The 144,179-nt window shown below is 38.2% G+C and overlaps 6 protein-coding genes, 2 long non-coding RNA genes and 1 pseudogene across 11 annotated transcripts; 5 read left to right on the top strand and 4 right to left on the bottom strand.

Moving 5' to 3' along the window:
* Nucleotides 1-17,305: 17,305 nt before the first annotated feature.
* LOC139192580 (uncharacterized) lies at nucleotides 17,306-18,961 on the bottom strand. The gene is made up of 3 exons (XM_070814824.1): nucleotides 18,612-18,961; nucleotides 18,323-18,544; nucleotides 17,306-17,977 (listed from the first exon to the last, which is right to left on the bottom strand). The coding sequence occupies exons 1-3, from the start codon at nucleotides 18,753-18,755 to the stop codon at nucleotides 17,840-17,842; spliced, it is 504 nt and encodes a 167-aa protein (XP_070670925.1). The 5' UTR covers nucleotides 18,756-18,961; the 3' UTR covers nucleotides 17,306-17,839.
* Nucleotides 18,962-37,020: 18,059 nt separating this feature from the next.
* Nucleotides 37,021-37,826, top strand: LOC103400167 (uncharacterized). The gene is made up of 3 exons (XR_011576816.1): nucleotides 37,021-37,168; nucleotides 37,301-37,343; nucleotides 37,483-37,826. It is a non-coding gene; the product is annotated as an uncharacterized lncRNA (long non-coding RNA).
* Nucleotides 37,827-54,295: 16,469 nt separating this feature from the next.
* Nucleotides 54,296-56,157, top strand: LOC103400171 (uncharacterized). The gene is made up of 3 exons (XM_008338841.3): nucleotides 54,296-54,542; nucleotides 54,853-55,307; nucleotides 55,437-56,157. Exons 1-3 carry the CDS (start codon nucleotides 54,464-54,466, stop codon nucleotides 55,989-55,991), a joined length of 1,089 nt encoding a protein of 362 aa, XP_008337063.3. The 5' UTR covers nucleotides 54,296-54,463; the 3' UTR covers nucleotides 55,992-56,157.
* A 508-nt stretch (nucleotides 56,158-56,665) lies between these two features.
* Nucleotides 56,666-80,864, bottom strand: LOC103400179 (uncharacterized). 2 transcript variants are annotated; one of them, XM_070813162.1, is made up of 35 exons: nucleotides 80,421-80,864; nucleotides 79,320-80,086; nucleotides 79,032-79,157; nucleotides 78,847-78,932; nucleotides 77,977-78,085; nucleotides 77,183-77,278; nucleotides 77,024-77,086; nucleotides 76,863-76,922; nucleotides 75,691-75,759; nucleotides 73,768-73,849; nucleotides 73,564-73,616; nucleotides 73,387-73,485; nucleotides 72,080-73,312; nucleotides 70,470-71,474; nucleotides 70,062-70,397; nucleotides 69,412-69,670; nucleotides 69,090-69,312; nucleotides 68,324-68,699; nucleotides 67,954-68,103; nucleotides 67,651-67,872; nucleotides 67,292-67,513; nucleotides 66,236-66,889; nucleotides 65,573-65,830; nucleotides 65,115-65,462; nucleotides 63,830-64,239; nucleotides 63,328-63,754; nucleotides 61,655-62,953; nucleotides 60,827-61,087; nucleotides 60,429-60,719; nucleotides 59,859-60,332; nucleotides 59,271-59,702; nucleotides 58,740-59,018; nucleotides 57,590-58,141; nucleotides 57,290-57,502; nucleotides 56,666-56,971 (listed from the first exon to the last, which is right to left on the bottom strand). In XM_070813162.1, the coding sequence occupies exons 1-35, from the start codon at nucleotides 80,476-80,478 to the stop codon at nucleotides 56,852-56,854; spliced, it is 11,712 nt and encodes a 3,903-aa protein (XP_070669263.1). In that variant the 5' UTR covers nucleotides 80,479-80,864; the 3' UTR covers nucleotides 56,666-56,851. The 2 variants fall into 2 exon arrangements, with proteins under 2 accessions (XP_070669263.1, XP_070669264.1); XM_070813163.1 differs by having other exon boundaries at nucleotides 73,387-73,452.
* Nucleotides 80,865-81,273: 409 nt separating this feature from the next.
* On the top strand, nucleotides 81,274-83,968 carry LOC114821707 (uncharacterized). The gene is made up of 3 exons (XR_003769451.2): nucleotides 81,274-81,710; nucleotides 81,883-82,019; nucleotides 83,587-83,968. It is a non-coding gene; the product is annotated as an uncharacterized lncRNA (long non-coding RNA).
* A 4,779-nt stretch (nucleotides 83,969-88,747) lies between these two features.
* LOC103400189 (WEB family protein At3g51220-like) lies at nucleotides 88,748-90,291 on the top strand. The gene is made up of 2 exons (XM_008338857.4): nucleotides 88,748-89,033; nucleotides 89,382-90,291. The coding sequence occupies exons 1-2, from the start codon at nucleotides 88,890-88,892 to the stop codon at nucleotides 89,904-89,906; spliced, it is 669 nt and encodes a 222-aa protein (XP_008337079.1). The 5' UTR covers nucleotides 88,748-88,889; the 3' UTR covers nucleotides 89,907-90,291.
* A 16,129-nt stretch (nucleotides 90,292-106,420) lies between these two features.
* Nucleotides 106,421-120,330, top strand: LOC139191751 (protein ANTHESIS POMOTING FACTOR 1-like; annotated as a pseudogene).
* Nucleotides 120,331-124,649: 4,319 nt separating this feature from the next.
* On the bottom strand, nucleotides 124,650-126,409 carry LOC103400706 (protein WUSCHEL-like). The gene is made up of 3 exons (XM_017335783.3): nucleotides 125,773-126,409; nucleotides 125,573-125,673; nucleotides 124,650-125,116 (listed from the first exon to the last, which is right to left on the bottom strand). Exons 1-3 carry the CDS (start codon nucleotides 126,233-126,235, stop codon nucleotides 124,700-124,702), a joined length of 981 nt encoding a protein of 326 aa, XP_017191272.2. The 5' UTR covers nucleotides 126,236-126,409; the 3' UTR covers nucleotides 124,650-124,699.
* A 9,374-nt stretch (nucleotides 126,410-135,783) lies between these two features.
* On the bottom strand, nucleotides 135,784-139,280 carry LOC103407055 (RNA demethylase ALKBH9B-like). Of its 3 annotated transcripts, XR_524695.4 has the most exons (7): nucleotides 138,933-139,276; nucleotides 138,187-138,765; nucleotides 137,546-137,631; nucleotides 137,054-137,364; nucleotides 136,846-136,917; nucleotides 136,378-136,744; nucleotides 135,784-136,243 (listed from the first exon to the last, which is right to left on the bottom strand). XR_524695.4 is itself a non-coding variant. In XM_008346011.4 (6 exons), the coding sequence occupies exons 1-6, from the start codon at nucleotides 139,123-139,125 to the stop codon at nucleotides 136,444-136,446; spliced, it is 1,542 nt and encodes a 513-aa protein (XP_008344233.3). In that variant the 5' UTR covers nucleotides 139,126-139,280; the 3' UTR covers nucleotides 135,784-136,443. The 3 variants fall into 3 exon arrangements, 2 of the variants coding, with proteins under 2 accessions (XP_008344233.3, XP_028949728.2); XM_008346011.4 differs by having other exon boundaries at nucleotides 135,784-136,744; nucleotides 138,933-139,280; XM_029093895.2 differs by lacking the exons at nucleotides 135,784-136,243; nucleotides 136,378-136,744 and having other exon boundaries at nucleotides 136,842-136,917; nucleotides 138,933-139,258.
* Nucleotides 139,281-144,179: the final 4,899 nt, after the last annotated feature.

The following is a 144,179-nucleotide window of genomic DNA, read 5'->3' as shown; positions in this document are numbered from 1 at the left end:
CAAGAGGAATTTAATGCATTGTAATCCACAGGTACATGGTCATTGATGCCTTCTACTTCTAATCAAAATGTTGTCGGTTGTAAGTGGGTCTTCAAGATCAAGAAACATCCAGATGGCAACATTGATCGATATAAAGCCCGTCTTGTAGCCAAGGGCTTTCATAAGAAATAAGGACTGGATTATAAAGAGACTTTTAGCCCAGTGGCTCAACCTATAACAATTAGGATTCTTTTGTCTCTTGTTATTCAATGTGACTGGTTTTTGAATTAACTTGACATTAGTAATGTCTTCCTACATAGTGATCTCAAAGAGGATGTCTTTATGACTCAACCTCCTGGCTCATGTGACCCTAATTTTCCCAACCATGTGTGTAAACTCAAAAGTCTCTTTATTGTGTAAAACAAGCTCCTAGATGCTTCTCTCTTTGTTCTTAAAGCTTATGTGTTGGTAATTGTTTTGGTTTATGTCGGTGATATTCTAGTGATTGGACCAAATTCAGATGTCTACAAACTTTTCATTCAGAAGCTTAGTTCATTTTTTCCAGTCAATGACTTTGGCTCTTTGCATTATTTCCTTGGTCTTGAAATTCATAGGACTTCTGAAGGTTTATTTCTTTATCAGAGTAAATATTTACTTAACTTGCTTCATAAAACAAAAATGGAAGGTGTCAAACCTTGTACAACCCCTCTAAGCTGCATCAAACTTAATCACACTAGACCACTTTTCTCAGATCCTACAAAGTATATGTCTATAGTTGGTGCCTAACAATATTTGACATGGACCCGGCCTGATTTATCTTTAGCAATTAATCGAGTATGTCAGTTTATGCATGCTCCAAGGGAATCTCACTTGCAGGCAGCCAAGAGAATCTTGAGGTTTCTCAAAGGTTCTCTCACACAAGGTTTATGGTTCAAAAAGAGTTCATTTCATCTCTTTGCCTTCTCAGATGCTGACTGGGTAGGTTGTCCATTTGATAGAAGATCTATAAGTGGTTATTGCATTTTTTTTTGGGATCCAATTTGATTAGTTAGAGTGCCAAGAAGCAATCCACTGTTGCTTGCAGTTCCATAGAAGCTAAACATGGGTCATTAACTCACATCGCTACAGAAATCACCTGGATTTGCAAAGTTCTTAATGATACTGGTCTGGCACTTTTTATAGTTCCTGATTTATGGTGTGATAACATCTCTACCTTTTCATTGGCATCAAATCCAGTGTTTCATGCTCGCACAAAACACGTGGAAATTGACTACCATTATATCAAAGAACTTGTTCTTGCACATTTGATCAAAGTTCAATATGTTTGTAGTCATGATCAACTCGCAGACATTCATACTAAAGCTTTGACAAAACACAGGTTTCGGTATTTGTAGTCCAAGCTTCCTCTCGGTTCTTTTCAGCACCAAGTTTAGCTTGAGGGGTGTAAAGAGTAATCAAATATAGGTGTAATGTTCTTTTCTCTTTTGTATAGTTGTTAGACTTGACTATGTAATTGTTAGTATTACTGAGGGTAAATATGTAAAGTGTTAGTTCTGTTAACACGATAAATACCAAGTGTATAACTAATTATTGTTCAATGAGAAATACAAGGATTCCAGTTAAAAGTTTTCTTCCTCTCTAAGCTTTCTCTATAAGTCTCAATAATTATTACAAAGTTAATAAGATGTTTGAGTGTTATGTAGCACTCAATGTTATTAGTGTTTTAGCTATTAAATTTAATTTCCGTAATTGTTAAATTTTTCTTTAATTTTGACCATTAATTTTTCATACTCAAAGTTAAGTATCATCAGGTGAAAAGATTTGGAGTTCAGGTAAATTTTGGAGTTTTTAAGGAGTCATGCATCGTGTCACTTATAAGAACCATACAAGAACTTGAAACCTAAATATTATGTCACAATATTTTATGGGGTAAATATTAAATGCTCTTGTGATGAAGGTGTGCACATTTTTGGATTAATAAGTTTTTTGGCTTGTGCTACATGCACCAATTTTATACACCGAATGATGTGGCACCTTTTATACAATATAATTTTTTATTATAATTATCATCAAATTTCAACTTGAATTAAAACACAAACTTGATTAATGTCACATTATTTGGTGCACAAATTTTATACGTAAATTTGAAACATTATTATTTGGTTTGTTTTATTAACACCCCACATATTGTTGAATACACCCCCCATACTAAATACACCCCACATCTACTTTCTCAATCAAAATTTATCTTAGAACACCCCCATTTACTTTCCTATACTACCCTCACACCCAAACTTTCTACATACACCCCAAATTCTTCACATACATTCAACATTATCTCATTGTGCATTCTCACCACACCTCCAAATTTCAATACTCTCGCTAAACATGTCAATGCTAATTATGAGGTCAACTACATGACATTTGATTGTTGATTTATTTTACTGGTAGAGCACAAATCCAAAATTTGTATTCCTCTCTGTTACTCCTCTAGAGTCAGTCTCACAAAATTTTGATCCAAAAAGAATGATAGGACATGCGTGAAATTTTTTTTTTCCAAAATCATAATGGGAAGATTGTAATGGGTTCAATTCTTTTTACTATACAAAACTTAAAAGAAAGTAGTGCCAACTGCTAAGCTTACCACTTAGAGAAAAAAATTGTTTATATTATAATGGATTTATTTATTTTTGAGAAATAGAAAAATTGTTTTGGAGTAGTTATAGATTTTGATAACAAAAAAATGTTGTGGTTCTTATAAAAATCCATAGTGAAGTACGTCTGGTTACGAATTCGTAACATTTTTTATTTTTATTTTTAGGGTTTAGGTTTCTATCAATTTGGGGGTTTTGTCAATTAGGGGTTTTAAGATTTTAGGGTTCGGGTTTAGACAACAAATTTAGAGTTAGGGTTCATATTAGTAAATAATTTGTGTATTCAATTTCTTTTAAATTTTTTAGGCTAAATAGTCATTTCATGTTAATATATATGAGTGATTTAATAATACATATTTATGTGGGGTGTATTCAACAATATGTGGGGTGTTAATAAAAAAAACCTTATTCTTTTTCTTTACAAAAAAGCAACACGAAATTTACATGGACCTTAAAAAAGCTTCAATCCCACAGGCAATGTGATCGTTTTTTTTTTATTCCTTTCTGTTTTTGGACTGATGAATGAGAAGGAGGAAGGAAATGACAAGGATAATAGATATAAGAAATGAAGAAGTTTCAGATGGTTACACGGTTATATGGTGTAACTAATCTATTCATATTATAACAAGTGAATTTAGCCATGGCTTTTTAGCCAAAATGATTCCTGAGATTGGTATAACTCTTCACTTTGGTATTTGACAGTGAAAATCCATAGAAAATGTCTCTGAGTTAGTCCACAGTAAATTGTTTTAATTTTTCTGTGAAAAATCAAAACAATATCCTTGTTAAGTTGAGGGGTTGGCTTGACAAAAATCCTCTTTAAAGGGGTCACGTGACAACTTAATGAGAATATTGACAAAATTTTCACTAAAGAACCAAAATGATTTACGGTCTATCGATTTTCATTGTCAAGACCAAAATGAAGAGTTATGGCAATCTCAAGAATCCTATTGGGTAAAAATATTGAACCCTATATTTGTTCCCTCGCATCAAAAGCAATTTAGGAAGAGTGCACATTTTCTCAACAAAAAAAAAAGGAAGAATACATATGATGGTTTTTAAAATAAGAACTGCTCAGTTGAATAAGACCTTCATTTTCAACTAATTATGTCCCAAGGTCAAATATCATAATCTCCTTAGGTCAGTTTGGGATTGTTGCGCTTTTTAAAAAAACTACTTTTGTTGTGCTTTAGTAATAATCTGTTGAAAAATAAAGCAGTTAAGTATTTGATAAATTATATTTTTTTTAAATGTTGTGAGTATAAATAGCAAGGTAAAAGTGTTTGGTAAATTTTAATAGAAAAGTAGTATATTGTATATAATGACAAAATTGGACATATGATAGTGGGGGGTGGTGGCGATGATAGCGGTGGCGAGGGCGGTGGTGATGATGGTGGCGGCAGCGGTAACGACAAAGTTAGGGGTATGGTGGTGGTGCCAATAGTAGGGTGTGTATGGTTTGGGTGTAGAGATAACAATGGTAGTAAGGGTAGAGACATTGTCGATTGTCGTGGAGTGATGATGGTGGTGGCATTAACTCTGTTCTCCAAAAGATAAAATGTATGTAGAAGATTGAATAATATCAATTTTAAAAAGAAAAACTAATGAAAAGAGCTTGAAAACTTTGAGTTTTAATGATAAGGACAAAATAAAGGGTAAAGTGAATAGTACCAGGTTTGACTTTTTAGTGTAAAAATGTGGTTTTTCATTAAAGTGAACAGTACCGTGGGCTTTTCGTTAAAACTCCCATTTTAAAACCTAATGAGGGTATTATAGGAATTGGAATATTCTTTAAAAGCTCAAATCTCCTTTTTATGAAAGCAACTTTTAAAAGCAACCTACAAGTTGCTTTAAAAATAAGGAAAACTAATGAAAAATGGCTTAAAAACTTTAAGTTTTAACGATAAGGACAAAATAAAGGGGAAAGTGAATAGTAACATGATTAACTTTTTGGTGTAAAAATGTAATTTTTCGTTAAAGTGAACAATACCGGGAGTTTTTCGTTAAAGTTCCCTTAAAAATATGCTGTCTAGAGGTCGTTGCTTTTAAAATAAGTAGGATATTTTAATTTTACCAAACATTTTTTTGTTGTTTAACTTAAGTGAAACAGTTTTTGGTAAAAAAGTAAGTGCTGATAAACCTACCCCATTGTCTTATTTCTTCATCCACATTTTAATGAAAATATTAGTGACATGTTTATCGTTCTAGAAAAAGACTTTTAAATCCAACCCATTTTCTCTCCTTCACCGTCTCTTTCTTTTCGTCTCCAGTTTTCTCTCTCTTTTGTTTCATCTCTCTCCTCGGCTTCAACCGCCACGACGACTGAAAGTTGCTATTGGTCTAGTAATTTCATTGTGGAATAGAACTTGGCTGCTGAAAACTTAGTAGTAGCCAAGTTCTTTCCTTCATTGTAGCCTCACTGTAGGTTTCGAACCCAAGACCTCCAATTTTTAATTTGAAGAAATCCTTGCAATCCATATTTTACCACTGGGCCACTAGCTCGTGATTGACAATGAGGTAAGTCTATCATCACTTAAAAGTAAATACCAAATGGAACCTTAATATAACTTACAATAGTAACATGACTTGTAATTAAAAAAAAATTAAGAACGAAATCAATCAATTGAAAAGCAAAACGTTATCATACAATCCCAATTTTTACAATGTTTAGTGACGAGTTAATTACAATAAGTGAAGATATAACGTGCCTATAAATGTTGGTTGGGTTAAAAAAAACGTCATCAAACAACTTTGAATGTATATATATATATATATTTTTTTTTTGGGAAACCAAACAACTTTGAATATTACATACTTGGTTGTTAGTTGATTCACAACTTATCTCTACTAATTAATAAAATCCGTGAAAAGATAAATTAGTCTTCTATCACAAAAAAAAAAAATGATGGGCAATAATGTAATTTCACAGGTTCAAATTTTACTGTTTTTTATTAAAACCTCACCTACAAGTGATGTTAAAATACCTCTAATATTTATTAAAAAATAAATTAAAAAAAAAACCAAAAACAAAAACCTCCCACTCCCCCATGTTCTCTCTCTCCCTCTCTCCTTCTCATTTTCTAAAAAAAAATTGTGTTCATACACTTAAAGTGTGTAAGCAAATGATAGTATTTAATTAAGAACACCCTGCCATAGAAAAATCAAAATACTAAGAGTTCAAGAGAGGAGAAATAATTTGAACTTGAAAATTAATGAGTTGAAAATAACAGTTCTAACCACCAAAACACTCAATCACTTGAATCACTTCAATTTTTTTTTTCAACTCTTAATTTTTGTTTTACCAAAACATTTGATGTTCTAAATTTTTTAATAAGTTGCTTTAAAAAAAAAAAAAACAATGCAAGCTCAAACCAACCCTTAATAATGAGTTAATCACAATAAGTGAAGAAATAACGTGTCAATTATTTGACAAAAAAAAATGATTTTTTTAAATATCAAGAGAGGAGAGATAAAAATAAAAGTTCTAACTACTAAGATACTCCATCGCTTAATTTTTTTTTCTCTTCTCAATTCTTAAGTCAATGACTTGTAACTTGTAATATTTGTTTAAAGTAGGAATTGCCAACAAATATTAAATACCAGAAATTGAGCACAGCCAACAGATACGGTGATTTGTGGGCGGAAGTCGCGTCACGTGATCTTCACCGAACAATTTCCCATCCTCCTCTCGGTCTCAGCTAGCCATGCCCATGCATATGCCTACCCGCCCCCTTTGTTGGTAACATTTTAGTGTATTGATATATGACTTCCATTGGGTCTCACTTCCCACAAAGTCATCTAGTGTAGTTGCTTTGATAGAAAACTTCTGAGTGGTTAATTCTTATTACTAATATATATAAAGGAAAACTAATGAAAATGGCTTGAAAACTTTGAGTTTTAATGATAAGGACAAAATAAAGAGTAAAGTGAATAGTACCAGGATTGACTTTTTAGTGTAAAAATGTGGTTTTTTGTTAAAGTGAACAGTACCAGGAGCTTTTCGTTAAAGATAAGGACAAAATAAAGGGTAAAATGAATAGTACCATGATTGACTTTTTAGTGTAAAAATGTGGTTTTTCTTTAAAATGAACAGTACCAGGAGCTTTTCATTAAAGTTCCCTATATATAATTGTTTGGGCCCAAAAATACTGTTTTGGGCCGAGTTAGTTCTTTTTCGGCCCAGTGTAGGATAGGTCGAGGTTAGATTCATCCTCGGCCCAGAAGATTGTAAACAAGTGTCATTATAAGATATTCAGCCCATGGGCCGAGCGGTCGAAGTGGGCCATATCCTATTGGAAAGAGGAATGTGGACGAATCTTGTTATGAGAGGGAGTCTCGACGGGATCAGGATGCTGAGATTGAACACGGTTTGATAATGAGTTGTGTTCAAAGTCTTAGTAAGAATAGGATTGGTCGAGATAAAGATGGATTATTAGAAGGAGTTCTAATCCAGGAATGAATAGGATTCAATACAGGCTGGCTGCTATAAATAGGGAGAGAAGACATCGAAATAGCTCTTCTCCAATTCAACACATAACTGCCCTGCACAAATTCTCTCAACAACCTTGAGATTTTTCTTTTCTTTTTCGCTGACACATCTTCAGTTGGCATAAACAGCACTGTGAAAGCAACCGGTGATATCTTCAGTTGGCATAAACAGCACTGTCGCTGTAGAACCAGCCGATCTCGCAGCATCTTCAGTCGGCATAGACAGCACTGCATCGAGGGCGATTGGTTGTCTATCCAAGTCTCGGTCGAGAAGGATTTCCGAATCCTTGTTGGTCGAGGTCATCTCATTAGCCTTCTCGGCGAGGTGAGGTGTTATAGTTTATTGGGCTCGGCACATAACACGCCGAGTTATTTTATGATCGGATACTCTCAAGTAGGATTTAGAGTTCGGCATCTCGACGGCCATACCACGTTTACTATTAAGACTTATATCTACTTTGAGTATTTGTGCCCTTACACTTTAGTGTCAATTCGGCGTGAGTTTACTCTGACGAATACCATCACGGTGGCCGAATCCGATGACGACGATTTGTGAACTTCGTAAGAATAGTAGCCTTATCTTCAGGCTCTAGAACCCGAAGGCCGAGACGTGTTCTTTCCCAGGCTGCAATCACAAGACGCAGAAGTTAGCTTGCACCCAACGCAACATCAACATATTTTACTCCTCGGTGGAGCTCGGCCGATGAGTTGGCACACCCGCACATAACCGAATGACGTAGTTAGCTTATAGATTACTCGGCCTGCGCACCACGTAGGCTTGGTAGTTTTTAGGGTCAACATTTTGGCAAGCCCAGTGGGACCCAGTGCTAAAACTACGAAGTTCATGCTAATTGAGACACGATCAGTTAAAAAGAAAACAACTATGGAAAAATCAACAACCGATTTGCTAATTCAGAACATAGGACAAAGTGTATCACAGGCACAAAATCCCCTTAGTGCCGTGACACCTAAGTCCACAAGCGCGACTCGCCAAGAAAAGGAAGTTGGTCTCGGCGGTCAACTTTGCAGTTTAGAAATCCTTAACAAAAACATATGCGTTCTCAATGAAGGGATATTGGAGGACAGTGATGAGGATGGTGGTGAAGGCTCTGATCCACCAACAAGATCGTTTCTTCGAAGATGACTTGACGAACAGTCTCGGACGGTTGAACAGACGTTTAGTCAAGGAATCGATAAACTGCATGACGTGATATGCAGTATCAGTGAGGTACAAAACAGATTGCTTGAAATACTGGTTAGCAAGGTTTGCGACAACAGGTCATTCGATCTTTCCTGGAAATTGCCACCAAGAAATAATCTGTTACCAATAGTACAGGCCAAGCCAATCCCTACTCGGCTCAAGCCAATTGACTTAGAAAAAAAAGGATGATCGAGTAGCAGGATAGATGGACCTGATCAGAGAGTAGAAGCAATGTTCGTCGATATGATCGAGGTCCAGCGGATGATTGATTCGGCCATGAAAAAAGGGTCGAAGTTTCTTAAATTCACCCATCCATATCCAGCTTACGAGGAACGGTTCGAATATCCTAAAGGTTTCAAAATTCTAGATTTTAGCCTTTTCGCTGGAGAATTGTCTTTATCGTCGTTAGAACATGTGGCTCGTTTCACCGCGCAATGCGGAGATGTTAACAGTGATTTTCACAAGCTACGGATGTTCAACTTTTCATTGACAAGTTCAGCATTTGCCTGGTATATCAACCTCCCACCTAATTCCATCCAAAGCTGGGTGGAATTGGTCAAGAGATTTCACTAGCAATTTTATCAGCCAGGGATGGAAATGTCTGTTTCCTCGCTAGCAATGATGGCTCAAGCATCTGATGAGTCACCAATGGATTATCTTACTAGATTTAAATCGACTAGGAATTGGTGCCGAGTACCTCTCCCTGAAGTCGAGTTTGTTAGACTCACTTTGAACGGACTCGATGTAGAATACAAAAAGAAATTTTTGGGGCCAAACTTTTGGGATATGTATGAATTAGCCCAGCATGTCGAGCAATATGACTAGTTTCTTCGAGAAGAGAAGATATCGAAATCCCCATCTCGAGAGATGATTTACAAAAATCCCACGGTCAGTTACACGTCGACCGAATGCGAGGAGTCTCAGTACGTCAGCATGGGCGCGACCGAGATAGTAATAGATAAACCATATGTGTGCAAGGCATTGACTCAAATTAATTCCAAGGAGGTCAAAACCCGCTCGGCCACTGAAGAAACAGCAAAGACATCAAAAGTTTATACCTTTGATATCACAAAGGCTGAAGCAATTTTTGATCAATTGCTATCAGCAAAGATCATTAAACTTTGGCCAAGGCATAACATTCCCAATGCCGAAGAGCTTAAAGGAAGGACATATTGGAAATATCATAACTCGACCAAGCATGCCACAAACAATTTTGTCATATTTCATGATGATATCCAGAGCTAGATTGACAAAGGCAAGTTAAAGTTTCCTGAAAAACGCATGACAATTGATACGGATCCAGTCCCTTCGACGACAGTTGGCATGGTAGACGCCCATTTGCCCAAGAGCAAAGGGAAAGAGAAGGTCGAGTTTGCCCCAGTACAACACATCCTAAAGCAAAGCTCCCAGCCTCGACTCAAGATCGACTTATTTTCCAACGCGCCACCTACCGAATTCTCAAGGTCGGCCATAGTTGAACCCATGTTAAGTTACAACGATGAAGAAAATGGCGGGCCAATAGTACAACATATCCTAAAGAAAGGTTCCCAGCCTCGACTCAAGATTGACCTGTTTTCCAATGCGCCACCCACCGAACTCTCAAGACCGGCCATAATCGAGTCCATGTCAGACTCCAGCAAAGATGAAAATGGTGGGCCGTTAGTTTTGTATAGCAATTGTAAGGCACACGTTGTATTAACCGAGCCCAAGAAGAAACTACCTTAGATGCAGATACCGACATCACGACACTAATCGGCGATTACTGCGGAACCTCCAAAAGAACCTGGTGAAGGCCAGCGCCAAAAAGTATTCGATAAGCTCGGCCCAAGGAAACAGACTGATGGTCCTACATTGGTCAGACGACGCCTTGATTTTGACGCACCATTTTATAACGAGGATTATTATTCACGTAATTCTAGTAGCTCGAGCTCATCAGCAAATCTAAAAACCTTCAAGCCACCTGAACCACGTGACCAACGTTGGTACAGCTACAATTCTCCCACCAGCATGTATACCGCGCTTTCAAAGTCTCAGAAATGTTAACGTCAGCGTATAGATTGCTTGGCTTGACGGCAAGCGGCCCAGCCTGTTTCGGCTACTAAATGGCAGCCGAAAGAAACGGCAGGAAGTAGATATGATCACCAACCCCAACAATCATGGCTGAATTACAAGGGCAGAAGGAAACCAATCGTGACTTCGAAACTACCATTGAAGCATCCGAGAAGCGCATCAAACTTCTTCTTTGGCCCGGGGAAATGAAAGCTCGTTTCGAGCAATTTAAGAAAGAAGTCGAAAGCTAATTGCCCTCGTTACCTTTGAAAGAACCATTAATCAGAGTTTGGTGGAATCTACACCCCTTATTCCTCGATGAATCATTGGAATATATGAAAGAATTTCAGAAGAAATATTTCGCCAACGACTTGTATGGGTTGCCCAAGGCATACCAAGAAGCTCTTGACCTGGCATTAACTTGCCCTAATGCTAAGCAGATCATCCAAAAAACCACGGATCCAGCAATAAAAGCCAGATTCCAGCACATTCGAGAGGCTAGGGTTCTCGGCTTCGAAGTGGACCCATATACAGACATTGACATAGCCGAACTCTCTTTTTCTCTTGAAGACCTTCCACACTTCGAAGTTTTTTCGGTCGTATCCTTGTTCGGTTTAACGGCTGATGAGAAAGAACGAGTGGCACGTCTGGACGCTTACCTGGACACAAGGAACGCCCGGATCGCCTATAAGGAACGAGCTTGTAAAATACGGCAGGAGCAGAGTCCAATACCAGATGCATGCAAGCCTGACGACGACAGTCAAAAGGACACAGAATCAGATTGTGCGCCAAAAACGCACGAAGATGTTGAGACACACATCAATCAAGCCATGAATGCTCCAACACACGATGCTATAGTCCTCACCACCCTGGAAAATGACGACCAGGATCCAATGGGCCCTTCAGTCTTTGAGAATATGGAAATCAGCATGTTCCATGTTCTACCTGCCGAATTTTAGCTGACTACACACCAACCAAGTTCCTTGGACGGTGATGTGGTCGCCGAAGAAGCAACACAAGTTGATTTCCTCACTACTACTGAAGACAAGTCACCAAACGGTGACGATAAACTTAAAACAGCCTTGAACATCTTGTTTCCCCGTTCTTCCTCGACTAATCTTCAGCATTTTAAAACCGTTGTATGTCATGGCCCATATTGAAGGCTACCCAATCTCCAAGATTTTCGTTGATTGTGAAGCAACGGTCAATATCATGCCTGTATCGGTCATGAAAGCATTACGACGATCCAACGACGAACTCATTCTTTCAGGAATAACCATGAGTAGCTTTATCGATGACAAGTCTCAGACCAAAGGAGTACTCCCTCTAGAGGTCAACATTGCAGGTCGCAATCACATAACCGTATTTTTTATCGTCGACTCCAAGACCGAATATAATGCCCTGCTTGGTAGGGATTAGATTCATCAAACGAATTGCATTCCTTCTTCTTTATATCAAGTTCTCATTTTTTTGGATGGTAAATCAGTTGTGGCTCACCCGGCCGATACTCAGCCGTTTGAAACCAACATGATTCAGGCCCACTATTATGATGATCACGTTGGCTATATTACCCTACAGGGTTTTAATGAAGATGGACGGCCGACCCGGATCTCAGTCCAGAAGGCCATAGAGGTAGGCGTCGAGGCTGTCCACCAGGATTCGGTAAGACTCAGTTTGGCCAATTTACTCCCCACCACTGATGATTGACATCAAAAGCGAGAAGCGTCGGGCCGCGGTTTCATCCACGATGGAACGCCTGCTGGCCCATTGGTATGCAATTTCCAAACACCCACATTCGGGCATCCACTTAATCGAATTTTTGGTCGAAGAGGATAATGGCCCGGTACTATCGTTGGATAAAGTTCAAGCCGCACCGACCGAGCTCGACAATAGCCGACCTCAAGTTAAGGATCCTCTAGAGGAAATAAATGTTGGAACGGCCGATGATCTTCGGCCATTATTTATTAGTGCATTATTACCCCATGCCATGAAAGCTGAACTCCATAAATTACTTCACGGTTTAAAGATTGTTTTGCTTGGAGTTATCATGAGATGCCGGGTCTCAATCGGACCCTTGTTGAACATGAATTACGTATCAAACCTGGTTGCAATCCTTTCCGACAACCTCCTCGATGATTCTTGACCAAAGTACAGCTCGATATAAAAGATGAAATTGTTCCACTGTTAAATGCCGGGTTTATCTGAACTGCTCGATACGTTGAATGGTTGGCGAATATCGTACCAGTGCTAAAGAAAAATGAGGCCCTACGTATTTGCATTGATTTTCAAAATTTGAATCTGGCAACACCCAAAGATGCATATCCCATGCCAATTTCAGATTTGCTAATCGACGCTGCGGCTAATCATGACATGCTGTCATTCATGGATAGACATGCCGGTTATAACCAGAAATTTATTGCCGAAGTCGATGTTCATAAAACTGCTTTCCGATGCCCGGGGGCACTTAGAACCTACGAGTGGGTAGTCATGCCATTCGGTCTCAAAAACGCTGGTGCCACATATCAACGCGCGATGAATACCATTTTTCATGACCTGATCGGCACTACCATAGAAGTGTACATTGATGACGTCGTGGTCAAATCGAAAAGTCACCGTACGCATATTGATAATCTTTAGCAAGCTTTCTTTCGCATGCGTCGACATAACCTTAAGATAAACCAGGCCAAATGCACCTTTGGTGTGTCAGCCAGTAATTTCTTAGGTTTTCTTGTCCACCATCGAGGCATCGAGGTCGACATGAACAAAGCTCGTGCGATTATTGACGCCCCACCACCGACGACCAAAAAACAACTCCAGTCCTTGCTCGGGAAAATAAATTTTCTTCACCGATTCATAGCTAATTTCGCTGGCAAATGACGGCATTCTACACTGTTGAAACTTAATGACTCAGATAAGTTTGAGTGGCGTGAAGAACATCGAGTGATTTTCACACAAATTAAGGTTACTCTTACAACTCCACCTGTCCTCGTACTGCCTCAACGTGATAAACCCCTTAAGCTTTACATTTTCGCAGCTGAAGAATCCATCGGTTGCCTCCTCGCGCAAGAAACCGATACTGGGCGAGAACAAACTATTTTTATGTTAGCCGAAACCTCAATACTCCAGAGATCAATTATTCACCCGTCGAGAAGCTTTGCTTGGCTTTGTTCTTCGGTGCCTCTAAACTCCGACACTATATGCTCCCATCCGTTACGCAGGTCATCGCCCAGATAGATGTCATTCGATATATGGGTTCGGGGGCAACGATGTTGAAATTGGAATGGTGGGAGCACGTGACAATTATTGGACGATGTATTTCGATGGTTCTAGTACGTCGACATCGACTGGCGTGGGGATCGTACTCCAGTCTCCACACTAACACCGTTGGTTTTTTCCCTCAAGTTGGATTTCGATTGTACCAACAATCAAGCCGAATACGAAGCCCTTGTTATCGACCTTAACGTAATTCATGATTTTCATGTTGGAAATGTGCCCTAAAACCAATCATATGATGATACTTTACGAACATTTCACATGTTAAACTAATATAGTTTAATATAAAGGGCAAAGATTATTGTTTGAAGTCATCTCATATAAATGTTATACGCTTAAACGATAAGTCCAAGGAATATGTAATTAGGAGAATGCGATCTAAAGAAGTTAGATTCATGAGGCCATTCTCTTTCGTATACATATCTTAAACGTTCCTGATCATAGGATTGCCAATTGGGCATTGACAGTCCGTTAAGATCAGTACGTGTTATGTCTTTTCTTAAGGAGAGTGACTGGTCTTGAGTCATTGGTGTGACTGACACCAAGACAAGCATGTAGATGCTCAATAGAGAATGAGTCCACTGAACACAATCAACAAGGAGTTCTCATACTCATGTCACATGAGAACTCATCGTTGGGATAATGCAAAGTAGTCTTTTGACCTGAGCCATCATAGTTGTCTTGTGGTTAGGTTCTTGATCTTTGATTATGTCAAAGTCACTCCGTTAGAGGGTGTCCACAACATAGTTGGGGTTAAACCACTTAGCCATGGAGGCAAGTGAATGCGCAACAAGGGATCTCTAACCTTTAAACCGTTTGAGGGAGAATACTCTATGATATGATTAAGAATCTCTGACCAGAGTATGAATGAGATTTAGGAAATCGTTCCAAATCACATTCAAGGTAATCATATAAGTAAGAGAATCACATTGGATAGTAGACATGAATAAACTATCAAACCAAATAATGTGGTGAAGAGTATTGTATTAGAGAAAGACCGTATTGCATTGTAATCCTAAACTGAATAGGTTCTCCACCTCTTCTGATTAGCTTGGGTAACCATGACATACTGCTAGGTGTCACTCATGGTTTGTGGAAGCCCTAAACATATATAATCACTAAAGGGAGAATTGAAAGTAAGTTTCAATTCACAATTGATTTGAAAGAGTTCTAATCGCCCACTGCCTCGCTAAAGGGAACCTAATGGATCGTACACCGTGTAAGGTAGAGATTGAAGAAACAACGGAGATGAATAAGGATAATTAAATGGTTTAATTATTTATGGCAAGGATTAATTAATATGTTAATTAATCAAACAAATAAAGTTCATTAAAGACCTTGGGTTAGTTTTGGGCCTAAAGGCCCAATGGGTTTCGAACGTCAAGCCCATTGACTTAAGTTGTATGATAACTTAATGACTAATAATTCACAAAGGCCCAAACAGCCCAATAAAACCCTATGGCCGGCCATGTTGATAAAGGAGTGAGTTTTGGACTTATTACAAGTTTGCCACTCCATGAAGGTAGGTATAAATGTGACTTTATAGCATTTTCTTCATTAGGGTTTCATTTGGAGAAAATATGATAACACAATGTCTCTCCCTTTCTCTCTAGGAGGCCAGCCCCCTTGGAGGAGATTAGCTAGCAATCTTCCCTCCTCCAAGGTCACTCATCTCTTCTTCGAGTCTCTCCTTGGTGTGGAAAAATTAGAGGTTCTCAACTTTGGGAACTTGGATAATCCTTTCAACCATCCTCATCCAAGAAATCCATAGAGCTAAGAAGTAAGGAATGAAGGCCCTCTCCTTGGGTGATTAGCCCTTGCTTATGCAAAGAGAAATCAACAAAGGTATAAGATTTGTCAACTCACTTTGTTCTTGAGTTGAGTCTTGGTTCACCCTTCTACTAGGCTTTGAATTTCATGGGTAATGTTTTGTTTTTGAGTGCATACAAGCATGATTGTTAATTGCATGTCATAGATGTTGCTCAAATGAACATGTTTTTTCACAAAATTTCCTTCATTGCACGCTGCTCATGTCCTCATTTTCAGCGATTCAGAGCTTGTGATTAACCAACTCAATGGAACTTTTTGGTGCATGAGTTGCACTCTGGCGCCGTATCACATGGTTGCCAGTTACTTAGCCGAGACATTCGACGGTATCACATTCAATCATATTTCCTATGGTCGGAACACTGTCGTAGACGAACTCGCTCAGATAGCCTCCGGAGCACAACTCCTAGGGGGTAAGTGTGGACCAATGATACCCGTTTTACGGCAATCATATCCGGCTTTGGTTAATCAATAAGTCATTCAACGCGACCAAGTCATCCGTACACAAGTAATGTCATTACCTTCGTTGTTGGAACGGGAGGATCCTGTAGATGTTTACGCGGTCGAGACGCTACCAAACAACTGGAGAAGGCCAATTATGCAATACCTTGATAATCCCAAAGGCAAACATGACCGAAAGACAAGGTTCCATGCCATAAACTACATCTCGTACCAGAATGAGTTGTATAGAAAAGGCGAGGACGGTTTATTACTGTTATGCCTCGGCCCGCAAGAAGCTGCCCAAGTAATCACAGAGGTACATGAAGGAATTTACGGAGCCCATCAATCAGGACACAAGATACGTTGGCTACTTCGCTGGCACGGTTACTTCTGGCCAAGCATATTGAAAGATTATATTGAGTATGTATGAGGATGCGTCCAGTGTCAAATTCATGGACCCATCCGAAGAGCCCCGGCCGAATTACTTCATTCGGTCACCAAACCTTGGCCGTTCAAAGGATGGGCAATGGACGTGATCGATAAAATTACGCCATCTTCTGGAGTAGCGAAACATGCATGGATACTCGTGGCAACTGATTATTTCACTAAATGGGTCGAAGCAAAATCATACACCGAATTAACCTCTAAGGAGGTTTGCGATTTTGTGGAGGAACATATTGTGACCAGATTCGGCGTACCAAGAACAATCGTAACTGATAATGGCACAATCTTCACAGCTGAAAGGTTCAAAGAATATATGGCGAGCTTAAAAATTTGGCTTAAGCAGTCCACACCATACTATCCACAAGCGAATGGACAAGCCGAATCGAGTAATAAGGTTTTGATCGGCATTCTCGAAAAAATGATAAAAGAAAGACTTGGCATTTGGCATTTAAAATTGAATGAAGCCTTGTGGGCATACCGGACTTCACCCCGGTCGGAAACGGGGACCACCTCATATGCGTTAACCTATGGACATAACGCGATGTTATCGGTCGAGCTAAGTGTAAATTCTTTACGCGTGATCGAACAGAGTAGTTTGTCCAACGCCGAATACAACCAGGCCATGTTACAAGAGTTAAAAGATTTGGAAGAAGATTGGCTTGACGCTTACAACCTTCTAGTGGCACAAAAGAAAATTATCGAGCGAGCGTATAATCAAAGGGTTAAACAAAAAACGTTCGGCGAGGGGGAATTAGTTTGGCAAACTGTGCTACCTATGGGAATTAAAGACCCTAGGTTCGGCAAATGGTTGTCAAATTGGGAAGGACCGTTTATCGTCCACAAAGTCCTCGGCAAGGGGGCATACCATCTTAGAGATCGAACCGGTATTATTCACAGGTTGCCAATTAATGGAAAGTTCTTAAAAAATATTACCCAGTCACATGGGAGATGCACGAATAAAAGCTCATTTCATTTCATTAATAAGCCGGTTTACAGTCAAATCATTCTAGGGTGATGAAGGAAGAAGAGTTCCAAGAAGGGCCTTCAGCTCCCACCACCTCACCTTGCCCATTATGACCTCGGCTTGCCGGTTCTTCTTGTCCATCTTCAGCTGCTCGACTCGCTTCGCGTTCGCCACATATTCGATTAAACAAGATTTGCTGCCCAACTCAAAGTCCTTCGCAAGCTCAGAAGCAATGGCAGAACTTTGTTTTGCCAGTTCAACCATTTGACGGTCGAGGTTGGCCAAGGCTTCCCCTTTCACCTTTAAAGCATCGATTTTTGGACGAAGAGTGTCTTGGACGGCCATGGCAGCTTTCAAGTCATCATCAGCCCGAAGAGTGTTCTCGAAAACATTAAAGGATTCCCGAACTTGCTCCAAGACGGACGACGCCTAAACGATAGCTTCAGCGCTCATTTGACCATCTGCTTCAAGGTTGTTTAGGCATGCACCCAACGAATTGAGACTTTTGCGCTCAAGGACTTATGACGCTGAGAGAGACAAAACTTCTTGCAACCGAACCAGAGTAGCTGAATCAGCATGAGTAGTCGTAGTGGCCAAAGGACCAACCGCTCCAAAAGTGCTTGACAAGAGAGCATTAAACTCGACTTCCCATGAAGGCTGCACCCAAAAATCATTTTAAGCACAAGGAAATCACGAAAGAATATAGCAAGAAGGTTTTTGTTTTAAACCTGCCGAGATGAGACTTCGGCCATGTCTTCGGGTTCGTTGCTTGAACCTAAAGAACTTAATGGCTAAGCCCAGTATCTTGGACTACTTCTCAGTTCATACGGCCGATGGAGGTTATCTACGTTCGACGACCACTGAGGCGGCCAAGAAATATAGATAACACCCTTTGGCGCATAGAATTTTCGATGAAAAAAATGGGTGGGCACTTGAAATTTAATATTTTCTTGGTTCAGACATGTTATAACAAATTGACAATAGAAAGTAATCGAGCCTTACAAAAGTCGAGGTCACTTCTTGAGGAGGGATGCCGATGTCTTGGTCCTGAGGGTGAAGTGGAGTTTCTAACGTCGCCTCAGGCTCGACCATAGGCCTCTTTCCGCGATTGGCCGCTGGAGAATCATCTTGATTGGCCGTCTCAACCACGAGGGGAGGATCAACAGAAGAAGCTGGGATTGGCCGAGAACAACTCGCCAGCGGAGTCTCGTCACTCCCATCATCCTAAAATAGAAGTGTTAATAATTGTTTGATACTTAATAAGCAAAGGCATTTGACAGCGTAATCATACCTCTTCTAAGATGACCGTCGAATACTTCAAATTGCTGGAGAGATCCTTTCCAATCGAATGAGTCGTTCCCCCCAGAATGGGTACTCCCGCTGACCCTGGAGTTGCAGGCAAGTTAACCGAGGGTGCAGCAACCGACTCAACCATTACCCCGGGGACCTCAGGTGTTAGTTAAGCTTGGGTTGCCAGGTTGGCCGAAGAAGGCTGATTATCTGTCGAAGTTTGAACAACAGAAGCGGGATGATAGGCACTCGGGACGGTTGTCCCAGTGGTATGGCTGGAGATGACATGAATCTCCCGAGCTCCCTTCTTCACCAATTTCTTGATGCGTTTCTGGGGACAGGGAGTTTCCCCTGTTGTCTCGGTAACCGGGTGAAGTCGTTTGCTCGGTAGGATTTTTATGGTGGTCGTTTTGGAGGAAAGGGCCAATTTTTTCTTGACCACTATTGGGGCAACCACATCCGTCTATTTTAGTACCCGACCACCTAAGAAAGCAAAGTCCCGTTAGTAGAATTACCCAAATGTCTAAAAGAAAATATAGGTAGAAACAGGGGTATACCTTGGGGCGCCTCTTTAGATTGAGGGGCGGAGGGTTTTTTGGGCCGGTCACCAAAAATTTTGTTGACTACTTCCTCGATCGAAGTGCCAAAAAAGTCGTGCGTATATTCCTCCCACCAGTCGTCGAAGATATCAGTGCCGAGAGATTCAAGAGAATTTGGTCGAAGATGAAATTTCCTACATCGTTCCTGAAATTCTTTCTCGGCGTCTCTACACTCCATTTCTGAAGAATCAGAGACGTGCCCTCTAGTCAGAAGGGAGCGAGAAGAGAGTAAAGGCAATGGGCAACCTTGGAGGTAACCGAGCTGCCGGGCAGCAAAGTGGGGGTGATAGACTTCCCAACTCGCCCGATGAGCATCACAACCAAGGGGAAGGTCGTGAGTTAACATGAACAACCCCCAGTTTTGTTGAAAAGCGGCATCCTCACTATCACTCCAAGTTAATGTGGGAAGCCTAGTGGAGCAAGGATATTCTTGACGACAACATATCAAAAATTCGTCATTAGAAATGAGGTCGGAGACTTCTTCGGCTTAGTGAAGAGGCACTGGTCGAGAGACCAATTGAAGGCCGAGCGCTACAGTAAACTAGAGGTCGGAGACTTCTGGCCGAAGCGTGGAGAAATAAACCTGCAGCCAGAGTTGGAACACCCACAGGGGTCCATTCTGGTATGGGTCAGTCTTGTTGAGGGTCATCTCGGCCAAGCAACGAAGAAGGTTGGCGAGGATGGCGGGGCTAAGTGCTACAAAATGGCCACTAACCAAGGCTTCCGCTACCGGCATGTTCTCGACCAAGCATTTGTTTAACTTGGTACAACAAATGAATTAGTTATACCAGTAGAACAGGAAGGCCTCGTGTTCCCCCTTCCGAAGGCTCGCCTTTCCTCGACCAACAAAATAGAGGATAAAGGTGTTGTAGTTCAGGAAATTCCTGTGTAATTTCTGAACATCGACTTTTGAAGGCTCTTGACCTTCCTAGCTCAACGTCTCAACGACTCGATCGTCGAACAACGCCTTGAGATCAAGGTTAGAGAGGCATCCAATAAAGGTAGCATCGACTGGGATGCTGGAAGGAGAAGTCCTAATGATAGCCGAGATGTCGAGGATGGTAGGAGTCATAGGACCAAATGGAAGGACCAAGGTGTTGGTGGTCGAGCACCAGAGGCTAAGAGCTGCTATGATGAGCTCTTTATCCATTGTAATCTCCATAGTCGAGAACTTGATTGCGTCATAAATACCAAGAGTTTTCCACTCTTTGCCGAAGAACCTTTCCATTTGAACAACCCATGCCACCCAGTTTGCATTAGGTGAAGGCCAGGATCCTTGGGGTTTTGTTTGGCACCACTTCGACCAATCGAATCTTTACAGTAAACCTGCCAAACAGTATTTTTTGAATAGGTTGGTAATGGATGACGGCACTGTATCCTTGAAGAATGGGCCCAGAACTTGATGAGTAGTGTTTGATTCGCCTTCGAAACGCAGAGTTTTAATAGCATGTTGATCAATGAAATCTTTGCACTTGTTGCACTCAGAAGAAAGTTGTGAGACAAATGAGGCCATTGAGAAAAGGTTAGAAATTGCTGAGAGGAAAGTGTCAGAATTCTTGGTTTTTTGGAGGTTTTACAAGGAAACAGAATGGAAAGAAAATTTCAAAGGTTTGAGAAAGTGTAAGGTATGAATGAAACAGATCCAGGTGTTTATAAGCATTTGGGAACGAAAGGCTAAACGGTTGATTTTCAAAATCAAGGGTAAAATCAAGCAGGAGATAAACTAATCATTGTACATGATCAGAAAATCAAGGCGAGAGGATCGAGGTTTTCAAGGATTGAGGACACACGATGGCGTGTTACGGCGGTTTTAATGTAAGAGAGACATTTCAGTGGTTGCATGGTTTCGAGGATCATGATTAAAGGCTGCTAAGGTAACCAGAGGGTTGACACGCGACATGACAGTTTGGAAATCGAGATTGAGGGATCAAGCCTTATAAGTGTGCATGGTGTCAGTTCCCACGAGTCGGTTTCACTTCTTCAAGGTTGAGGCTCGAACTAAAAAGTATAGGTCGACGACCTCAGAAGCGAGGGGGTAATGTTTGGGCCCAAAAATACTGTTTTGGGCCGAGTTAGATCTTTTTCGGCTCAGTGTGGGATAGGTCGAGGTTAGATTCATCATCGGCCCAGAAGATTGTAAACAAGTGTCATTAGAAGATATTCAGCCCATGGGCCGAGCGGTCGAAGTGGGCTATATCCTATCGAAAAGAAGAATGTGGACGAATCCTGTTATGAGAGGGAGTCTCGACGGGATCAAGATGCTGAGATTGAACACGGTTTGATAATGAGTTATGTTCAAAGTCCTAGTAGGAATAGGATTGGTCGAGATAAAGATGGATTATGAGAAGGAGTTCTAATCTAAGAATGAATGGGATTCAATACAAGTTGGCTGCTATAAATAGGGAGAGAAGACATCGAAACAGCTTCTCTCCAATTCAACACATAACTGCCCTACGCAAATTCTCTCAACAACCTTGAGATTTTTCTTTTCTTTTTTGCTGACACATCTTCAGTTGGCTTAAACAGCACTGTGAAGGCAACCGGTGATATCTTCAGTTGGCATAAATAGCACTGTCGCTGTAGAACCAGCCAATCTCACAGCATCTTCAGTCGGCATAGACAGCCCTGCGTCTAGGGTGATTGGTGATCTATCCAAGTCTCGATCGAGAAGGATTTCTGAATCCTTGTTGGTCGAGGTCATCCCATTAGCCTTCTCGGCGAGGTGAGGTGTTACAGTTTATTGGGCTCGACACATAGCACGCAAAGTTATTTTATGATCGGATACTCTCAAATGGGATTTAGAGTTCGACATCTCGACGGCCGAACCACGTTTACTATTAAGACTTATATCTGCTTTGAGTATTTGTGCCCTTACACTTTGGTGTCAATTCGACGTGAGTTTACTCTAATGAATACCATCACGGTGGCCGAATCCGAAGACGACGAACGTAGTTAGCTCATAGATTACTCGGCCTGCGCGCCAAGGAGACTTGGTAGTTTTTAGGGTCAACAATAATTCATATAAACTAAATTAAAATCTACATCAAGTTATGATATCACTTATTGCAAAAGGCATTCTCTTAACTCATCTTTAATCGTCACTTAATAATACAATCTAGTGGTATTCCTCTTCACTTGGAAGTGAGAGGTTTTAGATTTGATTCTCGTCGAAGACGAATTTGAATCACATTATTGCTAACCCATTTAAGATTAAACTCACCACCTTCCCTTAGTATAAATAATATCGTTTGCTTAAAAAAAAAAAAAAAAAACTCCTATTTAATTGTGTGTACTGTCCAATTGTGAAGTTTTATTTTACAAGACATTGACACAATTTGAGAAAAGTAGTCCTCGTTGATACAAACATTCACTTTATGTGAAATATTGCTGCATGCATTTCTTCCATAACAAGTATTCGGCATGACGATAGAAAATAATAATAGATAAATTATACGGTTAAGTTGCTAGGTGGAATGTCACTCATCCATTACTTTAGTCTAAAGTAGGAGGGAAATTGGCACTATTCATGTGAATAGTGATTTGGACCACATTTCAGTTTATTTTCAAAATTGCCACTCGGATGCTTTTACCTAACTTTCTCAATATTACAAAAACACCATCCAGCCTTAAAACCCGATTTCCACCCCTGCATCTCAAGGTTTGACTTTGACCAAAAAAAAATCCTCAAGGTTTGACTCAGGGAGAGAGAGGGGAGGGGTACAAACCGGTTGACAAATTGGAAAGAGACGACGGCTCCCCATTTTCACTCGGAGACAGCTGGGTCTTGCTGTGCGGAGAGGAGAAGAAGGGGACAAAGGGAGTGTAAAAGATGGGGACAGAAAGACTGACATATTGGATAGATATGGGAGCTACGGGTTTCTACTGCGTGACAGAAATTTAGCTCGGTCTTCTTCCAGGATCCATGGGATTTTCTACAATTTTAGAGAGAAAGATGAAAAGGGAGAGAGATACAGAACGAAAAGTATGCGTATGTGCATTCGTTAGGAAACAAAAATGGAAGGTGCTAAACCTTGTACAACTCGTCTGAGCTGCATCAAACTTGATCACACTGGACCACTTTTCTCATATCCTACAAAGTATAGGTCTATAGTTGGTGCCTTACAATATTTGACATGGACCCGGCCTGATTTATCTTTTGCAGTTAATCAAGTATGTCTGTTTATGCATGCTCCAAGGGAATCTCACTTGCAGGCAGCCAAGAGAATCTTAAGGTTTCTCAAAGGTTCTCTCACACAAGGTTTATGGTTCAAAAAGGGTTCAATTTATTTCTCTGCCTTCTCAGATGTTGACTGGGTAGGCTGTCGATTTGACAGAAGATCTATAAGTGGTAATTGCATTTTTTTTGGATTCCAATTTGATTAGTTGGAGTGCCAAGAAGCAATCCACTTTTGCTTGTAGCTCCATAGAAGCTGAATATGGGTCATTAGCTCACACTGTTGCATAAATCACCTGGATTTGCAAAGTTCATGATACTGGTATGCCACTTTTTATAGTTCCTGATTTATGGTGTGATAACATCTCTGCCTTTTCATTGGCATCAAATCCAGTGTTTCATGCTTGCACTAAGCACGTCGAAATTGACTACCATTATATCAGAGAACTTGTTCTTGCACATTTGATCAAAGTTCAATATGTTTGTAGTCATGATCAACTTGCATACATTCATACTAAAGCTTTGACAAAATACAAGTTTCGGTATTTGTAGTCCAAGCTTCCTCTCGATTTTTTTTAGCACCAAATTAAGCTTGATGGGGTGTAAAGAGTAATTAAATATAGGTGTAATGTTCTTTTCTCTTCTGTATAGTTGTTTTACTTGACTTTGTAATTGTTAGTATTGCTGAGGGTAAATATGTAAAGTGTTAGTTCTGTTAACACTATAAATACCAAGTGTATAACTAATTATTGTTCAATGAGAAATACAAGGATTAAAGTTAAAAGTTTTCTTCCTCTCTAAGCTTTCTCTGTAAGTCTCAATAATTATTACAAAGTTAATAAGATGTTTGAGTGTTATGTAGCACTTGGTGTTATTAGTGTTTTAGCTATTAAATTTAATTTCCGTAATTGTTAAATTTTTCTTTAATTTTGACCATTCATTTTTCATACTCAAAGTTATGTATCATCAGGTAAAAAGATTTGGAGTTCAGGTAAATTTTGGAGTTTTTAAGGAGTCATGCATCGTGTCACTTATAAGAACCATACAAGAACTTGAAACCTAAATATTATGTCACAATATTTTATGGGGTAAATATTAAATGCTCGTGTGATGAAGGTGTGCACATCTTTTGGCCGGTGCTACATACACCAATTTTATACACCGAATGATGTGGGACCTTCTATACTATATAATTTTTTTATTATAATTATCATCAAATTTCAACTTGAATTAAAACACAAACTTTATTAATGTCACATTATTTGGTGCACAAATTTTTTACATAAATTTGAAACATTATTCTTTGGGTTGTTTTATTAACACCCCACATATTGTTGAATACACCACTCATACTAAATACACCCCACATCTACTTTTTCAATCAAGATTTATCTTAGTACACCCCACATACTTTCCTATACTACCCTCACACCCCAAAATTTCTACGTACACCCCACTTTCTTCACATACATTCAACATTCTCTCATTGTTCATTCTCACCACACCTCCAAATTTCAAGACACTCGCTAAACATGCAAATGCTAATTATGAGGTCAACTACATGACATTCGATTGTTGGTTTATTTTACTGGTAGAGCACAAATCCAAAATTTGTATCCCTCTCTGTTACTCCTCTAGAGTCAATCTCACAATATTTTGACCCAAAAAAGAATGATAGGACATGCGTGAATTTTTTTTTTCCAAAATCATAATGGGAAGATTATAATGGGTTCAATTCTTTGTAGTGTACAAAACTTAAAAGAGTAGTGCCAACTGCCAAGCTTACCACTTAGAGAAATTGAAAATTTGTTTTGGAGTAGTTATAGATTTTGATAACAAGAAAATGTTGTAGTTCTTACAAAATCGATAGTGAAGTACGTCTGGTTACGGATTCGTAACATTTTTACTTTTATTTTTAGGGATTAGGTTTCTATCAATTTGGGGGGGTTTTGTCAATTAGGGGTTTATTCAATTTCTTTTAAATTTTTTGGGGCTAAATAGTCATTTCATGTTAATATACATGAGTGATTTAATAATACATATTAATGTGGGGTGTATTCAACAATATGTGGAGTGTTAATAAAAAAACCCTTATTCTTTTTCTTTACAAAAAAGAAAAACGAAATATTACATTGACCTTAAAAAAGCTTCAATCCCACAGGCAATATGATCGTTTTTTTTATTTTATTCCTTTCTGTTTTTGGACTGATGAATGAGAAGGAAGAATGAGATGACAAGGATAATAGATATAAGAAACGAAGAAGTTTCATATGGTTACACGGTTATATGGTGTAACTAATCTATTCATATTATAACAAGTGACTTCAGCCATGGCTTTTTAGTCAAAATGATTCATGAGATTGGTATAACTCTTCACTTTGGTTTCTGACAATGAAAATCTATAGAAGTGGTCTTTGAGTTAGTCATCGTAAATCGTTTTGATTTTTCTGTGAAAAATATGTCAATATCCTTGTTAAGTTGAGAGATTGGTTTGACAAAAATCTCTTTAAAAGGGGTCACGTGACAACTTAACAAGAATATTGACAAATTTTTCACTAAAGAACCAAAATGATTTACGGTGAACAAACTCAGAGGCCACATCTATTGATTTTCATTGTCAGGATCAAAATGAAGAGTTATGACAGTCTCAAGAATCATGTTAGCTAAATATTGAACCCTATATTCGTTCCCTCGCATCAAAAGCAATTTAGGAAGAGTGCAAATTTTCTCAACAAAAAAAATGGAAGAATACATATGATGGTTTTTAAAATAAGAATTGCTCAGTTGAATAAGACCTTCATTTTCAACTAATTATGTCCCAAGGTCAAATATCATGCTCTCCTTAGGTCAGTGTGGGATTGTTGTGCTTTTTTTAAAAACTACTTTTGTTGTGCTTTAGTAATAATTCGTTAAAAAATAAAGCAGTTAAGTGTTTGATAAATTATACTTTTAAAAATGTTGTGAGTATAAAAAGCAAGGTAAAAGCATTTGATAAAATTTGATAGAAAAGTGGTATATTGTATATAATGACAAAATTGGACATATGATAGTGGGGGTGGTGGCGATGACAGCGATGGCGAGGGTTGTAGTGATGATGGTGTTAGTAGTGATGGTGGTGGCAGCAGTAACGACAAAGGTAGGGGTATGGTGGTGGTGCCAATAGTAGGGTGTGTATGGTTTGGGTGTAGAGATAACAATAGTAGTAAGGGCAGAGACATTGTTGGTTGTCGTGGAGTGATGATGGTGTAAGGTTAGTATTTATTGTGGTAGGTGGTGGCAGTCACTCTGTTCTCCAAAAGATAAAATGTATGTAGAAGATTGAACACTATCATTTTTAAAATCTAATGAGGGTGTTATAGGAATTGAAATATTAATTAAAAGCTCAAATCTGCTTTTTATGAAAAACAACTTTTAAAAGCAATCTACAAGTTGCTTTAAAAATAAGGAAAACTAATGAAAATAGCTTGAAAACTTTGAGTTTTAACGATAATGACAAAATAAAGGGTAAAGTGAATAGTACCAAAATTAACTTTTTAGTGTAAAAATGTGGTCTTTCGTTAAAGTGAACAGTACCGAGAGCTTTTCATTAAAGTTCCCTTAAAAATATGCCGTCTAGAGGCTATTGCTTTTAAAATAAGCAGGATATTTTAATTTTACCAAATATTTTTTTTGTTGCTTAACTTAAGTGAAACAGTTTTAGGTAAAAAAGTAAGAGTGCTGATAAACCCACCTATTGTCTTATTTCTTCATCCACATTTTAATGAAAATATTAGTGACATTTTTACCCTTCTAGAAAAAGACTTTTAAATCCAACCCATTTTCTCTCCCTCACTGTCTCTCTCTTTTCGTCTCCAGCTTTCTCTCTCTTTCGTTTCATCTCTCTCCTCGGCTTCAACCGCCATGACCAAAAGTTGTTATTGGTCTAGTACTTTCATTGTAGAATAGAACTTGGCTGCTGAAAACTCAGCAGCAGCTCCTGGTGCTGACCAATCACATATGGACACATGTCTAATCTTAGACACGTGTCCATCTGTGATTTGTTAGCAGCAGGAGTTGTTGCTAATTTTCTCAGCAGCCAAGTTCTTTGTAACCTCATTATAGGTTTCATTTGCCCTTGTATCATTTTTTTCCCTTAAATTCATTTCATGTTCTAATACTTAGATGTTAATGACAGTTGGATACAATTAAATCTCGAAACCATGGGGTGGGTTTGGGTTTTGCCCTTGTATCATTTCAATCGCAAGATTGGGGATTTTGGGTTGGTGATGTTGAAAATAGAGGCGGAATGAGAATAGTGATGGGATGATAAGGGGGAAGAGGGTTAGTTGTCCTTCACAGGCTACTCTTTCTTCCCTACTGGTGGTAAGTTACGGTTATCCTCACCTTCCAAGGTCGAGAAGACTCACAGAGACATTTCAACCTCCTCCTGGTCACAAGTCTGGCTTCCAAACCAGCAGCGGGTTTCAAACCCAAGACCTCTAGTTTTTAATTTGAAGAAATCCTCGCAATCCACATTTTACCACTAGGCCACCAACTCGTGATTGACAATCAGGGGAAGGGACAGACCGAGGAGAGAGGGATGGGGGACAGATTAGCTGACAAATTGGAGAGAGACGATGGCTCCCTATTTTCACTCGGAGGCAACTGGGTCTTGCTGTGCGAAGAGGAGAGGAAATGGACAGAGGGAGTATAGAGGATGGGGACAGAGAGACTGACAGCTTGGATAGATATAGGAGCTACGGGTTTCCACTGAGTGACAGAGAGATTTAGCTCGATCTTCTGCCATGATCCATGGGATTTTCTGCGATTTTAGAGAGAAGTATGAAAGGGGAGAGAGATAAAGAACGAAAAACATGCATATGTGCATTCATTAGGGTCAAAGGCTTATGCACAGAGTCGGTGAAGGATGAATGGCAAGGTCTGCGTTTTCACATTTCTCACTTCATTCAAAAGGTCATGAACTCTTTTAGATTAATTGTTTTGTTTCTGATTTGCCATTTGCTTTGTTAAAATTACCATTCATATTTGGTTATTTCATTCAAATTGCAATGCATGTTAATAATTTTTTCGTTTGGGTGCTAGGGTTAAGTCTCTGTTTTTGTAAATTAGGCCTTTGCACTGATATAATTTCACTGTTTCTCCATCAATTTGTGTATAATTCATCATTTTTCTATTTAAAAATTGTTACAAATATTATGTTCCTTCATGAAAATTGTCATGGATCTTTGTAGATTGTTTAGTTCACCTTGGGATTCACTCTATTTCAGTTTATTGTTTTTAAATGTTGTTCACTGTTTTATTTGCCATTCCATTTATTAAAATTGTCATAGATATTTTTTCCTTCATTAATGTTGTCATAGATATTTTATATTGTTTAGTTAACTATTAGGGTTTCCTCTTAGTCTTTTGTAGGTTGTTTGGTTCAGCTCTAGGGTTAGCTCAGGTAGCATGTTAGCCACCAGAGCACAGGGCTTCCGCAAGAGGCCTACTAAGTATGGTGTGTTGGACCTCATGTATATACACATAGCAAAGTCCAATGTTATAGCACACTTCTAGTGAGATATCAACTTTTAGAGTCTTGTTCTCCTATCCTATTGTTACGATCCGTTCCAAAAAATATTGTATTTTAATTCCTCAACGGTGGTAAATAACCAAAATGTCATTGAAAGGAGAAAGTGTTGATTTTGGTTGACCTTTTGAGTCATGACACTTTTGATCCATCAAATTAGCATATTATTACAGAACTCGAACACATAAATGAGTGATGCAAGCTGAATGGAATTCGAATTACAACAAAGATTTTACGAAACTACAAAGTTCAAGGGCGTTTAATAATTACAATCTTCTAGATATTTTCCTATTCTATTATTTTATTTTGTTGGGCTTTGGGCCTAGTGGGACCCACCCATTATTTCTTTTCTTGGGTCACCTTCACTCTCAATAACTTTCATATTTCTCTTATTTCTCTTCCCTTCCTCTTTCTTCCCCAACTACTACACAAACGCTGACGGCAGCTTCGTCGCTGTTCTCCGACAAACTAAGCCAACGTACTACCTTCTTCACCATGGACCTAACCCTAGTCTTCGTTTGGCGAAACTCTACCCCCAACGACGATTTGACAAGCTCCGATACGGGATAACTTTCCTGTGTTTCCAGCGGAGCTAAGTCTTGAAACTACTACCATCTGATAGATCCCATTGAGTAGATACATTTTCATATATTGCATGCGTGAAATGGTTAAGATCTTATGCAGATTTGAAGTGGACGACGAGAAACTGACTACCGATGAGGGTTTTCTAGCTAAACAGCAAGGAATTAACCCTCAAATCTACCACCATTATGTTCATCTCTATTCCAAGACTTCAAATATGTCAATGGATCGGACATGGGAGTAATGACAGTGGCACAGTGACGCCATAAAAATTATAACCAAAACAATAAAATCCAGCGAGGTTGCAGGGCGACCCGACTCAGATCCGTGTCAACCCCACCCGACAACTTGGTTCAAACCAGGTACGAACCTGATCCAAACATAATCCAACCGGACAACCCGGTCTGACCCTTCTTACCAGACATTCCGACATGTTTCCAAATTCGGGACGAAATTTTTCAGTTATATTTCATTTACTCTGGTACTAGTTTTAAAAGAATATTCCGTCTAACACGTAATATTCCTTTTTCGATGATGGACTATTTCGCTTCCGACAACCACCTCAGCTCTCGGTGCATGGAGGCACGTGCTGATCTTTCGCCATGTGCGACGGCATGTGGAGAACTTGAGATCCCTTCTTTGGTTTCTTTGTTGAATCCACATCCGCCTTTTGTTTTTCTAAATTTGACTATTTTAGTACAGATTCATCAATCATCATGTTTCATACAAATACGTGATTTTAATTTTATCCTTTGTAATTATTGTAGTGGTTTCATACTTATGTGAAACGTATCTTGAGGACCTTTAAAGCCCGCAAGGCGGTTTCAATCCGACGACATGTTGTGAGTTAGTTTTTCTTTCTAAACTATTAGAATTTTGCCTACATATTTTGTATATATGAACACATTTTTTTTAGAAAATGAGAACAAGAGAGGGAGAGAGAGAACATGGGGGAGAAGGAGGTTTTTATTTTTGGTTTTTTATTTTTTTATAAATATTAAAGGTATTTTAACATCACATGTAAGTGGGACTTCAATAAAAAACAGTAAAATGTGGACCTATGAAATTACTTTATTATCCATCATTTTTTTTGTGCGATAGAAGACTAATTTATCTTTTCACCCTTTTTTTTGTCAACAAAGAGGGTTTGATTAATTAGTAGAGATTATATTATTTGTTTTCGAAAGTACTTTTAGAGCAAGTCCATCCCTAAAAAAATGTGCCAACACCAAGTCTATTTAATTCACTCAGTGAACAGTGATATACCTCAATAAACAATAAGGGTGCGTTTGTTGCACCGGACTGTCTTGGACTGGACTAGCTACAGGGATTAAGTTAGACTGGCTTAGACTAGACTAAGTTGGATTAACTTAGTGAAGCATTTGGTGCAATGTCGGACTAAGAAGCAGATAACTAAAAGACTCAAATATTATATTATTTAATCTATATTTATTTATATTTTATTATTAATTTATCACTTTTTTTGTTTCTAGAATCATCTCTCTATCTGCCAATAACTTTTCATTTTTTTTCATCTTAACCCATTCCTCTTTTCCTCCGCCAGTCTCTCCATCTCATCTCCCTCTTTGTATCTTGTTTCACCATTTTTCTAAAATTCTCTTCCTCTCCGTATACCTCTCCCTATTTTCCTCTGCCCACTTTCTCCCTCCCCTGTCCCACTTTTCTTCATCCACTCTCCCTCTCTTTTCCTTATGCAGAGATTCGCGCAGAGGGTTTATCGGAGCTCTCCACCCAGCGCCTTCACCGATTTTCTAGGAAAATCTCAAATTTTTCGGGTGATTTTGCCTTTTTATTTTGAATTTGTGTGGGAATTCGTCTGCAGGTGCTTAATTCTGGGGGTTTTTCATTTTTGTTTTGAATTTTAGGTATTTATTTTGAGATTTAAGCAATGGGTTTGAGATCTAGGCATGGGTAAGGGAGTCGGAGTTGCAGACAACAAAGGCGTGCAAACGATGTTAGAGATAGGATTAGGAATCCCATGCTTTTTGGGGGGTCTCACTAGGACGACCTAGCGAAACACTTAGTCAGAACGAGTCCGACTTAGTCTTATTTAAGTTTAGTCCAACTCGCATCAAACACGGGATTAGGAATCTTAGCAAAGCAATCTAGTCCAGTGAACTCTAATAAGGGCAAACAAACATGCCCTAAAAGGCCAAATGCATTTCTACCTCTAATAAAAAACAGCCTAGTCAATTTTATTAAAATATTATTATTTTTATTATAAAATAATAATAAAAATCATTTATTTTATAAAATGAGAAGAAAGCGTAGTTTCCTCCGCTGAGATAAACGCACCCCCTCACCCTCATCTCTCTCCAATTTCTTCCATCAAAACCTATAAAAGAACATCTTTCCCGATTTCAATTTCTCAACTTCTCATTTTCTTTCCCAATTATTGTCAAAACCCTAGATTATTGAAAGTTCAGAAATTGTGGGCAAAGGAGGTTGTGCAGATCTAATTGAGGACGATCATAGACCAATTGCCTGGAACCCAGAAGAAAATTTAAAGAATTGAACTTTGATTTGATTTATTTCTTTACCGACGAGAGGTTGAAGGTTATGGGAAGAGCTGGCGTTGACATTGACAACGTGGATCTGGTTGTGGCGACTGAGTTCGGGTGCTTGGTGGTGAATGTCCCCACGGCCAACACCGTTGCGGCCGTTGAGCACATGATTGCTCTCGTCAAATGGCCCGACTTTTAGATCTATTGATTCTAGGCTAGTCTCTTGCCTGGCTTGGGCTGGGTGCCAACCTATTAGGTTGGGGTGGAGCAAATTGAAGGGAAGCCGGTCTGTTTTTTGGTCTGGGTGCCGGCTTAAGATCAGCAGTGGAACTGCTTTTATGATATGCTTTCATCTCATGCTTGCTTTTGCTTACATTAATGCGAGAGGTTTTTCTGTAACCATCACACGAGGTGGTACACCACGTGTCCACTCTCCATTAATGCAATTGTTTTATGTTATCTTGATGATTGTGGTTTATGCTTTGGGAACCTTTATTGGGAAATGTTTTACTACCGTGCATTACTTTCTTGGGAGTTGCCATGCTTATGCAATATTATGACTTGAGACATTATCCATGGCATGTTTTCGTATGATTTACTTGCTCGTCATATATGCTTGATGATGTCCAAAGATGCTTTAATAGTAGTTTCTTGGCCAATGACCAACTCTATGTGTATGTTCACATGCACCGGTGCGTTCATGCATTTACTTTGGATACAGATTAGGTGTTAGCATGTACTAGGCAAATAGGACTTATATGGGAGCGCATAGCACCAATTTCACATATATGTAGTACTAGAACATAAACATTATACACCTAGTCTATTCATTTCATAGGATCTTTACATAAACTCATGTGTCTGCATTGTCTGATGAGCATCCCATAATGTTGATTATTGATTTATGATTACTGCTGCTTGGATTTCGACTTTCCGTTAGTGCTATGAAATATTATATTTAATGTTATTAACATTATCAATGACATACTCTGGAATTGTGATTCTACTTGTCTTTTTCCTCTAAATAATTTTATATTTCGAGTAAGAGTATTATTACATTATTCTTTTATCACCTCGTTTTGCGTACTTACATAGTACAATACTATGCGAACTCATATTTGTTTTACAGCTAAGGATTACCTACACTTTTGAAAAGAAAAGGTTTTAGAAAAACTATTACTTTGCCCACTCACATTTCTATTTTGCGCCCCTCCAAGTCCTAGTATTGATTTCCTAGTATGGCGAGAGCTTTTTGATGGTTTTGCTGACCTTGATACAACGTACGAATTTACTTTCCCTTTTTTGTATAAATGTCCATCATGTTTGAGATGAGAATATTACAATTTACTATTTATTTATACTTTGGCATTCACGTGTGTATTAATAGCTCCAACCCTTTTATGCGCACTCACGATTAGTTTTATACTTAGACTTTTAGGTTAGATTTAATGCTCTCACACTTTTTCCACATCATCTACATTTTATGGCTTCGTTACTTTTTATGTATCGGCCAATACGATTTGATTCGAGTGTCCATATGAACATTCTAGGTCAAGGTGTGTCACCTATGGTTTTAGAAAATTGTAATTACTCATTATTCGATCATAAGTCTAACAGTAAGTGATTATTTTACTTTTGTTATTTAACTTTCTCCTCCATCATTGAATTAAGATCAAATGATAGATGACGATAATTTTCTTGAACCATGTGTTCTAGGAGAATGAGATTGATGAAATTTAGATGTTTTTGTTTTCTAATAAAAATTATTACTAGCAACGTCCTTTTCTTCTTATTCTTTTAGAAAATTGATAATGAGGAGGAGAACTAATCAAACATAGAAAATTGGGTGTAGAGTGATGAAGAGAGAGCAACTTACACGGTAAATAATATACTTCATTGGAACGTTCTATGCTAATGATAAAATATTATATAAATAAAAATTTACACATATGATTATATCATTAATAAAAAGTAATATGATAATATTATGTACTCGTGTTATGAATGATTTCTCAAAAATGGGCACCAAACTGGAAGCGACAAGGATTATCTGCCATCCGACTTCCGATGCCCTCCCGTGTTCTCCTGTTTGTGTAGTTACGGTTAAGTCATGTCAACAATTTATATTACTATTCATTTTTGTTTTATTATCTCTATAAAAAAATATAAAATATTAATGTGACTTAACCTTGATCACACAAAATAAGAAGACACGGAAGAGCACCGGAAATAAGAGAGAAGACAATTCTTGTCCAACTGGAAGGCATCACTGCCTTAAGAGTTATATAGGGAAGTATGACACCGAACGGGTTTTGGGAAACAAAGCTTTGATGGTTTGATTGTAGAACAGCTAGCTAGCTGGGGCCATCTAGTCTAGCCAACACACTCGTCTGTCGATGCATAGATTACAACATTGTTTTCTTTTTCTTAGTCAAGTTGTCAACTTGACAAGTTGTGAGTTTGTCAGTTGTTCCAAATAAACCACTCCTCTAACAGGATTCTCTTTCATTTTTTTTCTTTTCCTTCCATCTTTTTCTTTTACACTTTCTTATTTTATCTTTTTTTTATTATAAAAAATTAATATAAAATATTGACGTAACTTAACTGTCATCATCGTTCAAATATGAAAAAAAAAAGAAAGGGAAAAAAAAAGAGGATAGAATCCTATTCCTCTAAAATTTTCAATCATAAATCTGTCTCCCTCTCTCTCAACAAGTTGAGCGTAGAGTTAGCTAGGTGGGTCCACCTAAGCATAGTTCCTATAATCTTCCCTACTAATTAAACAATATCAATAGACTAGTTTCTTGTTAAGCCTTTGTGTAGATCAATAAAAAAGGATCTCGCAATTATGTCAGTTCTGAGAGATCTTAAGGATCTCTTAATTATGTTCGTTCATAGTACATCGTACGGTTAGAAATTATTTAAAATTTAAAATTCAAATATAAATAGTACATAACGAAAACTGACCGCACAATATATGATAAACGAATACGATTGTGGTATCCCTAGGATCTTTAGGAAAAGAATCCGACAATCAATCTAAGTGGTGAGAGACGATGAATTAATAACTAATAAGTTAGGATTAGAACATACCATATGGTAAATATATCGTGTTTGAATGGAAATACCCAAATGCACCCGTTTAAAACTTTAAATAAAAATTCACACCACCTGTCATTATATAAATGAAGAGAGGTTTTTTTTTTTTTTTTTTTTCAAGTTGTTAATTTTTTGATTAAACTTTGTTTACTACCCTAATGTTTCGTGGTTTTTAACATTTAGTACATAAAGTTTTTTTTAGTTCTAGAGTCATACCTAAAGTGTAAATTTTGGACAGTCTCATATATCCGTTAGTCAAACCGTTAAGTTTCCAGTTAAGTAATGACGTGACGCCCATGTGGATAATGACTAGGCGCTACGTGTGATATAGGCCCACATAAATATTAAAAATTAAAAAAAAAATATTTCTGGGTTGTCCCCTACCTTAACCCCCGACACCCATCATCCTTGCCCTCTTCTCTCGCTTCAACGCCATCCCCAAGCCCTCCCTCCCTTCTCTCATGTACCCACTCAACCCTCTTCAATCCCCCGCACATCCAACCTTCCCCCTCCCTCTTCAACTCCACTCTTTTCTCCCCTGATCCTTCCATACCCGACCCACCTCTCCCTTACCACCATACCCTAACCCCACCCATTTGATGGGCAGTGGTCAACAAAACCCAGATTTATGGCCGAAGAGTCACACCCACCAGATTTGTCAACGGTGGAGAACAAAACCCAGCGGCCAGAGAAGACGGTGATGGTAGCGGCGTTTCGAGTAGACGAAAGGAACCCGTCAATTGCACATGGCAGCAACCTCGACCGGTCAGATGACGACGTTTCACCTTGATTGCAGGTCTGAGGCTTCGTTGGACTATGTGGACCGGGAATTTAAGGAATAGACGCTCAGACGTCTCTGATTTGATGAAAAAGGCAAGAGACTTAAAAATGGTTGTGAGATCTAAGATTGAGGGTTTTCGTTGGTTTTGAAGAAATCAGAGGCATTGTTTGGGTTTTCTGCGAAATGGAGGATGCAGAGGGAAGTGGGGTGAGGGTGAGGGTGAGGGTGCAAAGGACGAATCTGGAGGTGGGTTTAGATGAGGGGTTGCTGGTCCAGGGGGATGTCCTTCTTGGCTTGGATCTTGGCCTTGACATTGTCGATGGTGTCGAAGAGCGGAGAGAAGCAAGAGCAAAGAGAGGTTGAGAGATAGAGAGAGTGTGTGCAGGGGTAGGGTTTTTTTTAAATTTTAATTTTTTTTTATAAATACTTTTATTTAATTATTTATTTTAATATTTTAATATTTTTAATGACACGTGGCGCACAGTCATTGTCCACATGGGCGCCACGTCATCACTTAACTGGAAACTTAACGGTTTAACTAACAGATGTATGAGACTGTTCCAAAATTTACACTTTAGGTATGATTATGAGACGAAAAAAACTTTATGTACTAAATGTTGAAAACCATGAAACATTAGGGTAATAAACAGAATTTAACCCTTAATTTTTTAACCATGTAGTTCACCACTTGTATAGTGATACATAGTGTTCTATTTTGTATCCCGGACACATTGAATTATAGTAGGGAAAAAAAAAATTAATGTGTCCAGAACATGAAATAGTACACCACATGTAATTATCCATTAAATTTTGGTCCAAATGTTAAGCAAAGATATTAGTGGTAAACCATAAACAAAGCAAACACAAAACAAAAGAAGAAAACATTGGTTAAAGGTAGATGAGTTGGAGCGCAGTCTGGCAGTGTGACTTTCGCGGAGACCCTCTGAAAAAGAAAAGTATTAAAATCAATAATACATCCAGTATTATTGGACAGGTAAGCAGGCACTTGCATGAGCCCGCCCTACTGCCTTCCATGCATCATCATTCATCAGTCTCTCCCTATAAATCCACACACTAATGTCTCATAACATACAAGCCAAACTAAGATACTCCCCTTCTTCTTCTTCCATAAATATAATCAAGATGGCTTTGTCATCAAGAACGCTCGTAGCTTCCATGCTTGTCTCTTTTCTGCTTCTCCAATATCTCACTAAAGCAGCTAATCATCAGTATGAGACGATAATATATCGACACATATATACCATATGTTTCTTTCAACTTTCAAATGGTGTATTCAAATTTTCTTCAATGATTTAAGAAAATATATGAATTGAGAAGTATTTGTGCCTAACTATTTTCAGATGGACGTCAATGGAGCACCAAGCCCCCAGGCCCCGACATTAGGTACGTCACGCTCTTTCATCTTCGATTCTCTATTGACATCCAGTCTTTAAGAAAATTTGAGTTCATAACTTACCATGAAAGTTGTTAGTTATAATTTCATATGTCCAATTAATTAATTGTGCAAAATATATGTGTGCAGATTGTGGGGTGGCATGTGAAGGAAGGTGCAAACTATCATCGAGGCCTCGTCTCTGCAAAAGGGCATGTGGGAGTTGTTGTGACAAGTGCAATTGTGTTCCTCCAGGCACTTCTGCCAACTATGAGTCATGTCCTTGCTATTTTAACCTCAAAACCCACAATGACACCCGCAAATGCCCTTAATACGCTTGTAAGCAATGCATAATGAAACTTTTGAAGTGAGAGTAATAATTTCCTTTCTATTATTCAATTAAAATTTCACCAAAATAAATAAAACGATAATGTTTTGGCATGGAGATTGTATTAAGATTGCATTGTAACTAATAAAAACTTTTTTTTTTTAAATTCTTTTGTTTTATTTGATGAGTATTCAATTTGTTGGATGATGTATTTTTATTTGTTTTTTAAGTTATCAATAATTTTTTGAAGTTCCCTAATTATTTAGTAAATTAACATAAACATGTCGTAAGTGGTGAATTGCCCTAGTAAATAGGATATTCCTCTTCAACCTAACGTATCTTGAGTTTAAATTCTTCCTCTTCTCATTATACTTAGAGAAAATTGTAGCAACAGTCTCTCAACTTTAACTCAATTGGAGCAATGGTTTCTCAATAAAAATTCATGACCATTGGTCTCTTAACTCGTTAAAACGTGCAACTATGGTCATTTTCGTCAAGTTCGTTAGAACATTTTCACGTTCCATGCACGTGAGGCTAAATCAAGGGGCAAATATGAGAAAATTGTAGAAATAGTCCCTTAACTTTAACTCTATTGGAGAAATTATCCCTCAACTTTAACCAAATTGGAGCAACGGTCTCTCAACTTTAATCCAATTGTAACAATGATTCTTCCAACATGACTCGTTCTGATAGAGTTTATGAAAAAGATCATAGCTGCACGTTTTGAGAAATTAAAGGACCAATGGTCATAGATTTTTAGTTGAAAGACCATTGCTTCAATTGGATTAAAGTTGAATGACTATTGCTATAATTTCTTTCATTACTTTAACTTAGAATAGTAATATCACTTATAATAAATAAATAAAACATAAATATATCATGCAGTTTACTAATCCCCTCTGCTCGATATACACCATATGGTCGTAAAGTTAAATTCTTGTGTGAGATAAATAATCTACGTATGGAGTTATAACCTCTCCCGGAGCACGTGTATAAACATACATATGCATTACATGTTGGTGTATTTCCTTCTTTCCTTTTTCGATTATTTTGCTCCTTTAGTTTTTTTCTTGAAAATTATTTGGCTCCTAGATCACACGTATGTATTGTTAATCATGCTTAGTGAGAGTGAGATTTTCTATAATTAATTTAATCCCGACAGTTTTCAAAGTTCACACTCGATTGGTCAAATGAATCTGAGCTGTGCATCCCCAATCAAATAAAAAAGAAGAGCTGAGCTGTACGTCACTCTACCAAATAACTACTCCCATACGGAAAATAATCATTGCCGGATCCTTTTTCTGATTAATTTTCATTAGGTAATATTTATATTTAATTTTAAATTTTAAATTATTTCTGACTACTTAATATACGATGAATTGATATGATTACAAGATCCCCCCATACAACACAACTTGAACTCGGCCACCAAATATTCTCTTTTTTCTCAGAGATCTTTCGGTGTACTTCACTAGTACGTGACGATATAATCTTAACTACATATTATTAAAACTTTAATTAAAATCTTATAAATTATCTTTTAATCACCCTAATAAAAACCGAATAGAAATTAAAACCAAAGGTAGTAATATAATTTCACACAAACTAAATATTAATTTTTTTAAGCCTCACCGACATATGATTATAACATATCTCTAATATTAAGAAATTAAAAAATAAATAAATAAAATAAAATAAAAAATAAAAAAAAAAACCCTTATCCCCTCTCTTCCAACTCACACATTATCTCTCACTCTCTTCCTCTTTCCTTCTATTTTAAAAACAAAAACAAAAAATATGTGCTTTTTTTTTTTTTTTACCAAAAGAGAAAACGTTACAATTTTATATAACATACAAATTCTAAAAGGTGTTAGGCGTTAGTAGGGCGGTGATTGGGACCTAGCGCTTTGGCAGCTAAGTTGGGTCTAAGTGACACACCCCGACTTGAATGTCCACCTGAACTCCGAATTAAGCTGTGTTGGCCAACACCCGGAAGTTGACGAAGCCATAAAGTATAGTGATGTGGAAAATGTGAATAAATTTAAACCTAAAAGTGCCTAAATAAGAGTGCGCATGTAAGCAGAAATGAGGTAGGATAATAATTATACCAGTAAAGGTAGCCACCTATACTAAGATTTTCCAAGAATTAATCTTCATCAAGTAATCACATAACGTCCATAATCGCATAATCTCGAATAAGCAAACATATCATATCAAGTGCTCATCGACACATACTGACACACGAGTTCCTGCAGACATATTTTGACATGAACATGACTGGGTGTAACAATAATATATGCTCTAGTACTACAATCACATGAAGACTGGCACAATGCGCAGCATATACGAGTCCTAATTGCCTATAGCAATCTAGGACATGACTAGTACCTACAATGGATCCAAAGTGAGCGTACGGTGCGATGTGCACATACACGTGAAAGACTGACCCTAGCTCGAGCGAGTACTAACGCCGGTGCGACAATGATGAACAATTAACATAAATACAATCACGTAACAGTAAATCGATAATTCACATCGACATAATAGTAATAAATAAAATATTAATTAAAATCCCATAAAAGTACGCATACATGTGCATCCCGTAGGATTTATGATAATTTCGTAATTTTCTATTATTTCGCTAATTCTTATAAACATTAGTCTAATCTAGGCATACGTAGGAAATTCTTTTTCAAATGTATAAATGGAAACTAACAATCATATATATATATAAAAGAAAGATCCACTCACAGTTACTTGCGATGTCACATTTGTTCAAGCTAGAAAGCTAGAGTCTCCGATAGTAAAAATATTCCAGAGAATATTCCTAGAATATTCTGAGCCCATTTCAGAAATGGGCCGGGCTGGAATTATGGCCCAAAGGCTTGGGTTTAAGGTTTAGGCCGGGTTTGGGCCTGGTATGGGCTTAGGCCTTTTTTTTCAGGTTGGGTCGAGTTGACCTGGTTCTTGTCGCCGGTTTTCGCAAAGAAGAAAGCCAGAACTTTAGAAGCTCTGTTCATCCCCAAAACTCAGCTAAACCTAGCAACCCAATATATGAAGTTAAAGCCCAAGATTTGGCCAGAAATATACCATTGGGTTCCTCGACCGTGGCCAAAGTTGGCCAGAAAATAGCTCAAAATTGCCGGAGTATTTCCCCAAGGTGTTTTCTGCGTCCAAAACATCGCCAAAACATGTATACAACTCAAAAATCGAAACGGTGATATGGGTGTACGAGAGAGAGAAAGAGAGAGAGAAAGAGAGAGAGAAAGAGAGAGAGAGAGAGAGAGAGAGAGAGAGAGATGAGGTGGAGTGAAGGAGGAGAGGAAACACATGGCAAAAAATGATAGGAGAGTTTGGGTGAGTGTGGTGAGGTGGCAACAAAGGAGTGGAGGAAGTGAGGTGAGAGAGAGACCAAGGTATCTGGAGGTGAGGATCCAGAACAAGGGAAATGAGTGAGAGTCCCATGTGGGTGGGTCTCACTGGACAAAAAACTAAAAAAAAATGTTAAAATAATAAAGGGCCAATTACCTAGAATAGTGAAATTATTAAGGTACCTTTTGACTTCGTAAGTCCGTAAAATCCCCATAGTAACTCCAAATTCAATTCCGATTGTGCCTACGTGTTCGTATCGTCGCGTACTACACAAATATGCCAACAGAATGAGTCATATGTCTCTCTCTAAACAATGGTCAACGGAAATCAATCCTTACCTCTAGGGGCATTTTCGTCAATTCACTCTTTTAAAATTAATAAAATCGTAAAATTAGGGACGCGTTGTCACACTAAGGCATTGGTGGCTAAACTAGGTCTAGGCAGGAGTAGAGTGAGAAAATGTTATAAATCTTAGTGTTCTTGTTCTGGGTTTTGGCTTTGAAAAATGGAAGGTGGGAGTTGGGAATTTTGGATGCTGAGGGGCAATCGGGGAGACGCATAGGATGAGGAATAACAAAAAGTTAACAATATTAAGGTGTTTAACTAGGTGGACATGTGTCATCCTTTTAGAGAGGCTACAACTTTTTATGGGTGCAGAAGATTTCTACTAGTTTTGTAAAGTTTGCAATCTTAGTTACTTATGTTAACTTTTTGTTAAAATGTAGGGTAAATTATATTTTGCACCCTCAAGTTTGGGTGCAATTGCAACCATGTACATCATCTTTAAAACATTACAATTTGATACATCAAATATAATTTAATTGCAATTTCATACAATCAGTTACATAATTTGTTAGATTGGTTGTTAAGTAATGATGTGGCAGTTATGGGACACAGTTTTTAATAAGGTGGATGCCAACTTTGTGTCATGTGGATACAAATTTAAAAAAAAAAAACAATTATTGAAATATTTAATAAATTAAAGGGTAAATTACACTTTCATATCTCAGGTTTGGGTTATATTTCAATTCCTTACAACATCTTTAAAACATTTCACTTTCATACCTTAAGTACTATTTTATTTCAAAATAATACCTCCGTTACTTTTTTCATCCATTGATCCGTTAAATGTTGACGTGGCTACCACATATATGCCACGTGGCTGCCAAATGTCTGCCACGTGGCAGAAAAAAAAATATTTTTTAAAAAAACCTGAATTTTTACAAAAAAAAAAATTGAAACCCCAGCGACCCACATCTGCAAGAAGAAGAAGAAGAAGAGGAAGACGGAGGAAGAAAGAAAGAAAAAAACCCCAAAATCCCCCATCATCCACCCCTGAAAATCCCACCCAAGATTAGGTGGATCTACCATAAAACCAGTCCAAAAATCATCTCAAACTCGTATTTTCAAAACTCACCCACACTGAAAATCACCAGATTGCGGAAGGAGGAAGGTCGCGCAGGGAGAGGGGGGAGTTGGGTCTCAAGCGGGGAGAGGACGGGAGGAAGGTCGCACGGGGAGAAGGGGAGCTGGGTCTCCGACTGGGAGGGGGGAGGGGGCAGGCGACAGGAGAAGGGTCGTGGGCGGAGGGTTTTTTTTTTTTGTCTTTTCTTCCTCCCTCCTCTTCCTCTTCTTCTTCCTGCTGCAGATGCGGGTCGCTCAAATTTTTTTCCCTTCTTCTTCTTCTTGCAGATGTGGGTTGCTTGGGGGGGGGGGAATGGATAGTTTCAATTTTTTTTCTTTCTTTCTTCCTCCCTCTTCTTCTTCTTGTTCTTGCAGATGTGGGTCACTGGGGGGAGGGATAGTTTCAATTTTTTTTTCTTTCTTCCTTCCTCCCTCTTCTTCTTCTTCTTCTTCTTGTTCTTGCAGATGTGGGTCACTGGGGTATTCAATTTCTTTTTTCTTTTCTTTTTTTTTTTGTAAAAAATCAGGTTTTTTAAAAAATATTTTTTTTACCACGTGACAGACATTTGGCAGCCACGTCAGTATTTAACGAATCAATGGATGAAAAATGTAACGGAGATAGTATTTTGAAATAAAATAGTACTTAAGGTATGAAAGTGAAATGTTTTAAAGATGTTGTAAAGAATTGAAATAGAGCACAAACCTGAGGTATGAAAGTGTAATTTACCCTAAATTAAAATGTCCAAAAAAAAAATTAATAATCAACCCCATCCCACCGCCACCGTCACCACCACCCGACACCTCTTCTCTCTCTGCTCCACCCCTTCTCCCCTCCTCCACCATCCCCACACCTCTTATCTCTCAGACCAACCTCATCGTCCACAACCACCAACAACACGCCCCTCCATCACCATTAACCCTCGAAACCACACCCACCAAGACCAAATCGCAGCAATTCAAATCTGGTGTGGTTTGAAATTTGGAATTTCTCGGATCCGTCGAAATTGAAAGCGACTGTGGCTAAAATCTGGCGTGGTTGAAAGAGGGAAACCTAAGTCAACACGTGGGAGAAAGAATGGTGGGTATGGTCGCAGCTCTGCTGTGGCGACGACTCTGGGTGGGTGGCTGGGTGGGTGGGTTCTTTTGTTCTTCTTATGCTTCAATGGGTGGGTTCCGGAAGTGGGTTAGCATCATGGCTTTGAGCAACGATGTAGCCATGGCTGAGATGCCAAGAGAGCTAGAAGATTCTAGATTGAATCCAAGGTTGTGGGTGTTGGGATTACGAATAACGAGGTCTCCACCGCTGCCAATTGAGTGACGACTCATGGTTTGATGAGGATACGTTTCAACCCCAAAATGGGATATGGCGTTTGTGTGTGCTTTGGATGGTTGGGATTTCCGCATTCGTGAGTGCAACGACTTTGGTGAAAGCTTTGTGCGTACTCTAATTTTGCAACAAAGATGATTGTGGGGAACAATGTCCAAAATGCCATTTCGCCGATATTATCGGTTTTTCACGTTACCGATATTTTAATAGGTATCCATCGGGTTTTCGTCAAAATATAGCGACATTACCGATATTTTAATAGGTATCCAACGGGTTTCCGTCGTCATAGCTGCCAAGATCTGCGCCCCTCTCTGCAATCTATGCTCAGACCCATCAAAATGAGCAATCCATTTTCTCCAGAAGTGGCCGGAATATGGGTTGGGTGTCCTTGGGGTCATCGGGGTTCCTCTGCACGTCACCGTGCTTCCCAGAGACGGAGGAGAGGGAGGAAGAGTTCAGGAGGGTGGTGGAGATGCTGCACTGGCATCGGGGTGGATGAATTTGGGTGTGCCTGGGTGTGGGTGCAAACGGGGAAATGGAGTCATCTGTGCGTCGGCGTGCTTCCCAGAGACGGAGGAGAGGGAGGGAGAGTTCAGGAGGGTGGTGGAGATGCTACGCTGGCATCGGGGTGGACAAATCTGGGTGTGCCTGGGTGTGGGTGCGATCGGGGAAATGGAGTGAGAGAACGAGAGTTCGAGAGAGAGATAGAGTTGAGAACTAAGAAAGAGTAAAGGGTCCGAGAGAGACTCGGGAAAAGAGAGAGAGAGATAGGGTAAGGGTTAGTGGGCTGCCACGTGGCAGCGTGACGGAGAGTGAGAATCAAGATGGAGGGTCTAGATTAGATTAGGATAAAGGACTCAATTGCACAATTTATATAATTTCAGGGAAAGAGTGAAAATATAAATTAATATGGGGGTCCAGATTAGATTAGGATAAAGGACTCAATTTCAGGGAAAGAGTGAAAATATATAATTTCAGGGAAAAAGTGAAAAATTTGAACCTCAAAGAGTGAAAAATTTGCCAGCTCGCTATATAAACAACTTAAATTAGTTAAATCCATCATGCAATGCATTTCCTTCCAATTTTTTGTGATAAACTAATAGATAATTGACTAAATAAACATCATACAAAGTTTCAATAAAAATTTCCAAGTTTTTCTTACAATTTCCGTGGTTTCCATATTATTTTTATCGATATCGATAATATCCCGATATTTCCATCGATATTTCCGTGTTTTTGGACTACCGATATTTCCGATATCATCGATATTTAATACCTTAGTGGGGAATAAAGGTGAGGTAAGGGATTTCAAGATGGTTTTGAGTGAATCTGAGCTGGGATGTGGGTTCTTGGTTCTAGGTTGCATTTCAATTTGAGTTTCCTGTTGTCGATGTTTTTAAATTTGATGAGGATGTGGGTTCTAGGTTTTTGGTTTTGGGTATTGGGTTTTGGTTCATCATCGTCGATTTCCACAAGTCAAAGTTGAAGACGATGTCGTCTCTTTTTTTTTTCTTATCTTCTTCTTCTTTTTGTAAACTTTTTCTTAAATTGTTCTTAACCATTTGATACATGTGTGGCAGCCACGTCAACGTAAATATGTCTCATCACTTGCCACATCTTCACTTAACAGATAATTTAACATATTTTTTAACGGTCGTATGAAATTGAAATAAAATAATAACTAAGTTTTGAGATTGAAATGTTTTTAAAAGATATTGTATGAGGTTTCAATGACATTCAAATCCAAAAGGATAAAATATAATTTACCCTAAAAAGTAACAAAAATCAATTTACAGTGGGGAGAAATGCTAGCTACATTCTCCTCTTACCTCTGCGGACCCTTTTTCCTACCCGCCTTCCCCATTCATTGGTTGCCATGTGGATTATCACTTAAAACAATGTATTAAATGTTTTTTAAAAACATGTAACTCCTATTCCCTTTATAACCCCTTATAAATCAATTCAAACTCATCATTTATTTTATCTAAAGTTAAACACTCCTACTCCCTTTCTTCTTATCTTTTATTTTTTTCTTTTATCTAAAGTTAAACACACCTTAAACTCTAATTTTCACGATTTATCTTTCCCCTTCCCCGTCTTTCGTCCATAATCCCAACTCCACGGACACCAATATGATATCCTCTTTTTTTTTTTTTTTTTTTTTTTGTGATTCTGTCTAAACTTTGGGGCTGCAAAAGGAGGGATTTGGAGATTGAGATGGTTTAAATTAAATGGTCATCGCTAACATTGTTTTACAAATCTCTGCCTAGCGCCCTCCAGATCCCGCCTAGGCATTAGGCGATTGGTCACCGCTCCAATTAATGTCCAGGTGTTTGAAATTAAGAAATAACGCCTAGACTTGTTGAGATGCTAGCCTAGCCCGGCTAGACTCGCCTAGGTCGCGACTCACTTAGATAGAAAATAGATAACTTTCAATTTGCTTTTTTTTTTTCCAACAAATTGTAAGAAACTTATTGAATACTTAAATGAACACACATTATATGCTTGTTCCCCATACTTTCATTAAGTTTCAATACTTCATAATATATATATCATTTTATTTTATAGTTTATGATGAAATTATACATATTTTAAGTATAAAAGACACTTATTTACACGAAATATAATATATTTATTTAAATCTGTCTAGTCCACCTAGACGCTCACTTGGTCATTATGCTCCAACCCACTTTCGGACTAATGTTTAGCGCCTTTTAGAACCTTGATTGCTGATAGAGATTTCGATGCGAGGAGAGCGGCGATCCGGAGAGGACCCTAGAGGTAGTGGTGGCTGAAGTGAACAAAAAGGTCGATGGAGGTGACGGTCTTTGATTTCAGAGGGGCGTGGAGATGATGACCATTGACGACTGCTCAGCAAATATGGTCACAATTTTTTTGATGACGAATTTGAGTTTTTTTTCTACCACGGTTCAATTTCTGTGATGTGGGTTTGGGGATTAATTGGTGTGGGTTGAGGTTTTCTGCAATTTAGAATTGATAAACATAAACGTGAACATGTGGGTTTGGGGATTTTTGTTGGAATAATAGACGGCCAGGCCAGGCTCGGGGAAGGAGACTTCGAGTTTTTTATTTTTTATTTTTGGTGAGTTTACTGAGCGAAGGAAAAAAAAAGGAAAAAGGAAATACATGTTTTTAAACACATTAAATGAATAATGTTAGAGATATTAAATTTTTAAAAGTGCATTTTTGCTCATCACCATTTAATGTGGTGTATGCTCACCACTTATTTTCATTGTTAGATGAGTTTGATTTTTGAGATTTGTGCCTATCAACTATACGAATTTGAAAATTCAAACTTATCTAATTGTGATAAATAGGGTGGTGAGCATACACCACACTGACTAGTGATGAGCAAAAATGCTCCTAATTTTTAAACCAAATTTGCAAACCAAATGATATGTCACAAGTAAGAAATAAGTATTTTAATCAACATTTTAGTAATAATTCAATCGTCAATATCCACATCATTTTGTTTAAATATTTTGTCTCCCTCACATGACTAGACCTGGCAGTTTTTGACACGACACGAAAACGACACGAAAATAACGGATTTCGGGTCAACACGATAACTTATCGGGTCACTATCGGGTGATCCGTTAAGAACCCGTTAATAACGGGTTCTTAGCAGGTATACACGCGGGTAACACGTAGGTAACCCGTTTCGACCCGTTAAGAAAAAAATTATTTTAATAATTTTAAAGTTTAATTACTAAAAGATTTATTATAAAATACAATAGTCGTATTAATATATACAATATATTCTATATTAAATATATAGTTTTGTATTATTGTTCTATATAAATTATAAAAAAATAAAAAAAAGTTTTAGTCATTATTTATTTTTATTATGAGAGTTCCTTATTATCATTACTAGGATAAATTTTACATAACATATTCTTGTCCAAAATTAAAATATACTAGTATAGTATTTGTATATGCAAGAACTAAGAAGACATACATACAAGTATGAAAAATGTGAAAGAACATATAAACACTCGTGATTTATCATTATTCCTTCACGAATAGATAATTGTTACACTTATATTATCGTTTAGATTTTTAAAATCCTTCAAACCCTCATGAATAATGTTTTTTATTTGAGGGCAAAATTAATAAAATTAATAATAATTATTGTAGAAATGTAAAAAATGTAAAAAAATATATATACAATCACTCATATATAAAAAATGTAAATAATTTAAATTAAAGATCAAATTTATTCATTACATTCTTATAGGGTCGAGGCGTGTATATGTACAAAATCATCAAAATCGGAGCTAAAATAACCGTTAAATTGTGATTTTTCGTTTATAACCGTCGAAAACTTTTGTTCCGTTACGTAATCTCTGAATGTTTGTTTTTTACAATTTTTTACGTTTGCAATCTCGGAATGTGTACAAATAAGTTTGACGGTTGGATCGTTGAAAAAAGTTTCGTAGAATGCATATTACATCAAAACAGTAGATTAAACAAACACTTAGAGTTAATATTATACTTCTATTAAGTATAAAATAAGTTTTGTGGTATCCACTAGTGTAAATACTTTAAATTAAAGATCAAATTTATTTATTACATTCTTATAGGGTCGAGGAGTGTATTTGTAAAGAATCATCAAAATCGGAGCTAAAATAACCGTTAAATTGTGATTTTTCGTTTATAACCGTTGATAACTTTTGTTCCGTCACGTAATCTCTGAATGTTTGTTTTTTACGATTTTTTACGTATGCAATCTTGGAATGCGTAAAAATAAGTTTGATGGTTAGATCGTTAAAAAACGTTTCGTAGAATGCATATTGCGTCAAAATAGTAGATTAAACAAACACTTAAAGTTAATATTATACTTCTATTAAGTATAAAAAAAAGATTTTGTAGTATCCACTAGTGTAAATACTTTAAATTAAAGATCAAATTTATTCATTACATTCTTATAGGGTCGAGGAGTGTATCTGTAAAAAATCATCAAAATCGGAGCTAAAATAACCGTTAAATTGTGATTTTTCGTTTATAACTGTCGAAAACTTTTGTTCCGTTACGCAATCTCTGAATGTTTGTTTTTTACAATTTTTTACGTATGCAATCTCGGAATGTGTATAAATAAGTTTGAAAGTTGGATCGTTGAAAAAAGTTTCGTAGAATGCATATTGCGTCAAAACAGTAGATTAAACAAACACTTAGAGTTAATATTATACTTCTATCAAGTATAAAATAAGTTTTTGTGGTATCCACTAGTGTAAATACTTTAAATTAAAGATCAAATTTATTCATTACATTCTTATAGGGTCGAGGAGTGTATCTGTAAAAAATCATCAAAATCGGAGCTAAAATAACCGTTAAATTGTGATTTTTCATTTATAACCGTCGAAAACTTTTGTTCCGTTACGTAATCTCTGAATCTTTATTTTTTATGATTTTTTACGTATGCAATCTCGGAATGTGTACAAATACTTTTGACGGTTGGATTGTTGAAAAAAGTTTCGTAGAATGCATTTTGCGTCAAAACGGTAGATTAAACAAACACTTAAGAGTTAATATTATACTTCTATTAAGTATAAAATAAGTTTTTGTGGTATCCACTAGTGTAAATACTTTAAATTAAAGATCAAATTTATTCATTACATTCATATAGGGTTGAGGAGTGTATCTGTAAAAAATCATCAAAATCGGAGCTAAAATAACCGTTAAATTGTGATTTTTTTGTTTATAACCGTTGATAACTTTTGTTCCGTTACGTAATCTCTGAATGTTTGTTTTTTACGATTTTTTATGTATGAAATCTTGGAATGTGTACAAATAAGTTTGACGGTTAGATCGTTAAAAAAAGTTTCGTAGAATGCATATTGCGTCAAAATAGTAGATTAAACAAACACTTAAAGTTAATATTATACTTCTATTAAGTATAAAAAAAGATTTTGTGGTATCCATTAGTGTAAATACTTTAAATTAAAGATCAGATTTATTCATTACATTCTTATAGGGTCGAGGAGTGTATTTGTAAAAAATCATCAAAATCGGAGCTAAAATAACCGTTAAATTATGATTTTTCGTTTATAACCGTCGAAAACTTTTGTTCCGTTACGTAATCTCTGAATGTTTGTTTTTTACGATTTTTTATGTATGCGATCTCAGAATGTGTACAAATAAGTTTGACGGTTGGATCGTTGAAAAAAGTTTCATAGAATGCATATTGCGTCAAAACAGTAGATTAAACAAACACTTAGAGTTAATATTATACTTCTATTAAGTATAAAATAAGTTTTTGTGGTATCTACTAGTGCAAATACTTTAAATTAAAGATCAAATTTATTCATTACATTCTTATAGGGTCGAGGAGTGTATCTGTAAAAAATCATCAAAATCGGAGCTTAAATAACCGTTAAATTGTGATTTTTCGTTTATAACCGTCGAAAACTTTTGTTCCGTTACGTAATCTCTGAATGTTTGTTTTTTACGATTTTTTATGTATGCGATCTCGGAATGTGTACAAATAAGTTTGACGGTTGGATCGTTGAAAAAAGTTTCGTAGAATGCATATTGCGTCAAAACAGTAGATTAAACAAACACTTAGAGTTAATATTATACTTCTATTAAGTATAAAATAAGTTTTTGTGGTATCTACTAGTGTAAATACTTTAAATTAAAGATCAAATTTATTCATTACATTCTTATAGGGTCAAGGAGTGTATCGGTAAAAAATCATCAAAATCGGAGCTAAAATAACTGTTAAATTGTGATTTTTCGTTTATAACCGTCGAAAACTTTTGGTCCGTTACGTAATTTCTGAATGTTTGTTTTTTACGATTTTTTATGTATGCGATCTCGGAATGTGTACAAATAAGTTTGATGGTTGGATCGTTGAAAAAAGTTTCGTAGAATGCTTGCGTCAAAACAATAGATTAAACAAACACTTAAAGTTAATATTATACTTCTATTAAGTATAAAATAAGTTTTTGTGGTATCTACTAGTGTAAATACTTTAAATTAAAGATCAAATTTATTCATTACATTCTTATAGGGTCGAGGAGTGTATCTGTAAAAAAATCATTAAAATCGGAGCTAAAATAACCGTTAAATTGTGATTTTTCGTTTATAACCGTCGATAACTTTTGTTCCGTTACGTAATATTTGAATGTTTGTTTTTTTACAATTTTTTACGTATGCAATCTTGGAATGTGTACAAATAAGTTTGACGGTTGGATCGTTGAAAAAAGCTTGTCATTACGAGTGTTTATATATTTTTTCTATATTTTTTTACACTTCTACATTAATTAAAAAACTATTAAAGACTTTAGGTAAGCGAAAATATACTTAAAACAAAATTGCGTTTTTATGTTTTGGATGTGATAATATGGAATGTATATACTTATTTAGTATTATGTTTTTCATTTGATTATTTATTGGTTTAAAATATATTTTCCTTAACGGGTAACGGATCGGGTCATATTACCTGTTAATATTACCAGGTCGATTTCGGGTCGTGTCATTTTACCCGTTTATTTTAACGGGTGTTACACGACACGACCCGTTAAGATATCGGGTATGACACGAAAACGACACGAACACGGAAAACACGACACGAATGCCAGGTCTACACATGACCTCACATTAAATGATAGTGGAGTTTACATGACAACCAATAACTGGGAAAGAGGAAAAGGCAAGAGAGATAGGTAGCTAGCATTCCTCTTACAAGAAGATTGGGAACTAGTCCCCACCTCTTCCCACCTCTTGTTCCCACCCCTTCTCCCCCAACCCCAATGGGGGTTTTAGCCTCCATGAGACTACTATATTTGAAGTTCTAATTAGAAATTTCATCCATAATGAGTCGGATAATGGGACTAGATCTACAATTTGGGTTAGCAACTTCCTTTTTTGGGTAGCAAAAAATTAGGCTACAACTAGCCCCAAAAAACAGTGGGTCCCACGAAAAAAGTAGCAACCTATGTGAGTCAAATTTTACCACTCCCTTCACTTGCGAATACACTTACACTATCCTTTTATTTATTTATTTTTTATTCTTCTTTTTTACATATTTTTGTTCGAAAGGTCCTCCTCCATTTTGTTTGTAAGTTTAATGCTTAAGACATAAAATGATATAAGATATTATACTAAAAGGGCTTACTTTTATTAATTTCAAACATTATTCTAAAAATCTCCATCTAGCATTGTCTAGGCCCCACCTTGGAGCTAGGCGGCTAGTTACCGCCCCGATTCATGCCTGGGCGTTTGAAAATTAAGAAATGGTGCCTAGACCGCCTAGGCACCCGTCTAACCCGTCTATACCCGCCTAGGTTGCGACTCACTTAGACAGAAAATAGATAACTTTCATTTGCATTTTATTTTTTTCAATAAATTGTAATAAACTTGTTGAATACTTAAATGAACACAGATTATAAGTTTGTTCTCCATATTTTCATTATGTTCCAATACTTCATAATATATATGTCATTCTATTTTGTAGTTTATGATGAAATTATATATATATATATATATATATAAAGTATAAACAAGCATTTATTTACACGAAATATAATAGATTTACTTAAATCCGCCTAGTCCGTCTAGGTGCCCACCTAGGCCCCGCCTAACAGCTTAGGCGCTAGGTCCCAGCCCACCGCCTGATTAGCGCCTAGCGTCTTTTAGAATCTTTCAAAATAAAAACACAATACATATTAAAATGACATTGACAGTTTAGAGACTTAAACACAAAACATAAACAAACAACATACCTAAATTGTAAAGGTATTACAATTTAATTATTTGAAATAATACACAAGGAAACACACTTATACTGTAAAGCCATTACAATTTAGTTATTTAAATGCTACAAGCACAAGACTTAGTCTCTATGTGCATGTCCATTCTACATGTGTGCAATGAAATTATTTTGGAAAACGAAGTGGGCATTTGGATCTTCCAACAGATGAGATTGAGATAAGAGAATCTAATCTAGCGAACGGTTCATAAGTGATGAAATCTAATTTTGACAAAATTTTTTTTTTTTTAGATTGAAAAGTTCATAAAAAAAAAATTAAGATAACACACATTGAAACACCCAACTATATAGGTAGTACACCCAATTAAATAATCAATGCTATCAAATGAACAAATTAGTCTATCCGATTGAAACAATCAGTATAATCTGACGTACCAAATGAGATGTAAAAATAGAATATATCAATTATTTCATTCACTCAACACATAATGTTATACATTACATTTTAAGTAGTTCCCTCCCTAGTCAATGAGAATTTTTATAGCAAAGCCCGCATGGACACCGTACAAAAACTCTGCAGATGAAAGTGTGCGTTGAGAAATTTTATGGGTACAAATAGATTGAAATTAAAATTGTAATGTACCGTATATCATATGATTCAATTACCATTAACCTTATAAGATAGGACATTGCTTGGTTCCTGACCAGTAAAAATTTAATTTTCTCACCCAATGACAAGGACCAATTAATTGTCTTTCCACACTTGCACAATAGGTGGAAACTCAAAATCTTTGGGTAAGAGGTGGCGCTATGAGTTGTGTTTGAGTTTGGGTAGTACTATCCACACACTCATTTTTATCTTGGACACATCACTCTCAATTTTTTGCATTATGATCAAATAAATTGAAGAAGAACAACAGACAAAAATTAGCAAAAGTATGCGAAAAGTAAAAAACATGTGTGAACAGCAACCCCATTGAGTTTATCCACTTACTTCTGTGTCATGACACACGATAATAATATTTTAAAAATAATAATGTAATAGTAATTAGTCATACTAAACCAATACATACTTGTATCATTTCATAACAAAAAGTCACACTTGGATAATCTTACCACTATATAAGCAGTGGCAAATTCAAAAAAAATATTCTTGGGGGGTTAATGAGGAAATAGAATGCGCAGAGTGCAAAATTTTTGTACGAAAGCCTATGGCATTTAGTCAAACAGTTAGTGGGCTACAGTCATCGGTTGAGCCATATTGCGTGCCTATCGACAACTTCCAAGCGGGTCTTTCAACACATGTCAATATACGCAAGAATGTTTGTCGATAGATGACAACAACACATACACAAAAGGCAATAGGCAATGTTGAGTGATGCAGAGTATCACTCAAGCATTTGTCCCACACCTTATTTGCACAAAGCAAGGGGTCATCGAAGGCACTCCTCATCAATTTTTTCGGTCGCTACTAATAATAAGCTCACTATTATGTTATGAGTGGAAAAAAAAACCTCCTAGAAAGGGTGGAAAAAACTCCTCTCGTTATCTTTTTATTTTAGTAAGAAATCACATATTGATTTTATGTCATATACTAAGAAAAAAAATTGAAAAGAATGATTTTCATTACTCTAAAAATCTCATTTTATTTGTCATATACTATGCTCGAAAAGCCGTCACAATTCAAATGATGAAACCTTAACGGCTAGTTTAGCCAACGTGTCAAATTCGACGAACTGCACGCGCCAACGGTCACATTCCCGTTTCGTTTAAGAAACCCAGTTCACCAAACCACCTCTTTATAATCCTTCCAAACTTTATCCCAAAGCCATCGACTTTTCTCGTCTCTTTCAAGAATTTGAATTTCAGCGCCCACTGCTTTCTTTCTCCGATCTCCAACTTCCGATCCGTCGATCTTTTTCCGGCGACCCTTTCCGTTTCTCAGCGACTTTTCAATTCGGATTCAATGGAGACTCCATCGTCAATCAGGAGAGTCACGAGGTCTCAGACTTCGGTCGCTCAGAACAGCAGCAACCCCCTTTCAAGTGAGTTCTCTCACTTTCTTTTGTTTCCTTCCAAACAATCGAATGATCGTGGAAAATAAAATATGGGTACTTAGGGTTCATGATGCATGGGTTTTAATGGGTTTATCTTATCAAAAATCTGATTTTCTTTTCTTGAATATGTAATTTTCAATCAGAATCGGGACTTTTAATACTTGGGCTTTGATGGGTTTATCATAAATTTGATTTTCGTATCTTGAATCATTAAATTTTCAATCAGAAATCCGGATTTTAATACATGGTTTTCAATGAATTTTGCTTTTCTTTTCTTGTTTTGTTAATCTTTCTTCAGGAAAGACTGAAGATTCTGAGAAGGCTCTCTCGAAATCGAGACCAAGAAATGGGAAGCAACAACAAGATCGGTCTGCACTGATTGACATCACCAACGATTCTCCGATAGTTGGACTTGCAATGGGAAGCTTGGAGACTCCATCGTCGGCCATACTCAAACAGAGAAGCTGCAGAGCCAAGAACACACCTGGGTCCGGAGAGGCCTTGCTGAGAGGTCAAGTCAAGACCCTTTTGCAGCAAGTTGAAGAGGAGGCTGAGCTCTCAAAGATATCGCTCGAAAGCCGCCCTATTTGCCTTATTCAAGGCCTTATCGCCAACTCTCCGATGGGACTCCTCGCGCCAACGCCAGCGAACACGCCACAGGTCTCTGATCTCTCTGTTGGTGCAAGCGGAAGGAACAAAGTTGGTCCGAGTTGTGAGCAACCTTCAGTTGTTCAAGAACAATTAATTTCGCAGGTTGGTTTCTTCACCTATTTTTCATCTGGTGCAATAATCTGATTGTATTTACTTGTTTTAACTTTTAGGTTTGCCTCAAAAAATTGTAAATTACTGATTTTTTTTTTTTCATCCATGCAAATGTGGTAGGTGGTATGTGACATCTTTGAAGGAAAAAATCAGGGGAGCCTCGAATCTCAGAAGAGTATCCTGAGCCGCTCTCTGCTGCTGGATTTCTCCGAGAAGTCTGAAATCTCCTCACTTTCATCAGAGTGCTCCTCTGTGATTACTGACAGCAAGGAGAAGTCATCATCCCCAGATGATGACAATGCATCCATCTGGTCGATGCAGGTCAATGCCAGCACCCATGATGAAGATGAGGAAGAAGCAGCCGATGACGAAGAAGACTATTATCTGAAGCTGAATGAATGTTATGGAATGGAAGAAGAAAAGGAGAAAGATGGAGGATACAATGTGGAGGAGCTTTGTGATGGCATTAGCAATATTTGCGTCAATGAGACGAGAAGGATTCCCAAGTTTGAAGGAAAGCATACCAGATTTGTGTATGACAGTGAAGATGAAATCGTTGAAGAAGAAGAAGGATCTGCAAAGACTCCGGAATCAGCTTCGCCGGGTGCCCTGCGGCTGAAGGGATTGCCAACACCAAAGGGGAAGCACCTACGGTTTCTTGAGGAGGAAGACTGATAGATTCTGGTTTCGAAGTGCTGAAGTTGTTTGGTTTTCTTTCTTGATAACCATGTTAGCGAAATGCTTTGTTTTTTGTTTTGGATTTCATGACACCAAAAAAATGACATGATTGTCATTCATCACTTTGATTTTTAATGAATGAAATATTCTTTGCTAGTTTTAACCAGTTGGTGCCTCTGTTTATTTGGATGCAAGTTTAATTGAATTTATAGCGATCAACCACCCCTACTCCTCCCGGCGAGAAGGCGAGGCACAATTTGTCAGCAGCAGGCTCGTTTCCTGCGGGAGCTGCCCACTGTTAGGTACTCAAACCCAAGGGAAGAGCCCAACCCAAAAGACTAATCCAATAGGTGGGAGGACCCCAAGGACTTGGGTACCACTATGCCATTTCTGGTGTAGCCGATGAAACTGAAGTCTCCGCAGCAGTGTCGGGTCTGAATCTTGCATCCCCTCTCAGATACCAAAATGTTATCCTGGAAAGTGAGAAGATTTGTTTCCTCATCGGATACATCGAAAGGTACAGTACAAATATGTCACACTAGAGGTAAATTTTGTTTAGGGTTGTTCTCCACGCCTCTATTTCTCGCATCGTGTTCATTTACCCAGAAGTACTCGGCAACACTGGCGTAAAAATCCATGGAATTCAAGGAACAAGTAGTACATTTGACAAATTTCAAAACCTTGCCCCCGGATCTTGCTCATTTCTTTCTATAAATAAAATTTACGTAAGACATGTAATTTACATTGAAAAGGCTACTCATGTCTTTCCACATCGGGTCACTAAAAAGCACCAATATGTCCGTCTGAATAGATTTATAATCCCTTCTCGACTCTACAAATATCTGTGCTACGACACTTTAAAACCAGGGGTGCCACGTTGGATCCATCATGCACAAGTTCCTCGGAGTCAAGGCAGCTTCAACCAACTCAGTCACTCCGCGCTGCACTGACTGCGGTGGTTCCATGCCATTATCCTCCTGAATGCAGCACAACACACATGACAGTGACACACTATTAGGGACCATAAATTAGCAATTGGTTAATCAATTTTTGAAATCGATAAACCCTCAAACTTATAGAGGAGTGTTTAAGGTTTAGGAAATCGATAAAATCAGCACCAACAGCATAAATTATCTTGAATTGAAAAAACAGCATACCACTGTTTAGATGGAAAAGAAAAATGGAAATAAATCACCGAATGCATTGTCGCTCATTTTATGAGACGCGCTCAAACTCAATATCATTGCGAGTGATGCAAAGCTCTATGTTATTTAAAGATTGGAGGCACTGGTTACCTCTTCGGAAAAGTACTGTGGGGCAATTATATTGATCCGGCCAATAACATGCTCTACATTGGCGATGACCTTCTGCTTGAAGTCAATGGGGTTCATATTACCCCCTCCCGCAAACGGGGCCATAGGCATCCCGAGGGAGGGTCTTCTCCAAGACCAAGACAGCAGCTCATCACGGAAAAACATAGCCAGCTGATGCCACAGATGTTGACTTTGCTGCAATAGAGAAAGATTGAGATTTAGGACACATAATCTCTTTGCTTACGTGCTCATAAAGAAAGCAACTGCCAAGAAAAAACTCACTTTGGGTGAAACAACAGCCTGTGCAGCAGCACACATTGCCGACACAATGAGGCCTTCCACTCCAAAATGGGAGAAGAAAGCTTGCATGTTCCTTGTAAGACGAAAAGGCACTGGCTCGTTCAATTCGACCATTCCATTTACATCATATGCAGGATGAAAATCGGTTTGAAATATTTTTCCTGTGTTCTTAGCAAATAAAATTTTATTTGGGGACCTCCCTCCAATTTGTAGCATGAGAGACATAAAACTCGAGAGGGCCAACTGGATGGCAAACTGCTTTTTGAAAGTCCACATATGGTTCCCGTTTAACAGAGTCTTGTACATGTATTGGGAAAAAATGCCGTCAGATACAAGATTTTTTGTTATGTCATTATAAGCTTGGAGGCGAAGGTCTACAACAGCTCCGTTAATGACTTGGCCAGATACAGCCGGGTTCAATTGCTCCTTGAAATAGGTTATGGGAAGATCCGCCTCCTTGTCATTCCTTGAGCAGTGATTCTCATACACCTCAAGAAAGGTGCTGTACATCAAATCATCTTCTACCATTCGGACCTGCACATACAGCAATAGTATAAAAATAAAATAAAACAATTTCCTTCTTCTCGACATGGTTACAATAGCAACCACATTTGATGCAGCGTATTAATGAGAGATGGGTTTATGAGCACTTTGGTGATTAATTGGTCACATTCATGCATCTCACTAATTCATACCTATGTAACTGCTACTGCACTCGTCTCAGGTTCATGCATTACACTATGTAGTCTTTAATTTGCATCTACGCATCACCTAGCTGTACAAGGGTGGCTTGTACCCTTATTTTGATATTAGAATAATCAATCTACAGACTAAGTTGCTCTCATTGAGAGTGCTAATTTCCTATTCAAGGTTTCCTAGTAGAATACAAAGATATTCTTCTAGTTTTCTGCTTTTGTTCTGCATCAACATTCCAAAGAGAAACTAACCACAAAACAACCAGGACCTGGTAAAATAGCCCTATCCCTTATCTAAAAACCAGTAGATGTCTTCAAGGTGGGGAGTTACGTCTAGTAGTTATATATATATATATATATATAGAGAGAGAGAGAGAGAGAGAGAGAGAGAGAGAGAGAGAAATAATCTAATCCCTCAAATGTGAATAAGGACAAACCTGGGACCAAACAGGAATGATGATTGGGGTGTGAATGGATATGTGGCGTCGCCTTGATTCCTTGTGCTTATCAAACATTTGGTTCATCACACGGAAAAGCTGCAATATTCGCTCGTCACTTCTAGCATTAGGGGTTAAAGATGTCTGGACAATAAAATGACGTTGAGAACCATCAGAGCCAATAAGAGTCAAACGCCGGAAACTACTTCCATGTCTTCGCACTATTGGTATATCAGCTCCAACCCTGTCTAACTTTACTGTATGGTCGGGTGCAATTTCCTGCAAACATAACAATCATGTTGTTTCATATAAGAAAATGCACTGAGAGAAGATATAGAATTTTGAATCAACTTGATCTGAAAGCATTTATCCAAAGCTTGATAGTCATTCAACATAATAGAATCAACTTGGGATACAACCACCTCCATTCATCCCATGACACAGGAAGACCAATGAGATGACTCATAAAGAATAAACAACAAAGCCCGGACAATGATAGGAGCAGAAATGTGCAAACACTGATTTAGTTACCTGATCGCTAAAGTACTGTCCTGGAACCTCCACATCAACGACATGGAAGTCGCGCAACACCCTGCTTTCCTCTTCCAGCTTCAAGACAGCTGGAAACCTGTCCTCAACATTGCTCTGGAGGACATTTTTCCAATGCTTTAACCGCTCAGTCAATTCAGAGAGGGTGGCAGGGAAAGTAGTAGTACTCCCAGGATCAAGATCACACTCGAAATCCTGTTTGTACTCTCTCACAAAATCAACATGCTTATTCACAGCATCTTGTGAAAAGCAAGCTCTGCAAACACCGGAGAGTTCCTTCTTAAGCGATTGGGGAACTTCAGCTGTTGTGGCAGTTGGGTACTTGTAACAGCGGTGGAGCAAGGCGTTAACCACAGCTAGAAGTCTCTCCTCTGGCAGAGTGACAAACCTTGAACCAATTTCAGTCAGCAGAGTCTGCACCCAGAAAGTTAACAAAATGAGGATTGACTTTTCTTAATTGTCTGTGTTAATAAAATGAACTTATCAACACGCACGCACATATATATACATGGGACTTCTAAATAACAAAAGTACATCAAATATTTAACTTCTGAGACGGAGATATCACACCTCAAGTTCACTAGCCAAATTAGTATGTTTACTTCTAAGAGCCTCCATTATATCCTTTGCAGCATCAAAAGCGCTGGCAGCAGAGGGTACTGAACCCAAAGCACCATTACGCCTTAATGCACTCTGACCACCATCACTGATTGTTGAAGAACTTTGTTGCTCATTACCCTGATGCATGCCACTCTCGACAACTGTGGACCTTTCAGATTCTTGCCCATGAGAGTTTCCACCATCATGAGAACCAATTCCACCACCAGATTGGGCAGTTTGGTGAACTTGGTTGTCTGAGGATAAACCACTGCCACTATGACCTTGTACTCTAGCATTCCCATCGGCTAACCCAATTGAACCAGCACTGGCACCAGAGGCACTTTGCTGTATCCTTTGAGCCATTGCCATTCGACTACCAAGTTCAGCTTTATTTGCAACATCACGCCGTTCAAGCAAGTATGTGCGCAGCCAGTAATATAGGGCCTGAGATTATAATGCTAGAGATAATCAAGATTTATGTTGGAGTGAAATACTGCATTGAATTTTATTTCCTTTGACAAAGTTAACATAACATTTTACCTGGGGATAGACGGTGGCGATTTTTAGTAGGACGAGTTTGCAATGGGGAGCTTCTGTCCTCTGCAAAGAAAGTAGGAGTTGTGGAATCCAAGAAAGCCAGACCCAGTGGGGAATTTGGTCAATATATTTATCAAAAGACCTCCCAACATGTTCATTGGGAGTATCAAAGCTTAGAAGATATAAAACATGAGCTAGATGATTTCTTGAGTTAGATATCCCAAATTTGATGGCTTGAAGAAAGCAACAGACAGCATACTCCAACCATGTCTCATCATTCCTTTCTCTGTAAGCCTGTGCAAAATAAATAGAAGATAGGTTACGCACCAAAATTAAAAAATTAAAAAAAATTAAAAAAATTTAATATCATCATCATATTTGAAGCACATTACAGGACATACCATGTCACAATAATTTCCCCAGCTTATCCATCCTTTAGGCACATTTCTGAAAAGGCTGACAGCATTGGAGTATGAAAGATTAGCACCTTCATAATCATTTAGCTTTAACAAGAAATCCCCCTTCAGACGAAATATTTCTGCTTTATGTTTCACAGGAAAATACTCTAAGTTTGTGCTGTTGATTAGATTGAGACCACTGGTAAGCTCCCCTTTCATTTCCAGATAAGCTTTTGCCTGTTCTGTAATCTTAACAAAGGCCTCCTGGTAAAATACATGGAAAGAGATTAGAAACCTGTATCTAGGGCAAATAGAACTGGTTTATGGAAGGATATCACCAAAACAACATATCACAGTTCAACAATATAAAACATGAGAAACACTAAGGAGACTCTCTCAAAGTGAGACTCTCCATGGACTGTCCACCACCTCATCTTTTTGGCACATTGTTTTATAATGTTGGCACAGAAATTGTGCCACAAAGATGAGGTGACAGAGTCCATGCAGAGTCCCACTTTTGAGAGAGTCTCCTTAGCATTTCTCATAAAACATTAGCTATGGAGGATCGCGCTCATGCAACATTACCTCAAGGAGGTTCAAGATGATAATTTAACATAATTAACATGGTTACAAGTTGCATAACATTTACCAGAAACGAAAATCATACATTGAGGGCTTTCAACATATCAGCTAGTAACCCCCAGAATAGAGTCCTTGGCTTATACTGGAGGATGTTCATAAAGGCCCAACAACCATGTTTTTACTCATTTTTTGAAGGACAGAAATAAGCAATTAAATTAAATACAATGTAACGGTTGTATTTATTATTACCTGCACTTCCATCGTTGAATGGCCATACATCTTTTCAAGTATTGAGACACAAACATCGTAAAGGCCTTGCTTACGACCAATGTGAGCAAGCTTATTAACGTTCCAAGCTTTGTCACGATAACCAAGGTGATGAAGTTGTGGATTCGTTGTTGTAAAATCTTTGAATGCTTCTATGACTGCATTGTACATTTCATTCCTCCATTGTAGCAAATCATACCAAACAGACATGTTATCCCATTCATTTGGAGTTCTCAGCCTCCAAGTCTCAAGAATGTCCTTGAGATCAGCATATAGATTTCCATGTACACCAACCACAGGATTCCCAGAAAGTTTGTTTCCGTTGGCAATGTCCACAAGAATTCTTGACGACTCTTGAACTTCAACTAGCTGTTGGAATTGCTGTAAGAGAGGAATCCTAGCATGGATAGACATCTCTGGCAGCTGCCACCACTGATCCAAGGCAAGATCAACACCTTTCCCCACACTGTTCTCAGCGTCCCCCACACCATTTGCATTTCTTTCATGAAGCAAAATGAATGATTGTATAAGCCGAAGTTTCGGAGTATCTTCCACCTGAGCCTTTGTAAGTACCTGATCCTTCAAGTATCCCCAATCAGGCAATTTCCAAAGAGTATCAAGTAGTATTTCGTGATTCTCAATACTTTTTCCATATTCTACCAATGGTTCCCATTCACTAAGTTGACCAGCACAGTACAGCCATTGTTCTTCCCAGAGACACATCTCGGCCTTTGGCACTGTGTTATTATATGTGCCCTGAGTTGACTTAAGCATAGCTTGGTAAAAGAGGCTTTGAGCACGTTGCCAGTAGCCGTGCTGAACTAGCGAAAGCCCGGCTCTAGTTTCTGCAGTGATTGACCTTTTCTTCCACAATCCACACCTCATGTCTTCTTCATTGAGCAAACGATAAAGTTCCGCAAGAGACTCTGAGCACTTTGTATCATTTGTGAACAACATGACATGACTTTCCAGCAGAGCCAATGCTATGTGCCATGCATTGTAAGTTTTCCCAATATATTTAATGAGCTCACTTGGCATCCGAGGCTGAGGGTGGCTCAATTGAAGCCCTTCCAGAAGGGCTTGCACAACATTTGGTCTGCTGCCTTGCTGCTTCTTATGATAATCTTTTGAAAGCAGAGCAATCATTGGTTTAGCTAGTGCGACCTGCTCTTCCTTGTCTAAGGTCACCCAGGCAATGGGAAACACCAACACCCACAAATGATAAGCAACATTGGCATCTGCATGAGCAAGCTCTCTCAGTGGAATAATAAGATCAGCCACCTAGACCAAAGGAAGAATTCAAAAGAAAAAGTCAGAACTTTCCATTTGAGTAGAATATCAATTACGCAAGCTTGTCTGATGATAGCTTGCCACCAACAACAGACAAGGGAGCGAAATTACTTAAACCTATTAAACATAATTAATAGTAACAGAATCTGGAAGAGAGAGTTAGAAACCAGGCATTATTTTAGGACAAATGTAATAAAACATTAATGTATGTGATTGTGACCATAACGCCAAGTGTCGTGAAGTGGTATTACAAATCCATCAAAATTATAACATGTTCTGGGACTCTTAACACCATGTCAGTATGCCAGATTGTCTCATCATTGCCAAATAGATTCACCAAAGGAAAATTTAATGAACCATCATACCTTGAGTTTGCTCATCTCATTCAAAAAATGTGCATGCTTACGAACAAGGGTATCAAATGTTAGAGGAGCATCCTCTGAACCCTCTGGGATATCAGTGACCTGCTGGTGCATTGCAGAAGGGTCTGGAGAATCTGAAACCAAAAGTGGTGGCACCTTTGCAGAGTTTGGAGGAAGAGTAATAGGTTTATCCTCAACTAAGATTGCTAAAAGAAGATCAAGGCCCTGTTTGAGCCAGAAGACATCACCCAAGGCTTCCCAATCCTGAAGGTGAATGACATACTGAAGCCTAGCAAACAATGTTTTCCCGAGAGATTCATGATAAAGTGAGAAAAATTTCATCCGTAATTCAGGATCTCTTGCACGTAAACCAAGCATGAATTGCCTTTCCACCTTCTGAAACACCTCTTGACGCAGGGAGAGGGGATATCTGGAAGTCAACCAAATATTTTAGCATATCCTTTTATTCAAGTACAACAAAAATGAACTCAACTACATTACTTACTTATTTGAATCAGCACATAATCCATAAAGAAGCTGAAGATATTTTCTGTCCCACTCTTCAAGAGCAATTGAGAAGTTTTGTTTATCAACTTGTGAAAGCTTCTGAAGAAAGGAAACTATTTCCTTTGGAATGAGAAAAGCATTTGAAGTGACAGATGAGCCTGGCTTTCCAAAGTCATCTTCAATCCACCCTTTTATTACCTCAAGTATGCAAAGAAGCACGCTAGCATCAGTGCCTTTCTCAGAAAGTAAGGCATTTAGTATTTGAGTTACAGATCTTTTGCACTCTGGAACAAGCATGACCCTTTCACTAATAAGTTTCAGAACAGAGTTCAGATTAGAAATGACGGCTCCAACATCAGCCCCTTGACGAGAAGAGGAAACTGCGGAATCCAGATCTTTTGTCTGGCCCTGAAATAGAGGACAAGGTTCACTAAATATAATTCAACTGAAGTGAGACAGGATATTATCCAATATTAAGACATCATAAAACAAACTATAAAGGGTGGTGCCATCCACACACCCCTTTTACCTTCCACACACACCCTTCCAGATGAAATATAAGTTACTAGAAGGGCAGAGAATATTGAATGAACTGTACAAATTAAAACCACTGCCTGATTGGTATACAATCACCAATTACCATATAGTCTAGTGGCATTTAGTCCCCACTTTTGATGGAGGAGGTCCTGAGTTCAAAATCTTGTGGATAAGAACTTGCGTTAAAGTTGGAAAAAAAGATTAGTAAACAAAGATCATTCATGCCAGATCACATCTGCGTTCCTCCAACTGGGCTGCATATTGTCATAGTTCTACTTCTGGCTGAAAACGTATGCTCCGGTCTCAAAGGTATGCATGTTGAGAATGAATCTCACATTGATGAGAGGAGGGACCTTGCATGGGCTTCATAAGTAAGTTGGGATGCACCCCATGTTGCCAAATGGTTTTATGGTGGAACCTCAACTTTCTTCAAAGCACAGAACTATCCCACAACTTGAAGGCAACATAAATTCTAAATCCAGAAGACCAAGAATAGAAAACGCAATGATGTGTTTAAAAACCAGAAACCAAACCAAAGTAACTAAGAAAAGCAGATTACTGCCAGCTGATAGAACATAATAGACAGATACCAACATATCATGGATAAAGTCAGCAGCAAGTAAACATGTACACAAGAGGAATAGACAAATAAAACTGACTAGATGACGAAGTAAATGAAATTTGATACAACGAAACATGAATTTATATGAAACACGAAAGAGGTAAACATGAGAAAACAGACATACTTGTCTCAAATGAGAACTTGATGATGACCCCATATCTCGTGCCAGGCGTTGCAGAATACGGACGAAGATGTAAGGATCAACAAAGTTCTTTTGAACCTCTGTCAAGGTTCTAATCACAAGCAGCACAAAACTAATTGAATTAGCAGTGCTCTCCTCACTCGATGTCTGAGGAGCTGTAACAGTATTGATGTGCTTCTTTATTAGTTCATCAACCTTGTGATATATTAGATTCACATCTTGTGGAGTAGTAGCTGCTTCCAGAGGAAAAGCAACAAAGACCATTTTCAACAGGGAGCACAATGACTTTCCGGCATCTAACAGTTTATACTTGAAACATGGTTCAAGAATCTGTCAAAAAAAAAATGTCCCCCATAACACCAAAGTTGAGTGCGGAACTCCAGGTAAGAGCAGACTTCGTAAGAGAAAAAAGATAAACAGATGGTGGTGTGAGAACATACCTGGGAAATTTGATTGATGTTATTTCTGATGAATAAATGTGGCTGCTTCTCTAGGACCTTATTCATGACATCCAAGCCCTGCGCAAGGGCTGTGGAAGGGTCCTTGGACTGAGGCTGAATGCTGCTCAGAAACTTCTCTAAGTAATTGAATTTAACATTGGCAGTTGGCCACACCTCCAAAGCCTGTGATAGAAGGTCTAATGCTTGTTTGTACATAATACTTGCTTCCTTGTCCTTGGGCTCTATGACCAAAGCAACCTGTTTCCAAAACCATGAAAATGGTGAGATTATAAACTACAAACAAATATACAAGGACTCCATGACAGCTCAACATTACTGCACCTAAAGAAAGATTGCCTATTCAATTATAGGTGATCCATAAACCAAGCATAAGACCATTCAAAACAAAACCAAAATCGAACAAATTCAATTATATATGGAGTACATAATGTCAAAAGTCCAAGATAGGCTTAGACATCTTTTCCATTCCCAGATGTTCCATGGAAGGAATGTCAACAAGCAGAGTGTCATCAGCCAGAAAGCTTCGGTTCAAATTAATGAGGTTCTTTAATGCCAAATTGACGAGGTTTGAATACCAAAGTATTTTCAAACCATCTCACTCATACATGAAACATGTGTGATAAGTTGAAGGAAGGGTGTTACCCTTATAAGGAAATTGATAATCATTTCCTCCATAGCAGCATTTGGCTTGAATTCTTCATCAGGTTGGCTAGCAGACCCAGGGGTCTCAATGTTAGGGATTGTGGATGGCCCACCAGGCGACATTACACAGAGGGATTGAAGACCAGGTTCAACTTTGACACGCTTCGTTGAATCTTCAGGAAATGTAGACCCATCCACAGAGCGCTTAGGATCAGCACTAGCAGGGCCTAGATTAAACCCCTCACTGTTCTGATTGGTAACATCACCATCTGCCACTACTTTCATTTCATTTTGTCTTTGTCTTTCCCATCCAACAACCAAACCCGCAAGTTCAATTGCAAGACGCCTGTTTTCTGCAGAGGTGTTGTAAGGCAATCCAAGGCGACTAAGAGAATTGACCATCTGAGGTACAAATTGAGCTCTACAGCTGTAAAAGAGATCTGAATGGCGCACAATAAGCTGAAAAATGTGAATCAGATTAGGGATTGAGTGGCCTTCCTCAACCAAAATTTTTTTGGTGTACCGTATCCAAATTGGCATACGAGAATCTCCAAGAGGCAACCTTCGTGGTAGTGCTGGCATTAATATATCAAGGGCCTGCTTGACCAACATTTTATTCTCTGGTTGGCAAGTTCTCAGGAGTGCTACAAAAACCTGCATACTCAAATCAACGTCAGGGTACTAAAACAAAATAGTTTTTATTAACAAAGTACTCGACAATGAATCCAAAGAATGCATTATAGAGGGGTGCAGGAGCTGTGAGCACATGCTGGTGCATTCCAGATTATCAACAAATATATACGTTTATAGACCACTCTAACAATTTAAGATTTGGTAAATGGCTAAGAATTATAGGATAGATGTGATTTTCATTTCAAACACAAACGAGGGAAAAAGACCTATCGTCTGAGCATAAAACTGATAATTCTATGACAATTTGAGCATCAAAACCAAAATTTCCAAAGCATTAAAACTTAGTGTCAATAAGGGGTTAACAGCTTGTGCCAAGTGCCAACAAAAGATTAAAATAGATATCATGCCCACAATGTGCAATACCTGGAGTATAATTTTTTCTGGGGCTTGATAAGCCTCCAAGAAATGGCAAACATTTACAAATGCCCACTGTTTACTGGCACTATCTTCGCGTTTGAGATGATTCCAACCAAATTTGATTAGTTCTTTCCTATGATGTACAAGGTCATTCTGCAGATACTTAAGAAGCAAAGTGGCAAGCTGCAAAAGTTCTATTCTCAAGGGCTCGTCATATTCAGCAGAAACCTATACACAGACATGGTGAGACAAATAAAGAAAATGTAATCTAGAAAAAAAATATATACGTTTGATGATTTAAAAACAGAACTAAGGAGATGAGACATAGTGGCACTGGAAGCCTTTAACTTTTGCAGAAAATATACCTCTTCTGGAGGATCGAGAAGTCTGTCAACAATTGTTTTTATTATAGTTTGGTCAACAACTTCCCAACTCTGATCATTTTGGAAGGAATGAGCAAGCATTGGAAGAATAAGCATTTGCATAATAACCACCAGATGATCATGACCAAGTTGCTTTGATTGGAAAAGATTTAAGAAATGCAAGAGAAGTGCTTTCTTAAAGTTAGGTGGATAACCTTCTGCAACCTGAGAACAGATGATGATCGCTTCACAAACAATCACCTAAGTAAAATACAAATGACATAAAACAGGGAGAAAAGTACGTACCTCAATGATATAAAACTCCTTCAGAAATGTAAAATCAATTCGAGTATGAAACAAGAAGATGGAGAGTATTTCAAAGAGAACATTCACTTCTGTTTTGTCATGCCGTAAATAATTCAGGAAGCATTTGACAAGCCATTTGCTTTCTTTAACCTGCATTTCAAAACTTAGTAAGTAAAGACTTCAGGGCCGCATAGTAAATGATACGTTAAAATAACCGAAAGGTCATATAATTAGTTTAAGAAAGAAAGCAAGGGTTTTCCCCATCTTAAGATTACCTAATGGGTTAATTATACTAACAAGCCACTAAACTTGCCCAACAGATGATCAACAACAAAGTATAGAACTTCAATACAAAAGCCACTAAACTTGCCTGCACTAAGTTCAGCTCCTGTTCATTCTGCAAACGGGATAGCCTTGCAGGTGACTTCCAAACAAGTACCAAGGTATCAAACACAATGCGGTTACTTTGTAGCCAGCCAGGTATCAATTTGACTAAATTTTTTATGAGTGCAAGTCCCCGAAAATAAGCATCTGGCGTTGCACCAGGATGTGCAGATGGGAGATTAGAACTATCAGATAGAGGCTTAACAAGACCTTCATCACCCAACAAAGCAGAAGGTGGAGTTGATGTTCCCGAAGCAGTTGGCAAAAATTCAGGAAAAGCACTTGCAAGTATTTTCTGTGCTGATTTAGCAAGTTCATCTCTCAAAGGCTGGCCAGCATCCGATCGGACTATATACATAAACCTAGATATGAGAAAATATATTAAATGCTAACAAAGAGCACTGGATGAGTATGAACATAATTTAATCAATAATGATATGATGTGTCTGCCTGTGTATTTGGACATACATATATTTGTAGAGAGTTTATATACCACTTGGTCACCAATGACCATGAATACTTCCATGGTCAATCACCCCTGAATCTAAATAATGCCAACCATCCTATTTTAATTTGACAGTTGGTACCATGGATTTTCATGGTAAATGATGGCCAATAGGTCATTAGGGCTGGGCATCAAACCGGCTGAACTGCCTAAAGTGGCTGATCCAAACCGTGTTGGGGGTTGGTTCAGTTTTAACTGTCTATCTATGCATACATACACATGCATGTATATCATATCTAAACATTACCTCCTGAAGTACTTCGGTTCACTTAATCGAGCAAGAAAATAATCAACCGCTAATGTCGCATAGCGATTCAAAAATTTGGTGAGTGGAAGGCGATATGGGCTGTTGATCTCACTATATACTTGTCCAGGAAGAAGAGCTCCTTCCAATTCAATAGTCAAGGTTACAAGTTCATCAAGGAACTTTGATGCAGCCGTAGGAAGAAGGTGAAAAAGCTCAATAATAGCTGGAAAAAACACAAATGTAACATAATAAGATCTGTAATCATGCACATGTATAGGCATACAAGAAAAACACCAAGGTTAAACAACTGAAAATAAATTACCAGCTGCAATTTTTGGCTCTTCACCAGCCTTCCATAATTTCTGACTTTGTGCAAGTTTTTCAGGCTCTAACCATTTCTTTAGGTGTTCCAGTAGCTTGCCACCTAAGGTAACATTAAACCAATTGGACAAGAGTTCAAGAAGACGGGCCAGACCTTGCAGAAGAGGCATGCTCAGATTCTTCGTGTGTGCCAAGTTCACTAAAATAGGCCTAAGGCTGCTCTGCAGAAGTTCTTTTGGCATCCTCTGCTGATTAATAACCTACACAGCAATGGAGTACAGTTTTTTTACAAGAAGATGAATCAAGTACATTTTTTCAATAAAAAAACAGCCCAATGTTTCCAGTAATAGTGCAAGAAAAGCATATGCTGTAGAAAAGGAAATAAGAAACTAGATGATGTATAATATGTTCATTTATACTTCATGAATCACCCATTCATTTATACTTCATGAATCACCCACCAAATGGATATGGCTCAACTGACCAAAACAAACATGATAGATCCCAGATGAGTAAACTTTCCAGAAAAATAGACAATCAAAAAGGGAGGCCAATAATTCCATAGAACAATCATCATTATACATCCAGGCATGCATTACAATACGACAAAAAAAAAAAAGATGGATAGACTAATTCAAAAGAAAACACCACCTGTCGCAGGCCTTCCTTGGCCACAGCAACAATTTCAGGCGTTCGACATGTCAAAGATTTGAAAAACATGGAAATGATCTTTGCGCGCAATTCTGAATGATTTGGAGTTTTAAAATCTGCCCACGCCATGGTAGTACAAAGTAGCTCAATGCAGGCTGTTCGGAGCTTATTTAATGATGTGGCCACTTTGGGGTTCATAAACTTCACAACCCACACAGTTTCATCAGCCTCAGCTATTTGCAATGCTTCTTGGAGAAAATTAACCAAATCTTGTGTCAGCTTGAGAAGAGGTGGCCTCAAGCCCAAACAGAAGTTTAAAGCTGTAACTGTCCCCACCTATGTGCCACCAAATCAAGTTAGAAAGAACTTCAACAAATTCTAGTCATAAACATTAACAACATAGATTACCTGTTGATCAACAGTTTTTGACCGGAGTGGTCTTGCTAAAATTTGCTGAAGCAAATTTTGATATAATGGCTCGAGTAGCTCAGATACCTCACTACCAGTTCTACTAGCCAAAAGTGCCAAACAGGACTGCACATTCTTTCTGACAATAATAGATGCATTGGGATTAAACAATTCTGCAGCAAGGAAATCAACCACTCCTTGAAAGCTTTGCCGGCGTGATTCACTGTTTGCTTCATCAACATTATTAACCACACGAAGAACCTGTGTAAGCACCTGACTTGTCTCTTCCTGCTCTTTGCTAGCATATATAGGAAGCCTTTTAAGAACATACACCAAACCACGAACGATTCTTACTTGGAAAAGGCACAGGGTCTCAACAGTGACCTTACCAACCAAAGCACCAAGTCCCATAACACCTCCCATCTGCACTTGCCAGGTTGTACCATAGCAACAATGCAAAAGACGGGGCAAAAGTTGCTCGAAAACAGGGATGCGAACACTTGGGGGTGGAGAGTATACAGGATTTAATGATGGACTAGAGACCATCATTGGAGTACCAGGGCCTCTTGACATCAGCAGATCAGCATGCTTTGAGCGAGCAAGAAAGAGAAGTGTTTCAGAAAAAACATTTAAAGCACTAAGTGCAGCCGTGGCATGGAGCCGGTTTTCATCTGCTAGCACATCAACTAGAGCGTCCAAAAATATCAGAGGGTCTAACTCCTTGAGGTTCGAGGAAGTATTAATCTTTGACCTGGAACTGGAACCCACTTGGGCATTAGATGAAAGCATAGGACCACCAACTGCAGCATTGGCAACTGAGGTATTAGTTGAGGATGAATCAATATGGAACATCATCGCAAAATGGCGGCATACATTCACAACAAAGTCATCCTTGGGGTCCTGGAGATCTGCCTCCACACTGGCAGCAATGACAGTCATTAAGAGAGTCTTGAAAACAGACTTTTCAGCAATAAGTTGGGTCTTCGTCTTTACACCTAAGTCAGCCTGCAATTATGTCCAGATTTATTATAATGAATATACTATTTTTCTTTTTTCTTTCCCTTTTACGGGCTATATGAAAACAAAACATAAAAAGGGGCAGGTAAAGAAGATATGGAATAGAAGTTGAAACAGAACAACTGTAATAGACAGAAAATGAGAATACAAAACCCAGACAGAGTATTATCTTTTCATTCTTTTTTGGTTGGGGAGAGGAGACTAAAAGTTTCTTGACAAAAAAGTTTCAAAAAGATGAGACATGGTAAATGATTGTGTAAGAATGAACATGATGTAGATAAGTCAAGGTATCATACAGACAATTAATACCCAGACATGTATATTCTAATACATAAATTCACTCATGCATTAACTGAATTTTTGTGCAGCATCTTCTCAGTAAAGCACTAAATAATGAAGATGGCCTTACGGTGAAGACCAATAACTGGATGACCAAATAGTTCAACCTTCACTTTAACACTATTATCCCAACTACATAGCCAAAAGTGAATATGACTAATATAAAGCAATAAAAGTTTTGATCTTAAGGTTCAAATCACTGGAGGACTCAGCTATCAGCACTTAACAAAGTGATAACATTAACTCAAACTAACCTTCATGTCTGATGTTTCAGGCCGCTGCCAAGAAGAATCAACTGCAGAGACCAACAAAGTTGACAACTGACTAGGCGTGCCTCCATCGTCCTTAATCTTTTCAGGCAAATTAAGCTGGGACGATAAGCAAACACGAATAAACTTCAATGCCTGTTTTCGGTAGAAAGTATCAATTCCACTATTTTTGTGCATAACAGCTTCCACGGCAAGATTAATGCATCGATCCAGTGGCACCAAAAATGGGGTTGAAGGCTCAAATGTAAGAATTGTGCGAAGTCCATGCTCTGGGTTCCCCTTGCATTCAAGTGCAAGGGGTTCTTTGAGAAAACGCCTGTTACGACCTCCTAACTTGCCAAGGAGTTGCAATGCTTTTGCACCCCAAGGATAGGGAGCAGGCCTCAAGTGTGACCATAGGGTCAAAATCACCTCAGACATTACATTGGCCATGCTGGGTTCCAAGAAATCAGGATTCAAACTGTCTACCCAAAACTCAAGTGTTCTTAAACCTAAACTCACGAGATCATCACTTCCTTTAAGACACAAAACAAGAGGCTTCATAAGACGGGGAAGGTGGGGTAGCAAAGAACTTAAGCGCGCAGGCAAGGTTAAGCACAACTCCAGCAAAAGGTCCCTCATATCTTCCCCTGTTGGACCCTCAAGCATCATCAACAGCATATTAAGACAGGGTTGTAACATAGGAATCAAATCCCTCAGAAGAAGATCAAATTTGCATGCTGCCAGTGCTTGAAACGTTGCATGAAGAAGTTTCATATAACCAAGAGGCTTTTCAACTTCAGTAGCATTTTTCATGCACACTTCCATTATAACAGGAACGTGAGGTTGCAAAATACGTTCAAAATCTGAAGGCGCTTTTCGAACTGCACCAAATATAAACTGAAAGAGATGCAATACTAGTTTTGCTGAAGGTGTATCTGGATGCTTCAGAACATCAAGTTTACTGTTTACAAGGTAATTAACCAAAACATCTGCAAAGGGCCTGTATACTTTAGGGGCTTGGAGAAGTGTAGAGAATATGTGAACCAACTGTGTGTTGCAAATCATGCACTCGAAAAGCTCAGGCATACACAACGAGAACATGTCCATTAAATCTCGAGGTTCCATAATAGCCAGAATCTGGGAAAAGAGCTGCAGCATTTCCCTCTCTTCATCCTTCTCCTTGAATAGAGCCAAGCAATGCACCCCACTCTTTAAAACACCAGAAGCTTTCCGAACCTACCCAATAACAAAGTCATATTAAGGGATTGGGACCACAAAATGTTAGATTTCATTAAATGAACTTGGAATACCTCATCTTCTCGCATCCCTTTAAATGCCTGAGGCGCTGGTAAATTAGATGATGGTGAAACAAGCACCTGTGGGTGTGTTCCATGCGTGGAAGGAGAAACCTTAAACCATCAGAAATGCTGCATAAGATAACAAATGTTAACAAACTCAGGAATAACTAATAACATAGATAAAAATACCTGTGAACGTGGCAAGTGTGCATGAGTGATACTCCATATGATAGTCTTCATTCCTGACAAATACAGCAAAGACTGATCAAATTATTTATAAATTAAAAAAAAATAAAAACAACCCAATTGAAGAAATAACTATCAGAAGTACAAGTATCATTATAAACCATGACACGGAGAAAAATAGCAAAAAATGTGGTGAGGATCAATTACCCATGACCAATGTCTTAATCAGATGCTTACAATCATTGACTTCCTTAGAATGTTCAACGGTGATCTGCAAATTCAAAACTGCCTGCAACCAAATGATACGCGACAAAGTAAATTAAAAATTAAATAATGTGCTTCATGATAAGGGATAGCTATTTAACATGGTTCTAAAAGGCGCTAGGAGCTAGTTGGGCGGCGGGTAGGGGCATTGCGCCTGGGGGAACTAAGCAGAGGCCCAGGCGGTTTCTTTATTTTAATCAATGTTTTAAAAGACAAAAGCCTGAGGTGAGAGGCAAAGCCTCATGGGACCTAAAATTATTAATATTATATATATATATATATATATATATATATACAATTATACAATATAGTCGAATCAAACATTATACAAGAATAATCAACAATCAAATAAAAAAAATCTTCACTGTACGTGAGAACCCTAACTTTAAAACAAACGCCCCAACTAACGCCTCGACCACGCCTAGGTGATTTTAAGCCTACTCACACTGAGCAGAGGCGTTTTCCTCACCGCCCCGCCTCGAAGGCTGCCTAGGTGCACCTCAAGGCTCGTTTTTCAAAACACTGATTTTAAGTAAATATATTATATAACATATAAATAAGGGTCTACTTATACATAAAAAATATAAAAAAAACATAATAGTCTTAGGAAACATAAATTGCAAAATAGAATGATATATAAATTATAAAGTACTACAACATATTAAAAACATAGGGAAAAAGCATATAATGAGTGTTCAATTGTTCATACAAGTACCCAACAAGTATCTTGAAAACATAACATGCAAAAAGGCAAGCTAGGCGGGCACCTAGGTACTCTTTCTTATTTTTAAAACACCTAGGGATTAATCATGGCAGCAGCCAGCTACCTAGCGCCTAGGCGCAGCCCTTTAGAACACTGCTATTTAATCAAGCAATCAAAGAAATGGATAAATAGTAAGCAATGGAAGAATTTTCTTGATAAAGAAACGATCGTATTAAGATCAAAGGAAACATCTACGAGGTTGGTCATGAAGACCAAAACAAAAACAGAAAAAATACAGCTTACAAACTAGAGCATAGAAAACAACCCAGCACAAACAAACACCTAAAAGCCATTGGAGAGCAGCCGCTTTCCAGTCTAGCCTAATCAAAGAGAGAAATTCCCCTAAACTTTGAGGAAACAGAGGCCAATGAGCAGCCAAAAACCAAACTCTGCCCCACAGCTCTGTGAAACTAGCTCCTTCAAAATCTTCAAAGATCCTTCTAGTTCTCTCCTTACAAACGACCCAAATTATCGCATGAAACATACAACCCCACAACCTTGGCTTTCTTTCCCTCCCAAGGCAAAGCATGAGCTTCACTAAGGGAGGGGCAATTCTTCAGGATTACCCATGTGATACCCATCTCCTTAACATCTTCAGCTACAAACTCAGAGTCACCGGACAATGCAAGAAAGTATGGTCAATCGATTCCAAATCAGATTTGCAAAGGATGGACCAGTGAGGAGATAAACTAGAATAGGGGCGCCTCCTTTGAACCATATTAATAAAACTAATATGCCTACTTGGTGTTTCCATACAAAAACTGAATCGGTCTGATTTTCCAAATAATTACATCTATACAAGCAGTTTCAAAACCTGTGCCGCTCTCAAATTTCCTTATAAATCCACTGGTTTATAATCCCTAATGGTAACCATATTTACTACCATTTTTTTACATCTTTACAAGTGCAACATATATGATAAATCTATACCTATCATTAAAAAGAAAACAAAAGTTTAAAACTTTAAACACAAAGTACTTTAGCATCAAATAAAGAGAGTGTGGGCAAGTGATACAAAGACAAAATATAATGGGCAACTGGAAACCATAAAGGCATAAATGCACATAGAAACACAATCTCAAAGAAAAGTTTGACAAAACTACCTGCACAGGGAGCTCAAGCTTTGACCTCAGAGTAGCACGGTCCTTTCCCTCCTCAGCCTCCTCCAGCAGCTATCAGGTAATATGAGACATGTCAGTATTGAAAAATAAGCAAGAAAGAAATAACAATCAACCAAGATCAGACGGATTTCAGCAAATGCAAAGAACCGCACAAGCATCAACTTCCCCAAAGTTCAGGAGAGAGTGCTGATCATGCCCGTTTAGCCAGAAATTGTAGTTTTTTTAATTTAATGACACAAAAGTTTGCTGGGTGGTACTAAAACAACGCTTCTCTTTAAAATGAGAAGTTTAAGGTCTTAGGTGGTGGGAAAAAAAAAAGAAGCTAAAGTGTTCTTGAACTGTTTGGTGCTGGTCAGAGAGGAGTCACTGAATCTTTGAAGATGTCAGGGGGCTGGAAGTGGAGGAGGTGTGGGATAAGGTTAGGCTTTGGGCGGCTCTTCAGGCTCATGTTTCTCCTGTCTTAAGGAACACATCCTATCTGATCTTGTTCAAGATTGGAAAGCTGTAGGGTGTGTTTGGAAGTGCTTTTAAAATGACTGGCGCTTTTGATGAAAGTATTTTTGGAATCAATCCTTAATAAAAATGCAAGTGAATTCTGGAAAAGCACTTGAAGTGCTTCCTGCAAGAAGCACGTAACTGGTGCTTCTTCCAAAATGCATTTCAAGTGCTTTTGGAACCCAAAAACACTTTCAGCAAAAGCTCTTTCAGTCATCTTAAAAGCACTTCCAAATAAGCCCCTAATGTCATGATATTCTACTATATTAGGATAGATGTAGCTTAGTAAATTATGTATATTTTGACTGTGTGATGGACTACTTTTGCACTTTATAAGTACAGTTCCTTGTTTTAGATTAAAGTTTCTTCTTTTCAAAAATCAACTCCCCCAAAACATAATTAAATAAATAAATTATTTAAATACATTATTTAAATACATTGTCGAAAAACACATCTTTGTTTGAGCACCAAACAGTATGAAATGCAACACAAAACTCTTTTACTCACATAAACCATACAAAGACGATGCACAAAAATATATGTTGACATAACTTAGCCCATCTGGTAATATGAAAGCTTTCACATGAAACAAAATTATCAACTAAACAAGATGCCCAAGTGGTTCATGTGGTTAAGTAGATAGAGCAATCAAAGATTACCTGAGGAATAGTGCGCTTGAAAGTACTAAATTTTCCAACAAAAGCATCCAATATACGCCCCTACAAAGAACCAAAATATTTATAAGCTGAAGGAAAGAGAAAACTCGTACAATCAACCAATTCAAACCATTCTAGGAAAATAATTAGGCTGTAACTCAGACCAATAGAATTCGTGCTTCATCCATAGATGGTTGGTCAACACCTTTCTCAAATATAGGCTCCACCTGCGTACAGTGTACCCAAAAAAACAATACATAAAACTGAATACCCCAAATGAAAAAAACAGACAATCTCTTGAAGAATAGAGTTAGCATATGCACCAGATTCAGCATCAAGCGAGCACAAGTAGTATGAATGCTAAGCGACAATGAAGCATCATGCATGTTGCTCGAAAACAAGTATATGATTCGGGATAACTGCAGCATAAAGGTAAGCTTGTTAGAAAATAGTGTAAATTTGTGATTTAAAAGTACGACAAGAAATTGTTCCAATAAACATCAATAAACATCGAACATTAAGCAATCAAATAAAAAAGGAATAGAAGTGCCAAATGGGGCACTGACCATCAAAGGAAGAATATAAAAGAAAAACACAAAACCCTGTTGATTGATTTCACACTTTCTCAATCCTATAAAAGGAAGGTTACTTTGGATCATAAAAGTCTTATTGGGAAGCATACTCATAATGCTGGACAATGTATCTTAAACAAAGTTCATTTAAGGATTCAGGTTGAACCAACTTCTTTTAGATAGGAAACCAACCTTCATTGAAAAAAGAATTTAAGTAAAAGGGAGTTGAGCAAGTTTGTCCACTAAGCAAAACACGTAGGGCAAACCAATACAGACACAAGACTAGCAAACCAACCATCAACATAAAGCTCCCACCCATGAACTACTAAACCGTCATTCTGCAACAATCAAGTCAATATAGGTAATTCTCAGAATGCATAATTGAAGGCTGACAACTGGCCTAATTGAAGATGATGAAGAAGAGGTAAGACAGTCCAATATAAAGTGAATGAAAAGTTGTATATGAACGATCAAGCCTCATTAATGAGAAGAGAGTGATGGAACAGCAGTCTGGTTTTATATTAGGCATAACAGAATAGAAATACCTGTGACAAGGAGAGGTCCGCACGAACATGATGAACAATCTCTGCAAGTAGACTATATGCCAATGGCCTCAAGGTCTCAAAGCAGGCTCGACCACTTCCAACCAGAACCCTGAAAATGTTAAAGAAGATTCATAAAATTGGAACGGAAGTTAGCTACAACAATATTATTACTTCTCTAAAATGGAATAGTTGTTTGCAGTCAGGCGAATTCCCGTTACAATTGGAACTGGTTAGCATATAGTGAAACTGTTGTTTTTAACTAAAACAAGTCAGAGAAGAATTGAAAAGTAAAAATATGGGGATGGACACTACAGTTCTGGCAAGTGCAAGGTTGAGATTGTTGCAAACTACAAAGAAGAAAAATGATGTTCAAACAGGAAGCAGATAAACGTTCTAAAAATCTTAGCACATTCCATGACTCCACATAATAGGAAGCTAACCATTTATTTCTATTTCTCAGAAAAACTGCAAAATTAATCATTTCAATCTGATGGCAACCAAAATGTAATTTCTAGCATAAGACTGGTTAGGTGGAAGCAAAGATTCCCATAAATATTAAAAGAGCAACCCATATGCATCATGTGCCAAATGTTTTCTCTGGCCTGCCTCTGTCCTTAGCAGCAACATCTATGTACATCTCTCCAGCACATAATGCTTATTGTTTAACCATGAATACATTACAGAGGAAATAAACACCTCTTGAAATCTTTTCTAAGAATATGTTAAAGGCTACTAACAAGAACATATCTTCTCCATTATATGAAGATATTGCATTTATCAAAGATTTCAATAAGTCATCTTGAAATAAAATTTCTGTATCATGGTTTTGGCAATTTAGAGGTCACCATATGATTGAGCCAACAGTGTTACCTTTCCTCCAATAGTGTGTCAATCAGAGGAAATAAACCTCTCTTGAAATCTGTTCCAAGAACATGTTTTAAGGCTACTAACAGTTCCTGCACTCAACAATATATTGGTGATTCAGAATACAGTCATGGAAGAAGAAGAAAAGGATACAAGTGGAGAAAAAATAAAGTAGAGACAAGAATACTTACCTTTCTAATCGATACGGAATCTGAACATGTAACAAGCAAATTGACTATACTTTTACATATGCTTTCCTCATGGGGCCTGATATAATCAGCAAAGCTCTTCAACAGATACGTTAAAAATGAAACTGTCTGCAATAGAAGAGAAACAAACTAGTAAACAACTAATGAAGAAAGCATTGATGGGTGGACAAAACATGAAATTAACATAAGGCTACAAGGATACGTAAGAAAGAACAGTGCCCCGCTCACAGAATTTAATACATATATATTCAGCCTAAAACACATGCTTACCTTCACCTGTGCACCCTTCAACTCAATGAAATGAGTCCTCAAATGCAGAGGAACTTTTTCAGGGCCAGGAACAGATATAGCAGCAACCATCAAAGGCAAGAGGTGAGGAATATTGGTCTGCACGAGTCGACTATACAACTGAAACAAAAACATGACCACCAGGGGACTCTCAGTAATTATCTTGAAAGAACGGGTACTAGGGTTAAGTTGCCCACCCCCAGCATACCCACTACCACCAATACTACCACCAATACCACCACCGATACTACCACCTCCAATACCACCACTCAATGATTGATCTGAAGAAGTATCCATCGGCTTAATATCTTCCACGCCCACCGCCCCATTTTCAAAGAAATGGTTGACAGTCAATTTAAAGTTCTGGTAAACCTTGCAAACAAAGTCCAAGAATGGCTGAACTTCATTTTCCAGAGTCGGCCTGAAGTTCCTGAGGAGGTCAAAGATTATACGGATACATATTAAACCATTCTCTTCATTGTCAGTGGTTAGTACATGCATTGCAACCTTCAAGAGCTCCTGGACAAAAGGACGGAGTACTTCACTGTGGGGGAGACGATTGAGAATCTCCACCACAATATTCCGGAGCTTGTGTTCGGGATTGTCAGTTAACTGTGGCTTTGTAATTTTCTCAAGAATCATGGAAAATGCCCTAAAGTAGCATTTTAGAAAATTCAAGTACTCCGCTGTGTGTGCAATCTCTAGGCTGTCCCGAACCTCCATTGCCATCTGAAGCCTTGCCTGTATTGCTGTTCCAAATAAAAAGAAACTATAACATCTTGAAGACCCATCAATCAAACTTGGTTGAATAAAAAATTAAATCAAAATTAAGCTTTATTTATCATAGTTAATTGGGTCCGAAAACGAAGGCCGTGTTTGGTTTACTGGACATGCACTAACGGAAAAATATTTAAAATTTCCAGTGTTTTGGACCTCACTGCACAGGACGACGAATTTTTCTCAATTTACAATGGTTCGTTCGATAAAATTCAATAAAATTATTACTAAAGAAGGCTTAAAAGTTCAAAAACATAGTTGAATTATGCTTCAAAGACACACACACACAGAGGAAAGAGAAAGTACGGAGGTCGGGCTCGACGAGACGCCGAGCATGTTGCTCGAAATTCTGAACAGGACTCATGGGCTCTGAATCACCGGCACAAACCACAGAAAAACCCTAGCGTTCCCGGGAAGAAACCCAAAACGCAGAGCTCCGAGACTCCAATCGCGCAAATTCCCAACTAAACTGCTTCTGCCGCGCGACTACCTCCTGCTTCTTCCACTCCAAGCAAAACCCGGAGCTCCGCTACTTCCTGCAGTGGCTGAAATAAAAGGGAACGTAGAAAAATTGGGGATTTAATTTGAGTGTTTGGGAAATTAGGGTTTAGGAAATTGGTGGGAGTTGTCGTGATTGTTCTAATTTCTGTAATGGTTTAAGTTATTTACGGTGACAGTGTCTGTGTATTCTCTCGCTCGCAAAGACTCGGGTCCTTCGGCGAGGACTCCAGATTTGGGGGGAACTGCGCTAAGTGGTCTTTTGGGGACGAAAGGCCGTTTTGTGTTGTCGCTTGACGAAATTGTGGACCGTTAGAGGCCCAAACGCTTGGATGTGGCCCATATGGATCTTCTTTGTTTGACCACTTTTAAAAAATTAATAATAATAAATTAATATCAAATTCGCCAATATTTTCATACGATCATGCTTCCTAACACTTGGTTTGTGCAATTAGGCATATATCCAAATTCAATATATACTAAAACTCAAATATAACTGAAGCACTGTTCATAAACACAGTGTGTCTCTTTTTTTTTACCCTGTTAGGTTTTTGTTATTACAGGTATGCCATTGTTTTACAAATTATATATATGGATCTTTTTTATTTGTTTCTTTTCTTTCTTCTCCGTTCTCTCTCTTCTCTCTTGCTCATCTCCGTGACTCTGCTAGCGACGACAGCGAGCTGTTGCCGTTCGAACGCCGGCAAATCGGACCTTATCGTTACTGCTAGTCGTCTCCCATTCCTTTCAATATATACTAAAACTCAAATATAACTGAAGCACTGTTCATAAGCACAGTGTGTTTCTTTTTTTTACCCTGTTAGGTTTTTGTTATTATAGGTATGTCATTGTTTTACAAATTATATATATGGATCTTTTTTATTTGTTTCTTTTCTTTCTTCTCCGTTCTCTCTCTTCTCTCTCGCTCCTCTCTGTGACTCTGCTAGCGACGACAGTGAGCTGTTGCCGTCTGAACGCCGGCAAATCGGACCTCATCGTTACCACCAGTCGTCTCCCGTTCATCTCAAGAACAAGAAAGTTGTTGCATGCCTCGAATCGTTATTGTTTCAACGAGGGTTTTCGAACTTAACCCCAATTGTATTTCAATCTCTCTCTTTTTGCATTTTCGATAGGTTACAGTTTTTCACGTTCTATTGATTATGAATTCTAATGTTTTGCGTTCAATTTGGGTTTTTGGAATTTTGAATTTGTACCCTATTTCTTATTTTCCAAAATTATTCCCTAATTTCACATTTTTCATTTTGTACAGGCGTGGGTGAGACGCGTAATTCTACAACCTCTTCAAGGTGTACACGCAGCTAGGAAAATTTCAGCAAGAAAAATCCCCAGAAACTCCTCCTCCTGTTTTGTCATTGATATCTCAGCTCTGTCTCTCTCAATCTTGAGGTACCTGACATTGGCTTCCATTTTCGGTCTGAAATATATAATTATTTATTTGAGTTTGCTGGGATTTATTCAATTCAACCAGGGTAGGTTTTTCAGTTGTTTGGATTATTTTTTATTATTATTAATTTAGATTTCTGGATTTTTTTTGTTGGTATGGTTCATACACAAAGAAAAATTTATGCATTCTTTTGATTATTGGGCATGCATCAAGCTTCCGTCTTTTTTTATTTTTTATTTTTTATGAAATCATGTTCAGTGAACTTATTTTCTAGGGGATTGAATTACCCAGATTGCCCAAATATATATATACACACACACGAACATATTGTTTGAGAAGGCAATTAAAAATTTACTCATTTCTAGAATATATTATATCTGTTTTGTTTTATAAGAAAGTGTAGTACCATCATTATGTCATTGGCTATTCTTAGGAGAATTTGATTGCAAGTTCCTGAGGTTAGCAATTGTAATTAAGATAACAAAAAGATTTGGACTGTCAAATACCTAACATTTCAAAGAAATATACACTAAACCCAACAACATTCCTATGTTCTGTTTAACAGGTTATTGAATGACACCATATTTCAAAAATATTTTAAAATGAGTTGAGGTAATGGATGCTTTGAAAACATTAAGACCCCTAAGATTTTCTTATTAATGTTTAGTTCGGTTCATCTCTTCTTTTTCTGTATGAAGCAATACAACATTTGTGGCTGCTTGAGAGCTTAAAATAAGCCAATGAGAGCTTTTATGATAGATCTCTGGTTATGATTGTAATGAAAAAGTTTGTCATATGATTGTGTCTCAATTGACTTAGTCCTATTGAAAAGGGATCAACTTTTTATCATTGTTTTAAGTATGCTATACACTGGCAAACAAAACTTTGTTCTACATCGCTCATATATATACATGTAATCACTTGATTCACCTATATTATGAGGTATTTGATATGGAGCAGACACAATCATATGACATTGTTGTACTATGCTTAAGAATGTCTAAAACTGAAGAATTTATATGCTTTGTATATATATATATATATATGAAAAGTTGGTTTTGATAGGCATCAAAAGTTTGGCCATAATAATTTGTCGTTACATTAAGATTAATGATTCAATGGGGTTGTGTTTAACTTTTTTGGAGTTTAAATTATGGGAGTTTTAATGAAAAGCCCACGGTACTGTTCATTTTAACAAAAAACCACATTTTTACACTAAAAAGTCAAACCTGGTACTATTCACTTTATCCTTTATTTTGTCCTTATCATTAAAACTCAAAGTTTTCAAGCTCTTTTCATTAGTTTTCCTTTAAATTAAAGGGTTGAGCTTGATGGCTTATACTCTTTTCTTTTTTGCCTTTCCTTTGCTGCATTATGTGTAAAGTTCAAATGGATTCTTTAATTTTTTTAATTTTTTTTTTTAGTTTTTTGGAGTTTTCTTCGGTAAAGTTTGGTTTTTTATGGTGAGTTCTTAACTTGGTTTTGCTTATTTTCTGTCTTCAAATATAAGTTATTCGATGCTTTTCTTTGTTTTTCTCTAATTTTTAAATTTATTTTTTTGCTATTTAGTGTGAGAAAATGGCTTGAAAATTGGAATTTCCAATATTTGGGCAAAGGAAAACAAGAAGAGAACACCAATAGTGGTGACGATGGAGAATCCCTTCTTTGCAGTGGAAATCGACGATCTATGTGCAACATTCAGTGTAGTTTATAAGAGCAGAGGTCAAAATGAAGAATCAATGACATGGGGATTTGTTTAATTTTATCAAGTTTTGTATTGAGGTAAAACTCCCCCCATTTAACATAGTTTTAAATGCTGATTAGTATGTGTGTAAATAAGATTGTGAGCATGGTTGTGTGTATATATATATATATATATATATATATATATATATATACACAGAAACATTGTTGTAATTATGTGTAACTAAAGTTGTAAACACGCGGCATCGCGCGGGCTTTTTTGCTTGTTATAAGACTATATTTTGGAGTAGGATAATTTTTTTTTATTTACTTTAAAGGTGGACAAAACTTATCCATATAGCAGGTGGTATCATAGTTGTTTTTTTAATTGCATTTATAGTTTTACTTCTATATAATTAAAGAGTACATTGTAGTAATGGACTCTTAATTTTAACTCAATTGGAGAAATAGTCTCTCAACTAAAAATCCATTACTATTGGTTCCTCAACTTTAATCCAATTAGGGGAAATGGTCCCTCAACTTTAACTCAATTGTAGCAATGATCATTTCAATATAACTCATTTTCACAAAATTTTGACGAATTAATGAAAATGACCACAACTACAACTTTAACTCAACTATAGCAATAGTCCTTATTTGTACTGTTTGTTTCTCTCTTTTTTTTTCTTTTTTTTTTCTCTCTCTCTCTTCGTTCTCATTGTTGTTCGTGTCTCTCTCTTTCTTTCTCTAACTCCTTCTTCGTGGTTTTCTCTCTCTTTCTCTGATTACCACCCATCGATGGGTCGGCTCAATCCGAGGCTCATATCGATATTGGCATCACTCCACTCCTTTTTTTCGATAGTTTTAGCCTTAACTTAAGGTGTGGTCCATAGGAATTCGTAGCACAGTTTGTAGCTGTGAATTGCCTCAAGATTAGTAGAAGTTTTTTAGAGTTCTTATCACTAGTGGAGAAGATCACAAGGTTAATCTCTAAACCATTGGGAAGGTATAGTTAAGCTTCGGTGGTTGATAGTAAAGAGAAGGCAAAATTGGAGGTGGGCTTTGAAAATCTTGTAGGTTCGAATGAGGCTAACTTGAGAGAAATAGGCAAAAGGTTCAAACAATAAGGAGCTTTTGTCGACGGCGATGAAGGGGGTTGCCGTTGACTAGAGTGTCGAAGAGGGCAATTTTGGGCGGTGCGAAAAAGAGAAATAAAAGGGAAATAATGAGTTTTTGTCCCTCACATAGCAAACAATCTTGGTGAATCAGCTCTTGCAGCACACCAAGATGCAACGTGCCCCAGACAAGGTGTCTAGAAGTAGGATAAAGGCAGACAACGAACCTTTCCAGCAGCGTCCTATCAAGCAACCACTCGACCAATCAAGAATCAAGTGTTCTGGCAATGTACACTCCCGATTGAGCCCTTGAGATAGCGTATACTCTCGTCTTAGCACGCAGAGGAGCGTGCACTCTCGACTAGGCCCACGAATGAGCATACACTCACGGTTAGGGCCACACTCCAATAATCAATATGAGCAACCATCTAGGCCAAATGTTCATTCGCAACTAAGACCGTAAGGAACATCATCAATCTTATATCGGAGTAGGCAACACGACGAACGGAGAGAAGTAGTCACTTCATCCGGCTTAAGTTCAACCGGCAGTCTGCGAGTAATTCGCTCGCCTGCTAGGAACGTACTACATGCACCTCAATCGCGACATAGATGAGCCGAGCACATGAAGGAGAAGCCTAGAACAATAAGTCACGATCAAAGGCAGCCGAAAGCTCTGCTGCCCCACTAAAGGAAAATTCAGGAAGAAGTTAGAGACCTCTGACCAAACAATTGTACGATTTCAAGCACAACGAAACTACTGACGAGGCGCTCCGACGAGACATAACCAACATAAGCCGGTCACCTTTCATTGACAAGATCAAGCAGATAGGACTATTTCACATAGATTGTTGAATACAAAGATTACTTCTGTTCCGACAAACGCACCAGCTTAGCCTAATAGCGTGCCAGGGGCAGACAAGGACCAGAAGGACACACCAGCCGAACTACCATGAACCGGGGGCATGCCTTGTTCTCAACACTCTAGACAATTCAATACTGAAGCAACACATCACCAGTAGCCGAGTGTCACGAACCTAATGGTCCAATTCCTCTTGCTGTGCACAATCTAACCCAAGTCAACCCCAGCTTTGTGCTTACAGCCGTGCCAACCTGCTCCACTGCTCCCAGCAGCCCTTAATCTGTCACTATGGCTCAGAATTATGCCTTCTTGCTCCACGACTCCCAGCAGCCCTTGATCTGTCACCATGGCTCTTAACTATGCCGATCTTGCACCACGGTTCCCAACCATGCTGATCTTGCCCTGTGGCTCCTAATCGTGCCAACCAAGCCTATGGCAATCCAAACTTTAAAGCATTCAATGATGAAGCAGAAGGTAAGGTTTTATTAGCAGCCCTTGCTAGAGAAAAACTTAGCGGTGAAGAAGTTTGTAATCCATTCAAATTCTCAGCTGATCACCAACCAAGCTTCAAAAGAGCACATAACGAAACATCTAATAATGGCACAATACTTGAAGAAAGTCTGGGAGTAGCTCATCGCGCTTCCCACTTACACCCTTACGCGGGTTCCACAAGCAATTTGAAGTCTCAAGTAGATCGCCGGACAAGACCTCACAGGCTGAGGATTATTTCAGTTGTCCAGCTTTCCTCAGCTGCGCTCACGACAATGACTTCCATGCTCTCCAATGCAAGAGGATAAACTAATCCCCCGACGCCCATCAGGGTAAGCTCTCCAATGCAAGAATGTAAACTAATTGATCTCCAGTGTAAGAGGTTAAACTAATTGCTCTCCAGTGCGATAGGGTAAACTAATTCCTCAACACCTATATGTGTAAGCTCTCCAATGCGAGAGGGTAAACTAACTACTCTCTATTGTGAGAGGGTAAACTAATTCCCCGACACCCATCTGGGTAAGCTCTCCAGTGTGAGAGGGTAAACTAATTGTTCTTTAGTGCGAGAAGGTAAATTAATAGCTTTCCAGTGCAAAAAGGTAAACCAATTCCCTGACACTCATATGGGTATCCTCTCCAGTGCGAGAAGACAAACTAATTACTCTCTAGTGCGAGAGGGTAAACCAATTTCCCGACACCCATATAGGTCTGCTTTCTAGTGCGAGAGGGTAAACCAATTCCTCGACACCCATATGGGTAAGCTCTCCAATGTGAGAGGGTAAACTAATTGCTCTCCAGTGCGAGAGGGTAAACTAATTCCTCGACGCCTATATGGGTAAGCTCTCTAGTACGAGAAGGCCACATGGCTCAAAAGATTAAATGCTTGAAGACTAACTAGGCAGCGAATGGTCAAGGGGCAACAACCACTTTGCACTCAACAGTTCGCTCATTTGACACTTCATCTTCAGCAGCTCCGAGCTTGGCAATTCCATCATTGACTGCTCCATCTACGGCAGCTGAGAAATCACACTCAGGCAGTTTTCTCATTTTTAGCAAGCAGCCCAGATGAGGAAGCTTAAACCGTGGCCCATGTCACGCCACTTCCTCAGCCCATGCCAAGCCAGTCCTTGGCGTCAATCAAGTCGAGCAGCACAAGCAATGGCCCTTGCCACACCACCTTCTTGGCCCATGCCAAGCCGACTCTTGGCCTCTGCCAACCGAAGTACCGTACTACCTCGATGGCTGCCCCGCGGCTGCATTACCCAAGAAGAAGATAAGGAGAATTAAGTTTTTCTTACATCGGTGCAACGTAGAGAAGACAAAGAAATCAATGGAAGACAGTTCTTTGCACGGGCAAGCAAAAAAGAGCGTTAGGGGAGGGGGAACAAATATCCTCTAGTTTTTTCTCTTTCTTGTAGGGACAAATGATTGCCCTCCGAAGTTGATTTAATCCCCTACTTAAGGTAGGTTTAAATAGGCTTTGGAGGCGATTTATTTCCATTTCCTAGAAGAATCTAATTCCAAATCCAAGTGAGAATCTGCATCAAAGCTGGAGATCTCTACACTTGCTGTCTTTTCCTGCGAGCAACCCAACAAGTGTGGGGGCATTTGTGGAGTAAAAAATAATCAAGAAAATTATGGAGGCGACACGTGTACTTTTGGGTGAAAAAGGACAGTATTACCCTCAAGGCACACCAGAACTTCTACGCGCAAGCAGTGGACAATCATGGCATAATCAAGGTCAAAAGTGATCAAAATAGGTATTTATTCAAAACCTATTTCATTCATCCTTATCAAATCCTCCCCACAAGGTAACTTTCAATTATTCATTCAAAATAGGATTAATTACCTAATTAATTAATTGATTAATTTCCTAATTAATTAATTAATTAATTAATTTTCTAATTAATTTCCTAATTCATTGCAAGATATTATTTTGACATAATATCTTGCAATTACACCCAAAAACCACCATATGTGGCTATTTCCCATCTCTCCAAAGGGGGCTGGCCACACCCCTATATATGGTCCCTCATTTCTCCAAAAACCTAAGTCCATTCTTCTCCTAAAATTCTCTAAACACTTTCTCTCTCAAATTCTAGCTTTGACATCGGAGGTTCTTTGGCCAAAGCCCCCCCCCACCAATTCATCGTGGGCACGTGAGGCTCTTGGCCTTAACCTTAGGTGTTAATTGTTTTGCAGGTAAATTTTCGTCCAAGAAGAAGAAGGCGGAAATTTGCATCAACATTTATACCGAAATTATTGTACATGTATAAGTTTTGTCTCTATATAGAGAACATATGATCAATGCTTAATCCGGAGAATAAGGAATTAAGGATATAAAAAATATTAGCGTTTATTAAGTGTTACACAATTTAAGAAGTGTGCAATATCCATCCCAGAGTACACATTGAATTTTGTTTAGCAAAAAGGATGGAAGCCCAAGTTCTTGCTAGAAGTTAATAACTAACAAAATGATCAAGATGGTCCAACCACCCTTGTCAACTTCAATTAACAAAATTCAGTGAAGTGGACGCCAAGGAAACAAAACCCCCCATATGATCATTTTTCTTAACTTCCTTTAAGTAAAGCCAATCTCACACCACACCATCCGTTTCCAACGACCTCCTCTTGCAGCTATAGCTCCCCGTTTTGAAATTTGTATTAAGAGGACCTTCACTCAGTAACTCCAACATTAGCATCTCTCCTTAATTAGTTTGCCAACCATGAACGCCGACGAGAGTAAATTGGTTGTCATGGGCCGGGCAGAGATCGACACCCGAGCGCCTTTCAAGTCCGTCAAAGAAGCGGTCATGTTGTTCGGGGAAAGAGTTTTGGTCGGAGAAATATATGCCAAGCAGCTCAAAGAGGTAAGCTAGCTTTTCCCCTTAAATATTTTTGTATTTCTTATAATTAATATGGTATCAGAGCCTAAACAAATGTGCTTTGCTAAACGCAGTGAGAACCCTTGGTTTTTGGATCTCTCCACACTCTAAGTTCTCCGTGCACCCATAGGGCATGTACTAAAACCATTCCTCCGTCAAGACCATCACTCCGAAACCCACCCACCAGTCCGATCATGTCACGCATTTTTTCATGTCAACCACTGACCAAAAACCCATCACCATTAAACCACTTTGCTTGAATTTTCGTTTCTCAACGTACAACTTATTGTCACATAATGTAAATTTATAATGTATTATTATTTTCTATGTCAGATTGGAGCTGCAGTGTCCAATGATACTACTAATGGAGATGCTGCTCAGTCAAGAATCGAGGTCTTAACATCGGAGCTCGAAGAAACAAAGAAAAGTCTTCAGAAAGTTAGAGAAGAAAACAAGTCAATGGCATATTGCATCAAGTCACTCAGAGAAGATCTTGACCGTTCAAAACAAGAGCTCCACAAGTACTTGAAGGCAAGAGAGTTTGATGATCAGAAGCACCGAGTAGATCCTGAGATTGAAGAAGATTTTAAGTTCATTGCGGACAGAGACACGAAGTTCGAAAACAAGAAAATGTTGAGCCAAGAGGCTGAGGAGTTTGTGCAGAAGAAAAGATATGTGAAGTTTGCAAGTCCTGCTTCGTTGGCTCAGGTTATTGTTAACAAAGAAGGGTCGCTTGAGGGATATGGAAACCCTAGTTCGGTCAGGAAGACAAATAAGAAGAAGCCTTTGATGCCTATGATTGGGTGGCTTTTTTCAAAAAATAAGGCAATTCAAGAAGGTGAGTCTTCAAGAGCCTAAGGCTCTCATGAGCGAGAAAGTCTTGTGTACAACTATCGCATGATATCTCTCTTTTAAGCGGATAAGATTACAGGCGGAGATGGAAGAAACAAAAATATAAGGGCTTTGTTTGTGTGATTGTGGTTGGAACAGGTGGCTTGTGTGGCTTACCGACGCTAGAATTCCCCCTAGTTACTAGATTATGCAAGATATTAAGTAGATATTTTGCCTTAATAATTTTTTTCTTCTCATTATCTAGAAAATAAAGGAATATTGCTTCAATTTTGTAAGTTTGTAAGACAGGCTTGGCCCTAAAGCTGAAAGAAGAACGTTGTAAGTGTGCTAGACCTTCTACAATTGAAAATGAGAGCATATGTAATAATACGGGCTAAAGAAGCATTTGCCATTGTGATGTGCTCATGAAAACCCACAAAGAAAACCAATACAACGAAGAAGGATAGAACTATTAACCTAAATGATGTGACGGGATGATGATTGAATTTCTTTATTAATTATTTAAATAATGAAGTTAACCATCAACCGACACATCATGTATCTAAAAAATCTTAACTACATTAATAAAGTAAATTTACACAAACTAAGTTTTACCCTTTTTTTTTTCAAATCCTCACCCAAAGGTGATCCTAACATCCTCTAATTTTGAAAAATAAAATATAAAAATGAAAACTTCTCTCTCTAATCCACATTCCTTTTTTTTTTCTCCCTTTCTCCTTCTCATTTTAAAATAAAATAAAATTTATTTTCACACAAAGTGTGGGGCATATGCTAGTATAGTTTTAAGAAGGTCTAATTGGATTATTAGTCCTCGTGGTGATACGGTAGTTGGAAGATAGCCCATGTGGTAAAAAAAAAAAAGATTTAAGCCTCTGTGGTGAAGTCTGTTATGATTTATGCCCAAAATTGAAAATTTCATCAAAACCTTCGATTGATTATTAGCATGTGAGTCATACATATTAGGCTAAAACGGAACTCTTCATACACATATTAAGCTGAAACATAACTTTCCGTTAATTGTTAGTACATGGGGCTGGCTGACATGCTAATAATTAAGGAAGTTGACAGAATTTTCAATTTTTGGCATAAATCCTAACATGTTTCACTATAGGGGCTTAAATCCTTTTTTTTTTTTTTTTACTACATGAACTATCTTCTAATTACTCTATCACCACAAAGATTATTAATCCAGTTAAGCCTAACAAAAATAGTCACTCTAGCATCACTTTTATTTATTTATTGAGGTATTTGTTGAACCCCCTCCCATGCCCCTCCCTCCAAACTTGTAAGTATCTGTCAATTTCTCTATGAACTTTAATTTTCACAAATTAGCCCATGAACCTTTTTTTTTTGTCAAGAGCCCATGAACTTTTATAATTTTCCCAATTTTACCTAACTTTAGTTTCAGCCAATTACGTCCCTGAACTTTTATAATTGGCCAATTTCTCCCCTGATGTTAGATTTTTGTATTAAATTTTCCATCCATCATGGTCACATGCATGACACATGGCAATTGTCTGAGGGCAAAAAGCCAATTTTATCCCTAATGTGGACAACGTATTATTTTTTTCTTTTTCTCTTCCACTTATCACTCCATACACTTTTTGTTTGAATTTTATCCATAATGTGGACAACTATAAATTTTTTCCACGGTCTTGCTTTTTCAACAACATGTTGGGGGTTGTGATGTCATTTCATTAGCCTTCCTTGTGACTTAATTAACTTAACCATTTCGTTCACCAATTTGAATTGAAGACTCAAATTCAAATAAGAAAAATAATTACTAACCTCAGCAAATTCATTATTAGAAACTGGCCAATTATAAACACTCATGGGGATAATTAGTTAAAATTAGAGTTCATGGAGAAAATTGGTCAATTATAAAAGTTAAGGAGTGTAATCGGCTAAAATTAAAGTTCATAAGAAAAATTGACAGCTCTTTACAAGCTCGGAAGAAAGTCAACTAATACCTCTTTATTTATTTATTTATTTATTATAACGTTAATCCTATAATCACGTTCATGGCATGAATTCCATATGGCGTATAGTCAACGCAAGTACTCCCTCAATATTTTGCATATGCAAAACTAGCAACAAACAGACCGATAGCAAATCCAATTGGAAGCATGATGGAGACATTGAACCCCACGAACCCTAGTTACTCTGCCTCATCTCTCATATACCGCAATTATTTATTATTTGTAACTTAATGAGAATCCTCTTTGTGAGGATTCCGAAGATTCTCCAATCACATCCGTTCATCGTAAATCATTTGGTCAGTTTTCGTCAGGTACTTGTAGAGCAAAAAATAATCAAGAAAAATATAGAGGCGACACATGAATTTTTTGGTTAAAAAGACAAGATTACCCTAGAGGCACATCGGGGCTCCTACACGTGAGCAGCAAACAATCACCACTCAATCAAGGTCAAAAGTGATCAAAATAAGTATTTATTCAAAACTTATTTCATTCATCCTCATCAAATCCTCCCCACAAGGTAACCTCAAAATTTTCATTCAAAATAGGATTAATTACCTAAATTAATTAATTGATTTTCGAATTAATTAATTAATTTCCTAATTGATTGCAAGATATTATGGTGACATAATATCTTGCAATTACACCCTAAAATCACCAAATGTGGCCGGTTCCCACCTCTCCAAAGAGGGCCGGCCACACCCCTATAAATACCACTTCGCTTCTCCAAAAACCTAAGTTGAATCCTCTTGCAAAATTCTCCAAATTCTCTTAACAATTTTCCCTCAAAATTCTAACTTTAGCATCGGAGGTTCTTCGGCCAAAGCCCCCCTCCCAATTCATTGTGGTCGTGTGAGAATCTTGGTCTTGACCTAAGGTGTTAATTGTTTTTGCAGGTGCATTTTCGTCCAAGAACAAGAAGGAAGAAATTTGCATCCACAAATTGGTGTTTTCATTGAGAGTTGAGTCACACATTCGTAGAAGACTCTCGAATCCAAGGTTTTTCGTTTTCTTGTTCATTTGTAGATTTTTTGTACGTTCTTATTCTTGGAATTTTTCTTTCCAAAAATTCTTCGATAAAACGTAAAAGAAAAGTACAATGGCAAGAGATTCGGAAACCTCGACAAACAAAAATTCCAACGTTCAAGAATTAGAACCGCGGCGATCTACAAGGCTCAACACAACGATGAGTGGAGGGGCACCACCGTGGCAATCACCATGGTGGCCACCTTCGACAAAACCCACGACCCAAACTGTGTCACTTTAACCTTTAAGGGCCCAAGCCCAAGCTGAGCCGCCTAAACCCAATGCGAGCCCAACGCGTTGCCAAGCCGAGCCCTAGCCTCGCACCCACGCCACCCGCCGAGCAACCCACTCTCGTGGCCCAGCCTGCTCCCGTGGCCTTTTAAGTAGCCCAAATCAGTCCAAGATTAGTTCAATCGTCCTGATTTCAAATTTATGGGCATATGATTGAACCAGGGGCATTTTCACCATATTTCTCTGCGGATTTAACATTTTCCAACTCAAATCTCGTGCACAGAGTCTACCACACTTCCACTACTCAAGAAGGCGCATTCATTTTAAGCTCTTCCAACCCCAATGAAGAACAACACTTGTCTCGACAAGTCATATAGTTGACGAGCACCCTTGCACAACAGACGACCTTGGTAAATCAGCTCTTGTAGCGCACCAAAATGTAACATGCTCCAGACGAGGTGTCCTGAAGTAGAACAAGGGCAGACGAATAACCTCTATAGTGGCCTCCTATCAAATAGCCACTCGACCACCCACTAACCGAGTGTACGAGCAGTGTACACTCCCGATTGGGCCCCTGAGATAAAGTATACTCCCGTCTTAATGCGCAGAGGAACGGGCACTCTCGACTAGGCTCATGGATAAGCATACATTCACGGTTAAGGCTACACTCTGATAGTCAACATGAGCAACCTTCCAAGCGAAGTGTTCATTCGTGGCTAGGCCCGTAAAGAGCATTATCCACCTCACATCGGAGTTTTGATGATCTTTCCTTGGTTTTCACCAAAGAATACTCATCCTATCGCTCGATCAAGAAAAAGTTTGACCATTTGTTCAATATGAATAAGAATCCAAAGGAGTCACTCCGCGACTACGTGAAAAAAATCAAAGCAAAGAAGGCAAAGATTGTCGAATGCGATGACTCGATAGCAAGTGCAGCCTTCCAAAAAAGACTTCCAACAGACCACCTACTATTAGGAGAATTGATCATGAAAGAAAATCTAACTCTGGTAGACTCTTTCACTCTAGCAAAGAAGCATGCACTTTAGGACGAAACTCGATGAGCAAATAAGGCGCCCTAGTAGCCTCGAAAAAAGGCTAAGCGTAGGGACCAACCCACGACCAAGGAAGGCCTGACGACCAAGAATTACTCTAAGTTCTCAATCCCGATCTACCAAATCCTCCGCGACATCAGGAAATATCAATGTTTCAAGCCGCCAAAACAATCAAAATGAGATACTTCCAAGTTGGATCACACCAAGTATTGCGTATTCCATCGAGTACCTGGTCACACAACCGACGATTGCTACACTTGGAAGAACTACCTGGAGAAGCTCGTGAAAGAAGGCAAGGTCGACAGATACTTGGACAAGCTAGCTACGCAGCCTAAAAGGAACGCAGACGATGACGAAAAGCCGCCAACCAAAACGATTCGGAACAATGGCATCTTCGTCAAATCCGAGCACTTAGGGGCCACCAACAACTCCAAAAAAAAAAGATCCAACATGCTATACTAGTCTCACAGGTCCAAGCAGTCGACACCCAACCTGGACCCATCGTTGGCTTCACCGAGCAAGATGCAGAAAACATCGACTTCCCACACGACGATGCATTAGTAGTATCTATCCAACTAGCTATGTTATAATCGAAGAATGATGGTTGACAATGGAAGTACGGTCAACCTACTTCAGCTCTCAATAATTCAGAAGATAGGCCTGGAAAGCATAATCATACGCCGAGTGGAGGTACTCACCAGATTCAACGGACACACCTCGACTACCATCGGCCACATCACCCTTGACGTGAAAACACCGCCAGTTGTCTCAAAGAAGACGTTCACGATCATAAGTGACTTATTTCCCTATAATGGGATTCTTGGGAGACATTGGTTGATTAAGCTGGATGTCGTCACTTCCGTCAAGTATAAAAAATCCAATTCCGCATCCCGGGAGGAGGAGTTAAAGAAATCAAGTCTGACCAGGCCGTATGTCGACGATGCACTGTGTAGGTACTGAAAGAATCAAAGAAGAAGACATTTACCCCCGTAGAGGCTACTAAGGTCCGAAAAGACGAAGAAGTTACCTAATAGCAATTATAATAAGCGGATCATGAAAATGGTGCCCAAACAGACGAGATGGGATGGAAACCCGAAGAAGACGCTGAGGACATCATTCTGAATCCCTAGGAACAGGAAAATACGGCTAGAATCGACTCACATCTAAGCACAATCGGGAAAGAAAAACTTTTGGCTTTTCTTAGGGAAAATCGTGATATCTTTGCGTGGTCACCTTCCGGCATACTCGGCAGTGAACCTAAGATAGTTTGCCATAAGTTACACGTCGACCCCGCAGCCAAACCGGTGATCCAGAAAAGAAGGCATTTTGCACCTGAACAAGTAACGATCATCGAAGTAGAAATTGACAAGCTACTGGAAGCCGAATTTATAGAAGAGGTAGCACATTTAACATGGCTTGCTAACATTGTGCCAGTAAAGAAGAAAGAGAAGGGCAAATGAAGGGTTTGCGTATATTACATCGACATCAACAAATCATGCCCAAATGATCCTTATCCACTTCCCCGAATCGATCTATTAGTAGATTCAACTTCTAGGAACCAGCTGCTTAGCTTCTTTGATACATACTCCGACTACAACCAAATAGCCATGTATGAGCCCGACAAGGAGAAAACCACGTTCATGATCGAGCGAGGCACCTATTGCTACAAGGTCATGCCCTTTGGCTTTAAGAATACGGGAGCCATTTACCAAAGGTTAGTATATATAATGTTCAAGAAGCAAATTTGGGTAACCATTGAGGTCTATGTTGACGACATCATGGTGAAGGGCAAGCAGCGATCAGACCATATCGGCAACCTGGCAAAAACTTTCAACATCCTTAGAAAGTACAAGATGAAGCTGAATCCCGCTAAATGCATATTTAAAGTATCTTCAGGTAGATTCTTAGGATACCTAGTAACCCAACGAGGAATCAAAGCATATCCCAAGAAAATCCGAGTAATCCTAGAAATGAAATTTCCAAGCATCTTAAAGGAGATCCAAAGCTTAACTGGACGAGCAGCCGCCCTTAATCGTTTTTTCTTGTGGTCTACCGATCGATGCAAACCCTTTTTCAAGGCCATCAAGAGGGCACAACAAGACAAATGGGATAATGAGTGCGGAAAATCTTTCCAATACCTAAAGAAGTATCTTACATCACCTTCCTTACTATCCAAGCCGGAAGCAGCAGATGACTTATACATCTACTTGGCAACCTTAAAAGTAGCAGTGAGTTATGCCCTTATGCAGAAACTAGTTGTTGTGGCTAGGGGTGATGAAGTAGGCGTTGGAACTTGGCCAATACTATTTAGTTTTTCAACCCTGTACGACGATAAAGGCCCAAACCTTGGCAGACTTTATAGCGGAATTCACTCATAGCCTAGGTGACGCAACAGAGCAACCTAACGACGCCCCGAAAGCAGCCGAGCACACCTTAGCCACACTTGTTCCACTCGATGAAGACTTCTAGCATTTGCATGTCAACGACGCATCCAACTATAACAGCTCAAGAGCAGGCATGATCCTTGTCTTCGATGCTCGAGCAGGCGATCACTCTAAGCTTCAAAGCATCCAACAACGAAGCAAAGTACGAGGCCCTACTAACATGCCTCTGAATGGTAAAAGACTTGACGATGAAGAAGCTCGAAATTCATTCTAATTCCCAACTAATAACCAGCCAGACTACTGGGGAATACACGGTAAAACATCCAAAGATTGTGTAATACCTAGAGAAGGTACGCAAGCAACTTGAGACATTTCAGGCTTACACTCCTACTCAAGTTTCGCTGGCAAATAACGCACACGCAGACGCATTAGCCGGTCTAGGCTCCGCCCTCGACTACTAACACAAACGCTTTATCCCGGTGGAGTATCTAGACAAGCCAAGCATAGAGGCGGAGCCAGCAACCGAAATGTCACATGTTAGTATAACTCCCAACTAGGAAAGTTTTATTATAGACTACTTGGTTAATGGCACACTCATCACAGAAAGGTTGGAGTCTAGAAAACTCAAAATAAAAGCAACACGCTACTACATGTGGAATGACATTCTCGTCCGAATATCTTACACCGGACCACGTTTCCGCTACCTAGCGCTTCCTGATGACCTAAAGGTTCTAAACTCAATTCATGAAGGCATTTGTGGAAATCATTCCGAAGGCCAATCCTTAGCACATAAAGCTCTTAATGCAGGCTATTACTAGCCTACCATGCACCAAGAAGCTAAGGAGTTAGTACAAAAGTGTGACCGCTGCCAACGTTACAAACCTGTATCAACACTGCCTACTAGCGAACTACACCCTCAGACGAGTCCTTGGCCGTTCATGCAGTGGGCAATCGACCTGGTATGGCTAATGTCGCCCGTTACTGAGGGCAGAGACATGATGATCATGGCAATCGATTACTTCACCAAATAGGTAGAAGCAGAGCCCATGATAACCATGACTCAAACAAACATAAAGCGCTTCATATGAAGGAACATCATTTGCCGATTTGGCATGCCTTAGCCCATCGTCACTGACAACGACCATAATTCATGGGCAAAGATTTGGCGAAGTTCTTCCAAAAGTATGGTATCAAGCAGCACATATTCATGTCGAGGCAATGGGCAGGCCGAAGCATCCAACACGATGATCCTCCACTGCCTCAAGAAATCCTTCTCCGACAAAAAGGAAAAATAGCCAGACAAACTCTTCAGATGTCTATGGGTATATCGCACCACTAAAAGACGAGCAACCGATGAGACTCATTTCTCTTTGGCATTTTATTCAAAAGCAATCATTCCTCCTAACATTATCGTGCCAAGTATCAGCACTCTACTGCCAAGCATTGAGTAAAACAGTAAGGAGATGGCCACAAAAAGATGGATCCCATAGAGAAGGCTCCAAAAAGATGGATCCCATCTGAGAAGGTTCGTACAAAATCAGCAGATTAGGCGGCAAAGGTAATTACACATTCACCACCATAAACGACAAAGAGATCGAATAGCAGTGGAATGCCTACAATCTGAGAAAGTGCCATGTGTGACCTCCTGCTACATCAAGGCCCGAATAACTTGAGCAGCTTAACGAGCACCACCTCGCAAGCCAAGAATTATCAAGTTATTATGTAGTTTCTACTGTACAGCTAAGTTTTCGTTCGTTTCACTTGTTTTTCAACGAGGAATTCAGAAGTAATTTACAACTTGGCTCGACTACATGTCTACAACAACATCACTCCTGCACTTCAAAAGAAGACTGCACCCTTCTTAGGGACTCATCGCAGGAATTGCGCCCCCCGAAGGACCAACCATGCTCTCCAGTGTGAAAGAGTAAACCAATTCCCCAACACCCATATTGGTTTGCTCTCCAAAGCGAGAGGAAAAACTCAAAACTACGAATATCCAGACGTGAATGAGCCTGGCTACCCTAGTATAACTAGATGCACAATGACTTGCGCCGGGATTCTTAAAAGTAGCCATAATGGTCTTTTTCAAGGCTTAGCTAACTAAAGGATTTTGGGTCTCTTGGCCTGATCTATAGGGAACCGGGCCCTAGAGACGGATGAGGCACATAACGAAGTATGCCCTATGGACAGCTGCCTTGGAACCCTAAAGCTGATACCGAGTGCACTAAGGTAGCCTACAGTTTCCAAAAGACTGCCTACGGCTTGCCCTTCGAGTAATAAGCCTCGCTAAACTTATACAACCGCACTTTTATGTAAGAGGTTAAACAAGTTAACGCGTATATATGAAGCTTTGTCCATTGCCGACAAGCTATGTAGTCGACGAGCTTCATTTCTGCTAAAGCACGGAATGACCTACACCAAGTCCTAAAGTGTTGTGATACTTGCTACATAACCTACGAAGTTGGAGAAAGCCAAGGTTAACAGCGTAGTGGTTACACGAACTCGTCTACTTCTGTACGTAAGGCATCCGGCTGCTGACCTTATAGCTAACAACTTTGCAAAGTTTACACCAATACCTACGGCTGCATAGACTACGCGGGCTTGTCTGCTTATAGAAAAGTAGCATGTCTGCCACTGGTCTATAAAGTTTAAAGGTTATGGCATGAACAAAAGATGCGAAAATGGAGAAAAACAAAGGAAACAAGTTTATTAAATTTTCTAGCAAAATTAATAAACAACTAACAAAGACAGAATGAGTTCAAGCAAAGTAAAAGCAACAAGGAAAACAAAGAAAATCCTAAAGGCTACCTAGAAGACTACTCTTCAGCAGCTTAGACATCCCACGACTACTCGGTTGCCACACCTTCAGCAGTCCCGACGATCTCAGCAGCGGCACCATCCGATGTTTCACCCTCAGCTGCCCCAACCTGGGCACCAACCTCTCCGACTACTTCATCAATAGAAGCCTCAAAAGTAAAGGCAAACAAGTCTTTCAAAGAAATATAGAAGGTCTCAAAGTCTTTACCAGAAAACTCAAAGTCAGACGCCCACTCAAAGAGATGGTCTACATAACCCAACTTGTAGAAATCAGCTTGACTTTGAGTAAGCGAAGCCTCGAACCCAGCCTCGAACCCTTCAACTGCTCATTCTCTTCGAACAGACAAGCACGAACCCACTGTAGCTCATCCACTTCATTCTTCAAACTGTCGTTGATCTGAAGCACTTTGGAGTTTCAACACTCGAGGCTCAATCATATCAACGAACTTCTTGAAGTGGATCACTTGGTTGTAAGCAACGATTAGTTCTTCATCCTTTGCATAAGCAGCAGAGCAGAGCTTAGAGACAACACGCTCAAGGTCTTGAATCTAAGAAAAGTTAAGGCAGAGATATTAGACCCCTTCAAAGCAGCAAGCTCAGATCCCAGCTTCTTGACTTTCTCGGTCGAGAAGTAGGCTTCGGCTGCCATAGTTTTTGCCACCTCATTAGCAGCCTTGGTATTTTTTTTATCAAGGAACATAGACTCGGCTATTAGAATCACCATTTTCTAGAATCACCATTTTCTGCATCATAGCCAACATAGTAGCCTTTTTATACTCGGTCGTATACTTTGCAAAGAAACTTGGGCCAACAACCCTTCTGACGCCATCAATAAACTTGACACACACATTCATGTCCTCAAGCAGATCTGGTCTCAAGAGCGCACAAATCTCAGCAGCTTCCCTAGAAACAGACTTGGAAGATTTCTCACAACTGCCCACACGAGCAGTCTCCTTCTTCTCAGCAAATGAATCAATCTCAGCATCAAAGGGAACGGGTTTGGGCGCCATTTTAGCAGGCAAAAACACCTTGTCACTCTTCATAGTAGCAAGCATTTCCAAAGGTGAACCAGACTTAGCCCCAGACAGACGTTTTGGCACATATTTTGGCACTAAAGGCATGAAGGAACTTCTATGCTGAGCAATCCCATCAGTAATTGAGCTAGCCACATTTGGAACGGCAAGCTTCACCGGCACGGATCTAGCAGCCTCATCCTTCTCACCCTTAAGAAAAGTTAAGTTAATCATAAGCTTGGGAACAGCCGGTGAACCCTCGCGGGCAGCGGAAGAAGTCTTTGTCTTTTTCTCAGCTGGCGCCTTTTGAGCAAGGTGGGAAGGTCTCTTTTTCCCACCTTCATTTGCAGCAGGCTCCACCACAATGATAAGACGAGCCAACGCCTCAGCCTTGATTCGCTTTATCTTATATCTCAAGGGTAGCTCACCTTTCTCCCTACGAAAAGGACTAAGCAGCTAACGCCACTCCCGATGCTCAGAGGGAATGCCTAGTGTGATATGCACCTTCCTCATGTTTGAAGAAGTCTTAAGAGTTGAGCCAAATTCTAAATCTCCAAAAGCAGCGGGAGACAATTAGAAAATTAGAAACCAGCTTAGCATAAATACAAAGCAGCCGAGAGGTTAAGTAGCCTACTTACTGGATACGAAGATCGTTGGAACACACAGCTCGGGGGAAGAGTCAGACTCCCACTCTCTGCTTATCTCCAAAGTCTCATTGGCCTAGTCATAATCTCATTTGCTTGAATGATCGAAAAGCCTATGGCGGAATCACAACTACCCAACTCCCTCGATGTGGCCAATGTCAAAAAAGTACCAAAATTCGTTGGCGATTAAATCTAAGTCAAAGAATTGGCTTAGATTGAGGAATCCCACCATCACATAGACCGCATTCGGAGAACATTAAGCAGCGGCACACTTCATAAAGAAAAGTACTTCCTAGAAGAAATAAAGTATGAGAAAAGTAAATCCTAACACAACGTAGTAAGGGTGGAACTTGTCTGAGCCCCACCACATGGCTCACGGCTGCTACCATCTTTGACACGCTTCACTCGCACTCCCGACGAAATAGTGTGCCTATATGCCTCAAGGAAGTTTCTAAACAAATCATCAGAGCCAATTTTGAAATGAACAGCCTTGAAATAGCCAACCTTGCTCAAAAACCCGCCTTGACGATACAAAGGCAGCACACCATCATCGTTCTTATGGCTTGAGGAAGACATTCTTGAAGAAATTTTACAAAGATGCAAGGAAGATTCGTTAGATGGTTGCACAAAAAAGGGCTTGGCACAACAGGCTTCACGGCTCAAGCAGATCTTAGCCTCTCTCTCTCTCATCTCTCGAACACGGGCCTAAGCCCAAAAAAAAAGGCAACAGCTAGCGCAGAAGGCCTCTTTGGCCCAAAATCACGGCCCAAGCTGCAAGAACCCAGTAACCATGCCAGGCCCCGCAGCCTAGTCCAATTCCTTGGCCCAAAATGCCTTTTAGCCTCTTTGCTCTTCTCTCCCATGCATGAGTCTGAGCCCAACCTACACAAAAAAAAACAAAAAAAAAATAAGCACGCACCTCCCTGACCCATCTCTCTTCACGGCCCAAGCGCAAAGGCACAGACAACAGCACCCAAGCTCTAGCCAGCTGCCAGCCCTCGACCTAAGCCAAGCCTCTACTACACCAAACCCATGGAGCCACCACGCGGTAGCAACTATGCTATGGCTTTTCAGCCACTTTTTCAAGCTTCTTCGACCCCTGTCGAGCCAAAATTCAAGCATTGAGGCTCCCAAAAAATTAAGAAGACAAGGAAAATTATTTTTTCTTACCTTGAAACAATGAAAGACGATCTTTTGCATGGGCAAGATGTAGAAGACTGATAAGGGAGAGAGAACAAATATCTTTTAAGCTTTCTCTCTTTTGTAGGGAAAAATAAATCACTCTCCAAAGTTGATTTAATAATCTACTTAAGGTAGACTTAAATAGGCTTTGAGAGAAATTTATTTCCCTTTCCTAGAGGGATCTAATTTCCAATTAAAGAGGGAATCAACATCAAAATAGGAAACAATCCTATGTTTCCTAAAGTAAGAAGATCTCTACACATGCTGCCCTTTCCTGCGAGCAACCTAACAGGTGTAGGGGCATTTATGGAGCCAAAAATAATCAAGAAAAATATGGAGGCGACATGTGGATTTTTGGGTTAAAAAGACAAGATTACCCTTGAGGCACATCAGGACTCCTACGCGCGAGCAGCACACAATCACCACTCAATCAAGGTTAAAAGTGATCAAAATAGGTATTTATTCAAAACCTATTTCATCCATCCCCATCAAATCCTCTCCACAAGGTAATCTCCAAATATTCATTCAAAATAGGATTAATTACCTAAATTAATTAATTGATTTTCTAATTAATTAAGTAATTAATTTCCTAATTGATTGCAAGATATTATGGTGACATAATATCTTGCAATTACACCCTGAAATCACCAAATGTGGCCGTTCCCATCTCTCCAACACCCCTATAAATACCACTTCGTTTCTCCAAAAACCTAAGTTGAATCCTCTTGCAAAATTCTCCAAATTCTCTAAACACTTTTCCCTCAAAATTCTAACTTTGACATTGATGGTTCTTCGGTCAAAGCCCCCATTTCCCCCTCATTAATCATGGGCATGTGAGGCTTTTGGCCTTGACCTAAGGTGTTAATTGCTTTTACAGGTGCATTTTCATCCAAGAACAATAAGGAAGAAATTTGCATCCACAGTACTGTTTATATTCAATTTTAACTAAAAAAATTTACAATGATTTCTAACATCATGGTAAACTGATGTGATTTGAGGATCCCCGTAATCCTCACAAAGAGGATCCGGCAATGATCCTCACTCTAACTTAATTATCTCCCCACCCATAAATTTGTGAGGAAGCTACAAATACATTAATTTGGTTCAAAATTTTGTGTATTCTGGAGCATCCAGTCATTCAAGCGTTTTAACCATTAAATTTTATTTTTCGTAGTTTATATAAAAATTTAATGGTTAAACAAAGATCTAAAGAAGCACCTAAGTAAGATTTTAGTCTTAGTTCACAGAACATAAATTAAACAAAATCGATTGTCCTTCTGTTTTTCCTAGTCGGTAAGTTGGCTGGATCGAATAGAAACCACGCATATGTTATATACTTGGGTTTTTATCACAAATAGTTCCTGAAATTGACCATCACCATCAAGATGGTCCCTGAAATTAAAAATCAATCAATGTAATCCCTAAAAATAGGTGTCGAAAATCAATGTGGTCCTTCCGTCGCAATTATGTTAAAAATTCCGTTAAGTGATGATATGGTACATAAATGGGCCCCACAAGATTTACAGGTTTTAATCACAAATATTCCCTGAAATTGACCTACACCATCAAGATGATCCCTGAAATTAAAATCGATCAATGTAATCCTTGAAAATAAGTGTCGCAAATCAATATGATTATTCCGCCACAATTTTGTAAAAAAAATTGTTATATGTTGATGTTTGTTTAATAATTAATTAAAAGAGTAGTCTAAATACCTTTTTGCTCAATGAATTTTTTTTTTTGGCTTTTTAGCCAAAATGGTTCCTGAGATTTGAAATCAATAAAAGCGGTCCCTGAGATTGTCCATCATTAATCATTTTGGTCATTTCATGAAAAACCTTCATTAAATAAGAATAAAATGACAAAAATACCCTCAATTGTTTATCAAATCATTTTGGCCTATTGTTTGTTAAATTGAGGGTATTTTTGTTATTTTGATCCCTTATTTAACATAATTTTTCACGAAATGACCAAAATGATTGATGGTGGATAATCTCAAGGACCACTTCTTTTGATTTCAAATATCAGGGACCAAAGTGAGGAGTTATGCAAATCTCATGGACCATTTTAGCTAAAAAGCCTTTTTTTCTTAAAGTAGGGCCTACTCCAAAGAGAGTTTCTTTCCATAAATTTTCAAAGGCATAAGACTTAACCAAGGCTTAAGAGGGGGTTTGGAAATAGTTTTCAACCAACAATAGACACACCTCAGTTATAACCTCATTATCTCAAGGCAGTCCTCGCCGTTCTTTGAGTCACTCGACCACCAGAGAAGCGCTGAACAAGCTTTCCAATATTAAGTTTGTGAGGATATTGATTGTCTAAGTGTGAACGGTGATGTCCCAGACATCGTTGCCAATCGACCAAGCCGTCACCAAAGATGATCTTGATCCAGGTTCAATTTGGTGAAGGGTGTCGAAGTCTGTAAAGATGAGTGTATTGAGTTTTTTTTTAAGAGAATAGATAGCAAAGGAGGTAGCAGAGTGTGGACTAGGACGGAGGTGATTGCAAGACTTGGTTTTTGGGTTGACAATTTTTTTATTAACCATTAAATTATTAAACCTATTTGTATTTTTTTTTAATTTATTAGACTTATGTGACCCATTTATGTGTTACATTAGCAGATAACAAAATTTTTGACATAATTGTGACGGAAAGACTACATTGATTTAGGACGCTTACTTGCAGGACTACATTGACCGATTTTCAATTTCAAAGACCATTTTGATGTCGCGGGTCAATTTCAGGGACCATTATGATGTCACAGGTCAATTTTAAGGATCATTTGCAAGAAAAAAAATAAGACTTATAGAGCCATTTATGTGTCATATCAGCACTTAACATAATTGTGACGGAATGACCACATTGATTTGTGACACCTATTTTTAAGAATTACATTGATTGACTTTCAATTTCAAAGACCATCTTGATGATTATGGTCAATTTCAAAGACCATTTGTGATAAAAACCTATATAATTTGATTAAAATTATGTACCATCCACATGAGGCCATGTGAAGCTCACCAGGGATGAAGACAAAACTTTTCTTCAAGTAACATGCATGCATGGTTATAGCAATCTACTTCGCCCCAACTACCCCGAACAAAGCAATATATATTAATGTTATATTTTTTTCGGATACATGCATATATTGAATATAAATAATCGAATCTTTGATTATGTTGATTATTACTTGAATGTGTTCTTTTTATGACAATTTATACTCATAAGCGTTTTTATTAATAACATTTTTATTAGAAATACCATAAATTTGATTTAAAAAAAAAAAATATTTTTAGGCTAATTATATTAACACCCCACAAATTGTTGAATAAACCCCACAAACTTAATACACTCCACATTTGCTTTTTCACTTAAAAATTATCTTAATACATCCCATTTACTTTCCCATAATACCCCCACACCCCACATTCTCAATATACATCTTATATTTTGTAACACCCCACATTTCTCAAATCTTTACACCCCACATTCTCCTTATACATCTTAATCAACATGTTTGATAGTTGAGAAGATAAATAATACGCTAAAAGTGATTTGTGGCATATTTATAAATCTTTATTTTTATTAAAACCCAATAAGGTTAAAATTATCATTACATAGTGGAGTAAATAAGTCATTTAATATTAAATTTCAATGTGGGGGTGTATTCAACATTTTGTGGGGTGTTAATATAAAAACCCTATTTTTATCATCTGCATCTCTAGACAACACTAGAAAAATGCTAGATTTTCTATTAAAAAGTTATCATAAGCGTTTTTAGTTATCTGCATCTCTAAACAACACTAGAAAAATGCTAGATTTTCTATTAAAAAGTTATCATAAGCTTTTTTAGTTATTTGAAACTTAGTTTAAGTTGAACCCAAGTTTTGCAAAGAAAACATTACCAAACAAACCATGTTAAACACATTATACACAAAAATAAACATAATATACATAAATCCTGAGTTGTCGTCCCATGCAAATAGATTCTCATATAAATATAGTAGCTAGTACTCTCTCATGCTTCAACGATCACAACTAAATTAAAGAATTTCAGACACAGAGAAACCAGAAGAGAAGAGAGATATAGAGCAAATTTATCTCCAAGAAAACTATGAAAACTCATCTATGCATTCCAAGGATGAGAAGCAACAACCCCTCAAGCGCAAACAAGGTCACCAAACGTCTGTCTCCCATGACTCTCCTCGACCGGTTTCGTGAGGCTGTTTTTTGCTTGATCATGTTGTCGGCAGTCTTTTCCAACAAGGCTGACGGACACGATGGCCGAACCAGCCCAGATGTACAGCGGTATTACTGTCCAATTAACTATCACCATAGCGAGGCTGTCGCGGATTGCATTGACTTTATCAAGGAGAAGGTTTTGCCGGAGGACCAAGACAACCTTGACTCTTCGGCTAGTGCTAGTAGCTCGGTAGAGGGGCACAACGGATCGAGACATGATCATCCGGGGCTAGTTATGTGATATATAATTAATATGCTAGTGTTTAATAAATCTCGAATTTGTGAGGGTGTGAGGGTATATTAATTCATCTTCAAAGCTACAACCACTTCTTCCTTCCTGATTCGACGATAAAATGAGTAGTTTCTACACTCTTCTGAGTTACTTAACTCCCTTAAAGAAGTACTCATTTCATGTCCTTCATTGAAAAGATTATGAAAATAACCTCGCCATCTGTCTTTGACCGTGTTTTCTGTAGCAAGAACATTTCCATCCTCATCATTGATGCACCTCACTTGGTGCCTATCTACAAGAATAAGGGCAACGTACAAAATTGCATGAACTATAGGGGTATTAAGCTAATGAGTCATCCAATGAAGCTCTGGGAGAAAGTCATTGAGCATAGATTGAGGCAAGAGACACGGGTTTCAGACAACCAATTTGGGTTCATGCCAGGGCGCTCAACCATGGAGGCAATCTCTCTCTTACAAAGATTGATGGAAAGATATAGAGATGGAAAAAAGGATTTACACATGATCTTTATAGATTTGGAAAAAGCGTATGATAGGGTCCCAAAAGACATTATTTGGAGGATTTTAGAGAAGAAAGGAGTAAGAGTAGCATATATCCAAGCTATAAAGCATATGTATGAAGGAGCAAAGACTGCCGTAAGAACTCATGAAGGACAAACCGAAAGCTTCCCCATAACTGTAGGATTACATCAAGGCTCATCCTTAAGTCCTTACCTTTTTGCGTTGGTAATGGATGAGTTAACAGGACATATTCAAGATGATATTCCTTGGTGTATGCTTTTTGCAGACGATATAGTATTGATAGATGAAACTCAAGAAGGGGTAAGTGCGAAGCTTAACCTTTGGAGAGAAGTGTTGGAATCTAAAGGTCTTCGCCTAAGCCAATCAAAGACATAATATATGGAGTGCAAGTTCAATGCAAATGGAGACCAAAATGAGTTAGGGGTGAGGATCGGAGATCAGGAAATACCAAAGAGTGACTGTTTCCGCTACCTAGGATCTATCTTGCAAAAGAACGGAGAATTAGATGGAGATCTCAACCATATAATACAAGCTAGATGGATGAAGTGGAAGAGTGCATCCGGCGTGTTGTGTGACCGCCGTATGCCACTGAAGCTCAAGGGAAAATTTTATAGGATGACAATAAGGCCGGCGATGTTGTATGGCACAGAATGTTGGGCGGTGAAGCATCAACACGTACACAAAATGGGTGTAGCAGAGATGAAGATGCTTCATTAGATGTGTGGGCACACGAGAAAAGATAAGATTAGGAATGAAGATATCCGAGGTAAAGTAGGAGTAGCCGAAATTGTAGGAAAGCTGAGAGAAAATCGGTTACGGTGGTTTGGACATATGCAAAGAAGGCCTACTGACGCTCCAGTTAGAAGATGCGACTACGGGACAGAGGTTCATGGCCGAAGGGGAAGAGGAAGACCTAGGAAAATTTTGGAAGAGACTCTAAGAAAAGACTTGGAGTACTTGGATCTAACGGAGAACATGACACAAGACCGAGCATAATGGCGTTCTAAGATTCATATAGCCGACCTCACTCAGTGACTTGGATTTTTCAAGTCTCCAACCGAGAAGTTTTCCTCACTCGGGAAATTAAGGGAACACTACCTCAACCTACATGCTCCACTCACAAAGATTCAACATACAAGCTTCAACAAAAAAAAAATTCAAAGAACTTAGTGAAGAAGGCTTTGGTGTATTTAACATAATACGTTGAAATGAAGCAAAGCTTATTTATTGATATCTCCGATAAGTTACAAATATGTACATATACATAAGTCAAAATAAACAAACAAGAGAGAGCCTTCACAAAGGTTGCTTAGGAGAAGTCTCAGCAATCGATAAAGCCCTAGAAAGAGAAGGCACCGGAGGGTGATCATTCGGAGCCCCCGTACTGAACAGAACCCTAGAAGAAGGAGGCATCGAAGGTTGATCATTTGGAGCTTCATTACGCGATACAGCTAGGCCTGGGCAAAAATTACCGAGAACTGAACCGAACCCGTACCGAACCCGGTCAGTTCGGTTTTTTTTCGGTTCATTTCGGTATAGGTTCAAAATCGGTTCGGTTTGGTGCTTAGTCGGTTCGGTTTCGGTTCTATGTTTAGTACCGAACCGTACCGAATCAGTTTTTTAATAAAAATTATTTGTTCACGTGGCTTGTTTCAAGTGGACGACCACTCTTCCACTTTTATCACTCTCAGACTCTTACTCTCACTTTTCTCAATTGCCGAAGTCACTAGGTCTCTCTCTCAATCGCCCGCTCCACCTCCTCCTCTCCAATCTCTCACGATTTCACGGTCTCACCTCCACCACAACCATCTTGATATCGTCTTCTCTCATGGTAAGTCAATCTCTTGAATTTGTTTGCATTTTATAAAATTAGGGTTTTAATTTTTAGATTCAAATTGGGATTGGAATTGGGGTTTCTCTGAAATTCAAATCTCTTTCGGTATAATTTTTTTTCTTGTGAGGTGATTTCTGATTGTGCATAACTGTAACCCTTTAGGACCGTAGAACTTGTAGTTCTAGCAGCCTTAACTTAAGTGTTTCTATGTGGGATAACTTGTAGTTCCTGGTTAGGTTTTATGTTGCTCGCCAAAACAGAACTAATTGAGGTTTTGCATGAGCAATCAAACAACATACAAATTGTGGGAGTTAAATTTATTTAGTTATTTCTCCTTAGTATTTCTTTGTGTGATGAATCTGCAGTACGATTGTTTGTAATGTAATGGGGATGCTGCCAATTTATTTGTCATTGTCAATTTAGTATTTCTTTGTGTGATGACTATGCAGTACGATTGTTTGTAATGTAATGGGGCTGCTGCCAATTTATTTGTCATTGTCAATTTAGTATTTCTTTGTGTGATGACTGCTGCCAATTTATTTGTCATTGTCAATTTAGTATTTCTTTGTGTGATGACTGCTGCCAATTTATTTAGTTATGGAATCAGATGGTTTTGAGTATCTCATTATTTGTAATGTAATGGGGCTGCTGCCACAGAACCAAATCAATCCCATCATTTGTAATGTAAATATTGGTGTGATGACTATGCAGTACGATTGTTTGTAATGTAATGGGGCTGCTGTCATTATTTTTTTGGACATAATGATTCACAAATTGATATTTTTGTATTGATTGGATGCAGGCTTCGGACCGTGTAGATTCTATAGATGATGCAATTGATTTGGAATATGAATCGGGGGGAAGCAAATGTGAGGCCGAAAGTGAAGGAGATCAAGAGGAGGTAAGTGTCTCCCAAATCCTACAGGGTAAACGTAGTAAGGTTTGGGAGCATGTTAGGCCTTATCAAGTTAAGACCCTAATAAGCCTCAAGGATCGAGAAGGGAATGTTGTAAAAGATGAAAATGATGAACTGGTAATGGTTCCAATTGTAAGACTTAGGGCTAAATGTGTCTATTGCCCGGAACATACAAATGATGGTGACTATGCGGCTGATTCAAGCACTAATGGTACATCCGGAATGAGAAAACATCTTAATCGACAATGTAAATATTATCATGCCAACTTAAGGAAAAATAAAAAACTTCTTTATGAGGAGAAGAAAGGGGGTAAAACTTTGGTTAATAGGGAGTTTAACCAATCCGATTGTTTGGAAGCATGTGTGGAGATGATTGTTCTTGATGAGGTACCCTTTAGTACCGTAGAAAAGATAGGGTTCAATAGATTTTGTAGTGTTGCATGTCCATTATTTCGTGTGCCTTCTAGAAGGACTCTTGTTAGAACTTTCCTTAGAATGTATGCACAATCTAAGGATAGTTTGAAAAAGGAATTGCATGCGCACCGAATTTCTCTTACCACCGACACTTGGACAAGCACTCAAAACATCAATTATATGGTCCTCACCACACACTTTATTGATGATGAATGGAATATACATAAGAGGATCATTAATTTTTGTCTTATTGCTAACCACTCGGGAGCCACAATAGCTAAGTTGATTGAAACTTGTTTGTTGGAATGGGGCATAGATAAAGTGCTCACCATCACGGTGGACAATGCTTCTGCAAATAAAGTTGCATTGGATCAACTTAGGTCAATGATGAATAGGTGGGAAAATTCACAAGCCATTTTGCATGGGGAGTATTTACATGTGAGGTGTGTCGCTCACATAACCAATTTAATTGTGGGTCAAGGGATGAAAAGGCTAACCAAATGCCTCTTAGCCATAAGAAATTGTGTGAGATTTGTGAGGAGCTCTCCACAAAGGTTAGAGTATTTCAAGCAAGCCGTGTTTATGGAGAAGTTAACATGTAAAGCAAGTGTTTGCTTAGATTGCTCCACAAGATGGAATTCCACATTTCATATGTTGGAAGTAGCCATAAAGTTTAAGAAGGCCTTTGCTAGGATGGGGGAGGAAAGTGATACTCCTTTTAGTGTGTATTTCAAAGAATTTGAAGAAGAAAAGGATGAAGATGGAATAGTAGTTATTAAAGGTCAAAGAAGGGTTGGACCACCAACCGGAGAAGATTGGGAAAAGGCGGAGGTGTTTGATTTGGGCCAAAAATTGATTTATGTTAATTTTGGGCCAAAATTTGATTTGGGCATTTTTTTTTCCAAAATTTGAAAAATAGGCCTTGTTCCTCATAGACCCAAAACCGAACCGAACCTATACCCATACCGAACCAAACCGAACCTATTAGGTTCGGTACTACATCGGTACAACCATTCATACCATACCGAACCGTACCGAAAGTTTGTTATGGGTGTAGCAGAGATGAAGATGCTTCATTAGATGTGTGGGCACACGAGAAAGGATAAGATTAGGAATGAAGATATCCGAGGTAAAGTAGGAGTAGCCGAAATTGTAGGAAAGCTGAGAGAAAATCGGTTACGGTAGTTTGGACATATGCAAAGAAGGCCTACTGACGCTCCAGTTAGAAGATGCGACTACGGGACAGAGGTTCATGGCCGAAGGGGAAGAGGAAGACCTAGGAAAATTTTGGAAGAGACTCTAAGAAAAGACTTGGAGTACTTGGATCTAACGGAGAACATGACACAGGACCGAGCATAATGGCGTTCTAAGATTCATATAGCCGACCTCACTCAGTGACTTGGATTTTTCAAGTCTCCAACCGAGAAGTTTTCCTCACTCGGGAAATTAAGGGAACACTACCTCAACCTACATGCTCCACTCACAAAGCTTCAACATACAAGCTTCAACAAAAAAAAAAATTCAAAGAACTTAGTGAAGAAGGCTTTGGTGTATTTAACATAATACGTTGAAATGAAGCAAAACTTATTTATTGATATCTCCGATAAGTTACAAATATGTACATATACATAAGTCAAAATAAACAAACAAGAGAGAGCCTTCACAAAGGTTGCTTAGGAGAAGTCTCAGCAATCGGTAGAGCCCTAGAAAGAGAAGGCACCGGAGGGTGATCATTCGAAGCCCCCGTACTGGACAGAACCCTAGAAGGAGGAGGCATCGGAGGTTGATCATTTGGAGCTTCATTACGCGATACAGCCCCAGAAGACGAAGGCAATAAATGCCTTTGGAACAAACCCAGTCATGTGTGAGCCAGTGCAACTGTTTATTCTCATGCTTGAGCCCTCTAATCTCCTGTTTGAGACTTATCACTTCAGCCGCCAATGATTCAACTTGGCGGGTTCGAGCAAATAGGCGTTGGGCCATATTAGACACAGAACCTGCACACTGAACACTGAGAGCCAGAGAATCCTTAACAGCCAACTCATCAGACCGTTTGGAAAGTAGTCTGTTATCTTTGGGAGTGAGAAGGTTCCTGGCCACCACTGCAGTGGTCATATCATTCTTCATCACGGAATCCCCAACAGTAAGAGAACCAGTAGGGGATAAGAAGGATGGGCGCCATATGTTGTCTGGAAAAGGCATGGCTGCCTCTTCAACAAGGTTCAAGTTAAAACGACGATCGGAGGGGCCATACATTTTCAAAGGTGTTGAAGAGAGAAGAGATCGAACAAATCAAGATCTTAGAAGTGCAAGAATGGAGCTTCTACTGGTGGAGATTCAAGTGTGCTTTGGAACTTAATGCCAGCCTCTATAAAAATCTGCACTTGACGGAGCTTCAGAAATCGAAGAGGCACCTGCTCAGAAATCGAAGAGGCGTTTGCTTTCTCAAAAGCTGGGCTGCTCAGAGACCACGAGGGTCGATCTCAGAAATCGAAAAGGCGTTTACTTTCTCAAAAGCTTGGCTGCTCAAAGACCACGAAGGCCGATCTCAGAAATCGAAGAGGCGTTTGCTTTCTCAAAAGCTGGGCTGGTCAGAGACCATGAATGCCGATCTCAGAAATCGAAGAGGCACCTGCTTTTTCAGCCTTGTCAGCACCTGTCACATGCACATTCAGCTTTGCGGAAATTACGGGCATTCTATCGATGATTTCTGGTGAAGTATAAAGCACATGAATCTTACTGTTTAATCATCCACTTTCCACACGCAACATCAGCTCATGGGTATCACATATAACTTTGCCAAAGATCTCTGACAAAGTTTAGACATGTGAAGCTTGCAACTCCCACTACATCACTATGACCAAGAAGGGTAAAAGAATAGCAAAGAAATAACACTAACAAAGTTTAGACACATAAATTTTGAAGGTCTAGCTACCATATTATTACCCACAAGGGTAAAGGAACAGCACCACTGCTGGATAATTGGAAAGTCCCTGTGTGTCAACCTCTGTGCTCCGTGGCAAGGTAGACTAGCAAACATGCCCAACCTTTACTCACATTCGAGAAAACACTCCCAACAAGATTGCTTGCTCTAAAATCGAAAAGGCACCGCCCTCCGAATCTCGAGAGCCAGACTCCCAACATGATTACTTTCTAAAAAATCGACCGAATCTCGAGAGCCAGACTCCCTGCAAGATTGCTTTCTTAAAAACCGAAGAGGCACCGTTCTCCGAATCTCGAGAGCCAGATCCCCGATAGGATTGCTTGTTCGAAAATCGAAGAGGCACCGCTTTTTCAACTTCGAGAGCCAGATCTCATTGGATAAAGCTTGTCTGTAATCTTCACACGCAACATCAGCTTTCCAGATACCACAGACCACTTTTTCAAAGTGCTCTGACAGAGTTAAAACACATGAAGCTGGCAGCTCCCACTACAGTGTTATGACCAAGCAGGGTAAAGGAATAACATTACTACTTGTTGTTAGGGAGACTCCTATATATGTCGACCTCCACCCTCAACGGACAGGCAGACCTGCAAAAATGCTCAACCCTTCCTCATATCTGAGAGGGCACTCCCAACGAAGCCTCTTGAAATACTCAGCTTTCTTTCCCCCCGATAATACCTCTGCAAACAAGCTATACCAGAGCAAGAATATCTCATATCATCAGGGTTAAAAGCAAGAGTATCCCATATCATGCTTTTTCCTTGTCTTTTCCTTTGGCCTTGTTCTTACCTGCAAGACAAGGAGAAAGAGAGCAATCAGTCAGCACTTGGAATCAAGCTTCTAGTCAGGAACTGACTGCCTGGAAACCCTTACCTGATTACCTACCTGGCATTGCTCTCGAGTACTCATCTTCAACATCTTATGCTTCCAGAGAAGATACCACATCTGTCTGAGGAACAGATAGGGCAAGTGAGAATGATACAAGGAAGCATGTGGAGACAAGCGTAACAGAACACGTGCCGATACATCCACTACTTTGTCAACAGCAAAAGTATCCCATATCAGCAGGGTCGAACGTACTTTAGATTTGATGGACTTGTTTTGACCCTCAAATTCTTCAGTCGACCTTATACTCTGGAGGAAACCAGAAAACCCTCCAGCCTAGTTCAAGAATAAGCATGTGGAAAGTTACTTCTTCAAAAGCAAAAGTATCTCATATCATCTCTTCTTCTTTTATTCTCTTTATCCTTCATGTTGCCTGCAAGATAGGGAGAATGAGAACAATCAGCCGGAACTCGAAATCAAACTTCTGATCTGGGATTGATTGCTTGGAGCTCTGATTGCTTACCTTGTCTATCACCTCTTTCAGCAGATCCCCTAGCTCGGCGACTTGGGGGACTCCTACTACATGGTTTGTATCGCGTTTGACCAAGCCTGAAACTACAAGTAAGCTTCAAGTGAAATTGACACATTACCTTGTGCATCTCCACCAGTTAAAGATACCACCCCTGAATGGAGGAATAGTACTTCCAGAGAAGATGTCACATCTACCTATGAGACAGATAAGGCAAGTGAAAACGATACCACACTTCGGTACTTAGAAGTTTCGTGATTACTCAGCGGCTTGGATCTTGCAAGTCCCCAACCGAGGAGCTTCCCTCACTCGGGAACTTAGGGGAGCACTGTTTGTACCATACTTGACCAATACCGAAACTACCGAGCATCGGTCAACGTTACACCGTCAATGACCCAGAAGAGTTTCCCTCCAACCAGGAGGCCAATCACAGAGCGACACGTGTCGACATCAGAAACCAATCATAACGCAACACGTGCCAACATCGGAAGCCAATCACAACACGATACGTGTCAATGTTAGAACAAGGCTAAAAACTCTCTTCTATAAAAGGAGATCATTTTCCCACAATATTTCCTAATGTCATTTGTACTAAATCATTCACTTGTACTCACTAAAGGAGAGCTTGAACTTATGTACTTGTGTAAACCCTTCACAATTAATGAGAACTCCTTTACTCCATGGACGTAGCCAATCTCGGTGAACCACATACATCTTGTGTTTGCTTTCCTGTCTCTATCATTTACATACTTATCCACATTAATGACCGGAGCAATCTAGTGAAGATCACAAACTTAATACTTTCTGTTGTACCAAAGTCCTCACTGATTTTATGCATCAACAATCCTTAAGTCCTTACCTTTTTGCGTTGGTAATGGATGAGTTAACAGGACATATTCAAGATGATATTCCTTGGTGTATACTTTTCACAAACGATATAGTGTTGATAGATGAAACTTAGGAATGGGTAAATGCGAAGCTTAACCTTTGGAGAGAAGTGTTGGAATCTAAATGTCTTCACCTAAGCCGATCAAAGATAGAATATATGGAGTGCAAGTTCAGTGCAAATGGAGGCCAAAATGAGTTAAGGGTGAGGATCGGAAATCAGGAAATACCAAAGAGCGACCGTTTTCGCTACCTAGGATCTATCTTGCAAAAGAACGGAGAATTAGATGGAGACCTCGACCATAGAATACAAGCTGGATGGATGAAGTGGAAGAGTGCATCCGGCATGTTGTGTGACCGTCGTATGCCACTGAAGCTCAAGGGAAAATTTTATAGGGCGATAATAAGGCCGGCGATGTTGTATGGCACAGAATGTTGGGCGGTGAAGCATCAACACGTACACAAAATAGGTGTAGCGGAGATGAGGATGCTTCGTTGGATGTGTGGGCACACGAGATAGGATAAGATTAGGAATGAGAATATCCGAGATAAAGTAGGAGTAGCCGAAATTGAAGGAAAGATGAGAGAAAATCGGTTACGGTGGTTTGGACATGTGCAAAGAAGGCCTACTGACGCTCCGGTTCGAAGATGTGACTACGGGACAGAGGTTCAGGGCCGAAAATGTAGAGGAAGACCTAGGAAAACTTTGGAAGAGACCCTAAGAAAAGACTTAGAGTACTTGGATCTAACGAAGGACATGACACAAAACCGAGCGCAATGGCGTTCTAGGATTCATATAGCCGACTCCACTTAGTGGGAAAATGCTTTGTTGTTGTTGTTGTTGTGAGGGTATATTAATTATTCATGAGTTTGTGCCAATTCATTTTATATTCCTTTTTTCCATTTAGTTTAATTTCTACAGAGAGTGTGTGTTGAAATTGTTAGAGTGAATTGTAAATTGATATGCATATTTACGGGGAACTGATCAGTCATTTCCTCTTCTTATTCTTGTAATTATCAATTATTTCATTCCCGTAATCCTACTAAGTTTCTGTTTATTATTATTTTTTAATAACCAGCTGAACCAATAAAGAAGACCTTTGCAAGTGGCCTTCTATCACAATGGTGGAGATGAGTGTCTTCCTGATATCATGGTATGAGTTCAAACTCTGTTGACTCCATAATCTAACATCTAATCTAACAAATCTATCATTTGACAAAAAAAAAAAAAATAACAGAAGACCTTTAAGCTGAATTCGAATCTCCTATTCACACTTTACATTAATTCAAAATAGAAAGTGCTAGCAACCTTTTCATTTCAATTTTCTCCTCAACTCATACCACGTGTATTCTACTAGCACAGAAAAACTAAAAAATTAATTATTTTTCTGTTGACAAACTAAAATTTAAAATTATAATAACAAAGGAATAAGAATAATGTGATTTTAATATAATTAAGTGGTAATGAAGTACACGTGGTAAAAAAAAATCAGAATATTAAAATGATAAGGAAAGTGATAAAGTTGTTATCACTTCTCATTTAAAATAGAATATCATTTATATGAAAAGAACATTCATCAAAAGTAAAGCTATCACAACTAATTATCAAATTCACGCAAAAAAATATTATTTTTACATTTATATGAGTTTAACCTAAGACATTCTTCAATCAAATTGAGACACACCCACCAACAGACCAAAAACTAGTTTTATTCATTAAATAATGTGTTTTTACACATGTTAGAGGAGGAGTTCCGTTAAGCCACACAATGGGCATCAAATTCATCATCCACGAGATTTGAACATAAGAACTCTCACTTTCAAGTAAAAAGGAATACTATCAAGCTGGTAGAGCCTTACTGATTAAATAAATATGGTTCATATAATCCTTGCCACCTCCTAGTTTTAGCCCAAACTACATGTTGTTAGCTATTCTTTTTGGGGGGGAAAAGTCGGTGGGTTTTAGACAAAGAAAAGGGGGCGGAGGGCTTCACATTGCGGTGGTTGAAGACGCAGGCAGGCGGCGGAGGGCTTCCCTGAAATCGTCAATTTCCCGATATGTGATAAACCCATCATAATATCAAAAATTTCAATTTTGCGCTTAATTTTGTTGCTAATTAGTGTATAATTACTGATTGCATTTAAGGGTGGATTCAATTAAGAATTTGATAGACTTTAATGGATTTATAAATTCATGAATTTTTATGGAGTTTAATTTATTTATAGAGATTTCATATAAAATTTTGATTAAATTCCCTCAAAATCTCATGAAGAGATGTGAGATTTGTAAATATTTAAAATACACTACAAAATACCTCAAAATTCTCTCTAATTCCTCAACTTTCTCAAATTCTTTTAAATCAATTTCTAATTGAATACACTTGAAATGTTATAAACTTATATAAAATCATAAATGAATACACTTGGATTTCTAATGATTTTAATAAACTATCTTAAAATTATAATTGAATACAGCTTGAATTTAAGATAATCCCTTAAAATCTTAATTGAATACTTCTAAATTCAATAAAATAATTAAAATCCCTCAAAATCCCAATTGAATACACCTAATTATATTTGGTATGATTTTTGCTGCGAAAAGGGGGATCAGAAAGAGAAGACAAGGTCTCTCTGGAGCTGACGGAGGAAATTATTCAAAGCATGGAAGTTGGTTTAGCTTTTAGAGACTATGTAATTACTTTTACCTCTCTGTTTCTGATTTTTTATTTAATTTTATCTGTTATTAATCTGAGTAATGGTTTGCATACGTGGGTTCTTCGTACCCAAGTTTGAATCCCCCTTCCGATAGATTGAAGTAGTTTAGAATATCGTCTTGTGTTAAAAAGAAATAAAATTTACATCATTGTTTGGGTTTTTATGCACAGAGTGGTAGAATTAGTTCATTGGACTTCCACAAGGCGTATAGTTATGTAGTGACTGCTAGTGATGACGAGTCGATTCGCCTGTATGATGTCTCCAGTGCAACATGCTTGAAGACCATCAACAGTAAAAAGTATGGAGTTGGTTTAGTTTGCTTTACTTCTCATCCGACAACTGTTATATACTCTTCCAAAAATGGGTGGGATGGTATGCTTTGCATTTTAACGCTTTCACCTCAACTTTTGTATTTGGTATTCATGTTTATCATCTATGACGTTTACTTATAATCGGTCAGATACTAATGTGATATTGCGATTCGGATACTAATGTGATATTGTGATTGATTCATTCAGAATCCTTGAGGCTTCTCTCGTTGAATGACAATATGTACTTGCGCTACTTCAAAGGCCATCATGACAGGTTTGGTTTTAGGCTGGATTGCCATTTGTTTTCCCCCAGCGGTAGCTTTTAGCGAGCTTATATGTGTAATTGGAAAAATTGGTTTTTTGTTTCTAGGGTATTCTCACTTAGCTTGTGTTCTCGCAAAGACTGCTTCATCTCTGGTTCTCTTGATAGAACTGTACTGCTATGGGATCAACGGGCAGAGAAGTGTCAGGTATTGGGTGCAGTTTCGTACATTTAATTTATTTCTTCAAATGGTTTATAATATGTACCCGTATTATGCGTTCACGGAAGGCCTGCCACAGCTTATGATGATCAAGGGTTAGTTTTTGCAATTGCCTTTGGTGAATACATAATAATGTTTGATGCCTGAATGTACGAAAAGGTTAGTTGCTTTGTATTTGAGTACATATGAAAATTCAGAAGTTTGCAGTTATGTAGACTTAAGCATGGCTGATTTGATTGCCTAAACTGTTTTATCTTGTTAGGGTCCTTTTGATATGTTTTCTGTTGGGGGAGATATGTCGGATGCAAATGTTGTAAAGTTCAGTAACGATGGGAGGCTTATGCTTTCAACAACCACAGGTGGACATATTCATGTCCTTGATTCTTTCCGTGGAACACTAGTAAGTTCTCAAGAACTCATTATTAATGTAAACAAATAGTTAGACTCTGCACGGTTTATTCTTTCTAATATGGCTTCTCTATCATTATTGTTTAGTTATCCACATACAATGTTAAGCCAGTCTCCAGCAATTCAACATTAGAGGCTTCTTTTAGCCCCGAGGGGATGTTTGTCATGTCAGGTATGAACGTCTCCGATTTCATTTTTTATGTCATGTGAGTAAGCTGTGGGATATCAATCATCTTTTCTTGCATAGTTTCTTGAAGGCTGCCATCTCATTTTCATACTGAGTTTCTTAAAGGCTGTCGTTTCATTTTCATGCATATCTTTTATTAATTAGACTTCCCAGAAAATGCTTTCCCTAGCATTCCCCATAAACCTATCCATGACAAAAATAACCTGTATGATCACCAGATTGATGGTTTCTAAACTTTTGGCAGGTTCAGGTGATGGTAGTGTCTATGCTTGGGTGGTTCGGAGCGGGAAAGAAGTATGACAAATAATATATTCTTCTTTCATTTGTAATGATTTGTTCCCACTTTAATACAGTGTGTGTGCACCTTACGCTTCTATCCGGTGCAACTTATGTTTGTAACCTATCCAGGTCACAAGCTGGAAGAGCACCGAAAATGAACCTCCAGTTATCAAATGGGCTCCCGGAAACCTCATGTTTGCAACTGGATCGTCCGAACTACCATTTTGGATTCCAGATTTGTCTAAGTTGGGATCTCACGTTGGAAGAAAGTAGAAATTTCTGGTCATCTCACCGCAAATTTCTAGCACAAAGCAGTTCAAAGATTCCATTGAACCGTCAATTTGTTAGTGAAACTTGAAGTAACCGCCGGAGTTCCATCAAACTGTTGTCGTATATCGACCTTCCCTCCAGGACCCCAGTAACAGAAAAAAACAATTGTACTTCATATTATGAGTCATTCTTTTTAACTCCTACAAGTATATGCTTCTTTCTTTCTTCCCCCACTGTAAATTGTTTTATGGAGATGAAGTGTCAGACCAGAGGTGGAGGCCACACTCACACTCATGACAAAATAGGTGTTTCGCTTATGTTGGATTACCAGATGAAACCAAAATTCAGGGGAATTGTGGACGACGTCAGTCATCCCATGCGTGAGTTATTGCAAGTTGTTGATCGGGAGAAAACTTACATGCACGACAATGTTATTGTGACCATATCTCAAATCAATCGCATTGTCATGCATTTTAATTTTCTCGCATGACATGGTAGTTTGTGATTGGATTAGAGATACTACTACAATGAAGTTTTCATTTTTACTTTTTTCGCTTAAGAATGTCTGATTAGTTTGGAGTACTGCAACGTAAGAATCTTTGTGACATGGAAGTTCTTCAGTTTGGGTGCGGACTGCAGTATAGAGTTACACTACGCAGATGTGGGGACTAATAAGTAGTAACCGTTGATTTGTGTGCATTTTACAGCCATCTTAATGGTTAAGGGAAAAGTTTAGTTATGGCCCCTAAATTTTGGACCTTGTTCCACTTTGAGCAATGAATTTTTTAGTTTGTTCCTTTAGAGTTAAGACCCTCTAAATATTCTATCACAATATTCCGTTAATTACATATCGTGCAAGCAATGCAACTGATCAACTTTGAGGGTCATATACATCAACAAAATGTTACATTCACAAGGATAACTACAACTTGTTATTCTGATAATTGAGTTATGAGAACAAAGTTAAGAGAAATTACAACTTACAAAGTCTTCTAATGTACAAAATAAACGAAAACAATCCTCAATTTGACAGAATAATCGACAGATCTAAACAACAAGTGGAACACTGACACAAATTGAAAGTTGGGGGGATTCAAAACCAAAGTAAAAGTTCATAGAGCAAAATGAAGCAAAGTCTATAATTCAGAGAACATTGCTAAAATATTCATGAAAAATCAAGTTGAATTAAAATGCAAATTAAGAGGCTAATTAAGGAGTTATCCTTTCAAAGAGAAGAGAAGGAAGATAAAACAAAAATCATGTGGGGAGGCATATGTGAGGACCAATTAATGGGTAAAAATCTTGAGCTCAACAATTCTGATAAAAATGGAAACCAAACCAACTTGGAAAATATGGATTTGAAACACTTTACATGAAACTGGCCAAAAAGCATGATGTATGTCATGCCTCATTTTGCTGGTTAGGGACATTACGTACTTGAAGTCACAGAAAGCTTTAAAGATTTTCTTCGATCCACAACTAAATCTTTTCTCTGTAATAATATATATATATATATATATATATATATATATATATATATATCAACCAAGGAAGAACAAGAAGCATTGTCTGTAGTTACCTGATTGAGGCCGCACCCGAGTCGTATTATCCTCTTCTTAAAGGCTTGCATGTCCTAAACGACATTAGGGTTTCTCCTAAGCTATAAAGTTTGAACTTTTGTCAAACCAGAAAAAGGAATGCCATCCCACCCAAAATCTTGGTGATGGGGACCCCTTTTATGGAGGTGCCCACAAGGTGCTCTACCAGACGCAAGAAAACTGAACCCCAAAATTACGAATGTACATAGACTGATAGAGTGAATATGTTTCGGTTGGTGAATGTCTTTGAGAATGTGTGTCATCATGTGACTCATTTTCTTGTTTATTTACACCCGCATTTTATCTTTGTGCTTTGTTTTAACTCATTTCATACCCATTAGGTGGTGTTGTCTTTGGCTTCTCCAAAGTTGTTCAATTGCAGTTAAATAACTAGATACTGCAATAAAGGGTTCGTAACTCAGATAACTAAGAGCATTTATTCTTACAATTGATGCACTTTGTATATTAGCAAAATATTGGACTATAATTTGCTAGCTGTATGGACACATACAAAGGTGTGAAATCATATGATTATGATATCCAAATTCAAATTGATCGCCTTTGGTTCTTTACATATAAGAAGTCATTCATTTTTGCATGCAAATCATTATCTGACACGTATCCAAACATAACTCATTGAAATTACAAAACTATAAGTTTACTTATATAGTTGTGTCCTAATTGTCCTATTAATTAACTTATGAATGAAAGTGTCTTATGTTAAACTTTAAATAATAATACTTTTTTTTTTTTGAAGTTAGTCTAAATGGTGATAGCTGGGGTATATTGATTTATGATTATATTTAGGTCCAGAAGAAAGATTTTTTTAATGCGACTGGTATATGTTTTTTTAATGCGACTGGTATATGGGGTGGTACACCACGTGTCATTAAACAAATGGTGAGATATATGTGCTAAAAAGTTAATAACTTAAAAAATAAAATTTCACACCACTCCTATTAAAACACGTGGTGTACCATTTGTGTTCTCGTCACAACTAAAAATTTCTCTAGAAATTGATTCTTTTCAATATAATCGCAAAAGCACTAATCAATAGGTCATATGAAGAGGCATATGGTAGGCTTTGTGAACACACTTTTAGAACAAGTGAAGGGGGATGAAACGTTGGTCCAAACAATAAGATATGGCGACTAATTAAGTATTGAAACTTCTTTATTTTTTAAATTCTACTCTGCAAGAAGCCTAGAACCATGCAAGGTCCATAATAAAAATTGAGATTCACTCCATATCTTTGTGTCTGGAATTTGCGGATCGTGAGATTCAGATCACTAAATTTTAATCATAGTCTCATTAGCTTATCTTACTGGCCCACTTCATAAGAACTCAAAAATTTGATCAGTCCGGATCTCCTTTTCTCTCTCTTGAATGGTGGAAATGTCTTGGTCTGGGACTTCAAACACAAAGATCCGGAGTGAATCTCATTCCCATAATAAGACCAAATATGAACAAATATTACATTGTTGCATTTATTGGATCAACACTTAAACATTCTGTCTTGATTGGATTTATTTTAAAGTCAAATATGAACAAATAATTTGCAACTTATGTATACCAAAAACAAGAAGAAGAAGAATAATGTTTTGGAATTTCCCAAGACCAAGAGGGTTCAAACTTCAAAATATATACTCTCCCCACTACCACTAGCTCCCGCCTCTATTTTATGAAAACGGCTGCATATACAAACACATTCACACACACTTTCATCTTTTTTGCCCAACAGCATGTCTTTCTATATTACATTTTTCTCCACACTCCCATTTCATATCATTGGCAAATCTTTTCGACATTGCACACACATGACACATGTGTATACACAACAAACCCTTAACGTAAAGCACTGTAGTTTACCCTCAAGTTCAAGGGCCCCAGCTAAAATTTCTATCGAGAAATTACGTCACACTTAGCAGAGCAGGCCTTCAGATTGAAATCTCCATCTACCATCATCTTCTTCGTGATCTCCTACTGATAAAGTGTTAATTAACTGGTAAGTGCTTGAAAATGACTAGGTCATTAATACATTATTTAATTCGGTGAAGGTGATTGCATACCATTCTCAGTAAAGTTTGGACCATTGGATCATGTTCTTGCTGACGATGAAGATTGAACAATATAAACTGACATATTACCTAATTAATGATGACTTATATAAAATGGATTCACTATTACCATTACATCTCAAACCATTAATACGAGTTTATGTATAAGACTTTTTACATGACTGTATTAATGGCCCAGGGAGTTACAATGACTATGAACCCGGTTCCATCAAAGTCCTCCTCTAAGCTTTTTTTTTTTTTTTTTTTTGTCAAACAATAGATTTTCTTAGCTTAGATATTAGATTAGCCTCTGATAAGATTCAAACTCACATTATCATGCAAAAACTTAACTTCTTTCCACCACTGTTATAAAATGCCACTTGCAAAGTCTTTCTCCTACTTAACATCTATCTATATTATGAATGAATCATGGAATTATTATTATTTTATATATATATATATATATATATATATATATTACTGATTCCATGCATCTTGATTAGCAAATAATTATTATGGAATATTCTCGGGAAAGGGACAACTAAAAGTTAAAAGTAAGCTAATAAATCAGGAGATTAAGTTCTTTGCAAGACACGTGTCAAACCCAACAACTTTTGACGTAATTAAATGGTTCAAGCCAACAAAGCCTTAAAATATGTAGGAGTTAATCATATATAAAATAGTAGGGTAGTAGCCATACTGATCACAATTACAAGCTGATCATAGATTAAACTAGATATTATAGCAGCTAGCTTGCTAGAAGTAATTAGAATTAGAGACATGGAGGAATATTATTATTACATATAATTAACATGATCTGAAGCAATCAGGGGCCATGTGGCCGTAGGAATTGAGGCTAAGCTCAAGGGAAGTGCGAGACCCACCATCGTTGCTGCCGTCGGAGCGGTACCAGCCGGAGTAGTAGCCTTCCATGGAGGAGGACTTGATGTTGCCAAAACCATGGATGTCTTCACCATGCATGGGGAAAAGAGGGAGAGTCTCAATCTCTGGTGAAGCTTGCTGCTGATTGTAATATTCTTCTTCCGTCATGTTTTCTTGATCACCAAACACTTGTTTTGATGGTGATTTCTTGTCAAAGATGGAGTAGGGTGAGGAATATGGATCAACACCAACCCATGATCCTGGGTTGTGATTAAAATTATTATAATTAGATCCACCAACATGACCGGTGCTAGTACTTCCTCCAGATGATAGTGAGCAGTCCTGCAATTAACCCAAAAATTAAAAATAAAATGTAAATTTTCTTACTAACAAATGATATAATCATCTAAACTGTGGGAGGGATCTTGAGTGCAGAGGGGGAGAGCACTAACCAAATTGGCTAAAAGGGTTTGCAAATATACATTTTCAACTGTTGTTTTCATTTTAGTACCAGGAGTGGAATAGAATATGTACTGTTTTATTGGGGTCCAAATAGTTTGGCTTAATATGAGAAATGGGGAAATTTATTTCTAGTGCTTAAAGGAAACAAAGGGCCAGAGGTTTTCTTCCTTAATATAGGAAGTTTCAAATCACTCTATGATGTTTTGTGTTGTAGATAAATTGATGACTAAACTTGCACTACTGTGCTCACATGGGTGCAAGTATTTTCATTTCTTCTTGCATTAATTCATTATTGTGTATGAATATAAATATATATATTTACAAATATAAACTTACCCTAAAGCTCTTCTCCATGGCCATGGATCCATACCCATAGTTTCCCATCTCTGCCCCAGCAGAAACATTCACACCAACTGAAGAAGATGTAGAAGAAAACCCTACATATAAAATAAACCAAATAGTAAAAACTAAAAAAAAAGTAGGAAAATTTAATAAATTAGTTAGTGAAAAAGGTCGGTCTCTAATTATCTAATTACCAGCTGGTGAACCAGAAATGTTGGAATACTTGCTGTGGTGATTAATGGGTAGTTGTTCATAAGCAGCAGCAGCAGTTGCATTAATATCAATCCCAAACCCTGATGATCTTTGCCTGATATTATCGGCTTGCGGTGGTACAGCTGGCATTGGTGGTGCTGCGTGATGATCAGGAGTAGAAGAAGAAGTGAATCTTTTCTTCTGCCTCTCACGAGCTTTGTGGTTCTGAAACCAATAGAAAACGTTCTTGCCTTCGATCTTGCCGTACTGTCGCAGTTTAGCAGAGATCCTGTGAATCTGCTCAGCGCTGGGTGATCTAATGCCATTGTTGTAGTATAGGTCCTTCAAGATTTTTATCTGATCAGTGGTGGGTGTCCACCGCGTACTGCTTTGCCTGCACATGACTCCACCCCCCTGCCTGTTGCCGCCGTCTAATAGTTCATTTGGGTTTTGTTGAGGGTCCATTGAGAGATTCTTTTGATTACGAGCGAAATTTCTACTCTAAATTATCCTAAGCTATGAGAGGAGGGTTCGAACTCGAGAAACGGTGTGACGGAGACGGTGTGACGGAGAGGAAGGACATTACAAAAGGAAGCAAACAAAATGGAGTGATGAGGAAGAGAGAATGAGGGAATGAGAGAGAAGGTAGGTGAGATAGAGAGAGAGGAAGTGCATGAAATTGAAAATAATGTTGGGATTGGGGATCAAAGGGTTATAATTAAGAGGGGGAAGGGGGAGGTGAGGAGGGGCACATGGAGAGATGAAGAGAGGAAATCAGAGAAATATCTGAGAGAGAAGGACTGAAGTTGACAGAGGGAGAGTAGAGAGAGAAAGGGGTTCATAAAAAAGGGAAGGGACAGAAGAGGGATTAGAAAGGGAGGGGATCAGTGGCATAAGAATTACTTGGTTGAAAAGGCATGACCAAGAGGCATATATGAAATTATTATTTTTTATGCACTTTTTAAGAGAGAGAGAGAGAGAGAGAGAGAGAGAGAGAGAGAGTAATATAATATGATATGATGATGAAGTGATATAATGGATTGGAAAGAAAGAAAGAAGAGAGGGTTCTGAATGGGATTTGGATCCTCTCTCCTGAGCCCAAGGAGATGATTCTCCTGATTAAGAAGTGTGGACCGTTGAATTTTTATCTAACGATTATAATTATTATAACTTTAAAAAGAATTCCTTGTTTGTAACTGTTGGATGAAAATTCAACGATCCACACTCCTTGGGCTCAGGAGAGGATCCAAATCCTTCTGAATGAAGGAATGAACGGCCATAAAAATGATGGGGTGAGTGATTTAGAGGTTCTTCTTTCAATGGGGAGATCAATATTATCCCTTTTTTTCAGTTCTATTTTATTATCTTTAGGCGAAGAGAGCCAGCTAGCCCTAGAATCACGAAAAAAATTTAGTTGTGAATGGAACACAAGTGGTACACTACATATTTTAATAGCAATGGTGAGAAATTTTATTTTTTAAGTTATTAACTTTTTAGCACACATATCCCACAATTTGTTTAGTAACACATGATGTACCATCCCGTGTACGGTCACACTAAAATATCTCCCCAGAACCACAAAGATACTCCTGTACTTAGCTAGGGTTGTCATGGGCAAAACTGTAAATTAAACTTGATGAAGTACTTCTCTCTGTGCCTTACATATAGGTTCCAAACTGTACTTTGAGACCCATTAGGGTTTCTATTCTTTGGTTCTTTTACCCCACTTTTAAGCTCTCATATCTTCTCTAGGAATTCCAACCTACAGTAGTTTGTAGTAATGCTAGAGCTTAGGCTTGGTGCAAATCTACTATATATGTACATGTCCTGGGCCGAGCTTATATAGGTGGATATATTATATACAGCCTTGAAGAATAACTGGAGAAGTAGCTAGCCCAAATACAACATGGTAATCAATGCAATTTACTCACAGCTCCAAGCTAGCTAGCCTCTTATTGTTCATCTTCATCTGTGCCAATCAAATCTGATTCTTGACAGAAAATATATATACTCTTTGATTGAAACTAATGTTCAAGATGTGTGTGTGTGTATATATTTACAAACAATATGCGTTTCTGAAGTATATAGTGATCCCCAATTGGTTACCCTAATTTCGTAGTGTTCATTATTGTTAAGCATGTACTGTAATTTATACTTTTGATTGAAACTATTGTTTTTCCCATTATGAAAGACAAAGATCAATTATATGATCACAATGCTATTGGTGAAAGAGTAGTTATGTATGATCAACAATAGAATGTTATATGTTCTTTGAAAGATCATGACTAGTTTTGCACATTAGGATAACAGGTCATTTGTTAACAAACCGTTTAGCAATAACTTTTTTACAAGCAACGATGGCGGGATTTTGTTGACAAAAAATCAAACAATACAAGAGGGTGCCATAACGGGTACATATTCTTTACTGACCAATTCCTTAATTTAGAGAGCACAACCAACAAATGAAATAAACCACTACACGGCTTCTACAAACACGAAGAGCAAACAGTAAAAATCTAATGCAAAGACAGTAGGCACAACAGATGTGACACCGAATGCCAACCTGTTGAGCAATGTATAGTTAGAGAATGCTCAACCCGAACCTGAAACGCTCGTAACGTAAAAGCATTGTTAACGGGTGAACCGTTGACGAAAACTTGATCTTAATACTAATCTATGATTTTGACTTTTATACTTTTTAAGAACAAAACAAAGTATCACAATAATACTTCACAGTACATAATACATCCCAATAGATTCTTCAAATAAGAGGTCCAATACAAGAAATACATAAATACATCTTGAACATGCATGTCATTACAAGAAAATTTTTAGGGAAAATTAGGTTCACATCCTTCTTTTTGTTACTCCATTGATTAAAATCCTATTTATTTTCAATTTTTGATCAAGGTCCTTGGGTATTAATAACATCATTAATTATTTGAATAATAAAATATTTTTAGTTTTAAATATATTCCTTTAGTGTTAAAAATGTTACAATTAGTATATTTATATTTATGGCTAAATTTTTTATCATATATTTTTATTTTTAGTTTGTACCAATTTTAATTTGCAAATATTTTTTAATTTGTACCAATTTTCTTTTCATTTTTAATTTGTACCCATATATTAGTTTCTTTTTGTGCCCATATTTTTTAAAGTTTTATTTGTGTTTGTACCCATTTGTATACCATTACGTGACATTGTATATTTAATCAATGATAGAAAAATTACATATGGTATATTTATGTTTTATGCCTAAACTTTGTATCATATATTTATATTTTTAGTTTGTACCCACTTTTAATTTGCAACATTTTTTTTTTAAATTTGTAGTATTTTCTTTTTAGTTTTATTTTGTACCCATTTATTAATTTCTTTTAGCACCTATATTATATTTTTAAAAATTCATTTGTACTCATAATTTTTAATCTTTTATTTGTACCCTAATTTATTTATAATGTACCCATTCTTCTTTATTAATGTACCACTTTGTTATATGTGAAATGTACCAATTTTTTTAACACTATGGATACATTCTTTTGCCATTTATTATTTCTTATTTTTACATAGTTTTTATCCATTTATTCAATTAAAATGTTTGAATTTTTTTATTATAACCGTGTCTAATAGTATTATAATGAGGGATTTTAAATTTATAGGATTATAAACCTCAGAAAATATCAAACAATTAATGTCAAAACTATAAAAATATAAATATTAATAGTAATATAATGATGTGTACAAAGTCAAGGGACCTTGATCAAACTTTGAATACTATTAAGGTTTTAATCAAAGAATGTTAAGGATTAGGGGCTGCAATCAAATTATCCCTTTTAAAAACAAGTCCGAGGCTAAAAATAATGTTCGCCTCATCTTTCAACAACCAAAGCATTCTTTGATTATCTCTTCAATGTATCTTTAGTTGTGTGGAGCATGAAAAAGGAAGAGGGAGTCTGAATCATCATCTAGATTTAAATTTAGTTGCCTATGAAATTACTATAAAAGAATCTTTCACAAACCCCAGGTTTTTATTAGGGGTGTGCAAAATACCATCGAAACTAAAAATGTTGTCAATTTAACATATATATTAATCTTCTTTTAGAAATATTATCAAAATTCATCATGTGTTGCGTATGCGAGCACTTTTCCATGTGTTTTTCACCACTCAACAATGACGCACCAGATGACTTAAGAGTAAGAATTTTTTGTTAGTTTTGACCTGAACCCAACTGTTATATATCTTGGCTCTTGTACTGAGTGGGTACAACTGTTATCAACCCGAACCGATACACTTCAACTAAACAACGCAATTTTTTGTGCGAATTCGTGTCTTGTTAACTGTTCAGGTACAATCTTGCTATTTCTATGGATAATTGAAGATGTGCCTGGTTATGCAAAATTTAACTTATTTTTTAAAAGCATAAACCCTAGAATGAAAATTATGTACATATCACTAACCTGCTGTTTGCAAATTTTTTTCGTGGTTGCACAGTTTGAAGTATTTTGCTCACTCTGATCATTTGGTTTAGTAAGGAAAAATGATCTACTTGGATGAGATCCTAATTCGTTGCATATACTTTTGGTCACGAAAACAAGGTATAGGGGGCGACACAATATTTGGGGGTCTCTTGTAGTGCCTATTGTTGGAAAATTACGTGTGTGACTGAGTTCAAATCTCATGAAGCACAATCAAATAAAACAAACTTAGTAATGTTGTAGAAAACACGATAAGTCAAAAATTATACTTCATAGCTCTAACATAATAACTTATTGAACAAAATTAACCAACTAGAATTTAATCATGCAAACACTAAAAACGTTACTGTTATAAACATACCTTAACTATGAAAGAAACCTTATTAATTAAAAGAGTGTTGCACAAGCACAAGTGTATGAAGTGATGATCCTATTTCTGTGCAGAGATGGAGGGAGAGATGAGAGATGCGGATGATAGAACAAATATCAAGGAGTAAAGTGCAAAAGAAAGAAAGAATTCAGTGGTGTCATCATGTCTGTATAGTCCTTTATGCTACGGAGCACGCGTTTCAAAATAAATGCCAAAGCATTAAGTATGGTGTGTGTCATGGTTTTGGGAGCTCTCTCATGCATGCATGCATGTCTCAGTCTCTAGGATCATCATCAAAAGCTTCATCATTCTTTGCCACTGCCGCTTTGTTTCTACCTTCCTCTCTCTATAATTCTCACATGCACACGCAATCTACCACACTCTATATGATATGAACCCTAACCCCAAGTGGGTTTTATATCCTAATAAATAATTCATATCAATATTCCTCTTTAATCCCATGCATCTTTGCTTTGCAAACAAGAGACTAACCCTAATCCCATAAACCTCAACTGGTTTTATGTGAATTAATAGCCTAATTCAGTAGACCTATAACCCTAATGCCATAAACCTTAAACATGTACCCTACCCACCCTCACCAACCCTAGTGGCTTTCATTAACATTCTTGTCTGAGCTAGCAAGAACTTGTACGCGTTAATAGTCACCTTGGCAGAGATCGAACCCTAAATCTATATATTGCTAACTTATGGGAACTTGTATTGATATTAACACGACTATGAGATCATTAAAGACCAACAGAAAATTAAGGAGGCAGTTGCATCTCTCTTTTTTTTTTCATTGGATAACTATTTTAATCTTATCATTCATTCTCACGTTATTAGAAAGTTTTCAATACTTTACTACCCAACAAGAAGAAACTCTACATCTTTCTCCTTGCTAAACTTTTGGCCAAATGGAAGCATTATTTTTACACTAAACTTGTACGTGTTTATAGTTATATTGATAGAAATCGAACCCTTAATCTATCACATTGCTAACCTATGAGAGCTTGTATTGATGTTAGTACTGCATCTTCTCACTAGGTTAAACTTGTTCATGCTAATCGTATGTTATTTAAAAAGTCCAATACTTTACAAACCAACAAGAAGCAAGTTTACATATTTTATTTTTTACACACAACTTTTCTTTTTTGATGAATTTTACACAAAATTTTGGCCAAATTGAAGCATTCTTTCTTGAATTCAGCCAGTCCCATTCCCTTTCTCAGTAATCCTGACTGACGTTGTACATGCCTATCTCTCTTCGTCCTCCGTCTCTCTCACATTTCAATTTTTACAGATTGCATAATATGTTTGATTTTGACAATAATATCATCATGAGATTTCCTTTCCTTATCATGCATTTACATGCAGGGTTTAGGAATCTGAGAGCCTCTCTCTCTCTCTGTCTCTCTCTCCGATTAGCCAAAAGCCAATAGGAGGAGGAGTGTAGAGGGATGAGGGTTTTTGTTCCCTTGTCCAAATAGTCAGTCTTGCAATTCTTTGATGATCAACTTTTAGACTTGATTTACCAGTGAAGTTGTATATCTGTCCCCCTTGTTATCCAAAATTCTGAACTGCTTACCTAATAATTGACTGGCCTTAGTGTGCTGTGCATAGCCGCTGTGAGTACACTCCCCTTTCTTTCGGGTAATCATCTTCGGATGTTATTTTCTTCCCATATCTCTCTCAAGATACATCTCAATAATATCACCCCAGATCTCTCTCTCTCTCTCTCTCTCTCTAGACTGCTATAGTAAGTAGTCTCATTCTCTTTTTGGTTCTTTTTTAAAGTCTAAGACAAAGACTTGCAACTACAGTTCTAGACTAAACCCTAGCCACAAGTTTCTCTCTTAATTCATGTTCTTGTCCTTGAAATATTCATTCATAATAAGGATCCATATATATACCAAAATTGTATTGTACTCCGGTCTAAGTATCTGAAGAATGGAGATTTAGATATATAGTTAATAATCCAACAGTCAAGATTCAAACAAATATAGACGTTTGTAGATGTATACACACACTATAAAATCCTATACAAATAAGTGTAATAGTGCATTTCATTTTAAATACCTTTTTTTTTTTAACTATGTTGAATATATGCAAGCCAAGAAACTTGCTTAGAATAGTTAGAATCTCTCACATATCATATGAATGCTATTTGCCTAGTAGCTGCCTGGCTAGGTACACAGGCTGCTACTGCATGCTAGAGCTTCTGAAGTTTGATGGCAGCTGAGCGCAGTTTACCTTTTCATGTGGTTTAATATGCTTTGTTTCTACAGCACACTAGGGTAGTAGGGATGGGACCATGAAAGCTAGCTAGAGTGGACCCCCACGCATATATAATTCATTTGGCATGTAAATTGAGTATTTGTGGTTTTATTGGACCACACCATCAGCCACTGTTGCGTTCAAACCTCTCTGTGTTGAGGTGTTTTCAATTTTCTTTTTTTTTTATTGAGAAATAAATACACAGTAGTATACTTATTTATTCTTTAATTTATTCGATTTAACTGAAAATTAAAAGAAATATGTGAAAAAATAAATGAAGTACGTGGATAGCCCATTTTTAATATAAAGAAAATTAATGAAAATAACTTGAAAACTTTAAGTTTTAATGATAATGACAAAATAAAGGGTAAAATGAATAGTATCATGTTTGACTTTTTAGTGTAAAAATATGGTTTTTCGTTAAAATAAACAGTACCGTAAGCTTTTAATTAAAACTTTCATAGAGTTAACTCTAAATGGTAGGAGGAGGACCAGAAATCTCAAAGTTAGAACTTGAGTCCCAGTTGATCGAGGAAAAACGAAAGAGTAGAATTAATGCCATATAGATTTTGTGGGGTAAATGTGCTAGATCTAACCTAACATACAATCAAATCATATCAAATCATATCATATCATATGTATGTACTATTAATGTATACAATCCTCAAATATATAAGGTTGAATATACACCTTGACTCGAGCCATATTATGGTAGGGTGAAAAGCTACATAAATCCCATGATTAGTGATATTTTACTTTGTTGGAGGATGTCATGAGTTAAAATTACATTGATGACATTTGTTAATAATTTGTTTTAAAAAACAAAAACCATCTATGCACAGAATGTTTGGAAACAACTATAACGCGATATTTTTTTTTTGTCAAAAAATAGATTTTGTTAGATTGGATGTTAAATTAGTCACCTAAACAATTTGAATTCATGTCATCATGCAAAGATTCAACGCATTTTCACTACTGTAATAAAAAAAACTATTTGCATAAGGCAATAGTACTTGAGTAGTAATATAAACGCCAATTTTTATGACAGTAAATGCAGTGTTTTACGTGATTAATATTATAAAAGATAGTACATGCGTGTATTTTCAAAAAGAATGAAAAAGAAGCAGGATATGTAAAATGAGGGATTGGTTGAAAATATGAGACAAAGTGAAAGACCAATAAAAAAAGTCTCATTAGTATCAAATCTGTTATTTAGGGGTGGGCACGGTTTGGTTCGGTGTGGTTTTGAAGCCAAAACCGAAATGAAACCAAACCGTTTGATTCTGTTCGGTACGGTTTCAAACGGTTTCGGTTTGATTTTTAAGAAAAAATGTACAATTTGCAATTTAACATATTAATAAGTATTTCCCATTAGCAATAGGAAAAAGACATTTATTATATAAACAATTAGCATGTTGCATGCAGTTGTGATGTTAAAATATGTTTGTGCAACAAAGGGTGTCCCGTACAAGGTATAACATAAAACAAGTTGAATAACTTTGAATTCATTAAACATGAGCGAAACTTTCATACTAGAATATGTGATATCATGCTTCAAATGAGTGGACTTCATTAGATCATTGTTCGACTCTTGATAACAAGATTAGTCCACCCTTGTACATATATGTGTGTATGTGTGATGGTATAAAATAACAAAGGTCCTTCAAGTTAATGAACGAAAGAAAGTGATGAATGATGATATTCTAGTTTGGTTGTGTCCATACTAAGTGCATGGATTCTAACAAATAACCAATTAAAACATGAAATTTAATATGGACATTTAATTAAATGTTTATTAATATTTGCAGTGTGGTTCGGTTTCGATGCGGTTTTCAAAAGCCAAAACCGAAACCAAACCGTTTTCTATGTTGCGGTTCGGTTTCAAAACCGAAACCGTTCCAAAACCACAAAACCAAACCGTTCGGTGCGGTTCGATTTGGTTCGTGTTTCGGTTTCGGTTTTCGGTTCTAAGTGCCCACCGCTACTATTATTTAAGATGGAAAAGAGGATAAATGGGTATATTTAATAGAAAAGGATCCTCGTCGGATCTTTTTTCTAGGGATCCTATGGATCCCGTGATCGTGACTGTTCATCGTATATCGTACGGTCAGAAATTATTTCAAAATTTAAAATTTAATATGAATAGTACCTAACGAAAACTGACCGCACGATGTACGATGAACGGTCACGATCACAGAATCCCTAGTATCCCCAAAAAAATGATCCGACGAGGATCCTTTTCCATATTTAATATTCTGTTAATGGTTGACAAGAAGAAGAGATTTTTTAGTGTGCGGAAATACAGCTCGGTATACAAGGAGAGATTATTGAGAAACTTGAAGAAAAATATTTCAACTTGTATTATGATACTTGTGTACTAGACTGTGTTCCCAGCATACTGAAAAATTTCTCACAGGAAGAGTTTTCTTGCGTATAGATAAACACATTGCAACCTTATTTATTCACAACAAAAAGGAGTTAGCCACATTAGTTAGTAACCAGATGCAAGTTTTTGTTGGATGCAAAATTTGGTGCAAGTTAGTGTCTTTAGTATCCGTAAAATTTTCTTTTTAATAAAATTCTGAGAGTTAAACACTTGAAACTAGTCACCATAGCTCCTCCCATATATTTCCAAGTAACGACTTTTTTAGAATGTTAATAACAACTCGTCAAATTATTTGCACCATGTTGTAATGGAGATGAGAACCCGAAATCATGGCCGAAGGGAGTAAGAAATATGAATAAGGGCATTCCTTGTAAATGTAGAGTCAGAAAGCAAAAGAATTGAAAGTACAAAAGAGAAGCAGAATAAACTCCCCCGACTGCTATCTCTAGTTGTACAAATTTACTAGACCAACAGCGTCTGCAACGAAAAGAGAGAAGGAAAAAGTAAATCAACACCGATACTGTGTTCTTATTCCAACAAGTACCAATTTACCAATCTGCATTTCATTCTCATCTCAACAACGCAAATATACGGCTGAAACCGGCCAGAAATTCTAGACGTTCAAATACTAGTACACTTGAGCATGCATAAAGAAATCCGGTTCACAAACGTAAAACCGAGGAAGGATACAAACAACTGATTCCTCCAATCATTAAACAATACCACACTCAATAGATTGCAATCCAATTACTGGGATATATGAGCAGCAATGTGCTACAACCAACAAGCTTCAAGTTGGTTTATCCACTATATAGGACAACTCACCCATATGCTTTTCACTCACAAAGCCGCTACGCGATAAGCCTTATAAGCTATGGAAAAACAATCCCAAGAGAACTGTGGTGGCATTCCAGCAAGTTGCATTTATGTCCACTGCCTTCGCCGCATGAGTCTGAACTTCCATCTATACTCAAACAGGCATATTGCTTTTGTTAAAGATAAACCAAAGCATAGTTGACATGCCTAAAGTAGATGTAGAAAGATACAAATCCAATCAATATGCTTCCTATATCTCTTTCAGAAATTAAGTGCAAGAACCTTGACGAAAGGTTGGAAGGGGCCAACGGCAACACTTGTACTGGCAATGAAGTTAGCCATCATCAGCTAGCTCTCAAAATTCACATTGGCCCTTCCCCGGTTCCACCTATTTCCGGATCCACGTCGACTCCATCCAGAGTCGCGGGGCGCTGAGTGGAACTCACGTCTGTCAGCAGATCCCCTAATTTCGGAGTTACCCGCTCTTCTAATTGGCTGCCTCCTCATTCCACGTTCGCTCCTAGGTGAATTTAATGTAGTTTTCTTGTCCTGTTCAAAGGATAGTGGTTGAATATCCTGTAGATCAGGTTCTGGAACATAACCATTCGGCCGTTTGGTTTCATCCATTCTTCTAAATGTGATTGATATCCTACGATATACAAAAACGAGCAGGTAAATATCCTGAAGACAAATAATTAATACAAGCAACCACAAAAAGACAAAATTATATTGCAGAGTTTTAACTCTTACCGTTTTGTAGGTACTGCAGGCACACAATGCTTAGCTACATCAGCCCCCTTTCCGTTTAAAACCAGAACAGATCTGCATGGAAAAATGCTGACTATTAAGTAAAAAGGTTGATGCATATATCAAAATACATAGATGTAATGACAAACAATAGGTAGAATCTAAACAAGGGCAGAGAATGTGCAAGGACAAATCTGGATGGCATACTTACCCAACTGGCAAGGGAATGGCAAATGAACCTTCAAACTCGCCAGGACCAATGATCTTTAAGTTTGACCCAAAAACTATGTTGCACTCACTAAGAAAAGACACGGTGCAGAAAGGTCGAACAAAATCATGGTTGTCAATATGCGGAGGTATACAGTCCCCTTCATCATATACATTGACGATGCAACTATCAGGTACACAGGTCGGGGGAAGCACATGCCATTTTACCAGCCTCCTAATGATCACCTTGAAAAGATGAGGTATGGGATCGACAACTTCATTGCGGAGGATACCAGGTGGATTACCATACTTATCCTGCAACCAACATAGCACAACAGATGCAAGTGCAACACATTAAAATCAGTAGGACATATTGTTCCTTTGAGCAAAGTTCAGAAATTATGCCCACTAGAATAATAATGTAGCTGATTTCTACCAAATGTTAGTCAAATAATAAATTGAAATTAAATATAAATGCCATAGCGAAAAGGCATACCACTACATAATTGTAGCAACAGCCAAACTGAATGGTTACTCGTCCCTTGCCCCTCATCCACTTTTGAGGTGCTGTATACGTACGTGCTGCAAGAATTCCAGAATAGGTTATCCAAAGTGGTATAAAGTATAATACCTATCCTAATAAGAAATAAATAAACATCAATACAATAGAATGCAACTAGAAAATCCAAAAACACTTTAGTAAGTTCCATGTAACAGAATTAACTCACATAAAAACAAGTTTGAGCTAAATAATAGATTTTGGATATTTTCAGTATAATAAAATATAACTTACAACTGAACAAGAAAAGAAAGGGGGAATCTTAAAGTTGGCACATACATACCACTGAAAAGTTCTTTGGCAACTTACAACTAAACCGATTACAAAATAAATCTTGAGGAACACAACAGATGTAAATTCATAAAAGAAAACCAAACACATTATGTGCATTCTGGACAATTTACATTCTAGCTAGGCAATAAAAGGGTTACCATAAAGCCTATGTATCAAGTCATCGTAAATAGATAAACATGTTATTGGAAACATTACAGAGATATATACCTCATGTATGTAAACAAGAATAATTATCAACACGAAGATCCAGCACCGTAATGGCATTCCGAAAGCAAAGAACTAACCTTTTAATTCACCCTTCCTGCCCATCTCTTGAAGCTCATAAACACAATCAACAATCCTCTTCTGTTCCGCTGCACTGAAGATACCGGTGTGGAGCACAAGTCCGTCGAGAATGTTAACCAATTTCCCATTAACCCTCTCCAAACACATATATTCTTTCTTCCTCTTAACATTCATGAACCTAAAGTGTTCCCTCTGCTCCCTAGACAATGAAGACTTTGTAATCCTCAACTCTCCAGTCGTGTCGTTCACATTCACCACCCGCTTATTCAATTCGCGCTCTTCCTCTTCCTCCTCTTCCTCTTCCTCCAGTTCATCTTCCTGTGCCATATCGGCCCATGACATCCGAGGGCTTGGAGTCTCTAATAAGGGGGATTCAGGACACAATCCACTTTTAGAAGATTCAGGGTCGGGCTCCGATAGCCCCTGAGCTCCGTCTTTCCAACCTAGTGAACTTGTGTCATCCTCATGATTATCTTCACCAATATCATTATCACTACCCACCTGCAACTCCTTGCTCTCCAGTTTCAAATCACTCGAATTCTCATCCGGGTTGACAGGTATCGAATCGCCTCCAAGTTCTACAATTCCCAAATCACAAAATCCCAATAAGGGTATGCCGAAACACAAATTCAAAATTCAATTTATCTGTGTACAGTACAGCATAAAGATAGAGACTTTTACTTTCTACACACTTTCCAGCCCTAAATTTTCCCAGGAAACAAACAGAAAATGAAAGAATTCGTACCTGGGCCGAGAGAGCGGACGCGATCGGTGAGTTTGGCGGAACAGTGCTGGCAAAGATCCCTGGTGAGAAAGGGGAGCCAGGTGGAGAGAAACTCCGAGGCGATTTGGAGCTCCGAGGGCTGATAACGGACGAGGACCGGGTCGACCGGTTCGACCGGTTCGACCCGGTTGTTATCGGAGGTGTCGTCAGTCATGAATTGGTGGGGCCGGGCTGTTCCGGCGAGTTGACTCGGTGAGTGGATGTTTTTGCTTGGAGTTTATTTTTTCTGATGGATTTTTGCTTGGAGTTAAAGACAGACAGACGGGGGATGTATAGCGGGTTGGACAAAACCTTTTATTTTTTGTGACTATAAAACCTTCGGCAAGGGGTAGTAATTATGGAGATGGTGGAGGGGTAATTTTGGTTTTTGAATGGGTGGTGGATGCATCCGGGTAGGATTTAGAATTTGAAATCCTCTGTGAGAATGTGGACATCTGGCAGGCCCAATGATCGGTGTTTGACCCAACCTCTTCAGTTGAGCTAGAAGAAAAGCGTGCCCACCTTGTCCATCGATTTCGTTAGATTTGTTTGCATTGATTATCTTCTAATGTATTTAATCTATTAATTAGGAAAAAATAGATATGTAGAAGAAAATTACATGAGAAACTCATTCGTGTTGTAGTCTATTTTATCTGACAAGGAGAAGGAGGCCGACGACAAGGGTAGAGAGAGAGGAGAGATGTGCTTGTAGAATCGTAGGGAATTGTGTATTGAAGATGTGTTATGCCCCCACGTAGTGCCTTTATTTATAGTAGTAAAAGGAGAGAAGAAATCCTTCATCCCTATGGAATACAAGTCCATATAGGAAAGAATAACTAGAACCAAATCAAATCTAGGATTTACACAATCACACATAAACTAGGAAAGTTCACAACACTCCCCCTTGAGTGTGTAAATACTCAAGGTAGATTCAGCATCATGCAGAAAGTCGACTTGTCGACACTGATTCTGGGAACAACGCTTATTCTCAATAAGGTAGGAACTTGCATAAAGTAGTAAGTCTCACTAAAAAACCCTAAGGCCATGGTAAAAACCCAAGTAAGGACAAAATCCATAATCTAAGGAAAAATGCGTGAGTAATGCAAAGTCAAAAGAAACATTTACAGGACGTCATTGGGGATATGATCAACCTAAGGTGAGTGCCTCGTTGAAACCTAGTTAGGTATCAAAAATCAAGTGGGAAAAATGCTCTTAATCATAGGGAAAAAGAGTACATTAAGATCAAGCAAGTATTCTTCAGGATACTCCTCCTGAGTTTGACATAATTCTAAAGAGAAATTGCAATGTTACAACTCAGAAAGTTTACGCATACCAATTCCTTGAACAAGCTTTTGAAACGTCTCATTCGATAGTGATTTGGTGAAGAGGTCAGCCAGATTGTCTTGTGAACGGATTTGCGTGACTTTAATCTTCTGATGCTCTTGTTGTTGATGTGAAAAGAAGAACTTCAGCGCAATGTGCTTAGTATTGTCTCCTTTGATGTAACCATTTTTGAGTTGTTTGATGCATGTTGTGTTGTCCTCAAAGATCGTCGTAGGCACATCTACGGCGGGGTAGAGATCGGATGAGCTTTGAATATGGCCCATAACTGCTTTCAACCAAAAGCATTCTCGAGTTGCTTCATGTAAGGTAAGAATTTTAGCATGGTTAGACAAAGTGGCAACTAAGGTCTGTTTAGTTGACCTCCAAGAAATTGCGGTGCCTCCAACGGTAAAGACATAACCTATTTAAGAACATGCTTTGTGCGGATTAGATAAGTATCCTGCGTCGGCATAACCAACAAGGCGAGAATCAACTCGAGAAGCAAAGGGTGAGGCATCACTCGAGGATCCGTAGGGATATAACAATCCCAAATCCGTAATACCCTTAAGGTAACAGAAAGTCTTTCACACCAGTCCAGTGTATGCGTGTTGGTGCATTACTGTATCTTGCCAAAAGATCAACAACAAATGAGATGTCGGATCTAGTGTATTGAGCTAAGTACAATAAAGTGTCTATCGCACTTAGAAGAAACTTCAGGCTCCAAAATCTCTTCATCATCCTCATTCGGACGGAAATGATCTCGTTTTGCATCTAACGATCAAACGACCACATGAGTACTCGAAAGCTTTGTTTTATCCTCGTTAAAGCGGCGCAACACCTTTTAGGTATAGTTTGTTTGATGTACTAAGATTCCATCTGAACGGTGCTATATCTCGAGATCGAGACAATATCGAGTCTTACCTAGATTTTTCATCTCAAATTCCGACTTCATGTGCACGGCAGTTCTCACGAGCTCTTCAGGAGTTCTGATAAGGTTCATGTCATCGACATATATTGCAACTATCGCAAAACCGGAATGTGACTTTTTAATGAACACACAAGGGCATAGTTTGTTGTTCACATATCCTTGACTAATCAAATACTCACTAAGATGGTTATACCACATTCTTCCGGATTATTTTAAACCGTAAAATGAACGCCTCAGCCGAATTGAGAGCGTGTTCTGGGGTTTGGAAATATTTGAACCAGTTAATGTAAGTCATTCGGGAACTTTCATATAGATTTCCGTATCAAGATCCCCATAGAGATATGCAGTTACTACGTCCATCAGCTGCATACTCAGTTTTTTGGAAACTACAAAATTGATAAGGTAGCGAATAGTAATCACATCCATAACGGGGTGAATAAGTTTCTTCATAGTCAATCTCGGGGCGTTACAAGAAGCCTTGTGCAACAAGATGAGCTTTGTAACACATAATTTCATTCTTATCATTACGCTTCCGAACAAAAACCCATTTGTAGCCAACGGGCTTCACATGTGGAGGAGTAGGAGCTACAGGTCTAAACACCTTACGTTTCGCAAACGAATTGAGTTCGACTTGGATTGCTTATTTCCAGTTTGACAAATCAGTTCTACATCGACATTCATCAACGAAACAAGGTTCAATGTCATTGCTCAACATGATCTCAATAGCTACTGCATATGCTAATGCATCGTCGACAATCATCTCATTTCTAGACCACACATCATTTAAGCTAGCATAATATACCGAAATCTCATGATTCTCGAGAGGAGGATTCGTCTCTTCAAGGATGCTTCCGTAATCTAGAATTTCCTCATGAGTTGGATAAAATGAGTAAGCAACAGTCAGATTCACGATAGGCTCTTCAGAAGCATGTGTCGTGGGTTTCCTCTTTCGGGAACGTGAATCCTTTAAACCAAGAGGTCTGCCACGCTTTTGTGTAAAGGCAGATGATTGGCTAGTCGCTAATGTACGTGGATCACCAAGATTATCATCTTGGGCCTCTAGGAGGAAAGTTCGTCATACATTTGGTACATCCATCTTTACAGGTACATTCGCAACTGGAATATGTGATCTTATCACGCGCGTTAGATCGGTGAAAACATCTGGCATACTCTGAGCTATGCTCTAAAGATCTAATATATGCTGCACTTCAGTTTCAGACTGAGTAGTGCGAGGATCTAAATGAGACAAAGTTGGAGTCGTCCACGATAATTCGTGTTGTTCTTCAGGAACGTTGACGTTCTTATCTCTTTTTAATAAGGGGTAAACAGATCGCCTATTAAAGGTTCTAATTAACAAATAATCGAAGGAGAATCATATCCAACATAGATTTCCATTCTTCGCTGAAGCCCTATTTTTGTACGGAATGGCAGCGAAATCGACACATAAATTACACAACCAAAAACGCGTAGATGAGATATGTCGAGTTTGTATCTGGTAACCAACTAAAAGGCGCTATATGGTTGGGTCGCAACAGGCCTTAAGCCAACCAACATGGCTGCATGCAATATTGCATGGCCCCAAGCAGTGATCGGGAACTTGGTACTTATGACCAACGATCGAGCAATCATTTGTAATCTTTTAATGAATGCCTCTGCCAGGTCATTATGGGTGTGAACATGAGGTATTGGATGTTCAACTTCAACCCCAACCGACATGTAATAGTCATCAAAAGTTTTAGATGTGAATTTTCCAGGATTATCCAATCGAATATATTTGATTGGATAGTCGGGGTGGTGAGCCCTGAGCTTGATAACCTGAGCCAACAGTTTGGGGAATGCAGTGTTCCTTGTGGACAACAAGCATACGTGTGACCAACATATGGAAGCATCAACCAAAACCATAAAATATCTGAATGGTCCACATGGAGGGTGAATCAATCCACAAATGTCCCCCTGAATCCATTGTAGAAAAATTTGAGGATTCGAACTAATCTTGTCATAAGAAGGCTAAGTAATAAGTTTTCCCAATAGAACATGTTTGACATGTGATTCCTTGAATTGAACATAAGCTTCGGGTTAGTGGATGCATGTGTAATGGTTTAAGAATACAGCGCATCGCTATTCATCCAGGATGTCCCAAACGGTCATGCCAAAGTGTAATTTCGTGCATAGTCCCAGAGGTAGGGCCAGCCACATAGTGGCATTCTATGGGGCGTATGGTCGTAGTATACAGACCACTTGGGATACGCTCTATCTTCTCTAGAATACGCATCTGGCCATATTCATAAGAAGTTATGCATAAAAATTCAACTTCGTTTTCTACGTGGGTATCATCGTGGTAATTGTTATCTGTAATGTCTTTAAAGCTCAACGACGTTCTTCCGGAACGTGGAGAATAAAGAGCCTCATCAATGGTCAAAATTGTACCATCGGACAACATTATACGTGCCTTACCGTATCCTTCGATCAAGTTGGATGGGCCTGAGAGGCTTGTTAGAGGTGCATTATTAGGTATGAAGTTAGTGAAATAGATGCGTTCACACAAAACAGTGTGCGTGGTTGCAATATCTGCCAGACAACTAACTTCCCCATTAGTCATACCTAGAATGAAAAATTAATTTGAATCGGTCACATGCATAAAAATTATAAAAACAAATATCCATTCAAAATAATTTTAAGTATTCAAGGATGGAAATTAATTAAAACTTAATATCTAAAAAATGAATCACCAACAATTATTCCAAACATAAAGGAAAATTGTTCAAAATTTAACCAAGAACAAAAGGGGGTTCGGCCACTACTGTGGAATTCCGCCCCATGGTCTTATTTTAACTAAAAAATAAGTCTATGTCTAAGATTCTAATCTTCCATAGGTGTGATAGCCTTCTGAAAGTCAGAAACCTCCATCTTTGTACTCTTCGGATCGTCCACTTGCACAAAGTTTGATTCAAACTTCTTACGATGAGAATGATATTCAA

Source organism: Malus domestica, chromosome 15 (assembly GCF_042453785.1).
Source record: "Malus domestica chromosome 15, GDT2T_hap1".
NCBI classification, from domain to species: domain Eukaryota; kingdom Viridiplantae; phylum Streptophyta; class Magnoliopsida; order Rosales; family Rosaceae; genus Malus; species Malus domestica.
This window is presented reverse-complemented; position numbering and strand designations above follow the sequence as displayed.

Excerpts from the sequence above, each read along its gene's own strand:
- LOC139192580 (XM_070814824.1), bottom strand. The coding sequence starts at position 18,755 with ATGGTTGAGTCGGTTGCTGCACCCTCGGTTAACTTGCCTGCAACTCCA. Across the intron at positions 18,545-18,611 it reads CGACGGTCATCTTAGAAGAG|GATGATGGGAGTGACGAGAC; the intron begins GTATGATTACGC and ends CTTCTATTTTAG. Across the intron at positions 17,978-18,322 it reads AAGAAGTGACCTCGACTTTT|CCTTCATGGGAAGTCGAGTT; the intron begins GTAAGGCTCGAT and ends TTTTGGGTGCAG.
- LOC103400171 (XM_008338841.3), top strand. The coding sequence starts at position 54,464 with ATGGAGACTCCATCGTCAATCAGGAGAGTCACGAGGTCTCAGACTTCG. Across the intron at positions 54,543-54,852 it reads CAGCAGCAACCCCCTTTCAA|GAAAGACTGAAGATTCTGAG; the intron begins GTGAGTTCTCTC and ends ATCTTTCTTCAG. Across the intron at positions 55,308-55,436 it reads AAGAACAATTAATTTCGCAG|GTGGTATGTGACATCTTTGA; the intron begins GTTGGTTTCTTC and ends CAAATGTGGTAG.
- LOC103400179 (XM_070813162.1), bottom strand. The coding sequence starts at position 80,478 with ATGAGTCCTGTTCAGAATTTCGAGCAACATGCTCGGCGTCTCGTCGAG. Across the intron at positions 76,923-77,023 it reads ATGAAGCACGAATTCTATTG|GGGCGTATATTGGATGCTTT; the intron begins GTCTGAGTTACA and ends GGTTCTTTGTAG. Across the intron at positions 68,700-69,089 it reads GAACCGAAGTACTTCAGGAG|GTTTATGTATATAGTCCGAT; the intron begins GTAATGTTTAGA and ends TCTCATATCTAG.
- LOC103400189 (XM_008338857.4), top strand. The coding sequence starts at position 88,890 with ATGAACGCCGACGAGAGTAAATTGGTTGTCATGGGCCGGGCAGAGATC. Across the intron at positions 89,034-89,381 it reads ATGCCAAGCAGCTCAAAGAG|ATTGGAGCTGCAGTGTCCAA; the intron begins GTAAGCTAGCTT and ends TTTCTATGTCAG.
- LOC103400706 (XM_017335783.3), bottom strand. The coding sequence starts at position 126,235 with ATGGACCCTCAACAAAACCCAAATGAACTATTAGACGGCGGCAACAGG. Across the intron at positions 125,674-125,772 it reads CATTTCTGGTTCACCAGCTG|GGTTTTCTTCTACATCTTCT; the intron begins GTAATTAGATAA and ends TTTTATATGTAG. Across the intron at positions 125,117-125,572 it reads CCATGGAGAAGAGCTTTAGG|GACTGCTCACTATCATCTGG; the intron begins GTAAGTTTATAT and ends GGTTAATTGCAG.
- LOC103407055 (XM_008346011.4), bottom strand. The coding sequence starts at position 139,125 with ATGACTGACGACACCTCCGATAACAACCGGGTCGAACCGGTCGAACCG. Across the intron at positions 137,632-138,186 it reads CAGGAAGGGTGAATTAAAAG|CACGTACGTATACAGCACCT; the intron begins GTTAGTTCTTTG and ends GAATTCTTGCAG. Across the intron at positions 136,745-136,845 it reads CCTGCAGTACCTACAAAACG|GATATCAATCACATTTAGAA; the intron begins GTAAGAGTTAAA and ends TGTATATCGTAG.